Here is a 144,179-nt window from a genome sequence, read left to right as displayed (position 1 = left end):
TGGAGCACCCGGAGGAGACCCATGTGATCATGTGGAGAGCGTACAAACACCTACAGACAGTGGCAGGAATTGAACCCTGATCAATGATCGCTGGCACTGTAGAGGATTGTACTAACGTGCCGCCCTTGAATGGATTCTGATCAGCATATCTATTTGTAGAAATCCTGCCTACTGGTACTAAACCCACATCCTTTTATGCCTTGCTCATTCGAGTACCTGTCCAGATGCCTTTAAATGTTGTCACTCTTCCTGCCTCCACCATCTCCTCTGACAACTCGTTCTAGATACCAGCTACTCTTTGGTGAAAATTTTACTCCTTATATTCTCTTTAAATATCCTTCTTCTCACCTTAACCCTGTGGCCTCTAGTTATAGACACCACTGCCATGGGAAATATGCTCCCGCTTTCTTCCTTATCTATGCCCCCCAATCATTTTATAAATCTCTACCATTCACCTCTCATCCTCCATTACTACAAGGCCTGTCCAATCATTGTTTATAACTCAAGTACTCCAATCCAGTCCAGGGCACCCGAGAAACTAGAGCTGAGGTCAAGATCAGAACAGTCACAATGTCTTTGAATGCACAGCAGTGGCATTGAACAATTTAGCTTTCTCCTTTTCTTATTTCCTAAATCTTTTGAGCAAATATCTCTGTTATATTATTATTTGATTGTGGTTGGCCTTTGTTTTACTGTGAGTCCCTGCAAGCAAATTGATTTATTTATTGAGATATAGTGCAGAATCAGCCATTCAAGTCGTGCTATATCCCTAGATAATCACTGGACAATTTACAGTGACCAACTAACTTGCTAACCACAGGAATTCTGCAGATGCTGGAAATTCAAGCAACACACATCAAAGTTGCTGGTGAACGCAGCAGGCCAAGCAGCATCTATAGGAAGAGGCGCAGTCGACGTTTCAGGCCGAGACCCTTCGTCAGGACTAACTCACCAGCAACTTTGATGTGTGTAACTTGCTAACCAGTATATCTTTGGATTGTGGGAGGAAACCAGAGCACCTGGAGAAAACCCACGCATTCCACAGGGAGGACAGAGACTCCTTATAGACAATGCCGGAATTGAACTCTAAGCTCCATTGCCCTGAGCTGTGACACTGTTGTGCTAACTGCAGTGTTACCATGGTACCCATAGAACCTCAAGATAGTATTTGTTAATATATACGTACTTTGAGAATACATTTACTTTGAACTTTAGACATGTCTGTGGCTTTTCAAACACTTTGTCTGTCATGTGAAATTATCATTATTAAATTTTCAATTACATACTTTGCTTTTCTTTCTTTCACCTTCTGATTAATTCTTGTAATGTTCTAAAGTATAAACTATTAAAAATTGGCAAAGGTAAAACATGTGAGAAGATTTATGAGGATGTTGCAAAGACTGAAGAATGCTGGTTATGAGGAGAACTGACAAAGCTGGGGTTACTTTCTTTGGAATGCAGAGCCCGAGGCGAGGCTTGATGGAGAAGTGTAAAAGTATGTGAGGCACAGAGTAGATGAAAAAATGTATTGACTTTCAGAGCAAATAACTAGGGGATGTAACCTTTGGAGGGATTGGGGAGGGGGGCATTGAAGTAAAAAGATCAACCATTGATTGGTAGGGTCTGAGTTTCATTGGCTGAAAGAGTGGTGGAGGTAGAAGCCTGACATATAATACTTTATGCCAAGATTTGTAAAATGGGGTTTGGTTAAGTTTACCACACACACAATGCTGGAGGATCTCAGCATATTAATCCTGATGAAAGGTCTTGGTCCAAAACATTGACCATTTATTCCCCTGACCTGCCGAGTTCCTCCAACATTTTGTGTATTGCTCTAGATTTCCAGCATCTGCAGATTCTCTTGTGTTTTTGGTTAGGTGGGTCTTTCTCTCCTACAGCATGGAATAGATGGGCCAAATAACCTGCTGCTATAATGTTACAGAATTAGTTACAAAGATAAATCAATTCTACTCCCTTCACAGAGAGCTTTCATGTAAATATATCATGACTCGTAAAAGGATGGGACAGGAATTTGAAAATTATTATCAACATAATTTCAAATTTTCACTATGTGTTTTGATAAGGAAGATTGAGCCAATGTATCAAATGCTTCCTACAAAATGTTGCTGCTGTTGAAATAGAAAATTACAATTGCAGAGCAAATTTCACATACTTAGTACCCGCTAAAGTGTTCACAGCCAAGGAATTATCTTTGTTTGGAGTACAGTCGATATTGTTATGTGAGCTAATATGACAGCCAGTTTATGAATTGTAAGAAATCATATGAAACAAATGGATGAAATAGATGGATAAATGGATTAAATATTTTCATGGTGTTGATTGATTATTAATTGTTGAACTATGTTCTGTTTATATCAATGGTGCTGAGGTCAAGAGGGTCGAAAGCTTCAAGTTCCTCGCAGTGAACATCACTGTCCTTATCCAACCACGATGACACAACAGTGAAGAAGGTGCTCCAGAACCTCTACTTCCTCCAGAGGCTAAAGAAATTGGGCTTGTCACTTTTGACTCGCACCAATTTTTATAGGTGAATCATAGAAAGCATCCAATCTGGATGTATCCGATCAATCTGGCTTAGTGTGGTGACTGTCCTGCCTGTGACTGCACAAAACCAAAGGAAATTGTGAAACAGCTCAGTACATCACTGAAGATAGCCTCCCCTTAAGCGAATCTGTCTGCACCTCTCACTCTCTCAGTAAAGCAGCCAGCGTAATCAAAACCCCCCACTCATCCTAGACATTCTCTCTTCTCCTTTGCCCCATTGGGGCGATACAAAAGCCTGAAAGCACATACCACCAAGCTCAAGGGCAACGTCTGTCTTGCTAATGAACTGTCCCCTGGTATGATAAAATTGATCTCTTGCCCTCACAATTTACCTCATTTTGGTCTTGCACCTTATTATCACACTGCACTGCACTCTCTCAGTTACAGCTGACTCTGCTTTCTGCTATTGCTTTCCCTTGTACTACCTCAAAGCACCGCTAGAATAAAATGATGTGTATGGGTTGGCATGCAAAAGAAAGTTTTTCACTGGACCTCAGTACATGTAATAATAATAAACAAATCTATCAACTTACATACCAGGAGAAACCATGCTCTGCTCCGGATATTGCCATGAGATAACTTACACCCATCTAGAGAGGAAGGTTCCTTATCACTGTATTCGATACTCTCTCAGCTAATACAATGTACTCCAGTGAACTGAGAATTGATCCTGGTGCAGAGTTGGATATATTGCCAACTAAGCTAAGGTGACAATCTGAATTACTGAATTCATACCTCTTCTGTGATCATTGCCCAAGACTCTTGCCTGAATACAAAGTAACTGGGCCACAATTATGCTCAGCAGAAGAACAGACCCTATCTGATTGCACAAACACAAAAACAGAATAAAGTGAGATCTGATGTTATTCTTTCAATGTGAGTATCAAAAGTTATTCAATTTTTTTCACTGGAGTTTTCAATATCATGTAGTGCATTCAATGAGTTGGTGTATTTCAATGTTCAAAGTAAATGTATTATCAAAGTACATATATGTCACCCTACACTAACCTGGCATTCATTTTCTTGCAGCTGTTCAAAGAAAAACAAAGAACTGCAATAGAATCAATGAAAAGCTACACACAAACGCTTTCAACATTGTGGATATTATAGTGAATTGGAAGCTCATTTTACACATTACAGGATTGGAATTGGTCTTTGTCCATAAGGCTGCTCCAGGCTTCATGTATGAAAGCTTTGTGAAGTCTTGCTCTGCTGTGTGTTGAACTGAGGCTGAGGTTTTAGGCCTGCTCCTGCTGCTCCAGGCTTCGTGTCTATGGACTCACATTCATTCTGAACGCTGCTTGCTTGCTTTTATTGTTTGCATGATTTGTTTTTTTTCTCTCTCTCTGCACACTGGGTGGTTGTTGAATTTTCTTTATGAGTTCTTTTGCGTTTCTTGTTTTGTGGCTGCCTGTAAGGAGACGAATCTCAGGGTTGTATAAAGTATACATACTTTGATAATAATGTAGTTTGAACTTTGGCTTTTGATAAGGATGGTCCTTCCAGGATGTAGAAATGTATGGCCAACACATAATACCAAAACCAACTTCTATCAGGAAGATTTATCTTTATAGTGAATTTGCTCAGAGCTTTCGGTAATGGATGTTTTCATACATTATAATAAGTACTCTTCAAGACTACTTATTTGATGTAATACATATTAAACATCCTGAGGTTGTACAAGTCTTTCTTTAATAACAGCAATAAAATGAATCCGAGCTGAAATGTGTCTGAACATTTTACAACAATTCATTCAGTGCTTTTCTCAAAGGTTCTGCCTGCACGTCAAGCCCTGTTAAACATTAACTAGAATGACTGCCTTTTGCAAGATAGAAACAACCAAAGTGTTGAGGGACTGGGTGATAATCTTATCTGTTCAACTAATGTTTGCAAATTAACAGATATAGATTAAACTTCTATGAAATGACAACGTAGGCTTCTTAATTATATTGATATTGAATAACTTGACAAATTGAGCCCACTTCATCAATACACACTATTCCCTAAACACTTTCTAATAAAGTGCTTATGAATAATGAAGGAAGTTAAAGACAGGAATTAGAGAATACTCTTCTCTATCAACTTTCAAATTCAACTACATTAAAAGTTCAATAATACAGCAATCTAGGGATCAAAAAAGAATGGTTGTGTCAATATTGGTTAAGGAACTATGAGAAGTGATGATGCTTTTCAGAAATGTCAGGCAAGTCTACATTGATACATCCGAAGAACTAGAAAGAGCTATTATGAGATGCCAATACCTTTGCAGATGCTGGAGATCTGGAGTAATACACACAAAATACTGAAGGAATTCAGCGGGTCAGGTAGCATCCGTGGAGGGAAATAAACAGTTAACATTTCAGGCAGAGATCCTTGTGAGTGTGCTAGAACTCTTAATAGTTCATGGAACTAGAATTGTAAATTTGTCAGCAACAGTTTTTGGCCACCCAACAGGAGGGTGTAATTCTAAATTTAGTTTTAATGACTGACATTGGGCACGTGATTAGACTATCAGTGGGAGACGACTTCTGTCTTGGTAAACAAAGTTCCATTAAATTTGGCAGATTTCAGGTTCTGAATTAAAATGAAGTAATTTTATTTGATTTAGCATAAGTCAACTGTAACAGGCTACTTGAAGATAAATTCACATCCTCTTATGGTCCCAGAACACATTCTCCACAGTCTAGAAAGCTCACCAATGCCTCTACTTTCTGAAGAGAATACCAGTACTCATGACCTGCTACAGATGTGCAGTGGAGAGCATCCTAACCTGCTACATCACTGTATGGTACAGAAACTGTACTGCGGTGGACAGGACGTCTCCGCAATGGGTAGTTAAAACTGCCCACACACCATCTGCACCAGCCTACCTGTCATCAAGGACATACTGCGCTATATGAAGTATAAATAGAAAGGTGCCACAAAAAGGCAAGCAATTGGAATCATGAAGGATTCCACCCACCCTGCTTATGGACTGTTTCTCTCATTCACATCAGGGAAGAGGCTACACGGCATCTATGCCAGGACTGTTAAACTGAAAAACAATTTCTTCCCCCAAGCTGTTAGGGTGATCAACATCTCCACCTATTAATTGACTCCACCACACCCTCATCACCACTTAACTTCACTTTATGTACATTCAATCAGTCTCTGTATATAATAATGTTTTATAGGATCATTTTTCTGTTATCTTTATTGTTTTTTTACATAAGAACATAAGAAATAGGAGCAGGAGTAGACCATCTGGCCCGTTGAGCCTGCTCCACCATTCAATACGATCATGGCTGATCTGACCATAGACTCATCTCCACCTATCTGCCTTTTCCCCATAACCCTCAATTCCCCTACTATGCAAAAATCTATCCAACCTTGTCTTAAATATATCTACTGAGGAAGCCTCTACTGCTTCACTGGGCAGAGAATTCCACAGATTCACCTCTCTGGGAAAGGCAGTTCCACCTCATCTCCTTCCTAAATCTACTCCCCCGAATCTTGAGGCTATGTCCCCTGGTTCTAGTCTCACCTATCAGTGGAAACTATTTTCCTGCCTCTATCTTATCTATCCCTTTCATAATTTTATATGTTTCTATAAGATCTCCTCTCATTCTTCTGAATTCCAGCAAGTACAGTTCCAGGTGACTCAATTTCTCCTCATAGTCTAACCCCCTCCTCTCAGGAATTGACCTGATGAATATCCTCTGCACCACCTCCAAAGCTGACATATCCTTCCTCAGGTAAGGAGACCAAAACTGTGTGTCGAAATCCAGGTGTGGCCTCACCAATACCCTATACAGTTGCAGCATAACCTCCCTGTTCTTAAATTCAATCCCTCTAGCAATGAAGAGCAACATTCCATCTGTCTTCTTGATAGCCTGCTGTACCTGCAAACCGACCTTTTGTGATTCATGCACAAGCACTCCCAAGTCCCTCTGCACAGCAGTATGCTGCAAGCTTTTACCATTTAAATTTTTTTACCCTCAAATCTTTTACCATTTATTGTGTCCTTAATGCATATTTGTTTTTTTTTATGCTGCGAATAGCCTGGAGGATCACAAGTAAATATATTTCCACAAAGAGAAAGTTGGAACTACTAAATGTAGAATACTGGATGATAAGGCAAAAAAGGAAGCTTATCCAAAACGTAGAGTGATGTATACTTCAATAAGCCAAGAAGAGTATAGAAACAGTAGCAATGAAATTATAAGAGAAATTACGGTAGCAAAAAGATGGCATGAAAAAATACTGGCAAGTAAAATCATAAAAAATTCAGTGATATTTTGTAAGTGCATAAAATGGGAAAGGATAACCAAGGATAGAGTATAGACCATTAGTGATCTTAATGTAATTATATGGGGAGAGAGATGTGGGAACAAGATAAGTACTTCACAAAGGGAAGTTTGGATGAGGGAGACTGATGGCAATGCTCTGGTTAAGGAGAAAGAATGTGAAATATTGTCATGGAAAAATGGAGTAAATGGGGAAGTATTAAATGGTTTAACATTCTTTGAAATTTGGATAAGCTGCCAGACCTGGAAGAAAATTCCAGGCAACAAGTTACTGAGACTCTGGTCATCATTTTTCAATCCTCCCTGTCTTCAGAGTGGCGTTAGAGAGTTAGAGAACTGTTAACCACTTCGCTCCACTCTAGTGATGAATCAGTTCTAAGGGGCAACAGGAATCTTTGTTTACAGTGTCATTCAGCATGAATTTATTATGGAAAGGTTATCTCTGAGCAACTTGACTGAATTCATTGAGAGGCGTGCTCTGAATGTAGTTGACATGCACTTTAGCTATAACTTTAACAATGCTCTGTGACGAGAGACCTAGGGGAGGATGGTTAGGACCCAAGTGCTGGAGTATCGGAGATGAGAAGCGAATCACAGTACGAGACTGAAACAAGGACAAGGTTCTAAATTAGGTGCTGGACAAGAACCCAAAGTAGAACTGATAACTGAGCCCTGAACCTCAGTTCAGGTGCTCTTTAAATATTAAAATCCTGGTGGCAGAATACAGTCATCAAAGAGTGGGGCGGGCCTGGATCTTTAATGGAGCCATGCCAGCTGTCTAAACCCTGGAGGATGGTGCAGTCGGGTGCATGTCATAACAGTTACACATGATGAATTGGCTAAAAATGTAACCTGTGGCAAATTGTGGATACAAAACTGGTTCAACGTGAGGAAATGATTAAAGTGTATTCATGACTGAAAGCCTCAATATAGTTCCTTACTTTCTACAGCAGTAAAGAAGTTAGTAGATTCTACAAGAATTGGCTGTGTGGTTGACAGGAAGAAAGCATTGTACTTCAGAAAAGTATGGTACTGTTTGTCATTTGGATGGAAATGTATTACACACAATTTATGAGCAATGCATCATTTAGGGAGGTGCTACAAGAGCATGGAAAAATGTTGAGTTTCAATAGTAGCCTCTGGTATGTTTAGAGGGTTTTAGTTTTGGCTAACAGGATGGTGGAAATCTAGCAGTCCCTCATTAAAAGGGTGCTGGAGGTAGAAACTATTATTACACTTTCATGTGTAGCTGAAAAGCTATGACCAATAGGTTTGATTGCACAGACATGATGGGCTTATGCATTTCCTTCAGTATCATATATCTTCTGGGATTTCCCACAGTAACATAATAGTCATCTTTCAAAAAGAAGAAATATTGAAAGATACAAACTATAATATAACATTTTAACAATATGAATTGTGTATGTAAAATCAAGTAGTGTACATATAATTAATGGTTCAAAGCAGCAGTAATTAGAAAAATTAAATTTATCTGTCACATGTAATATATCAGGATACTAAAACATATCGTAGGCATCAAATCAAATCATTGAGGATTGTGCTGGGAAACCCACACGTGCCAGCATCGCATGCCCACACCTCACCAAACCTGACCGTGCATCTTTGGAAAGTGGGAGAAAACTTGAGCACCCAGAGGAAATCCACACGGTCATGAGGAGAACGTATAAACTCCTTACAGGCAGCGACTGGAATTGAAACCTAATCAGTGATCATCTACATCCACAATTTCACAATTATCAGTTCACCCTTCTCTACCCCACCCCAGCTCAAATGCTACTGAAATCACTATTCATCACATTATTAGCTCCAGACTTGATCATTACAATGCTTTATAACATGCCTTTATGTCTTGATATCTTAAAACAATTGAGCTCATCTAAATCTCTGCCTTGTGTGTTAATGTGCACCAAGACTCATATCTTCCTCATCTCTAACCACTCAGCCTACATTCAGACTTTGTTCAGCAGTGCCTCCATTTTAAGATTTCTACTATTTTTAAAAATCACCCCAAGGATTTGCCTTCTCACCTACTGTTCTACTGGCCTTCAACCTTTAAAGGTGTTTGTACATCCTTATTTTCATTACTTGAGTATCAACTGCTATGTTTTCAGCTGTTAGATCATGGTGTTTAGAATTCCCTCCATAAAACTCTTCACTCCCCTACCTTCATTTGCTCTTTCTAGATTCTTATTACAGTCTTTGTTCTTGAATAGATATTTGGTCATGTGCCTTCCTGACTAACTCCAGTTGAGTGTGTTGGAAGGACCACTGAAGATGTAGGTTGAGTCAAGCTATTCTTGAGTGGACAAACTGGCCTGACTTTGATGCCTCCACTGAAAAACAGATTGCTCACACTTTTGTCAGGTCCATTTTAGGTGAGTCAGCAGAGGAAGGTTTGTACATGTCTGACCTTGCCCTAATAAGAATATGAAGGACTTCAGAGTGCAGGAATTGGGAGGATGTAAACTGAAGAGGCATATTAGTAAAATAATAATAACGTGGGAAGCTGTTAGATAACTGACAAAGAATCTTTGACTGCAAACAATCAACGGATCCAGATTGTACTGAAAATCTTCTAAGTGAAACTATACTGAGACTTAAAATTAGGAATGAATGGATTAGGACAGAAATCTAGTTTCAGAAATACATACTGCCAAACTCAAGGTCAGCTTCTATCTGACTGTTATCAGAAAGTACCTGGTTACGTGCTTGCACTTTATCACATACCTGCACTGCACTTTCTGGGAAGCCTTACAGTTTATTCTGCTTATTCTAGCTCAATGCACTGTGCAATAATTTGATCTGTATGAACAGTATGCAAGAAAATGTTTTTGCTATATGTGACAATAATAAACCAATACCTAATATAGTTAGCAGAAAGATGTATCTGAAACCATTATTGTGTTATCTATCTTCAGAGACACGACAATATTTATCACCAAGTTTATTGTAGCTTACACCAGCTTTATTAAAACTGCAGAACAACATAGAACATAGAATAGTACAGCACAGGAATAGGCCATACAGCCCACAAAGTTGTGCTGACCAACAAATTAAAAGCATTCAAACATGAATCCCTCCTACCTACACAATGTTGATAACCTTCTATCTTCCTTTCATTCACATGCTTATCCACGAGCAGAATCGATGACAAACCAAGCTCTCACCCTGGAAGGAAACATGAATAAATTCTCATTCAAGCATCGATCAAAATCATTACAAAAATTATTTTTAAGACCTGATAAAGGGTCTCAGCCTGAAACATTGACTGGTTATTACCCACCATAGATGCTGCCTGACTTGTTGAGCTACTCCAGCATTTTGTGTGTGTTACTCAAGATTTCCAGTATCTGCAGACTCTCTTGCGCCTCTTTTTAAACTTCAATTATTTTAAAAAGAAACTGACCTATAGTATTAATAACCAGTGATTCACATTCATTTTAATGAAAACATAGAACATAGAACATAGAATAGTATAGCACAGTACAAGCCCTTCGGCCCACAATTTTGTGCCGACCCTCAAACCCTGCCTCCCATATAACCCCCCACCTTAAATTCCTCCATATACCTGTCTAGTAGTCTCTTAAACTTCACTAGTGTATCTGCCTCCACCACTGACTCAGGCAGTGCATTCCACGCACCAACCACTCTCTGAGTAAAAAACCTTCCTCTAATATCCCCCTTGAACTTCCCACCCCTTACCTTAAAGCCATGTCCTCTTGTATTGAGCAGTGGTGCCCTGGGGAAGAGGCGCTGGCTATCCAATCTATCTATTCCTCTTATTATCTTGTACACCTCTATCATGTCTCCTCTCATCCTACTTCTCTCCAAAGAGTAAAGCCCTAGCTCCCTTAATCTCTGATCATAATGTAAACTTTCTAAACCAGGCAGCATCCTGGTAAATCTCCTCTGTACCCTTTGCAATGCTTCCACATCCTTCCTATAGTGAGGTGACCAGAACTGGACACAGTACTCCAAGTGTGGCCTAACCAGAGTTTTATAGAGCTGCATCATTACATCGCGACTCTTAAACTCTATCCCTCGACTCATGAAAGCTAACACCCCATAAGATTTATTAACTACCCTATCCACCTGTGAGGCAACTTTCAGGGATCTGTGGACATGTACCCCGAGATCCCTCTGCTTCTCCACACTACCAAGTATCCTGCCATTTACTTTGTACTCTGCCTTGGAATTTGTCCTTCCAAAGTGTACCACCGTACATTTCTCCGGGTTGAACTCCATCTGCCACTTCTCAGCCCACTTCTGCATCCTATCAATGTCTCTCTGCAATCTTTGACAATCCTCTACAACACCACCAACCTTTGCGTCGTCTGCAAACTTGCCAACCCATCCTTCTACCCCCACATCCAGGTCGTTAATAAAAATCACGAAAAGTAGAGGTCCCAGAACAGATCCTTGTGGGACACCACTAGTCACAATCCTGTAATCTGAATGCACTCCCTCCACCACCACCCTCTGCCTTCTGCAGGCAAGCCAATTCTGAATCCACTTGGCCAAACTTCCCTGGATCCCATGCCTTCTAACTTTCTGAATAAGCCTACCATGTGGAACCTTGTCAAATGCCTTACTAAAATCCATATAGATCACATCCACTGCACTACTGTCATCTATATGCCTGGTCACCTCCTCAAAGAACTCTATGAGGCTTGTTAGACACGATCTGCCCTTCACAAAGCCAAGCTGACTGTCCCTGATCAGACCATGATTCTCTAAATGCCTATAGATCCTATCTCTAAGAATCTTTTCCAACAGCTTTCCCACCACAGACGTAAGGCTCACTGGTCTATAATTACCCGGACTATCCCTTCTACCTTTTTTGAACAAGGGAACAACATTCGCCTCCCTCCAATCCTCCGGTACCATTCCCGTGGACAACAAGGACATAAAGATCCTAGCCAGAGGCTCAGCAATCTCTTCTCTCGCCTCGTGGAACAGCCTGGGGAATATTCCATCAGGCCCCGGGAACTTATCTGTCCTAATGTATTTTAACAACTGCAACACCTCCTTTCCCTTAATATCAACATGCTCCAGAACATCAACTTCACTCATATTGTCCTCACCATCATCAAGTTCCCTCTCATTGGTGAATACCGAAGAGAAATATTCATTGAGAACCTTGCTCACTTCCACAGCCTCCAGGCACATCTTCCCACCTTTATCTCTAATCGGTCCTACCTTCACTCCTGTCATCCTTTTTTTCTTCACATAATTGAAGAATGCCTTGGGGTTTTCCTTTACCCTACTCGCCAAGGCCTTCTCATGCCCCCTTCTTGCTCTTCTCAGCCCCTTCTTAAGCTCCTTTCTTGCTTCCCTAAATATTAGGAGACCCACTTAACTGATGTACAAAATTGAAACATTACTAAAGTTTGAATAAATTGGTAGGCTGAAACTTTCAAAGAAGTTTTGTCGAGCTTGCTTTTATATTGCTCTGCAGGCTAACAGCTGGCACGGAAATAATAGGCCAAATGGTCTTGCTCTGTGCAGTAACCATTCCATCATTCTAATATTTAAGAAGATACCTTGTGTTTATGTTACAGCCTCAGATAAATTTATTGGTCTTGCAATAAATTTCATCTGAGCTGTAATCATTATTGTAGTACGAGGCAGTAAGATTCAAGAAGCAATGAGTAACAGACCAGATAATCTTCTACATAACACTGTGGGGTAAAGGCTGGCAAAAACACTAACAATCTGCACTAGTTTGAATATATCTGCGGGACATTTTATACTTGGAAAGGAAATGGGCAACAGTCAGATTTTAATTAAATTACAGGATCAGTATTCCAGAAATCTGGACATAGAGCATAGAATCAAAAAGCCATAGAACACTTCAGCACATAAAAGGGCTCTTGGGCTCATATAATCCATGACAAACCATTAATCTGCCTGGTCTCATCGACCTGCATATGGATCGTAGCCCTCCATATCCCTCCCATCTATATACCTATCCAAAGTTCTCTTAAATGTTGAAATTGAGCACGCATTCCATGCTCTCAACACCTTCTGAGTGAAGAAGTTCCCCTAAAACCTTCCACCTTTCACCCGTAACCTATGACTACTAGTTGTAGACTCATCTAACCTCAGTGGATAAAGCCTGCTTGCATTTATCCTGTCTATACCCCTCATAAGTTTATATACCTCTAGCAAATCTTCTATGTTCTAGGGAATTAAACCCTAACCTGTTCAATCTTTCCCTGTAACTAAGGTCCTCAAGTCCCAGCAACATCCTAGTAAATTTTCCCTGCACTCTTTCAACCTTACTTACATCTTTCCTATAGATAGGTGACCAAAGCTGCACACAATACTCCAAATTAGGCCTCACCAATCTTATACAATTTCAATATTCCTGTACTCAATACATTGATTTATCAAGACCAATGTACCAAAAACTTTCTTTACTACCCTAACTATACCTATGATGCCACTTACAAGCAATGATGGCTCTGTATTCCTAGATCCCTCTGGTCTACTATACTCCTCATTGCCTTACCATTCAGAGTGAAAGACCTACCCTAGCTGGTCCTCCCAAAGTGCAACCCTCACACTTGTCTGCATTAAATTCCATCTGCTATTTTTCAGCCCATTTTGTCAGCTGTTTCAGATCCCACTGCAAACTTTGATAGTCTTCCTTGTGGTCCACTACACCCCCAATCTTGGTGTCATCCACAAATTTGCTGATCTAATTTACCACACTATCAACCAGATTGTTGCGACGAATGACACTAAACAATGTTCTACAAAGCCAATATCTAATCCACTTTGCTGCCAAGAGACTGAGCCTTCTTGGGCAACTTTCCATGTGGCATCTTGACAAAGGCCTTGCTAAAGTCCATGTAGACAACATCCACTGCTTTGACTTCATTAACTTTCCTGGTAACTTTCTCAAAGAATTCTGTAAGGTTGTTTAGACGTGGTTTACCATACACAAACCCATGTTCACTATCCCTAATCAGTCCCTGTCTATCCAAATACTCATCTGTCTAGTCACTTAGAATACCTTCTAGTAACTTTCCCACAACTGATGTCAAGCTTACTGGCCTATAATTTAAAAACGCAAACACGAGGAAATCTGCAGATGCTGGAATTTCAAGCAACACACATAAAAGTTGCTGGTGAACGCAGCAGGCCAGGCAGCATCTATTGGAAGAGGTACAGTCGACATTTCAGGCCGAGACCCTTTGTCAGGACTAACTGAAAGAAGAGCTAGTAAGAGATTTGAAAGTGGGAGGGGGAGGGGGAGATCCAAAATGATAGGAGAAGACAGGAGGGGGAGGGGTGGAGCCAAGAGCTGGACAGGTGATTGGCAAAAGGGATATGAGAGGATCATGGGACAGGAGGCCTAGGGAGAAAGAAAAGGGGGAGGGGGGAAGCCCAGAGGATGGGCAAGGGGTCTCTCACATTCTTTTTCTCTCTCTCCTTTTTCTTCCTCTGTCCCTCTCACTATACCCCTTGTCCATCCTCTGGGCTTTCCCCCCCCCCACTTTTCTTTCTCCCTAGGCCTCCTGTCCCATGATCCTCTCATATCCCTTCTGCATTCAGGACAGGTAGTTCCAGATGGCAAATCGGGCTTTGGTTGTTGCTGCCTCTCTTTCCATTTTCTTCTCTTTTCTTCTAATTCTGCACATCTGTTGGCTTCGAAAGTTGCTGTTCCTTCTCGGATGATGGCTTGCCAGAGTTTCCTGTCCTTGCACTGGTTTCCCAATTGTTGATGTCAATGTTACATTTCCTCATGTTGGCTTTTAAGAAGTCTTTGAATCTCTTCTGTTGTCCGCCTCTTTTACGTTTGCCTTCTTTAATCTGGGAGTAGAAGATTTGTTTCGGCAGACGTTCGTCTTTCATCCGAACAAAATGACCGCTCCATCTTAGTTGGTTCTTGATGACGTAGGCTTCAATGCTTGTTGTTTTTGCTTCAATTAGCATGCTGACGTTGGTTCTTCTATCTTCCCAGCTGATATATAAGATGTTTCGAAGACAGCGTTGATGGAATTTTTCAAGTGCCTTTGGATGTCGTCCATATGCTGTCCGGGATTCTGATGCAGACAGGAGCGTTGGGATTACCACTGCTTTGTACACTAACATTTTGGTGTCTGTTTGGATGTCACGATCATGAAAGACTCTTGTTCAGAGACGTCCAAAAGCTGTTCCAGTGCATTTAAGACGATGTTGGATCTCGTCATTAAGGTCGACATTGGAGGAGAGGCGACTTCCAAGATACGGAAAGTGGTCCACATTTCCCAGGGTTGTTTCACCAAGTTGAATTGATGGTTCTATCCAATTTGTCTCAAATGGTGATGGTTGATAGATGATCTGAGTCTTCTTGGAATTGATGGTAAGTCCAAGTTTTGTGTATGCACGGTTGAAGGCAGTCAGAATCTGTTGTAGGTGGTTTTCTGAAACAGCTGCAACACTGTTGTCATCTGCATATTGGAACTCAATGAGGGAACTCGTGGATGTCTTCATTTTGGATTTGAGATGGGCAAGATTGAAAAGTCTGCCATCTGCTCGGTAGACAATTTCGATTCCTGAAGGTAGGTCGTCCTTGATAGTGTGGATGATTGTCGCAATGAAGATGGTGAACAAAGTTGGGGCAATCACGCATCCCTGTTTTACTCCTGATCTAACTTGAAGAGACTCACAGTTACTGTTGCTGACCATGACTGTGGCAAGCATGCCATCGTGGAGGAGTCTCAGGATTCAAATGTACTTTTCAGTGCATCCATAGGTGGTTCCCTTGATACCGAGTAAAAGTATCAAAGGCTTTGGTGAGGTCAATGAATGTCATGTACAAAGGTTGAAGTTGTTCACGACATTTTTCTTGTAGTTGTCGCATTGTGAAGATCCTGTCGATTGCTCCACGTGATGGTCTAAAACTGTCTTGTGTCTCCGGAAGGATCTTCTCAGCTAAAGGCTTGAGCCGGTTGTTCATGATGTGGGTGAGGATCTTTCCTGCTGTTGCTAACAAGGAAATTCCACGATAATTTCCGCATTCGGATCGATCGCCTTTCCTTTTGTAGATGGTAACGATTGCTGAGTCCCTAAATTTCTGCTGGTACATCTTCATTTATCCAGATCTTGATGAGAAGTTGATGCAGTTGATAACGATGCGGGTTACCTCCGATTTTGTAGACCTTGGCTGGTATTCCATCGAGTCCAGCGGTCTTGTTGTTTTTCAAGGTTTTGATGGCTTCCTTGACTTCTTCAAATGTTGGTATTTTGCTTAGGGATTCGTCAATGGGCTGTTTTGGAATGTTGTTAATCCCGTTCCTGTCAAATGAGACAGTTTGATTTAGAAGATCTTCAAAGTGCTCCCTCCATCTAGAATTGATGTCAGCATTGCTCTTCAGGATGGTTGAACCATCTTTGCTTTTGAGAGGGGCTTGACCGTGCGTGGATGGGCCAAAAATAGCTTTAGTTGCGTTGAAAAAGCCTCGAGTGTCGTTGGCGTCTGCTAGTTGTTGGATTTCCTGAGCTTTCTTCCTCTACTATTGGTTTTTCAGGTTTCGGGTGCTCTTCTGGACTGCAGCCTTGCATTCCTGATAGTGTTTCCTTTTGGTAGCCGATTGTTGGTCATTTTGTAAGGTAATGAAAGCTTTACTCTTTTCATCGATGAGTTGTTGGAGTAGTTTGTCGTTATCATCATGTTAATCCTGATTTTTTTTGTCTTGAACACAATTGTTTCTTTGCAGGATGTGCCTGTATACCTGCTATGCATCTTTTTTTTGACTTAACCAGGGCCTCAAGACCTCTCAAAAACTAAGGTTCCCTAAACCTGTTATCCTTGCCTTTTATTCTGCTAGAAACATACAAACTCTGTACTCTCAAAATTTCACTTCTGAAGACCTCCCAATTACCAAGTACACTTTTGCCAGAAAACAACATGACCTAATCCGCATTTGCCAGATTCATTCTGATACCAACAAAATTGGCTTTCATCCAATTTAGAATCTCGACCCACAGACCAGGCCTAGCCTTTTCCATAATTACCTTGAACCTAATTACATTATGATCACTAGATGCAAAGTATCCCCCTGCACAAACTTCTATCGTCTGCCTTGTCTCATTTCCTAATAGGAGATCTAGTATCACACTCCCTCTGGTTGGGAGTTCTGTGTACTGATTATTAAAAAAACTTCCCTGGACATATTTGACAAATGTGATTTGGAGACAAGGAATAGATATTTTGTTTCTACCATTTTTTCCTGACATTAAAACATTAAAATCTCTCCTACGCAGATTCAAAAGGTTCTAAAATATATGAAAGTTCTCAATGGCATTTGCAAAACAGTACTAACAAATTCCATCATGATTTATTACTCTGTTTCTGGAACAGTGAGCATTAAGAATCTAATTTCCCACATTAACAGCAACCTTGACATATTTTCTCAGCCTTCAATGCCTTTCTACCATCTACAGGGCAGGAGTTATAAGAGACTCCATTTGCCTGAATACATGCAGCGATTGCAAATTTTAAAGAAGTGAACACCATCCAGGTCAAGGCAATCCATTTGCTTGGCACCCCATCCACCATGTTAAACATTTATTCTCCAATCACTGTGACCGCGGTGCTTACTATTTATGAAACATAGATCCGTTACTCACAAATTGAGGCCCTCCCTTGATCAAGCTTGACCATGGATGTTGTGGCCTAGCTGTCTACATAATACACATGCCAGGGCAGTACAATATGGAGAGCAAGCTGTTTCCCCTGCAGCAGACTCCCCCTCTCCATGCAGCTGAAGAATCCAATGTAACAGCAAGAACTGATACAGTTTGGCACCAGTGGCATCATAGGAGTTGCCAGTCAGCGTTGAACTCAACGTGGGACTACCTTCGGGACTCCAGCTCTTGGTTTTTCCTCGAGGTTTACTCCTGAAGCTTTCCCCTGAGTGGGTTTAGCTACAAAACACGAGGAGGTTTGAGATAAGAGTTTTCCGTTTCCTAGCTGAGCTGTCAACCACAGCTGATGAGCCCCATCTGCCCAAAGTGACCGGTTTAAGGCTCACTTTTGCTCCTTCTTCTATCGGTAGAAACTGTTCTGCCAACCTTAGTACCTGAGCCACATGTGAAGGCCAGGAGCTGGACTTAATTGTCAGAGACTATTTGAGACACACTCCATCTGGAGCATTTAATTTGTAGTGGGAGCTTATCCCCATGATCACCCCTGGATATACCAAACTTAAGAAACCTTATTCTCAAAGATTACTCTTATACCATGATAAAGTTCTGGAACGGTAGGTTAATTGGATCACCACCATCTGCAGGATCCTTTGAGGTCACACAACATTCTGACTTCAAAGTCAAAAGTCAGAGTGAATTTATTATTGATTTATTTCTATGCATATGTCATCACGTTCTATCTTGAGATTCATTTCTGTGCAGGCATTTACGGGGAAATAAAGAAATACAAGAGAATTTATGGAAATATATATATATACACAAAGACTGAAACAACTAATGTGAAAAAGAAGACAAGTTGTGTAAATAAAAAATAAATAAATAATATTGAGAGCACCAATTATAGAGTCCTTGAAAGTAGGTTGTGGAATCAATTCAGAGTTGAGGTGAGTGAAGTTATCCACGCTGATTCAGGAGCCTGATAGATGTTGGGTTATAACTGTTCCTGAACCTGGTGGTGTGAGACCTAAGGCTTCAGTACCTCCTGCCCAGTGGTAGTGTTGAGAAGAGAGCATGGCCTGGATGGTGGGGGTCCTTGATGATGGATGCTGCTTTCCTAAACGTGATCAATGGTGGGCACAGCTTTGCCTGTGATGGGCTTGGAATTACATCAATATTTCTCCATGCCGCTGGGTTCAAAGTGCTTCATGAAAGGTGCTTACCACCACATTTTCAAGAACATTTGAAGATGGAAAATAAGTGCTGGTCTTGCCGGTGACACTCACTTCCTGAAAACAATTGTTAAAAGAGTGCGCATCAGACTTTTCCCCAGGGTCGGGAAGTCAAGAGCTTAAGGGCATAGGCTTAAGATGAGAGACAAGGTCAAAGTAAAATGTGTCGAAGTATGTACTATATATGTCACCATACACTACCTGGAGATTAATTTTATTGCAGGCAGTTATAGAGTTTGAGGAGATTTGATACGTCACCAAAAACACTTGCAAATGTCTGCAGATGTACCGTGGAGAGCATTCTAACTGGTTGCATCGCCGCCTGGTATGGGGTGGGGTGGAGTTACTGCACAGGATTGAAGTAAGCTGCTGAGAGCAGTAAAATTAGCCAGCTCCATCATGGGCACAGGCCTCTGTAGTATCCAGGTCCTCTTCAAGGAGCGGTGCCTCAAAAACGAGGAATCCATCATTAAGGGCCCCCATCACCCAGGACATCTGCTCTTCTCATTGCTACTATCTAAAGAAGGTACAGGAGCCTGAAGACACACACTCAAGAGTTCAGGAACAGCTTCTTCCCTTCTGCCATCCAATTTCTGAATGGACATTGAACCCATGAACACTACCTCACTACTTTATTTTATTTCCTAATATTTTGCACTACTTATTTAATTTAAATATTTAATATATACATATTTAATGTAATTCACAGTTCTTCTCTCTCTGGTATTATGTTTTGCATTGTACTGCTGCCAAAAAGCTAACAAACTTCACGATAAATACCAGTGATATTAAACCTGATTCAGATTCTGAAAAATAATTAAATACAATAATTTATATAAACTATATATCAACAAATCAATTTGCAAAAGAAGACAAATTGTGGAAATAAATGATATTGAGAACAAGAGTTGTCGTGTCCTTGAAAGTGAGTCCATAGGCTGTGGAATCACTTCAGAGATGAGGTGGGTGAAATTATCCATGTTGGTTCAGGACCCTAATGGCTGTAGGGTAATAACAGTCCATGAACCTGGTAGTGCGGGACCTACAGTACTATGCAAAAGTCTTAGGCACATATATATAGAGCTAGAGTGCCTAATACTTTTGCACAGTACTGTAATAACTTTATGTATTGCTCTGTACTGTTGCCACAAAAAAAAACAAATTTCATGACATATATGAGTGATGATAAACCTGATTCTGATATGGGTCTCTAATGTGGACTGAGAGCGGGACAGGGACAGGGAGAGAGGGATCAGGTTGGGAAAGGGGGAAGGCAGAGAGGAGGATGTGGGAAGCACCAGAGAGACATTCTGTAACCATCATTAACCAATCACAGTCTATGCAGGTCAAAGATGATCTAGGACTCAGGATGGCTAGCGTTTGCAGGACTCCCTGGGAGTTCGGAGCAGCGTATATCGGCCAGATGGTATGCACAGTGCAAATCCGCATCAAGGAGCGCAGGAGATGTATCCGATTAGGTTACCCCAAGAAATCAGCGGTAGCAGAATATTGCATTCACAATGGCCTTAGGATTGACTTCAATGGCACAAAACTATCGTGCCGTGCCATTGGCTTTTGGGATCACCTGGTGAAGGAAGTCATCGAAATAAAACAAAAGAAAAAGGAACTTTAACAAAGCTGAAGGTCTCACTCTAAGTAAGAACTGGAATTCAATTGTAAACAAACTGGGACGGTGGAAGCCTGATTGGATAAGGACTAATCAATCAGGAGGGATGGACAACTGGGGCTATATATACCACCGGCCCTAGACATGCCTAGGCATCACCTCTGATGAAAATGGCAGGGTTTGTCATTGAAGTGTTGGTTAAAATCAATACCTGTACCCAGATAAAAGCCCGAGAAGAGCTTATTCATCATATACACCGGGAAAGCACTAGATCCTTTATTTTAATTGACCAATTGTTTGGAATCAAGTGACCTTGCCTGGCGTCTCAGGGCTGGGTGAGTCTGCACCCACACCACCCCGTCCAGCACTCCTCTGGCACCTGTACCACACCCCTCCCATGGCACTCCACCCTTGCCATTCCCAACATCCTTTGCTCCCGTTAGATTTACAAACTCGCTCCCTGCTCCACGTTGACAAATATAGTACAGTGCACAATTCCTAGGCAACCCTAGCTGTATATATGTGCCTAAGCCTTTGGCACTGTACTGGAAGACTTTTGTATCTCCTGGCTGATGGTAGTAGCACGAAGAGAAACTCCATAGCGAGCTGAGGGACAAATTTTTCATACAGAGGGAGGTCAGTATATGGATTGAGATAGTCATAGTCATAGTCATACTTTATTGATCCCGGGGGAAATTGGTTTTCGTTACAGTTGCACCATAAATAATGAATAGTAGTAATATTACTATTAGTAAATAGTAATAGAAAAATAGTAATAAATAGTTAAATAGTAATATGTAAATTATGCCAGTAAATTATGAAGTAAGTCCAGGACCAGCCTATTGGCTCAGGGTGTCTGACCCTCCAAGGGAGGAGTTGTAAAGTTTGATGGCCACAGGCAGAAATGACTTCCAATGACGCTCTGTGCTGCATCTCGGAGGAATGAGTCTCTGGCTGAATGTACTCCTGTGCCCACCCAGTACATTATGTAGATGCCAGAGAAAGTGGTTGAGACAGGTACAGTGACAACATTTCAAAGGTACATGGATAAGAAATGTTTAGCGGGACAGGGGCACCCTGGTAGCATTGCGATTAGCACAAAGCCAATACAGCTCAGGGCGTTGGAGTTTGGAATTCAGTGCTGGTGTCCTCTGTATATTCTTCCCGTGGAATGCAAGGGTTTCCTCCAGGTGCCCTGGTTTTCTCCAAAGACGGACTAGATCATAGGTTAATTTGGCATTGCAAATTGTCCCGTAATTAGGCTAGGGTTATAATTGAGGGTTGCTCGAAGGGCATTCCATACTGCCATACTGTATCCTGTATCTCAAAATAAGTTAAAAATAATAAATAAATAAATAAATATATATATATATATATATATATATATATATACACACACACACACATATGTACACACACATACTGTATATATAGAGCAAGCAATTAGAACTAGCCCAGAAGCAAATCTTGGTTGGCATGGGCTAGTTGGGTAAAAGGAACAATTTCCATGCAGAATGACTCAATGACCCTCAGAAGCTCTTCAAGGGGAGGAGAGGGGGAGACACAGCACAATCCTATCAACACACTTCCAGCTCCAAGGCAAAGCTGGCAAGGAATGAGTGCATTCTTCAGTGGTGGAAGAAGCGTGACAGACTCTCGTGGGAGAGAGGAGAGGCACATGGACAGATCTAAGAAGAAGAACAGGCTGTTGAAAAACAACAAATTTCACATTATGTAAGACAGCGAAATTAACCTGATTCTGATTTTGATTCTGGCAGCCTCCTTGTGTAACGAACCGTTATGGAAGATGTTTCCTGGGAATAATCTACAAAGGAACAACAGACCTCAGTGAGTGTCTGTGCCCTTTGGGAGCCCTGTACTACAGACAAATACAACAAGAAATCTGCTGAAGAAACTCGGTGGGTTGAGCAGCATCTGTGAAGGAAAAGGAATTGTCAACATTTCAGGTTGAAGCCTTTGCCTGATGGAGTTTTCTGACTTAAAACATTGCCAGTTCCTTTCCCACCTGCAGATACTGCTCAACCTGCCTTCCTTCAACAGATTGCTTGCTACTCCAGATACCAGCATCTGAAGTCTCATACATCTTCCTGAATGACAAATTCCCCTTCAAGTGTGAATGGAAAAGTCATATTTATCAAAAGTGGAAACTTGTTCACTTTTAATGACATACACATAGTTAAAAGCATTAGAGCTAAAGTTAAATTTATTGGCCTGAGCGCAAGTACATGTATGCACAGGTGCAATGAAAAACTTACTTGGAGCAGCATCACAAACACGTAGCATCATAGAAGCAGTGATCACAAGAAAAAAAACATAAATTATATACAAACACAATTAGAACCAAAGTGCAGAGTGATCGGAGTCACATAGTGTTACTATATTCCAGTGATTAAAGTTGTGTCGATTGATTCAAGAACTAAATAGTTGAAGGGATATAGTTGCTTTTGAACCTGGTGGTGTGGGATTTCGGACGTCTACACTTCCTGTCTGATGGTAGATGTGGGAAGATGGCATTGCCCGATGGTGGAGATCTTTGATAAAGAAGGTCTCAAGAGTAAACAGACACTGATTTTGGGACAAATGTGTCTGGTTGCTGTTCAGAGTTGGTCTAGTGACCTGGAATCCATATTGGACATTGGTATCTAGAATACTTATTGAGATACAGCATGGAATAGACCTTTCCAACCTTTTCAGCCACATCGCCCAGCAACCCTGATTTAATCCCAGCCAAATCACAGGTCAATTTAAAATTCAATTACTTCTTTAGACTGTGGGAGGAAACCAGAGCACCAGGGAAAACCCACACGGTCACAGGGAGAACGTACAAACTCCTTACAAACAGCGGCAGGAATTGAACCCAGGTCACTAGTACTGTAAAGCGTTGTTTCCATATGTTACGTACAGAATCAAGAAGGTAGAGTTTCCTCCTTGGAGAAGGAGAATGAGAGATGTAATACAGGAACACTCAGGTTGTGAGGCCAAGAGAAGTTGTGCAGCTGTATTACATGAATGCAAACCTTAGAACTTTTTTTTTCTTTTATTAGAGTAGTCATAGTCATACTCTATTGATCCCGGGGGGAAATTGGTTTTTGTTACAGTTGCACCATAAATAATAAATAGTAATAGAACCATAAATAGTTAAGTAATAATATGTAAATTATGCCAGTAAATTATGAAATAAGTCCAGGACCAGCCTATTGGCTCAGAGTGTCTGACCCTCCAAGGGAGGAGTTGTAAAGTTTGATGGCCACAGGCAGGAATGACTTCCTATGACTCTCTGTGCTGCATCTCGGTGGAATGAGTCTCTGGCTGAATGTACTCCTGTGCCCACCCAGTACATTATGTAGTGGATGGGAGACATTGTCCAAGATGGCATGCAACTTAGACAGCATCCTCTTTTCAGACACCACCGTGAGAGAGTCCAGTTCCATCCCCACAACATCACTGGCCTTACAAATGAGTTTATTGATTCTGTTGGTGTCTGCTACCCTCAGCCTGCTGTCCCAGCACACAACAGCAAACATGATAGCACTGGCCACCACAGACTCGTAGAACATCCTCAGCATCGTCTGGCAGATGTTAAAGGACCTCAGTCTCCTCAGGAAATAGAGACAACTCTGACCCTTCTTGAGTACTCCCCTACTCTAGAGTAATGGTCATATTTGACAGTTAGAATGAAAATCTTCACTGACCAGTTAGTGCACCGGTACCCCTTGTACTTAAGGCACTTTCTAAACCAGTTCTGATCAGATCGGGGAGGATTGAAATAGCTGAGAAGTCTGTGAAAGTGCTTTATGCACAATTCAGTCTGCCTATGATTTTCCATCCAGCTGACTCTGTGTGCTAGTGCTTGTGCTCATTTTGTGCCAGAACATTTTTACAGCCAAGAAAACATTTGAATGACTGCCTGGCCCATATATGAACTCTTCGGCTGTATTTACCCTTTGCACCTTGAATTAATTTTAATTGCGCTTACAGTACTGTGCAAAGGTCTTAGACACATACAGCATATATAGCTAGGGAGCCCAAGATTTTTGCACAGTACTGCAGTAATCTTATGTATTGCACTGCACTGCTGCTGCTGCAAAAGCAAACCAAATTCAATGAATATGTGAGTGATGATACACCTGGTTCTCATATGGGTCTCTATTGTGGACTGAGAGTGGGAAGGGGGCAGGAAGAGGGGAACCATGGATGAGAAAAAGGGAAGGGAGAGGGGAGGAAGCAGGAAGTACCAGAGAGACATTCTGTAATGATCAAAAAAACCAATTGTTTGGAATCAAATGACCTTGCCTGGTGTCTGCCACCTCCAGGCACCTGGCACACCTTCTCTGCCTCCTGTCCCACTCTCCTCCCGCGGCAGTCCGCCCACGCCATTCCCAACAACTTTTGCTCCCGCCAGATCTACAATTTCGCTCTCCGCTCCATGTGGACAAATACAGTACTGTGCAACAGTTTTAGGCACCCTAGCTGAATACAGTGTATGTACCCAAGACTGTTGCACAGTACTGTAAGAAAAGTTCCAGAGAGTCAATTATTATGACAGAAGACAGCTGACATATTTATCTAATTTGCTTTTGAACATTATTATTGAATCTACTTTTACCATCCTTTCAGCTAATACATTCCAGCTCACAGCTCTCTGCATTTTTTTTCCATTCTGGTTACCACACTTCTATCATTGGAATCAGCAGATTTAATTATCCGAACAAAAAACTCAACATCTTTAATACTCACAAGGGGGCTATATGGCCCTATTGGGCCTATGCCAGTTCAAAGTGAAACCATCTCATCAGATCCTTCATACTTCTCCATTTAACTTATTCTCTCTCACACATCCATCAAATCCCCTCTAATTCTTTTGTCACTTACGTACACATGATCAGTGGCCACTTCATTAGGTTCTACGTGTGGTGTATACAAAGGTGATCTTCAAAGTTCAAAAGTTCAAAGTCTTTCAATTTATTATCGAAGTAAATGCAGTGTATGTCACCATATACAACCCCGAGATTAGATTTCTTGTGAACATACTCAGAAAATCCAAGAACCACAACAGAGTCAATGAAAGTCTGGCCATTCTTCTCTGACCTCTCTCATTAACAAGGCAATGAAAAGCTGCACCCAACTAGACGGACAAACAACTGATGTGCAAAAGACAACAAGCCATGCAAATGCAAAAGAATAAAGAAAGAAATAAGCAATAAATACTGAGAACATAAGATGAAGAGTTCTTGAAAGTGAGTCCATAGGTTGTGGGAAGAGTTCGGTGAGGGGGCGAGTGAAGTTGAGTGAAGTTAACCCCTCTGGTTCAAGAGCCAGGTGATTCTGGCTCATCACTGGTTCTATACTCCACTGTTCTAACATGTGGTTATTCGAGTTACTGTCACCTTCCTGAGAGCCCATTCTTCTCTGACCTCTCTCATTAACAAGGTATTTTTGCTCAAAGAACTGCTTTTTACTGGACTTGTGTTTTTTTTTGTTTTTCACACCATTCTCTGTAAACTCTAGACTGCTGTGCATGAAAATCCCAGGAGATCAGCAGTTTCTGAGATACTCAAACCACCATGTCTGGTACCAACAATTAGACTTCGGGCAACGTCACATAGATCACATTTCTTCCCCATTCTGATATCTAGTCTGAACAACAACTGAACCTCTTGACCACATCTGCATGCTTTTATAGATAGAGTTGCTGCCACATGATTAGATATTTGCATTAATGGACAGGTGTACAGGTGTATCTAATAAAATGGCCACTGTGTGAATGTGACAATAATAAACTAGTTCCAATTCAAATCACAAACTGCTCAAGAGCCAATGAAATAATGTTTCACTTGTCGCCACTGTTGCTGTGGAGCATCCTCCAGAAATTGGACTGCTTGCAGAAATTTGTCACTGCCACTTTCAATGGGATTCTTCCACTGGTCACAGCTTGCTCCCATTCCTTTTGTTCTGCTCTTCCATCCCCAAAACTACTGTCAGTACCTCCAGTTGAACTTTGTCTTTTTGTGTGTTTTCCCCCTAGCTGTCAGTCTGTGGTTCTGTATTGCCATGTGCTCTTGTTTGTTTTCATGACCCATATACTCCTCTCCCCACTCCTGTTCTGCTCCTGCCCCTGTATTACTGAGTACTCTGCCTCTCACCTGTTTCTTATTATTACCTGTTTTGCTGCCACCTGTATCTCATTGTGCTCCACCTATCATCTGCCTCCCTGTTTATAGCTCAGTGTATTTTAGTCCTGTGTTTTCACCTGTTTGTTGGGAGGTCAGGTAAAATTTCTATGGGTTCCAGCATATGTAGGGGGAATGGGAATGGGAATGGGAATGGGAATGGGAATGGGAATGGGAATGGGAAGGTGGATGAGTTGGCAAAGAGGGTGTTAAAGAAAGAAAATGTGGAAATGCACAATAGTATCAGTAAGGCAGAGGTTAAGTGTGTAATCTGGGAAAAAGTCAACTGAATGTGGTAAGAAAGATGGGACAGGGAGGGGAAAAGGAGGCATTTATATCAAATACAAAAGAGTATTGCAGTTACTAGGGTAGGTAATGGAAACAGAAGAGAGGAAATTGTGTGGACTAGGTTAAGGCTGGGACACTGTGCATTAAACAAAACATTGAAAATGACAGGGAAACACCAGACAGGATTGTGTGAGGAATGTCAGGAAGAGGAGTCAGTAGAACATGTAGTTCTGAGTTGCAGGAAGTATGGGATACAGAGAGAGATGATGAGAAATAAATTAAGGGAGTTGGGGATGCAGGAATTCACATTAAAAGGGTTGCTGGGCATGGGTGAGAGAGCACAAGTCCAGGTATTTTTAGTGTTTTTAAGGGGTACAGGGGTTTTTTATAGAATATGATGAATAAACAGGAATAGGATACTAGGATGGGCAAAGGTGGGAGGGTGATGTGTAGGTTTGTATATGTGTGTGTGTGTATATATATATATATATATATATATTGTGTGTGTGTGCGCACATGTGCGATTGGGTGAAGGGATTTAGAATGTATGTTTAGTGGACATTCTGGAGCAGAGGGTGGTGGTAATGCGCCATTAAACTGGATGCCAACCGCCATCAAACAAGATACAGACAGACACCTGTTTGTTGCCAATGAGTTCTCCTGAACCTTTCCAGCATTCGTATCTGAATTTTGTCTGTATATCGACTCTGCCTGTTTCCCGATTCTGCTTTTTGGATTTCTCTGGAATTTCTGATCTCCACCTGAACCTTGATGCTGACTTTAGTTGCCCCGCTCGATTTGCTACTCAGTAAATATCACAGTGCACACAGTACTGGGTCTGTGATTGGGTCCCTGCTTCAGCATACTGACAACTACTTGTGTCTCACAGTGACTCTTCCCTCTTTCCTTCCCAGTATCCAGCAAAGCAAACACTCCCTCTTAGTGAAGCAGCACCTCTGTTCCATCCACCAAAAGTGGAATTTTCTGATGGCCAAACATTTTAATTCCAATTCCCATTACCCATACAGCAACTCACTGAAGTGTACAAGAAGGTGGGCCTTACACTCCTGATATGTAAGACAAAACGTCTTCTGCAAACCTGCCCCTCTGTACAACACAGCTTTCAACGATGAAATGACCCAAGAAAACATAAGCATCTGTGAGTCTACAAGTCCAGCCAGAGACTTGAGATCGAAACCCTGATGTCTGAGGATCTGAAAGCCCAGGGTCAAAGTTTGGAGCTTAAAGGCCTGGAGGCGGACAGTTCTGGGTTTGGAGGGGTGTGTGTATGGGAGGATGGGGAAATGCCTTGTTTTGCCGTTGTTGTTTGTTTTCTTTGTTGTCTGTGTGCTCAGCTGAACATTTTGGGCATGCTACGTTGGATCTGGAACGTGGCAATCCTTTCACATCCTTGGGGTATTAATGCAAATGATAGGTTTCACTGTATATTTTAATGTACTTGTGATAAATCTGAATCTGATCTAATTGACTTCCCCTATTTAGGGAGACGCCTGTCAAAAGAGAAAAGCATCAGTTATAAAATTCACCATCGCCTTCGGTGCATACAGCCTTCAACATGTTTGAGGATGGGGTATTAGTAGACCATCCTTAACTGGGTGACAATGATCTATGGGCTCCTATGAGCAGTGCCCTGCCTAGAGCTGGTACCTGGAGCCATTAGCGAGGTAACACTGACAATGTTTTCACAAAATCCTTCATTTCTGCTGGCAGGATAAGTGGACTGACATCGGTGTCTTCTCCTTGGCCAGCACCAAAGCTAATATTACAGTCAACTCCATTGGGTAAGAAAATTTAATTGCATGCTGCACACCAGTCTCCTGAAACAGGTAGGCTAATCTCTGTCAGGTGGACAGAAGATAAGAAGGTCATAAGACATAGGAGCAGAATTAGGCCTTTCAGCCCATCGAGTCTGTTCTGCCATTCCATCATGGCTGATCCCACTCAACCCCATAGACTTGCCTTCTTGCCATATCCTTTGATGCCCTGACCGGTCAGGAAACAATCAATTTCCACCTTAAATATACCCATGACCTTGGCCTCCACTGCAGTCTGTGGCACAGCATTCCACAGATGCACTACTCTCTGGCTTAAAAAAAAATCCCCCCTTACCTCTATTCCAAAAGGTTGCCCCTCAATTTTGAGGCTGTGCCCTCTAGTTCTGGATACCCCCACCATAGGAAACATCCTCTCCACGTCCACCCTATCTAGTTCTTTCAAAATTCTGTAGGTTTCAATGAGATAATAGACAATAGGTGCAGGAGTAGGCCATTCAGCCCTTCAAGCCAGCACCACCATTCACTGTGATCATGGCTGATCATCCATAATCAGTACCCTTTTCCTGCTGTCTCCCCATATCCCTTGACTCTGCTATCTTTAAGAGCTCTATCTAACTCTTTCTTGAAAGAATCCAGAGAATTGGCCTCCACTGCCTTCTGAGGCAGAGCATTCCACAGAACCACAACCCTCTGTGTGAAAAAGTTTTTCCTCAACTCCGTTCTAAATGGTCTACCCCTTATTCTTAAACTGTGGCCTCTGGTGCTGGACTCCCCCAACATCGGGAACATGTTTCCTGCCTCTAGCAGGATATAATCTTATGTTTCAATCAGATCCCCTCTCATCCTTCTAAATTCCAGTGTATACAAGCCCAGTCGCTCCAATCTTTCAACATATGACAGTCCTGCCATCCCGGGAATTAACCTTGTGAACCTACGCTGCACTCCCTCAATAGCAAGAATGTCCTTCCTCAAATTTGGAGACCAAAACTGCACACAGTACTCCAGGTGTGGTCTCACCAGGGCCCTGTACAACTGCAGAAGGACCTCTTTGCTCTTATACTCAATTCCCCTTGTTATGAAGGCCAGCATGCCATTAGCTTTCTTCACTGCCTGCTGTACTTGATGCTTACTTTGTGACTGATGAACAAGGACACCTAGATCTCGTTGTACTTCCCCTTTTCCTAATTTGACACCATTCAGATAGTAATCCTCCCACATTCTTCTAAATTCCAGTGAGTACAGACCCAAAGCTACTAAACGTTCCTCATATATTAACCCCTTCATCCCCGTGAACCTCCTCTGAACACTCTCCAATGACAACACATCCTTTCTGAGATATGAAGCCCATAACTGTTGACAATATTCCAAGAGTGGTCTGTTTAGTGTCTTATAAAGCCTCAGCATTATCTCATTACAAACAAGAGAAAAGCTGCAGATGCTGGAAATCCAAGCAACAGACACAAAATGCTGGAGGAACTCAGCAGGCCAGGCAGCATCTATGGAAAAAAGTACAGTTGACGCCCAGCCAAAGGGTCTTGGCCTGAAATGAAAACTGTACGTTTTTCCATAGATGCTGCCTGGCCTGCTGAGTTCCTCCAGCATTTTGTGTGTGTTGCTCAGCATTATCTCCTTGCTTTTATATTCTATTCCCCTTGAAATAAATGCCAACATTGCATTTGCCTTCTTTACCACAGACTCAACCTGTAAATTAACCTCTGGGAGTCTTGCACGAGGATTCTGAAGTCCTTCTGCAACTCTGATGTTTGAACCTACTCCCCATTTAGATAATAGTTCCTATTGTTCCTTTTACCAAAATGCATTATCATATAGTTCCCAACACTATATTCCATCTGCCACTTTTTTGTCCATTCTTCTAATTTGTCTAAGTCCTGCTGCAATCACATTGGTTCCTCAGCACTACCTACCTCTCCACCTATCTTTGTATCATCCACAAACTTTGCCATAAAGCCATCAATTCCATTATCCAAACCATTGACAAGCAATGTGAAAAGCTGTGGTCCCTGTACTTATCCCTGAGAAACATTACTAGTGACTGGCAACCAAGCAAAAAAGGGCCCCCTTTATTCCCATTCGCTGCCTCCTGTCTGTCACCCATTCCTCTATCTATGCCAGTATCTTTCCTGTAATGCCATAGAATTTTATCTTGTTAAGCAGCCTCATGTGTGGCACCTTATCAAATGCCTTCGGCAAATACTTTATACTTTATACATGATGCAAGATATTGTGAAAAATTTCTGTGAAGAAAAATTACAACATTACTACCAGTTCACGGGAATCCCCAGCCAAGGGCTGCTCAAAATGGAGAAGTAAAAATGGGGGTGGCATGGAGAATTCTGGGTGAACACAGATGGGACACAGAAACCCACTGTAGATTGCAGAATGAGTGCATCACCCATCAAGCAACCCTCCCATCTGCTCCATCAAATCCCCTCTCATGATGGAATTGATGGATTTGTGACAAGTTTGCAGATGATACAAAGATAAGAGGAAGGGCAAGTACAATTGACGAAGTAGGGAGTCTGCAGAAGGACTTTGACAGATTAGGAAAATGGGCAAAGAAGTGATAAATGGAATACAGTGCTGGGAGTGTATGGTCATGAACTTTGGTGGAAGGAATGAAGGCTTAGACTATTTTCAAATCAGGGAGGAAATTCAGAAATCAGAGCCGCAAAGGGACTTGGGAGTCCTTGAGCAAGATTCCCTAAAGGTTACATTGCAGGTTGAGTCGGTTGTTAGCGAGGCAAATGCATTGTTAGCATTCATTTTGGAATGACTAGAATATAAAAGCAAGGAAGTAATGCTGAGGTGCTAAGACATTGCTCAGACTGCACTTGGAGTATCGTGAGCAGTTTTAGGCCCTATATCTAAGAAGGCACGTGCTGGCACTGAATAGGTCCAATTGGGATTCACAAAAAAAATGATCTCAGGAATGAAAGAGTTAATGTATGTTGAGTGTTTGTTGGCTCTCAGCCTGTACTCAATGGGTTTTCCAAGAATGAGGGGGATTTCACTAAAACCTATTGAATATTAAAAGGCCTAGATAGAGTGGATGTCGAGAAGATGTTTCCTGTAGTGAGAGGATTCCATGACCAGAGGGCACAGCCTCAGAAAAGAAGGACATACCTTTCAAACAGAGATGAGGAAGAATTTCTTTAGCCAGAGAATTGTGAATCTGTGGAATTCATTGCCACAAATCACTGTGGAGGCCAAGTTATTGGGTATATTTGAAGTGGAGATCGATGAGTTCTTGATTAGCAGCAGTGTCAAAGGTTACAGGAAGATGGCAGGAGAATGGCATTGAGAGGGAAAATCAAACAGCCACGATGGAATGGCGGAGCAGACTTGATGAACCGAATGGCCTTCTCCCGCCCTATGCCTTATGGTCTTTTGATCTAAACAACACTCCCAACTGCTGTATCAAATCTTCTCCTAACCAGCCTGTGGGGTCCATATTATCCTCATTGGCCACTATCAGAAGCTATAGAACTACAGAAAGTACAAATTTTCCTTGATCTCAGGGGACTGTCTCAGAAGCAGATGAAGAGAAGTGGAGGAAATCAAATCAAATCAAATCAAATTTAAGTTTAATTATCATTCAACTGTACATGAATACAGCTGTACGAAACAGCGTTCCTCTGTAAAAGCTGCCAAAACTAAATTTAAGTAATGATCAAGTAACCTGTTTATTGTAATTGTTGGGAAATCACTGCAAGATGGAGGATTGCTCTAATTAGTTTTTAGTTTTAGTCAGTGCAGAGCGCTTCAGATTGTTCAATGTTCTGTCAGATTTATACCAACAGCCCGGATCTTGTGCCCGAATTTTGGAATATGACTTAAACCCACAACTTAATGATTCAGAGTTATTCAGTGAAGCATAGCTGACACATTGACAGTCCTTTGTCGTACAGGCTACATGGTTTCCAGCCAAAGGCTTCTTGAAATAATTTCCTCTTATTACGCGATTTGTATTACAATTAAATACAAATGCTGCAGTGAGCATTTTCAGTTGGTAGGAGCCCTTAAATCATAAATAAAACTGAGATGGCCCTTTGTGTTTATATTAATGTCCTTGTATCATGAAAGATACAGTCATTTCTCAAAGCAGCAAATGCAATCATTATCACTTATTTGAATACAGAAATTGCTTGGGAAATGAAAGTCAGTCTTCTTTCAGTACAGAATTGTTGAGAGCCTGATTCCAAAATTGGATCTGAAATTTAATGAGAGTCAGAATCAAAATCTGGTTTATTATCATTGACATATGTTGTGATTTTTTTTTGTTTTGCACAACCATACAGCGTAAGACATAAAAATTGTTGTGAGTTACAATAAAAAATATAGACAGATAGATAGTTAAGTGGTGATATTGTTCATGGGTTAATGGATTGTTCAGAAATCTGAAGGCACAAGAAAAGAATTTGTTCCTAGAACATATAATGTGTATCTTCAGGCTCCTGTACCTTTTTCCTGATAGTAATAATGTATCTGATGACCCTTTACTCCCATTATTATTGACTAGGAAGGTTGAAAACGACACCACAAGGCCATGCAAATCTCTGTATCTGAAATCACTGCTCCGTACGTCCATTAATCAGGACACAACGGTGGAGTTGGTTTCCTAATCTCAGGCTTTAAATTCAAGTGCTGCAGGATTGTGGTCTTATCCTTATTTGCTGCATTTTATGTTTTTTTTTTACCTTTTCATCTTATCTCTCTGCAGATTTGGATTGCATAAACCATATACCGTGGTTAGCTCAGGAGAACAGGCAATCTGTTCCGGAAAACCAGAGGTGACATACCTGCTGTTATTTTCTTTTGAATTTAACAATTTGATTGTGGGCATTTTGCTATGTTGGCACCGAATGTGTGGTGACACTTGGGGCTGCTCGCAGCAAATCTATGAGTGTGTTGGTTTTTAAGACAAATAGGGCATTTCACTGTACATTTCTCTGATGAATAATAAACTTAAGTCACGAATCTTGATTTGTTTCTATCTGTTTTACATAGAGATGTGTGTGCCTCAGAATAATAGAATAGAATACAGAAACTCTCCATCATTTTTTCTGCATGGTTTGTGTTGGGAAGAAAACTGTTTGTGTGCCTTGGATTAATAGATTCTTACAGAAATGTTTCACCAATTTTTCAGAGTGGTTTGAGTAGGAGGTAAACTAAGTCGGCATCTGTTTTAGTTCTCCTGTCGCATGGCTGGGAAACATGAAATGAAAATCAGACCAATGGATTTCCCAGCCTTGCGAATGCAGTCTATCATGACTGAAAAGTGGTTTGGTCTCTTTGTTATTTATGAAGACATTGCGATTTACAGGACTTTTCCAATGGGAAGGCCTTTTCCTGAGGAGCTAATGGCACTATTGCCCACCTACAGAGGTCTGATGCAATGGTTGGATTTCTTTTCTGGATGGGTGCAAAGACAGTATCCCCTCAAAAAAGTAATCAATAAACTCCAAGACTTTGCCCTCAATATCTCCTTGTGCAATTGGATCCTGAATTTCCTCAATTGTAGACCCCAGTCACTTCTGATTGGCAACAACATCTCCTCCACATACTTCATCAGCACAGTGCAGAACTGCGTTCTTTGCCCCCTGTTTTACTTGCTTTACACCTATGACTGTGTGGTTAAGCAGAGCTCCAATGCCACATTCAAGTCTGCTGAATGTTGTGGGCCGTATCAAAGGTGGTGATGTATCAACATACAGGAAGGAGATTAAAAATTTGGCTGAGTGGTGTCATAATAACAACCTCTCACTCAATGTCAGCAGGGCCAAGAAACTGAGTGTAGACTTCAAGAGAGGGCAACCAGAGGTTCATGATCCACTCCTCATCGGAGGATCAGAGGGGGAGCCAGCTTTAAATTCCTGTGTGTTACTACTTCAGAGGCCCTGTCCTGGACCCAGCATGTTAATGCAATTGTGAAGTAAGCACACCAGTGCCTCTACTTCCTTCGGAGTCTGTAGAGATTTGGCATGACACCTAAAACTTTGACAAACGTCTATATATGCGTGGTGGAGAGTGTATTGACTGGCTGTATCATGGTCTAGTATGGAAACATCAGTGTTTTTGAATGGAAAATCCCACCGAAGGTAATGGATTTGGCCCAGTATATCATGGGAACAGCCCTCCCAACTATTGAGCACATCTACCTGTATATAAAGTGCTGTTGTAGGAAAGCAGCATCCATCATCAAAAATCCCCAGCACCCAGGCCATGGTCTTTTCTCGCTGTTGCCACCAGGTAGAAGGTCCAAGAGCCTCAGGACTTGCACCACCAGATTCAAGAGCAGTTACTACCCCTCAATCATCAGGCTCTTGAATAAAAGAGGGTCACTACACTCACTTGCCCATCATTGAGGTGTTCCTAGAACCAACAATCTCATTTTAAGGATTCATTATCTCATGATCTCATGTTCTTATTACTTATTGCTATTTATACTTGCATATGCAATTTGTTGTCTTCTGCAGTCTGCCTAGTCCCACTGACCTGCATCCAGACCATAGCCCTCCGTACCTCTCCCATCCATATACCTAACCAATTCTGCTTAAGTCTGCTTAAATTTTGAAATTGAACCAGGATCCACCACTCCCCCTGGCAGCTTGTTCCACACTCTGAGTGGAGAAGTTCATGTTCCCCTTAAGCATTTCATCTTTCACATTTAACCCCGGACTTTTAGTTTGAGTCTCACCCAACCTCAGAGGAAATAGCCCACTTGCATTTACTTTTTATATATCCCTCATAATTTTCTATATTTCTATCCCTTCATTCTTGTATGCTCAAGGGAAAAAGTCCTAACCTATTCAGTCTTTCCCGATAATTCAGATACTCAAGACCTGGCATCATACTCATAAATTTTCTCTGCACTCTTTCAATCTTATTGATGCCTTTCTCGTAGGTAGGTGACCAAAACTGCACACAATTCTCCAAATTAGGCTTCACCAACATCTTATACAGCTTCAACATAACATCACAACTCCTGTACTCAATACTTTGATTTATGAAGGCCCAAGTGCCAATAACTTTCGTTATATCTACCTGTGATCCCACTTTTAAAGAATTATGGATCTGTATTCCCAGATCCATCTGCTCTACCACTCTTCTCAGTGCCCTACTGTTCGCCATATAAATCCTGCCCTGGTTAGTCCTCCCAAAGTGCAACATCCCGAATATGCCTCCATTAAATTCCATCTGCTATTTTTCAGCCATTTTCCCTCTTGGTCCAGATCCCAGTGCAAGTTTTGATGGTCTTCCTTGCTGTCCCCAGTTTTGGTATCATCCACTAATTTGCTGATGCAGTTTACCACATTATCATCCAGATGACAAATAACAATGGACCTAGAACCAATCCCTGTGGCAAATACTAGTCACAGGCCTCCTGTCAGATAGATAATCCAAGTTACTGCCTCATTTTGAATGCCAAGTGACTGATTCTTTCAATAAACCTCCCATGAAGGAACTTGTCAATGGCCTTGCTAAAGTCCATGTAGACAACATCCACTGCCTTGTGTTCATCAACTTTTTTCCTCAAAAATCTCCATAAGGTTGGTTAGGTACAACTAACCATGCACAAAACCTTGTTCACTATAAGTTCCTATATAGTTATCCAAATAGTTATATATATTTCATCCCTTGGAATATTTTCCTATAACTTACCCACTACTGATGTCAGGCTCATCAGTCTATAATTTTCTGGCATAGTCTTGTGGCCATTCTTAAACATTGGAACAACATTAGCTATCCTCCAATCCTCCAGCACCTCACCCATGGTTAAGGATGTTTTAAATATCTCTGCTAGGGCCCTTGCAATTTCTGCACTAGACTCCCACAGGGTTCAAGGGAACACATTGTCACGCCCTGGGGATTTATCCACCCTAATTTGCCTCAAGACAGCAAATACCTCGTCCTCTGTAATCTGTATACGGTCCATGATCAGACAGCTGCTTTGCCTCACTTCTATAGACTCTGTGTCCATCTACCGAGTAAATACAAATGCAAAAAATCCATTTAAGGTCACCCCCATCTCTTTTGGCTCCATTCACAGATGACCAGTTTTATTCCAGAGGATCAACTTTTCACCTTGCTGTCGTTACTGTCACTTTTCTGTCACCTTGAACCAGTCTGCCCATTCTCCTCTGTCCTCTATCATGAACAAGGCATTTTTGCTCACAGAACTGCCACTCACTGGATATTTGGGGGGGGGGGGTTGCACCATTCTCAGTAAACTCCAGAGATTGTTGTATGCAAAAATCACAGAAGATCAGCATTTCCTGAAGTACTCAAATCACCCCATCTGGCACCATAATCATTCTACAGTCAAAGTCACTTAGATCACATTCCTTCGCCATTCTGATGTTTGATCTGAACCACAACTGAACCTCTTGACCCTGTCTGCATGCTTTTATGCATTGAGATGCTGCCACATGATTGACTGATAAGATATTTGCATCACAAACAGGTGCACAGGTGTGCCAATAATGTGGCCACTAGGTGTACGTACTGTGGACTACTTGCTGCAGTTTATGACTTTGGGTGACTAGAAGATATCTTGGTTTAAAGTCTCAGCTGGAATACCGTCTCTGGAGCTGAATCTGAACCCACAGCATGGCTGCGTAACAGTTACTGAGATCACAGTAGAGTGCCAGTGATCACCGATCGGGGTTCGATTCCCATTGCTGTTTGTAAGGAGCTTGCACGTTCCTCCTGTGACAGTGTGGATTTCCTCCAGATGCTCCAGTTTCTTCCCACATTCCAAAGACATATGGTTTGTGTAAGTAAATTGTGGGCATGCTACTTTTGTGCTGGAAGCACGACAACACTTGCAGAATGCCCCAGCGTATTTCAGACTGTGTTGGTTATTGATGCAAGTGATACATTTCATTGTTTACTTTGACATTTAACCTCTTTAATCTCTGAACAGTTGATGATTTGGGCCAAGACGCCTCATCACAACTGGAAAGGAAGGCAGCAGAGACCAGAAGTAAAAGGTGGAAGAAGTGAAGGCATACAAACTGACAGATGATAGGTAAGACCAGGTGAGGGGGAGGTGGTTGTGTCAGGGAGGGGGAATGACTGTAAGGAGCAAGGAGTTCCCATTGAAATTAAAACCATACCCTCTGGTGTTTAACATTTCTACCCTGGCAAAAGGATTCTAACTCTCTATCCTGTCTTTAACTCTTAATTTAAAAAAAACCTGATGATCTAGGAAGGATCAACCAAGTTTAACTGACTTTTCCTTATAGCCTCTAATCCAGGCAATGTACTGGTAAACTGCTTCTGTACCCTCCCCTTCCTATAATTGGGATGATCAGAACTGCTTGCAATACTCTATGTTCTGTCCGACTGAAGTTTTATCCAGCTGCTGCATGACTTTCTTGCTCTTATACTCACCATCCCTAAAATTAAATTAAAGGCATCCGTTAGTCTTGCGAGACCATGGATCTGTGCCTGGAAAGTCTTCACTCTCCAGGGTGCAAGCCTGGGCAAGGTTGTATGGAAGACCAGCAGTTGCCCATGCTGCAAGTCTCCCCTCTCCATGACGCCAATGTTGTCTAAGGGAAGGGCATTAGGACCCATACAGCTTGGCACCAGTGTCGTCACAGAGCAATGTGTGATTAAGTGCCTTGCTCAAGGACACAACACGTTGCCTTGGCTGGGGCTCGAACTCACGACCTTCAGGTCGCTAGTCCAATGCCTTAACCACTTGGTCACGTGCCCACACTATCCCTACCAATGAAGGAAAGCACGCCATATGCCTTCTTCACCACCTGATCCACTTGCCTAGCCACTTTTGGTGATCTATGGACTTGGGCCTTAAGACTCCTCTGGGCCTCAGTCTTTTGAGATCTACCATTAATAGTAAACTTCCTCCTTTCATTTGGTCTCATTATGTTAGTCATATGAAGATAGGTGAGGATGAGATGAAGTTGGTTTCAGATTCAGATTCATTTGTTTATCACATGTATAATATATCAAGACATACAATGAAATACATCATTTTCATTGACAAACACCACCATCTAATGATGTGCTGAGGACAGCCCACAATTGTCACCACACATTCCAGCATAGCATAGAACATAGGACATAGAACCTAGAAATCTACAGCCCATTACAGGCCCTTCGGCTTACAATGTTGTGCCGACCATGTAACCTACTCTACAAACTGCCTGGAATTACCCTAGCGCATAGCCCATTATTTTCCTAAGCTCCATGTACCTATCTAAGAGTCTCTTAAAAGACCCTATTGTACCTTCCTCCACCACTGTCACTGGCAGTGCACTCCACACACCCACCACGCTCTGTATGAAAAACTTACCCCTGACATCCCCTCTGAATCTACTTCCAAGCACCTTAAAACTATGCCCCCTCATGTTAGCCATTTCAGCTCTGGGAAAAAGCCTCTGACTATCCACATGATCAATGCCTCTCATTATCTTATACACTTCTATCAGATTACCTCTCGAGGTTTGTCGAGAGGTAATCTGATTACAGAGGTTTGTCGCTCCAAAGAAAAAAGGCCAAGTTCATTCAACCTATTTTCATAAGGCATGTTCTCTAATCCAGGCAACATACTTGCAAATCTCCTCTGCGTTCTCTCTATAGTAGCCATATCCTTCCTGTAGTGAGATGACCAGAACTGAACACAGTTATTCCAAGTGGGATCTGACCAAGGTCTTATATAGCTGTAACATTACCTCATGGCTCTTGAACTCATCGTAGTATTCCCACAATGTTCAGCGGAACAACACAGAACACAACAAAATAACAATGGCAAAACGAGCTCTATTCATCGAACCTAGACAATCCTTCAACCTCAGGGCCAGGCCTTCAGACCTCCAGCGAACTCTCAGACAATGGGCCTCCAACTTCCCCAGTGTACTTCACACCTGTAGATCTTGGACATCAGACTCATAAACCTTGGATCTTTGAGCAGTGATCGATCAGGAGATCAGAAGCTTGAGAGGAGGAAATTTTACTCAGGCTTGCTAATGGAGTAGTAAAAGGCAGCAACTCGTGGCAGTTTTCTTGTGGCTCTGACCGGTGACCGATCAACATTTGGGATTAATTGTCAGGACCAAATTAAAGGAAGGCATGGGCAAGCACTATGGCAATTGTTGTAGAGGACAGAGTTAGAGTGGAGATTTTGAGGCTTTGGCTCTTCAAGGCTTCAGCGAAGAGAGGGTTCAGTGAGGGAAAGCAAAAAGGAAAAGTTTTGCTTAAAGTATTTTACCCTCCCCTCTTTACGTTAGGACAGTAGGGATACCAGGCAGGATAGTTGAATGCTCCTCTTGTGGGATGTGGGAAGGCTGAGAGACCTCCAGTGTCCCTGATGACTACAACTGCAAGAAGTGCATCCAGCTGCAGCTTCTAACAGTCCACGTTAAGGAGTTGGAACTGCATGAACTCCAGATCATCTCAACAGGTATATCACTGTTGTGGGTGGAGGGGGGTGACCTATCAGAGGAAAGTCGCAGAGTCACAGCGGTTGGGTTTCTGGCACTGAGTCTGCCTCTGTGACTCAAAAGGGAAGGTGAGGGAGAAGAGGTGCACTGTGATGATAAGAGATAACAGACAAGAGGTTCTGTAGGCAAGAACAAGGTTCCAGGGTGGTATGTCGCTTTCTGGGTGCCAGGTTCCTGGATATCTCAGATCAAGTCCTCAGTGTTCTCAAGTGGGAGCGTGAACAGCCTGAGGTTGTGATCCTTATAGGTACCAATGACATGGAAAGGACGAGTGATGAGGTTCTGTACAGGGAGTTCAGGGAGTTAGATGCTAAGTTAAAGGGCAGGACCTCCAGGGTTGTGATCGCAGGACTGCTATCTGCACCGTGTGCTAGTGAGGCCAGAGCTTGGAAGATTATGGAGTTTAATACGTGGCCAATGAGTTGCTGTAGGAAGCAGGACATAAGATTTTTGGATCATTGGGCTCTCTTCCAGGAGAAGTAGGATCTGTACAGAAGGGACAGGAATACTAATCCACTTCCATTTGGACCTGACCTGGAGGGGGAAGGTTTGTTAACGCTGCACTGTGGGGTTTAAACTAGAGTTGCAGGTTTATGGGATCCAGAACGCCAGAACAGTTAGTGGACAGGTTGTGGGGACAGAGGTTGTTAAGACCCCAGTCAAAGTCAGGAATCAAATGTTTGAACATGATGCGACTTGTATCTTCAGCTGCGTATATTTCAATGCAAGAAATATCATAGGAAAGGCAGATGAGTTCGGGGCATGGATCAACATCTGGAATTATAATATTGTAGCCATTAGTGAGAACTGGTTGCAGGAGGGGCAGGACTGGCAGCTGAATATTCCTGGGTTCTGCTGTTTTAGACCTGGCAGAGTGGGAGAGATGGTACTACCAGTCAGAGAATAGGTCATTGCAGCACTCTGTCAGGACAGACTGGAGAACTTGCCTATTGAGGCATTATAGATGGAACCAGGAAATAAGAAAGGTATGACCATGTTAATGGGGCTATATTACAGACCACCCAACAGACCTAGGGATTTAGAGGTACAAATTTTTAAAGGGATCACAAACTGTTGTAAGAAGCTGTCTATAAAGTTGTTATAGTAGGTGATTTTAACTTTCCACTTATTGACTGGGAATCCCATTCTGTAAAAGGACTAGGTGGGATAGAAATCGTCAAACTTATTCAGGAAAATTTCCTTCATCAGTCTGTAAAAGTCCCAACTAGAGAGCATGCAGTATTGGAACTGCTATTAAAGAATGAGACAAGACAGGTGACAGAAGTTTGTAGGGGAACACTTTGTATCTAGCGACTACAATACCATTAGTTTCAAAGTAAATATGCAAAACGATAGGTCTGGTCCACAGGTTGAGATTCTAAATTGGTGTAAGGCCAATATTAATGGTATCAGAAATGATCTGGTAAGTGTGGATTAGGACAGACAAAAGAAAATCTACAGATACTGGAAATCGAAGCGACGCACTCAAAATGCTGGAGGAACTCAGCAGACCAGGCAGCATCTATGGAGAAGAGTATAGTTGATGTTTCTGGCTGGGACCTTTCATCAGGACTTTTTGTGTGTGTGGATTAGGACAGGCTGTTTTCTGGCAAGTGTGAACTTGGTAAGTAGGAGGCCTTCAAAAGCACAATTTTGGGAGTACAAAGCTCATGTGTGCCTGTCAGAATAAAAGGTAAAGGTAACTAATATAGGTTTTCAAGCAATATTGAGGCCCTGGTTAAGAGAAAGAAGGAGATGCATAGCAGGTGAAGGCAGGTACGAACAAATGAGATTCTTATGGAGTACAAGAGATGCAAGAAAACACTTAAGAAATAAATCAGGAAGGTTAAAAGAAAGTAAGGTTGCTCTAGCAGACCATGAAGGATAATCCTAAGGGATTCTACAGATATGTTAAGAGCAAAAGGATTACGAGGGACAAAATTGATCCTCTGGAAGATCAGAATGGTAATCCATATGTGCAGCCAAATCAGATAGGGGAGATCCAAAATAATTTTTTTGCTTCTGTATTTACTCAGGAGATGGACAGAGAGTCTAGAGAAGTGAGGAAAAGTGGCATTAACTTCATGGACCCTATACAAGTTACAGAGGAGGAGGTGTTTACTCTCCTGAGGTAAATCAGGGTGGATAAATCCCCAGACCCTGACAAGGTATTCCCTTGGACCCTAGGGAGGCAAGTGCAGAAACTGTTGGGTCAGAGATATTTACATCATCTAAGTGACAGGAGAGGTACCAGAGGATTGGAGTATAGCCAATGTTGTTCTGCTGGTTTAAAAAAAAGTTCTAAACATAAACCAGGAAATTATAAGCCGGTGAGTTTGTTATCAGTTGTGGGAAAGTTATTGGAGGGTATTCTAAGGGACCGGATTTATAAGTATTTGGATAGACATGTACTGATTAAGGATAGTCCACATGGCTTCATATGTGATAGGTCACATCTAACCAATCTTATAGAGTTTTGCCAGGAAATTGCCAGGAAAGTGGACAAAGCCAAGGCAGTGGATGTTGTCTACATGTACTTTAGCAAGGCATTTGACAAGATCCTGCATGGGAGGTTGGTCAAAAAGGTCCAGTTGCTCCACATTCAAGATGAGGTAGTAAATTGGATTTGACATTGGCTTTGTGGGAGAAAGCAGAGAGCGGTTGCAGATTGTTGCCCCTCTGACTGGAGGCCTGTGTCCAGTGATGTGTCACAGGATCAGTGCTGGGTCCTTTGTTGTTTGTCATCTATATCAATGATCTGGATGATAATGTGGTAAGTTGGATCAGCGAATTTGCAGATGACACCAAGACTGAGGGTATAGTGGACAGCGAGGAAAGATATCATGGCTTGCAGAGGGATCTTCATCAGCTGGAAAAATGGGCTGAATAATGGCAGATAAAATTTAATACAGACAAGTGCGAGGTTTTGCACTTTGGAAGAACCAACTAGAGTAGGTCTTATACAGAGAACAGTAAGGTACTAAGGTGTGTGGTAGAATAAAGGGATTTGGTAATACTGGTCCATAATTCTTTGCCACAGACAGTTGTGGAGATCAAGTCTTTATATATATTTAAGGCAGAGGTTGATAGATTCTTGATTGGTCAGGGCATGAAGGGGTATGGGAGAAGGCATGAGATTAGGGCTGAGAGGAAAATTGGATCAGCCATGATGAAATAGAAGAGCAGATTCGATGGGCCAAATGGCCCAATTCTGCTCATACATCTTTTCGTCTTATAATTTTATAAATCATTGAAAATGGCATCTCCAGGTAGATAGGATTGCAAAGAAAGCTTTTGGCACATTGGCCTTCATAAATCAATGTATGGAGTATAGCAAATGGGATGTTATGTTGAAGTTGTATAAGATCTTGGTGAGGGCTAACTTGGAGTATTGTGTGCAGTTTTGGTCACCTACAGAAAAGTTGTAAACAAGGTTGAAAAAGTACCGAGAAAATTAACCAGGATTTTGCCGGGTCTGGAGGACCTGAGTTATAAAGAAAGATTTAATAGATTAGGACTGATTTAGTAGATTAAAATTGAGAGGACATTTGATAGAGGTATACAAAATTATGAGGGTACAGATAGGGTAAATGCAGGCAGGCTTTTTCTACTGAGGTTAGGTGGTACCACAAAGAGAGGTTGTGGGTTAAGGGTGAAAGGTGAAAAGTTTAAGGGGAACATGATGGGAAACTTCACTCCAAGGGTTGTGAGAGGGTAGAATGAGCTGCCAGCACAAGTGGTGCATGGGAGCTCTATTTCCATGTTTAAGAGAAGTTTGGATAGGTACATAGATAGGAGGGAAATGGAAGGCAGGTTGATAGGATTAGGCCATTTAAATGGTTTTGGCATAGACTAGATGGGCTGAAGGGCCTGTTTCTGTGCTGTGTTTCTGTACGACTTTATGACTCCTCTATTTTTCCTTGTCCTTATCTGACCTGATTCCATGATACTTCATAGAGTCTGGAGTTCAGGATTACAAGAGCAACCCCCTCCTGCTTGCATACCTTTGTGCCACTGGCACTAGTGAATCTGTCCTCAGCTTGAGTAAAGATATACTCTGTGATGGAGGAGTCTGGCACATTGTCTGCAAGATGATTCTCCCAACATAGACAAGAATACAGCTGTAGAATACAGGTGTACCTAACAATGTGGCCACTAAGTGTATGTCATGAAATTTGATGTTTTTCATTGTTTTGGGGCAAAAGTGCAGTGTAATACAAAAAATTACTATGTTACAATAAAAAAGTATTTTAAAATTTATTAAGTGGAGCAAAATGTGAGGTTGTGTTCAAGAGTCAATGGCCCATTCAGAAATCAGAGGTCAGGCAGCATCTGTGGTGGGAAGCGGCCAAGACCTTTCATCTGATCTGGTAACAACCACAGCACCTTCACTATACCTTTTGCTGCCACTTGGGCCACAGCTCCGATCACGGTAACTGACTCCACTGAGCATTTCAGGCACCTGCTGCCTCGGTATCAGGTAATGACAGGAAAAAGGTAATAGGCCGAAGTCAGCCTGAGGGCTGTCGGTTAAGCTTAGTTACTGTTACTGTTTGTACTTGCTGCTGGGTGAGACCTGAACACGGGACATAGTGGGCATTGCATTCCTGGTAGGCAAGACCTTACAGGGCAAGATGTCACTCAGCCAGGGTCCAAGAATAGGGATGCTCAACATGATAAAAAGTATGCATTGAATGCAGAGACTTTTCCCCAGGGTGGAAACGGTTAATACAAGGGGGCATAATTTTAAGATGATTGGGGGAAAGTAAAGAGGGTATGTCAGAGGGGAAGCTCTTTTACAGAGAGCGTGGTGAGTGTGTGCAATGCTCTGCCAGGGTGGTGGCGGAGGCAAGTACATCAGGGACATTTAAGAAACTCTTGGTAAGATAAAGGAACACACACCAGTCCTCACTAAGGGATCAGCAGTGGAAAAGGTGAGCAGTTTCAAGTTCCTGCATGTCAACTCACTGAGGAGCTAACCTGGACCCAACATATTGATGCAGTTGCGAAGAAGACACAACAGCGGCTAGGTTTCATTAGGAGTTTGAGGAAGCCACTCGCAGAATTCTACCGATGTATCGTGGAGAGCATTCTAACTGGCTGCATCACTGTCTGGTTTTGGTGGGTGCACTGCACCAGATCAAAATAAGCTGCAGAAAGTTGTAAACTCAGTCAGCTCCATCGTGGGCACCAGCTTTCCTGGCATCAAGGACATTTTTAAAAAGCAAAATCTCAGGAAGGCAGTATCCATCATTAAAGACCCCCATCACCCAGGACATGCCCTCTTATTTACAGTTTTTTATTATTTTGTTTTACAATGTTCTGCTGCTGCATAGGACAAAATTTCACAACACATGCTGGTGATATTAAACCTAATTCTGATTCTGAGAGAGGTACGCGGATGACAGAAAAATGAAGGGCTATGTAGGAGGGAAGAGATAGATTGATCTTAGAGTAGGTTAAAAGATTGTCATAATATTGTGGGCTGAATGGCCTGTAGTGTGCCTCTATGTCCTATGTTCTAAAAGCTGATGCAGTTATGGTACCATCTCATTAAGAGTTCAGGGACTTTACCAAGGGGCGAGCCCGTGAAGCTTTACTTTGCATGTTGGCCAGTCCTACACCTGCCACTGGCCTTGGGTCCCACTATAAAGAGAATTTTCCATTTCTCAGCCAGACCAGTTACATAAGCAATGCATTCCAGCCATCGTCATTACACCTTCTATTCTGTATGTTACTGAGAGAAACAAGGAGTGAGGAATATCTCATACAGGATTTTTAAATTGCTCTGCAATTTGAAAGAGAAATACTAAGAATTGTAACTCCATCAGGTGGACAAACCTCCCCACCGTCAAGGACATCGGCGACATCCCTTATTAAGGACCCTCACCGTTTATTGTAATTTATAGCATTTTAGAATGTCCTGCACCTTACTGCTGCACAGAACAATAAATTTCACAACATATCAATGTTTGTAAACTTAATCCTGATTCTTAATTATATTAAACGTTAATGAACAGATTAGAGTAGTTCAAAATTTTTCAATGTATTTTAACTTTTCATTTGTGCATATTTACTTAGTGAAGTAATTCTCGACGCTGACGCTGCTGGACAATATTAAGCATGGATGCCTCTTTGAACTTTTGCACCAATGTTTCCTTTTTAAAAATAGAAAAAAAAGCTGGAAACACTCAACAGATCTGCCAGCATCTGTGGAACAGAGAAATAGAGTTAACATTTTATAAGTTTAAAACGTGATCTTCCATCTGTGTCAAGCTGAGACTTTTAAGTCTTCAGAAATGCTTTACACAAATTATGGTGCACTTGAAACGATTCCTAGGTTTAAAAAAATGTGTTTCGCTACAACCTTACGTCCTGTGTTGCCAATACGAGATTTCCACGCACATTCTGACCAAAATAGTGTTATTGAAAGAAATCTTTACATCTTCCTGTTTGGCACAAGTGGGGCTTCGAAATCTGCCAAATGTATTGGTAATGAGCTTATTTTTGTTTAATTTTTATGTTAAAATATGCAAATAATGAAACCTCGGTTGATTTTTATCTCACTCTTTATCTTTCGCTATATAAACTTTATGAATTTATCGTGCGTCCGTCTCCTGCCCCCTCTAAAAACGCTACCCGTTTTTTACGAACTCTTTTCCGCATACTTTCGGACTTTGCCTCTCGTGACGGGAGTAGGGTCGGTGTTTGAGAATTGTCAAGGTGAAGATTGAAATTAAGTGTTAACTGATAGCAGGGCAACGGGCTGGGCGTTCCTGTGTGTTGTTCCATTAAGCTAGAATTTAAACCAGGCGTGGGACTTGTTTTTTTTAATATATTTTTTTCTTTTTGAAGAAAAGTTTCTTGTTGGGTCAATGACATCACTGGGAGTCGGGAGGAGGGGGTCGTTTAAATAAATCCTCCTATTCCCCATGCCTCTCTCCACAGGTAGACCCGTCTCGGGACTGGCTCGCTTCCCCCAACCCTCAAGCCCTTTGAAACCGAGATCATTTACCGGTGTCTAGAGTGCGATCGTCGCCTTATCATCCAGTGCAGACCCGTATGATGACCTGCTGAATCTCTTCTCTCAAGGTAAGATAAACTTTTAAACTCGTGTGTATATTTTGACCGTGTCTTGCCTCTTTTAAATAAAGTTTCGTTTGTTTCTCCCCTGTATTTCATGACAATTTTAAGTCTGACGCCTTACAAAGCTCTCGGCGAGATTTTATTGAATTAGCACTGGAGAGATTTACCTTTTTTCCCCCAAGAAGGAGGGATTTCATTTCAGATTTGTGTCAAAGTGAAAATATGCCGATTATCATTTTTTTAAAAAAATTTTTCTCTGAGTTTATTAATGAATCGTCCTGGGGGGATTAAACTCTTCTGATCACGAGTCGAGGGCTGGTTTTTGGTTCGATTTGTTTATGTCCTGTGCGGGGGCTGGAGTGAAAAAGATGGGTCTACAATGCCGTGACTTCCTCTCCCCCCCCCCCCCCCTTCCTCGTTTGGCTGTTGTGAGAATCGAGTTGAATGAAAAAAGTATTTTCAGGAGAGTCCCTTTCTGGAAGACTCTAATGTCTTGCTTCCTGATGTGAATGGTGTGAGGATTGCGTTTCTCAACCGCAGAGTGCGACAGTACTGCCTCATTGGTAAAGTGTGGTATGAGGTTAAATATTATCTAGATACTGTAGATTTAATATTTTAAAACGTTAACTCTTTCATCATAAAGCTTTAAATCAAATCTAAATATGATCATTTAATTCTGTTTAGATTTTGATCCCCAGAGTGGTCAGCATCTTAAATCTGGCTTGTTGAGGAAATAAACAGTATTTCATTTCTGTAGTCTTTCAAAGTCAAAAGTAAATTTATTATCAAAGTGTGTGCATGTGTAATATGTATAGTCACCATATACTACCAGAGATTTATTATCTTGTGGGCATTCACAGTAAATACAAAGAAATCAATAGATTCGTAGAATCAATAAAAAAACTTAAATGCAAAGACTGACATACAAATTGCGCAAACACAAAAAGAAAAAAAACATAATAAATGATATTGAGAACGTGAATTCTTGAAAGTGAGTCTATAGGTTGTGGAATCATTATAGGGTTGGGATGAGTGAAGTTGTCTTTTCTGGTTTGGGAGCCCGATGGATGAGGGGTAATAATTGTCACCTGAATACTCTCTACAGCCAATGTGGTATTTTGGAAATATAGCCAGGTAGCAATACAGAGTAATGAGACCATCACTTTGTGCACTGCTACCTCCCATAAGCATCCAAGCAGTCCTGGTGAAGGGTCTCAGCCCAAGTATTGACTTTTTATTCATTTCCATAAATGCTGTCTGACCTGCTGAGTTCCTTAGTATTTTGTGGTGTGTTGCTCTATATTTCCAGCATCCACACAATCCCCTGTGTCCCTGCAACAGTGGCTGGATTAGTAACGCTGGTTCAGGGACATTTGATGGTGATCCCCATCACCAATGCAAGATGGTATTTGCCCACATAAAACTGATCACGTGGGATCGGAGACATGTATGTTAGGACATAGGTAAAAATCTGAGATGCTTTCAAAAGGTGGTTAGACGTTGGATAGGAAGAAGGTCAAACTGCAGTTTTAAAAAAAAACAAGTACTTACTATAAGCACAACAAAATCTGCAGATGCTGGAAATCCAAAAACAACACACACAAAATGCTGGAGGACATCAGCTGGTCAGGCAGCATTGAAGGAAAAGAGTCAGCAGTCGACAATTCCACCCGAGAGCCTTCTTCAGGCTTTTAGCCCAAAATGTCATCGGTTTACTCTTTCCCATAGATGCTGCCTGACCTGTTAATACTTAGCTAGGATAAAAGAAATTGAGGAAGGGCAAAAAGAGAATAAAAAATGTAAAGAGCCTCTATGGTTTATTTGAAAATGGTTTTTTAAGTTCTTGCCTACCCCAGTTTGGAAATCTATAAAACTCTAATGTGGCAAAATGTGTCAGTTACTTTAGGGTACAAACTGCATGGCATTTGTTCTTGCATGTCGTTGTTTGGTGGGTAAATGACATTACTGGAGATGGGAAGGGAATATTAGTTAAATAAAGCATTCTATTCATGTTGTCTTTCGTGGTGTGCTGTCCCAAGAGGGACTCACTTTTTCAAACACTATCGAGCAAAAAAATGACAGCCTTTTAAGGGAGATTTTAATTTAAGTCACAAGTGTAAGGTTGAAGAGTTATGGTTCATGGAATGTTTTATGGAATGTTTTAAAGGTGGAATGAAAAGTTAAGAGGAAAGTAATTCCAGAGTTTGGCAACTGATCACAACGATGGAGTGAATATGGGGAGGATTGGAGGTAGATAGAGTGTAACACCAATAGAAGATGATGGGACTAGAGGAGATTTGAAAGAAGGCAGACTTTAAAAACCTCGTGTATTAGATGCATGATATATTATGTTAAAACTGACCTTGACACCCTACTTGGAATTCATCTAGTTATGGCATTATAGGAGCGATGTAAATTAAAAATAAGGGTTTGTCCGTAGAATTAAAATTTCTCAGGTCTGCAACATACTAAATGCTCTATTTAAGTTCAAGATTCAGGATTATTTATTGACATTCTTCAGCACACCAGTGTAAAGGAGAATGAAATGACTGTTACTCCGGATCTAATGCAGCATCAAAAACACACAAAAACACAAAGAATGCAAGAAAAAACAACACAAAGATGCAATAAATATCGTACTGATATTATGCAGACATTATACACAAATCCCAGTTTGCTGCAAGTTCAAAGAACTATATTGCATGTTTTTTTTTTCCAAAATAAAAGCTCTAGTTCTTCTTTCTGAAATCTATTTCCAAGCACGACGATGCTCCAGAATTGTTCAGGTTCAAAAAGAGCAGGATAAACAGCCGTGGGAAGTATTGGGTAAGTGCTGTTCACTTTTTCCAGATAATATTGGTTACAGAAGCCACGCTGCAGGTTCTTATTCATTATAATGTATTAACAGTGGAAATCATTTCACTGTAGCTAAAGTTTGTGTATTAATTCACTATAAGGATTAAGATGTAGCAATTGTCTTAGAAAGCTAAGGGAGTCATAATACAATGCAAAGCTTCATTGTGATCCGTTTACTTTTGACATTGCTGTAACTCGGATATCATTCAAGATTGGTGAAATGCATTAGTACAGAATTATATACATGATATATGGTGAACCACTGGAAGATGTTGTTCAAACTGCTGTGTACTTTGCTTCATTGAAACATGGCTATCCACAGCCCTTTTGGTTGCAGTGCTGCAGCTCAATAAGTTCACCATTCTCCACCAAAAGAGGTCAGCCCAGTCTTTGAAAAGCAGAGGAGGTCGAGTGTGTTTTATGATTAACTCATTGTGGTGCACAAACGTGATGGTTCAGTTTCAGTCCTGCTTGCCTGATCTGGAGCATCGAGCAGTCAAATGTCATGCATTTTATTTGCCAGGATTGTTTTCCGCCAGCATCCTGGTGAGGTGTACGTTCCCCCTCAAGCCGACATCAGGCAGGGTCTGGAGGAGCTGAGCAATGTACTCAGTAGGCACAAAACAGTGCACCCTGATGCCTTTACAATCATTTCGGGAGGTTTTAACCGGCCAGCTTGAAGTGTCTGAACAACTAACACCAAGCTATAAATCTCTGGGGCCAACACACTTGACTGCTGTTATGCCACCATCCTGCACCCACACTTTGGAAGGCACAATCTCCTGGTTGTATTTCTACTTCTAGCATATAGGCAGAGACTAAGGACCACAGCACCAGTGGTGTGGTTCAAGAAGGTATGGTCAAGGGAGAAAGAGGTGCACTTAAATGACTGCTTCACTCCCAGGTGAGCTTTTGCACACTTTGAAAGGAAAAATAAAACTTCATCTGTGTGAATCCCTGCAGCATCTGATGCCCCTGTGATCTTTGTCTCGGAGACTGATGTCAGTTGATCTTTCAGGAGCGTGAACCCTCGCAAGGCTACGGGCCCTGAGAGTATATCTAGTAGGACTTGGAAAACCAGGATGAGTGCCTGAGTGACTATCACCCAGTGGTACACACATCTACTGTGATGAAGTGCATTGAGAAGTTAATCTTGACTAGAATTGGCTCTTGGGCAAGGGCCTGGATCTGCTGCATTTTGCCTATTGCCACGCGGTGGTTGCAATCTCACTGGCTCAGAACCCAGCTTTGGAACACCTGGGCAGTAGTAATACCTACTTCAGGCTGCTGTCCATTGACTACAGCTCAGCATTCAACGCAATTGTACCCTCTTCTAATCAACAAGCTCCAAAACCTGGCCTTCTGTACCTTCTTCTGCAATTGGATCCTCGACTTCCTCACTGGGAGACCTGAGTCTGTGCTGATCTGGAATACCATCTCCTTCTCGCTGACAATCAACACTGGTGCACCGTGAGGATGCATGCTTGGCCCACTTCTCTACTCTGTCTACACCCAGAATTGTGTAGCTAAACGCCGCTCAAACACATCTATAAATTTGCTGATGTCACAACTACTGTTGGCAGAATTTTGGATGGTGATGAGGCGGCATATGGGAGAGGGATAGATCAGCTGGTTGAGTGGTGTCACAACAACAACCTTGCACTCAACATCAGTAAGACCAAGGAATTGATTGTGGACTTCAGGAAAGGGAAGTTGAGGGAACACACACCAGTCCTCATCGAAGGACTAGAAGTTGAAAACGTGTGCAGTTTCAAGTTGCTGGATGACAACATCTCTGAGGACCCATCCATAATGAGGCAATTATAAAGAAGGCACAATGGTGGCTATACGTCATTGGGATTTTGAGGAGATGTTGTGTGTCACCAAAAACGCTCATAAATTTCTACAGATGTACTGTGGAGAGCATTCTAATTGGTTGTATCACCGTCTGCTATGGAGGGGCCACTGCACAGGATCAAAAAAGCTGCAGAAAGTTACAAACTCTGCCATCTCCATCATGGCCTCCAGCCTCCACAGCACCCAAGACACCTGCAAAAGGCAATGCCTGGAAGAGGAAACATTCACAATAAAGGACCCCCATCACCAAGACCATTTGCTCTTCTCATTGCTACCATGAAGGAGGAGGTACAGGAGCCCAAAGACACAGTCAACTTTTCAGGAAAAGCCTCTTCCTCTCCGCCATCAGATTTCTGAATAAACACCAAACAGTATTTTTTCCTCATTTTTGCACTATTTATTTAAATTAATTTTCTTTGTTTCTCTATACTTATTGTAATTTATAGTTTTTTAAAAATTATAGTGTATTACAATGTTCTGCTGCCACAAAACAACAAATTCCATGATATATGCAATGATATTAAGCTTGAACTGAAATCTGGAGTAATAGACTATGGAAGCTTCCAAATGGATAGTGTTGAAAGGCAGCAATTTTACACTGAGCAGATGCAGGATCTTAATGAGATTGCACTTTTGGTGCCATGGTACAGCGTGACTCTCCTGATTGTTAAAAGGAAATAGAGGTATGGGAAAACATGCAAAAAAAATTATTAAGGATTAAGTTAGAAATGAAATGTTACAACTATTGGGAGTGAAAGAGGCAGTTGTTTACCTGCAGAGAAAAGAAGACTGACGTGACTTAATGGAGACCTTTGAAATTATGATTAAGTTTAATCATGTAAATCAGAAATGATGTTGCCATATATGGAGAAGTCCAAAGCTAGGTGTCATTAATATAAACATGAGGAAATCTGCAGATGCTAGAATTTCAAGCATAAAACAGAAAAGTTGCTGGTGAACACAGCAGGCCAGGCAGCATCTATGGGAAGAGGTACAGTTGACGTTTCGGGCCAAGACCCTTCGTCAGGACTAACTGAAGGAAGAGTTAGTAAGAGATTTGAAAGTGGGAGGGGGAGATTCAAAATGATAGGAGAAGACAGGAGGGGGAGGGATGGAGCTAAGAGCTGGTCGGGTGATTGACAAAAGGGATATGAGAGGATCATGGGACAGGAGGCCTAGGGAGAAAGATAAGGGGGAGGGGGGGGAAAAAAGACCAGAGGATGGGCAAGGAGAGAGAGAAAAGGAATGTGTGTATAATAATAAATACCCTCTTATTTATTTATATACACACATTCTTTTTCTCTCTCTCCTTTTTTTCCCTCTGTCCTTCTCACTATACCCCTTGCCCATCCTCTGGGCTTTTCCCCCTCCTCCCCCTTTTCTTTCTCCTTAGGCCTCCTGTCCCATGATCCTCTCATATCCCTTTTGCCTATCAACTGTCCAGCTCTTGGCTCCATCCCTCCCCCTCCTGTCTTCTCCTATCATTTTGGATCTCCCCCTCCCCCTCCCACTTTCAAATCTCTTACTAGCTCTTCTTTCAGTCAGTCCTGACGAAGGGTCTCGGCCCGAAACGTCGACTGTACCTCTTCCTAGAGATGCTGCCTGGCCTGCTGCGTTCACCAGCAACTTTGATGTGTGTTGCGGGAATTTAGAAAAATCTTTCTGTTGAAGATGGTTAAAATAAAAAAGGTTGCTTTTACAAGTAATTGAGTAACATTGAAGCAAAAAAGAATCTAGTGCTTTCCTGGCATACAGGACAAATAAGAGTTTATTCGTAACATTGAAGCCTTTAAAGGGAGGATCAAGAAGTCATAAAGTGAAGGATATGTAGATGTTAATTGAACTAGCCTTACCCGGAATATTAACACCAGCAGGGACCAGCTGGGACAAATGGTCCGTTTCACTGGTATAAGTTCTGAACAATCAGAATGAAAAGTTTCAGAAGACAGGGAAGATAGCATTCTTCCCAAATGACGAGAGTTTGATCAGAGTTTGAGGAAGAAAATACTGAACTACAATAAGTATGTATATTAAATAATTAAAATTAAATAAGTAGTGTAAAAACAGAAATTAAAGGCAGTGAGGTAGTGTTCATGGGTTTGATTTTCATTCAGAAATCAGATGGTAGAGGGGAGGAAGCTGTTCCTGAATTGCTGACTGTGTGCCTTCACATACAAACTCAACATTCAATCATTTATTGCATTGCCATTAGATCTTATGTGCAAATAACTGCTTTTCAGAAATACTTAAGATGTCCCAAAGCACTCCATATCTAATTAAGTTTTAAGAATAAATGTATTTTTTCCAGAGTAAAGGTCAGAGTATTTACTGTATTTGCACATACACACGTGGCCTGACCTCTGCCAGTATAATTTCTGTATACTTGTATACTGTATTTTTTTCCATAGTGCTGCCTGGCCTGCTGAGTTCCTCCAGCATTTTGTGTGTGTTGCTTGGATTTCCAGCATCTGCAGGTTTTCTCTTGTAGGAAATGGCAGAAGAGCGATAGGTCATTAGGCTGGTAATCTAAAGACCTAAATTAACGATTTGGGACACATCAAAATCCTGATTATTTTTTTCATGCTAATCCTTAAGAGTAGGGTCTCATGTAAATATCAGAAGTTTATGGTAGTGTGCATATTTTATTGTTGTGAACATGTGAAGTTTTCATTCAAAATATACCTTAAAAAACCCTAACCCTAACCCAGGTGTTTGCCCTGTCTGAATACTTACTAGCACCAACTAATCTGCTGGAGGAACTCAGTGGGCCAGGTAGCATCTGTGCTGGGAAATGCACAGTTGATGATTTGGGTCAAGACCAGTTATGTGGACTGTTTGCTATTTGCTCCAAATTCCTGCACCTGCAGTCTCATGTATCACCTGATTAGTCATGGTTGTATTAGGGCATTGCAGTCCAGCCAGATCCAGTTTAAACTGGCAATGCTAGATCATTACTCCTTTAAGAAAAATTAGTAAGTTGATGGAGTTCCTAATGTATATGCGGGATTCCTTTTTAAGCCAGCTATGTAATATTCCCAACAAGGTTGTATATAGTATACATACTTTGATAATAAATGTACTTTTGAAGGCACTCTTGGATCCGGGCAACACCCACAAATACGGACAAGAACAGAACACTCTTGGATCCAGTGTTGGGGATTGGACTATAGCAGAGAAGTGAACGTAGAGGAACACGGAGTCAATGGAGATCATAATATCGCACTGGTATAGGGAAATACCTTGGTATGATTTTTTTAATGGACTAATAGATTAAAATATGATCTTTAGCAGGGGTAAGAAGAGTAACTGGGGAAATCAAGTAAGCAAAAATACTGACAAAACTACTACAAAACAAAACTATATAACAGTCGGGAACATTTGAAATGATGTTCACCAGAGTGCTAAAAGACATATCTATTGAAATACCTGAGGTTCCATGGATCAGTTAAAACATAAAAGGATAATTGAGGGGAGGGGTACACAGTGAAAATGGAGGAGTGCATGATAAAAGGGAATAGCTGTGTACATACATCTATTGATGCTTCTGGACACGTCTTCAGTGATGAATAAAAAGAGATTAGAGAGAAATCAATAAAAGGTAGACAAAGGAAATCTGAAATTAAATTGCCAAGTACAGGTCACCTCCCCTCCCAGTAAGCAAATGGATTCCGCTTGTATAAACCTATTTTGTCCATAAAATGGAAAGTACACAAAAGTCACTTCACACCTCCATGGTATTGTAATGAATGAAATTAAAAGCACACAACACTGCTATGAAAGAATAATTACTAGAAGTTTGTGTCTGTGGGGGTGTTGAGTTGAATGGAGAGGGGGAGTGAATGTTGTTCAGAGAAATTAAGGCATGTACATGCAAAATGCTGGAGGAACTCTGAAGGTCAGGCAGCATCTATGTCAGCACTAGTGAACAGTTTTGGCCAGCAACACAGACTGCTTATTTCCCTCCATAAATGCTGCCTGACTTGCTGAGTTCCTCCAGGAGTGTGTGAGTGTTGGTCTAGATTTCCAGCCTCTGCAGTGTCTCGTGTATATATCTACATTGGATGTTTGAATTTAATATTACAGCAGCTCATTAACGAGCAGTGGTAAGCCGGACTTATCCTGGGAATGGCCTGTCTTTTTTTTTTAAAAAATCACTAGATCCTGGAATGGTTCTAGAATGTCACTCCATTCTTTAAGAAGGGAGCGAGGCAGAAGAAAGGAAGTTATAGGCCAGTTAGCTTGATTTCTGTGGTTGGGAAGACACTGGAGTCCATTATCAAGGATGAAATTTCATGGTACTTGGAGACACCTGATAAAATAGGCCAAAGTCAGAATGGTGTCCTTAAGGGAAAATCTTGCCTGACAAATCTGCTGGAATTCTTTGAAGAAATAGCAAGTAGGATAGACAAAGGAGAATCAGTAGATGTTGTTTACTTGGGTTTTCAGAAGGCTTTTGACAAGGTGCCACACAAGAGGCTGCTTAACAAGATGAGACCCCATGGTATTATAGGAAAGATACTAGAATGCATAGAAGATTGACTGACTGGCAGGAGGGGATAAAGGGGACCTTTTCGGGTTGGCTGCCTGTGACTAGTGGTGCTCTGTGAGTGTTGGTGGTGGGACTGCTTCTTTTCATGATATGTCAATGATTGGGATGACTTTGTGGCCAAGTTTGCAGATGATACGAAGATGGGTGACAGGGCAGGTAGTGTTGAGGAAGTGGGGGGGGGTGGAAACGGTGTTGGGAATCTGAAGAAGAAATTGGGCAGTTTGGAAGAATGAGGAAAGAAACGGTAGATGGAATATTGTGTGGGGAAGTCATGGTCATGCACTTTGGTAGAAGAAACAAAGGTATAGATAGTACTGTGTGCAGTTTTGGTCTCCAAATTTGAGGAAGGATATTCTTGCTATTGAGGGAGTTCAGCGTAGGTTCACAAAGTTAATTCCCGGGATGGTGGGACTGTCATATGTCAAAAGATTGGAGCGACTGGGCTTGTATGCTCTGGAATTTAGAAGGCTGAGAGGGGATCTTATTGAAACACATAAGATTATTAAGGGATTGGACACGCTGGAGGCAGGAGGCATGTTCCCGCTGATGGGTGAGTCCAGAACCAGAGGCCACAGTTTAAGAATAAGGGGTAGGCTATTTAGAACGGAATTGAGGAAAAACTTTTTCACCCAGAGAGTGGTGGATGTATGGAATGCTCTGCCCCAGAAGGCTGTGGAGGCAAAGTCTCTGGATGCTTTCAAGAAAGAGATGGATAGAGCTCTTAAAGATAGTGGAATCAAAGGTTATGGGGATAAGGCAGGAACTGGATACTGATTGTGGATGATCACAGTGAATGGCGGTGCTGGCTTGAAGGGCTGAATGGCCTACTCCTGCACCTATTGTCTGTTGTCTATTATTTCCTAAATGGGGCATAAATTGAAAAATAAGGGGTGCAAAGGGATTTGGGAGTCCTCATACAGGATTCCTTAAAAGTTATCAGGAGGTTGAGTCGATGGTAAGGAAGGCAAATGCAATGTTAGCGTTCATCTCAAGAGGATTATAATATAAAAGCAAGGATGTGATACTGAGGCTTTATAAGGCATTGGTCAGACCACAGTTAGAGTATTATGAGCAGATTTGGGCCTTTTATCTAAGAAAAGATGTGCTGGCATTGGAGAGGGTCCAGAGGAGGTTCGTGAGAATGATTTCAGGAATAAAAGGGTTAACAATAAGGACTGTTTGACTCTGTGCCTGTACACACTGGTATTTAGAAGAATGAGGTGGGGGTGGGGATTTCATTGAAACCTATTAGGCCATTCAGCCCATCAACTCTACTCCACCATTGCGTCATAGCTGATCCTGGATCACACTCAAACCCATACACCTGACTTCTCGCCATAACCTTTGATGCCCTGCCCAAACAGGAAACTATCAATTTTCCCTTTAAATAAACCCCCAGTCTTGGCCTCTACAGCATACTACAGCTTCTCCTCTGGATTTAAAAAAAAATCCTCCTTTCCTCTGTTCTAAAGGGTCAGCCCTCAATTTTGAGGCTGTGCCCTCTAGTTCTGTGTATCGCCACCGTAGGAAATATCCTCTCCACATTCACCTTACCTAATCCTTTCAAGATTCAGTAGGTTTCAATGAGGTCCCCCTCTCATTCTTCTAAATTCCAGTGAGTACAGGCCCAAAGCTGCCAAATGCTCCTCATGTTAACCCCTTCATTCTTGGAATTATCCTTGTGAACCTCCTCAGGACTCCCTCCAATGACAACACATCCTTTCTGAGATGTGGGGCCCAAAACTGTTGACCGTTATATTAAATCTGTTTTTATGTTTGATCATTGCATGTAAAGCAGATGGATGTTATAACATCAAACAATGAAATTAAAATAGAAAAAAGTAGGATATATTCAAAATATAAAACAAACTTTGAGGATGACATCTGTGCTCTGGATGTAATGAATCATATTTTACAATAATCTAGAGAAGAGTTGGAGGAGGCATTGCTATACATACTTAAAAAGTCATTTGATAAAATCTGTGTGCTAGAGAATTGGTAGATAGCTTATTTAATGCCAGCATTTTTAACAAGGATAGGGAGTTATAGGTCAGTCAGCTTGAAGGCAGCAGGTAAAGTACTGGTAGAATCTGGTCTCATTGGATAAGTTGTAGAATTTGTTGCCAGCTGGCTTCAGGACAGAAAGAAAGAGGTGGGAGTGAAGGGAAGCTACTCCAGTGGTATGATTTGCCTAAAAATTAGTGCTGGCACACCACTTTATTCAAGTAGTTTAGAATTTGGAATCAAAAACACAATTTTTTTTTTATAGTGTGACTGACAAATTGAGAGGTGGGGTCTGGCAACCTTGAGGTGGATTGCAGCAAATTTCACAAGATATTAATAAGTATACAGAGTGGGAAACAATATCCAGGCATTGGCTTGTAAGTGTAATGTGGTATTTAGACCACAAAAGTGACTGAGAGTGACCCATCTCCAAAAAGATTCAAACTACCTATCATTGGCGTTGAAGGCAAACATTACTGAGCTTCCCATTAAGAGAATCAAGGGATATGGCGATTGTGTTGGAGGTCGAAGGTCAGTGATCTACAGTACATCCAAGAAGCCAGAGATCAAGGTAAGCTCGGCTGACTCAGCCATAAAAATAGCAAATTAGTTTATTATTGTCACATGCTGACCTATGACATCCATTCAGATCATTTTATTGTGAAAGTACATTGGGGGGGGGGAACCAAAACATAATGCAGAATACAATATTATAGTCATAGCGAGTGCAATGCTGACGATGAAGTGCAAGACCATAGCGAAGTAGATTGCAAGGTCAAGAATTCATTTTATGATACTAGAGGACTGTTCAATAGGTTTTATACAGCCCAAGAGAAGCTGTTCTTGAACCTGGTGGCATGTGCTTTCAGGCATGTGAATAGTGGGGGGGGGTGGGGGGTGGAGAGAAGACAATGTCCAGGGTGGGGTATTTGATTGTAGTGGCTGCTTTACTATGGCAACAAGAAACATAGATAGAGTTCATGGAGGGGAGCTGGTTTCCATGATGTGCTGCGCTGTACCCACAGCTCTCTGCAGTTGCTTGTCAACTTGGGCAGAGCAGTTGCCGTTCCAGTGGTGACGAATCCAGATGGGATGCTTCCTGTGATTCATTGATAAAAGTTGGTGAGGGTCAAAGGGGCATGCCAGAATTCATTAGCATCCTGAGGAAGCAGAGGCATGGGTACACTTGACCATGGTATCTATAGGGTTGGGCCAGGACAGGTCATTGCTGATGTTCATTTCAAGGAACTTGAAGCTTTCAACCTTCTTGATCTCAGCACCATTAGTGTAAACAGGAGTGTATGCACCACCCCCTTCCTGAAGTCCATGACCAGCATTTTTGTTTGGCTGACATTGAGGGAAAGGTTGGCATGATACTATGACCCTAGACTCTCTCTCTTTCTGAGATACAGCCCACTACGGTGGTATCATCTTGTCAATGAAGCACGGAGAGTTTCTGGTCACACAGGCTTGAAAGTATAGGGATTTGAGTAGGGAGCTGAGGGTGCAGTCTTGTGAGGCACCAGTGTTGAGGATAATCATGACAGAGGCTCTGCTGCCTACGTTTACTGACTGATCTTTCCGCAGGTTTACTACTGTCACTAAGTTCACATCATTGCCTGTGAACTCTGTGGCATGTGATGTACTTGCTGATACCCCAAACCTCTTCTGCCTCCTTCAATCTTATTGAGGAACCTTAGTGTAATACTCTTCATTTGCCTCAATGAGTGCAACCTTAACAATATTCAAGAAGGCCCCCTTATTTGAGAAAGAATATACTGGCATTGAAGGCAGTCTTAAAGAGAATCATGAAGCTCATTGGTGGACAGTAAGGAAGGCTATCAAAGCTTGCTGCGGGATCTAGATCAGCTAGAAAAATTGAATGAAAAATCAGATTGGCAGATGGAATACAATACCAGCAAGATTGAGATACTGTGCTTTGGAAACAACTTGATAGTAGAGCACTGCAGAGTGCAGTAGACCAGGAATCTGGGACTACAGATTAATAATTCCTTGAAAGTGGTATCACAGGTAGATAGGGTTGTAAAGAGAGCCTGTGGTATATTGGCCTTCATAAATCAAAGTATTGAGTACAGGGATTGGGATGGTATGTTGTAGTTATATAAGATGGTGGGGCAACATTTGGAATATTGTGTACAATACATCTACATACAGGAAAGATGTCAATAAGACTGAAAGAGAGCAAAGAAAAATAACAAGGATGTTGCCAGGTTGTGAAGATCTAAGTTACAAGGAAGGATTGAATAAGGTTAGGACTTTTATTTCCTAGAGTGGAGGAGAATGGGGGGGGGGGTAGACAAAATTATGAGAGGTTTGTACAAGCTGAATGCAAGCAGGCTTTTCCTACCGAGGCTGGGTGAGGTGAGAACTAGAGGTCATAGTTTAAGGATGAGAGGTAAAATATTTAAGGGGAATCTGTGGAAGAACTTCACTCAGATGGTGGTGTGAGTGTGGAATGAGCTGCCAGCGGATGTGGTGGATACAGGTTTGATTGCAACATTTAAGAGAAATTTGGATATGTACATGGAAGGGAAGAGTACAGAGGGCTATGGTCCAGGTGCCGGTTGAAGTTATCAGGCAGAATAACAACTTGGCATGGACTAGAGAGGCTAAAGGGCTTCTTGTGCGTTAGTACTCTATGACTCTATTACACAGAATGCTGAAAATACTAGCAGAGCAGAAAGAAATTCAGAAAAAGAAAGCGGTCAAGCCCTATCATTAGAAAACTTGATTCCCTTCGGTCTACCCTTCTCTGTTGAATACAGCCTCTGAATATGTACTGTTGATTTAGGCAGGGAATTTGAGAGACTTACCATCATCTGGATGAAGAAATTTGTTCTTTTTTTTTCATGAATGGCTGAGCCTTTATCTTGAATGCATGACCTTAAGTTCTGTACACCCCAAGTAGGAGAAACACTATCTCTGTCAAGCCCATATGAAGGAACAAAAAAATCTGCTGGTGGAAATCTGGGTTGAAACGGCATCTGTAGAGGGAAGTAAGCATCTGTGTTCCTACGAGAAGGGAAATCCATTCCCTACAAATGCTACTGGACTCAGAGTTCCTCCAACCATGTTTTTTTAACATTTCCTTGTTTCCAAGTCCATAAGAATATTGTGTGTTATAAGGAAATCATCTCTCATAAACAGCGGAGAGTATATGTCCAGATCATGCTATCTCCCATTGTACAACTTCATTCCATTCCGAACTCACTCTGGTGAGAGTTCTTTGTTATCCCTCTGGCACAAATTTACCTTAAGTACAGAAACCAAACCTGCATACAGTATTCCAGGTACAATCTCATTAGAACTTGTATTATTGAAGTGAGATGTCTTTACTCTTGTATTATTCAGAGAATACAAAGGGATAATTTTCCTTGCTAATTGTTTCCAATGAGAGCATATTAAGTGTTCGTGATTCCTGTAAAAATCACCCTGATCCCATTAAATACAAATCAAAAGAGTTGTATATAAGGCTTTGCACTTCCCTCACCATTTAGTTTACTGATTGAGGGGAATTTTATTAAGTTAAAGAGAAATTACGAGGCTCCAGTGAACAGTAGCAAATTGGAATAATGAAAACTGAAGTCTTTCAGGAAGGGATAAAACAGACAATTTTAGAATGTAGTTCTAATCAGAGTTGGAACAGAATTTGACACAGGATTTCTGAAAGATCCTAATTTGATTAAGAAAAGTGATTCCCTTGGAGCTGCCCTCATTCCCATCTCCCCTATTTCCCGGACATTCGCTCTCACCACTTCTTACTGCCACATTAACAAGTATAGAGTTCCCCTTGTCCTCACCTACCACCCCATGAGCCTCTGCGTCCAGTACATCCTTCTCTGCAACTTCCGCCATCTTCAATGAGATTCTACCACCAAGCAAATCTTTACACTCCCTCACCCAACCCCACGTCCCACTTGACACAGGAATCACTTCCTCTGTGATTTCCACGTCTATTCAGCTGTCCCCACTAATCTCCCTCCCAGCACTTATTCCTGCAAATGGAATAAGTGACCTACCTGACCATTTTCTTCCTCCTTCAGCTTCATTCAGGGCACCAAATGATCACTTCCCATGTGAATCTTTTGGGGTTGTCTACTGTATTTGGTGCTCCCAATGCAGCCTCTTCTACACTGGTGACACCCAATGTAGACTGAGGTACTGCTTTGTTGAGTACCTTTGCTTCATCTGTAAAAAATAAAAGCAGTATTTCCTGGTGATCAACCATTTTAATTCCAATCCTAATTCCCATACTGATATTTTGGTCCATGGCCTCCTCTAATGCCATGATGAATCCACTCTCAGTTTGGAGGAGCACCACCCCGTATTGTTTGTGTAGCCTCCAACCTGATAGCATGAAGATTGATTTGCATTCCCCGATGCTGCAAGTTTTGAATAAGCTGACTTCTGTCCTGTTAGACCATTAAATGGGAGACTGGCAGGCTCCACATTATTTGTCTACCACGTTTTACCACAGCAACTGAAAACTCCAAGGCTAAAGAAAACCAGATAATCAAATACTAAAACAAGACATTCTCCAGATGTTGAAAATCCAAAGCAACACCCACAAAATGCTGGAAGAACTCAGCAGCATCTATGGAAATGAGTAAACAGTCAACATTTTGGAGCAAGTCCCTTCTTCAGGACTGGAAAGGAAGGGGGAAGATTCCACAATAAGAAGGTGGGGAGAGGGAAAGAATGATGGCCAGAAGGTAATAGCTGAAGCCATGTAGGTTGCAAAGGAAGGAATCTGATAGGAGAGGAGAGTGGACCATAGGAGAAAGGGAAGGAGGAGGGGACCCAGTGGGAGGTAACAGGCAGGTGAGAAGAGGTAAGACACCAGAGTGGGAATAAGAAGAGGGGAGGGGAAGGCATTTTTTTTTACCGGAAGGAGAAATTGATATTCATGCCATTAATTTAGAGGCTACCCAGATAGGATATAAGGTGTTGTTCTTTCACCCTGAGGGAGGCCACATCATTGCACAAGAAAAGGCAATGAACTAACATGTTGGAATAGCAATGGGAATCAGAATTAAAATGTTTTGCCATTGTGTAGTTCTGCTTTTGGCGGATGGAGCGGAGGTAGTCTACGGAGCCTTCTCCCTATTTACGACAGATCTCACCAGTGTGGAGGAGGCCACATTGGGAGCTCTGAACACAATGGATGATCCCAGCAGATGTGCAGATGAAGTATTGTCTCACCTGGAAGGACTGTTTGGGGCCTTGAATGGAGGTGGGGGAGAAGGTGAATGGTTGGGTGTAGCAATTTGGCATAATCAAATAAATACTTAATGTAATTGCATCATTACTCACCAAAGTTTGTATTCCTTAGACATTGTCTGCAGTAGATATTGCACCTAGCTGGTACTTTTAGCTTTTTAGCTGGGCTATAACTTGCAGAACCAACAGGTGTATATTCACAGATACCACTACCAGTCACACCACAGCCTGACTTGGAAAAATATCCCTATCCATTCATCGCTGCTAGATCGAAACTCTGGAACCTTCCAAAACCAGCAACGTGGTAAGAGCAGCACACGCAAACTGCTGGAGGAACTCAGCAGGCCAGGCAGCTGCTATGGGAAAGAGTACAGTCAGGCTGAGACCCTTTGGCCTGATATGTCAAACGTACTCTCTTCCATTGAAGTTACCTGACCTGCTGAGTTCCTCCAGCATTCTGTGTGTGTGTTGCCTGGATTTCCAGCATCTGCTGATTTTCTCTTGCTTTAACGAGAGTCCTTTCCCCTGATGGACTGCAACAGTTCAATAAGCATCCATCTTCTGATGGGCAAATAGGGGCGATCAGTAATGCTGACCTTGCCCAAAGAAAAACACCTCATGAATGAATGAGAAAGTAACCTCATACCAACACAAGCACATTATTGGAATTAGTTTATTATTGTCGCACATACCAAAATACAGTAAAAGCTTGTCTTCCATACTGATCAAAACAAAGTTCTTGCTTGTTACATACACCTGTTAGGGTGCATTCTCCAGTTACTTTATAAGGTAACCGTAGCCTTCAGCCAGGAGCAGATGTCATCAGGTGGTTCCCAAACTTCACCGAGTGTTTCGACCCTCAAACACGACACTCTCCAGTTGGTGGGCCGGCAGTGGTGGCCAAATCACTGCCCATCTGCTCCTGGCTTCCAGCTCCCCTCCTCTCGCCTACTCCAAATCCAACAAGAGGTTCGTTCTGCCTCTTTCCCCCATCCTACAAGCTGCTTGTTGTTTGTTCCTTTCGTCCAGGCCCAGATCTGACAACAACCGGCGTGCTGATTTCAAAGTAAAGCTATTAAATATATACAGTAAATGTTATCGTATACAACTGAGATTCATTTTTTTGCAGGAATATGCAGGGGAAAAAGAAATAGAATTTTACAAAAAAACTATACATAAAGACTGGCAAGAGTCTGATGATTGTAAGGAAGATTGTTCATGAACCTGAACATTACACAGTGCATTGAGGTAGAACAAGGTTAACAGTAACAATGCAGATTAATTGTAACCACTACTGAGAAAGTACAGTGCAGCTAAGATGCAATATTATAACAAAAGTAGATTAGAATTCAAGAGTCAACAGTCAAAGTAAGATTTATTATCAAAATTCGTATGTTCCCATATACTACCTTGAGATTTGTGTTAATCGAAATTAATGCTAGCTGACTGCTTCCAAGTGATGTTGATGGAGAATCAATGTTAGCCCTATTCCCTGTGATTATTACTCTGTGGATTTAAATAATGTTAAGGTTTCCTGTACAGTTACCTGGAATGTCTCAGTTTGGTCAGAATTGGCATAATGCACAAGAAGTTTTTACTATTGATCTTTCTACTTTTTGTTCAGTACGGATTTCCGGTCTTGACCTTGTCCCCATTTTTGGTCATTAGATATTGCCCTATTGTGCGTTACCTTATCTATATACTACTAAAATTCTCATGCTCTGTCTCTCTGTTTGTGACCTCCAATTAGCGCAAACGGTGCATTACAGCGGCACTTTTTTTGGCTAAATCCAATTAAAATGCTCTAACTTACAGAATACAGGCAAAGTTCAGGGTTAGATATTCGATAAAATTGCTCATTCACCAAAAATCAACAGACTGCCTTTCACCCGAGACCCAATCGGCCATCATGGAAATCGGGACGCGACAACCCGACACTAAGGGGCAGAAAACGCTGGTGGGAGTTGTGTACAGGCCACCTAACAGTAGTAGTGAGGTTGGGGATGGTATTAAACAAGAAATTAGAAATGTGTGCAATAAAGGAACAGCAGTTATAATGGTTGACTTCAATCTACATGTAGATTGGGTGAACCAAATTAGTAAGGGTGCTGAGGAAGAGGATTTCTTGGAATGTATGCGGGATGGTTTTTTGAACCAACATGTCGAGGAACCAACTAGAGAGCAGGCTATTCTAGACTGGGTATTAAGCAATGAGGAAGGGTTAATTAGCAATCTTGTCGTGAGAGGCCCCTTGGGTAAGAGTGACCATAATATGGTGGAATTCTTCATTAAGATGGAGAGTGACATAGTTAATTCAGAAACAAAGGTTCTGAACTTAAAGATAGACTGGCAAATGGCACTGAAAGGGTTGACGGTGGATATGCAATGGCAAGCATTTAAAGGTTGCATGGATGAACTATGACAATTGTTCATCCCAGTTTGGCAAAAGAATAAATCAAGGAAGGTAGTGCACCCGTGGCTGACGAGGGAAATTAGGGATAGTATCAATTCCAAAGAAGAAGCATACAAATTAGCCAGAAAAAGTGGCTCACCTGAGGACTGGGAGAAATTCAGAGTCCAGCAGAGAAGGACAAAGGGCTTAATTAGGAAGGGGAAAAAAGATTATGAGAGAAAACTGGTAGGGAACATAAAAACTGACTGTAAAAGCTTTTATAGATATGTGAAAAAAAAAAGATTGGTTAAGACAAATGTAGGTCCCCAACAGACAGAAACAGGTGAATTGATTATGGGGAGCAAGGACATGGCAGACCAATTGAATAATTACTTTGGTTCTGTCTTCACTAAGGAGGACATAAATAATCTTCCGGAAATAGTAGGGGACAGAGGGTCCAGTGAGATGGAGGAACTGAGGGAAATACATGTTAGTAGGGAAGTGGTGTTAGGTAAATTGAAGGGATTGAAGGCGGATAAATCCCCAGGGCTAGATGGTCTGCATCCCAGAGTGCTTAAGGAAGTAGCCGAAGAAATAGTGGATGCATTAGTGATAATTTTTCAAAACTCTTTAGATTCTGGACCAGTTCCTGAGGATTGGAGGGTGGCTAATGTAACCCCACTTTTTAAAAAAGGAGGGAGAGAGAAACCAGGGAATTATAGACCGGTTAGCCTAACATCAGTGGTGGGGAAACTGCTAGAGTCAGTTATTAAAGATGTGATAACAGCACATTTGGAAAGCAGTGAAATCATCGGACAAAGTCAGCATGGATTTGTGAAAGGAAAATCATGTCTGACGAATCGCATAGAATTTTTTGAGGATGTAACTAGTAGAGTGGATAGGGGAGAACCAGTGGATGTGGTATATTTGGATTTTCAAAAGGCTTTTGACAAGGTCCCACACAGGAGATTAGTGTGCAAACCTAAAGCACATGGTATTGGGGGTAAGGTATTGATGTGGATAGAGAATTGGTTGGCAGACAGGAAGCAAAGAGTGGGAATAAACGGGACCTTTTCAGAATGGCAGGCAGTGACTAGTGGGGTACCGCAAGGCTCAGTGCTGGGACCCAAGTTGTTTACAATATAAATGACTTGGATGAGGGAATTAAATGCAGCATCTCCAAGTTTGCGGATGACACGAAGCTGGGTGGCAGTGTTAGCTGTGAGGAGGATGCTAAGAGGATGCAGGGTGACTTGGATAGGCTAGGTGAGTGGGCAAATTCATGGCAGTTGCAATTTAATGTGGATAAATGTGAAGTTATCCACTTTGGTGGCAAGAACAGGAAAACAGATTATTATCTGAATGGTGGCCGATTAGGAAAAGGGGAGGTGCAACGAGACCTGGATGTCATTATACACCAGTCACTGAAAGTGGGCATGCAGGTACAGCAGGCGGTGAAAAAGGCGAATGGTATGCTGGCATTTATAGCAAGAGGATTCAAGTACAGGAGCAGGGAGGTGCTACTGCAGTTGTACGAGGCCCTGGTGAGACCACACCTGGAGTATCGTGTGCAGTTTTGGTCCCCTAATCTGAGGAAAGACATCCTTGCCATAGAGGGAGTACAAAGAAGGTTCACCAGATTGATTCCTGGGATGGCAGGACTTTCATATGAAGAAAGACTGGATGAACTAGGCTTATACTCGTTGGAATTTAGAAGATTGGGGGGGGGGGATCTGATTGAAACATATAAAATCCTAAAGGGATTGGACAGGCTAGATGCAGGAAGATTGTTCCTGATGTTGGGTAAGTCCAGAACAAGGGGTCACAGTTTGAGGATAAAGGGGAAGCCTTTTAGGACAGAAATTAGGAAAAACTTCTTCACACAGAGAGTGGTGAATCTGTGTAATTCTCTGCCACAGGAAACAGTTGAGGCCAGTTCATTGGCTATATTTAAGAGGGAGTTAGATATGGCCCTTGTGGCTAAAGGGATCAGGGGGTATGGAGGGAAGGCTGGTACAGGGTTCTGAGTTGGATGATCAGCCATGATCATACTGAATGGCGGTGCAGGCTCGAAGGGCCGAATGGCCTACACCTATTTTCTATGTTTCTATGTCTATATTTCTATGCGCACGGCCAGCCTCAGCAGCAACACCTACCGGAGCAAAAGGGCAGGACAGCTCTACTTCCAGGGGTCACATTCTGTTAATCACCATCAGCATGTGCAGGATTGGAACAGATCTAACTGCCACCCATCAATAAGAGATAATTAAATCTTATTGTAATGACGAACTTCGAGACATCATAAAACCCTTTGCTGCAGTCAAAGGACAGTGGTGACTATATCACGTCCATTTAGGAAAGCGCCAACCACATCATAAAAAATAATCAGCATCCTTTGATGTTAGTGTTTCGTATCTTCTATCCAGCATTAGGGTTAAAAAAAAAATGGTCAGCCTAATTATGCCGCGTGGAAAGGGAAGAGGGACATTATGGTCAAGCGATAACGCCAAACGTCATCGGGAAGCGGCAAGGAGAGGGAGAGAACAAGAATTGGATGAGGCCAGGGCCGCACGACTCTAGGATCAAAGAGTCAGGACAGATGAGAGAAGAAGAGACAGGAGGAGAGGCATGCACATCTCCAGGATCAGAGAGAAACAACAAACAGCAGAAGAGATGAAGAGACGGGAAAGGGCTGCACGTCTCCAGAATGACAATGAGAGGCACAAGGATGCCATCAAAAGTGTCCCTCGTTAAACGAGGAGCAGCTATGTTTGTTTTGCTATGCGTCATTCTTCTTTAATAAACAGGTTTTCTACTCCAGTTTCCAAAGCAAAGCAAAAACCAATAGCATTCAGGAAAATTTAATGTTCATTCTGGTCACATCAAACTGCACTACCCTTCTCTCAAAGGGTCCCCCAATGGGTCACCCCGTTGCCTCGTCATTTCTATATACGATCTTTTGAAAGTACAGTACTTTCAGCAGCCGAATGTCGCTCACTCAGCTGACTAAGGAGTCTAAGAGCCGGAAATCTGATATTAGGACAAAGCGCTGGCACCAAGTTGTTTGGCATCTGAAATAGAAGGCTAGGATAGCCCTTTGACTGCAAGTCTATTCCGGAACTGGAATTGTTAGTCTGGGAGGCTCTTAAAGTAGCCCCAGTGGGGCAAATTGTGACTTGTTCAAGAAAGCAAAGCTGTTGCATTCCCGGACATGTCCTGACTTATATCAAAGAGTTCGTCTAGACTGTGTGACATGCAATGAAGTTTCAAACAGTTTTTCATCCCGCTCCTGGTGCAAGTTCGCTTACTCGTCTGCTCCGGGTATTTTCTGCTTTTAACTCCAATGTATGTTCTCACTTGGCAGGAATGTTTACACGGTGAGTTATTTTTGAAATTTGCTAGCTTAACGTAAAGAGCTGGTCAGATCCTTGTCTCAGGAGTAAGAAAATTACAGTTTCAATCCTGGTTCGAGGACTTGAAAATGGGATCTAGGCTGTCACTTTAGTTCATTGCTGAGGAAAAAATGTTAGGAGATACGAGATGACATTTTAAATCGAGGCCCTAAATTGGCTGATGGATTTACAAGATCCCTTGGGAAATATTCGAAATGGATAAAGGGAATTCTGCTGCATTGCTGGTAATTTTCCTTCAGGTAATATGATGCAATAAAGTGACACAATAAATGTTTTTTTTTGAATGATCACTTAAGTTACAAGGGAAAAGGGGATGATAATATGATGCATTTGGACTGACTTAGCTGAAGCATTTAAAATAATTAAGCGACCTGACTTTGGACTGAATTTTATATATTTTTTTAAAAGTTTGAGGAGAATGAAATGTCACCCAAATCAGGTTTCTGAGCAGACACAAGATTAGACATTAATTAATTAGGGTTCTTTCCTACAGAAGTTTAATGACACTTCAGGGTTAGTAAGTGTGGATTTAATGCAGCACTTCAAAAACAAGCTGTGGATCACTTCCTTATTACAGTTAAAATTACTGCGTACCAGAGTACTTCAGATATTGTCAATTAAATTTAAAACGAAACTACAGATGCTAGGTTTGAAGTAAAAACAGAAAATGCTGGAAACGCTCACTGTGGAAAGAGAAGCAAGGTTAAAATTTCAGGTCAAAACCCGTTGTCAGAACTACTTAGTTAAAATATAAAATTGGAACTCATGCCGTTTAATTGAATCAAGACTATCTGAAATAAGCTTGCGAGATCAGTCTTTCATTTTAAGTGTCTTTTTGCCTAAAACAGAATAGTGGTTCCCTCAGCTAGCTGGCTTCATGGTAGTGTAGTGGTTAGCGTAACACTGTTACTGCATAGCAACACGAGTTCACTTCCCGCTGCTATCTGCAAGGAGTTTGTATGTTCTCCCCGTGACTGAGTGGGTTTCCTCTGGGTCCTCTGGTTTCATCCCACAGTCTAAAGATGTACAGCTTAGTGGGTTAATTGGTCACATGGGTGTAATTGGGCAGTGTGAGCTCAATGGGCCCGAAAGGCCTGTTACCACCCTGTGTCTCTAAAGGTGCCGTAAATAAAATACGAGATTCTGCAGATGATGGAAATCCAGAGCAACGCTGTATAGATGAGTCCCGGACCAAGACTTTGACCTTTCATTCCTCATAGATGGTGCCTGACCTGCTGAGTTCCTCCACCATTTTGTGTGTTTAAACTGGTTCATTATCTCTTTAGAAATTCTTTTGGATAATGTTGTACACATTTGTCAAGACCATGAAAGTCATAACACTTCAAAAAATCAATCATAAACACAAGATTCTGCAGGTGCTGGAAATCTTGAGCACTGCAGGAACTCAGCAAGTCAGCCAGCATCTGTGGGGGGAACAAGCCACTGATGCTTCTGGCTAAGACCCTTTATCAGAACTGGAAAGGATAGAGGGTAAAAGCCACGAGAAGGTGGGGGGGAGGGGTTGGGGAAGGTCTACAAACTGGCAGGTGATAGCAGAGACTAGGTGAAGGGGAAGAGAGATGAAATAAGCAGCTTGGTGGGGATAGGTGGAAGGGGTAAATGTCTGAAGAAGATGATATCTAACAGGAAATGAGAGTGGACCATAAAAGAGGAGGAGGAGGAGGGAAAATGAGAAAGTTGATGAAGGGGTGAGGGGCTAACCAGAATGGGGAATGGAAAAAGCAAGAACGGGGAGAAGTTACCGATAGTTGGAGGCTACCCAGAATATGATCATTTTCTGTGAAGTGCCTGATGAAGTCCTGCAGCTTTAAATAACATTTAAAAATCATTAATTCTGTAGAATTAATTTTAATAGCACTTATGTAATTATAATTCCTAATACAGGTTAGCAGGAGAATAATATTATGTCACCTAAATAGCTACAGATGTATCAATTATGACATTATGCGGGAAAAATATATATACACTGTGCCTTGTTATGGTCTGGGAGGCAGATTCTGAAAGGGTCATTGGAGAAGAATGGACTTAAACTTATGGTGATCCACACTGAACATTTTAAGAACTGCTTTTTCCCCTCTGCCATCAGTTTTTGGAACACTCCGTGAACCCATGGACGCTACCTCCCACACTATTTTGCACTATTTATTTTTGTAAGTTACAGAAGTTTTGTCTTGAACTATACTGCTGCTGCGGAACAACATATTTTACAGCTTGTGTCAGTGATAATAAACTTCATTGTCATTCTGAAAAAGTGGACTGCTCATTCAAAGAGTTGGCACAGGCTCCCTGGGTTAAATGGTCTCCTTTGCTCTTTGATTCAATGCTTCCAAGATGTTAAAACATAACCAAAAGCATATGTTGTCTATTGAAAAATCTGTCAAATTTCCCAACAGAGTGGAAATCTTCTGCCTTTCTCCCACCTGGGAACTTTCCCGAGTCTCAGAGTTTTGAGTGATTCTCAAATCTTACTTGGGGGCCAGGGCAATGAAAACAAAAAGATGCTGGAAAATACTGAGCAGGTCAAGAGTGCTGGAGAGAGAAACAGAATTAATGTTTCGTGTTGACCTTTCACCTTACGATCAAACAATGTTTTCTGGGGCAGTCTCCAAATGAAGCATATTCCTACCAAAAATAAAACCACAAGAACAAAGCAAGTGGTGTTATCTTCAAAATCTACATCCCTACCATAGGCAGGCGTACCTGCCAATATTGTATCAGGATTGGTGGCATAAAGCTGGCATTGGTGTGTAACACTGAAGATTCTAGCCATTTTCCCCCACTCCCCATCCCCAGAGCCCTATTTGCACCCAGTTTTATACCTGTGCATGCTTCTAACAGAGCCTTGCAGTCAAAGGTTCTCTGAGGTTGCTGTGTGCGAGAGTTCTCAGTATTGCTAATGTAGTAGTGATAGCATCTGAGAATGACTCCATTCAATTTTGTGAATTCCTCCACAGTTGGAAAACCACAGTTTCTCCCATCCTTTGTGTGTGTGTTTGTATTGCTCAAGATCCCAGTATCTGCAGTATCTCTTGTGTTTTAGACCCCTCTGATTCTGTGATAAATTGAACATAGTACGCAATTTTTCCCCTGGTTTTGGGGACAGGAGGGGGAGGAGCGGGTGTGGTTTCAAATTGGTATCCTAAATGCAAGGAGTTTCTCTGTGAATTTACTCCATAGTGCTGACACTTGTGGATGGATCCTGAATGATTAAAGTATTTTTATGATCATAGGTCTAAAGCAATAGTGCACATGAAAAGACTTGTGTGATATTTTCTACTTTGAAGAAGAATGAACCAATTTGAGTGAATAGCTTAATGCATATTTCTTTAAAAATAGATCACTTAATGGTAGAATCAGAATCGGGTTATTATCACTGACTTGTGTTGTGAAACTTGTTGCTTTGTGGCGGCTGTACAATGCAATACAAAGAAAATTACTATAAGTTACAGTAAGAAATTAAAAAATGCTGAAAGAAAGCAAAATAGTAGGGTATGTTCATGGGTTTACGGACTACTTAGAACTCTTGCGGCAGACGGGAAGAAGCTGTTCCTAAAACAATGAGTGTATGTTCTCAGGCTCTTACAGCCCCTCCATGATGTAGTAATGAGAAAAGGGCACGTCCTGGATGGTGTGGATCCTCAATGATGGATATTGTTGTCCTGAGGCACCACCTTTTGAAGATATCCTTTTGAAGAAGAGAGGCTAGTGTCCATGACGGCACTGGCTGCGTCTTTGCAGTTTTTTTCAATCCAATGCATTGGAGCCTCCATACCAGGCAGTGATATGACTAGTCAGAATGCTCTCAATGGTAATGCTGTAGACAGTCGCTAGGGTCTTTGGTGATGTACCGTATCTTCTCAAACTCTTAATGAAGTTCAGCCACTGACCTGTCTTGTTCATGATTCCATCAATACGTTGGAGGCAAGATAATTTCTTGGAAATGTTGATGCCCAGGAACTTGAAGCTGCTCACCCTCACAACACACCCAAAAAGCTGGAGGAACTTGCAGCATCTATAGAAAAAAAAGTATAGTCAGTGTTTAAGGCCGAAATGTCGACTTACCTTTTTCCATAGATGGTGCCTAGCCTGATAAGTTCCTACAGCATTTTGTGTGTGTTGCTCAGATTTCCAGCATCTGCAGGTTTTCTATTGTTTGAGCTGCTCACCCTTGTTGAATTTATTCCAATGACTGAAATACGAAGAACAGCAATTTCTAACTTTTGACAGCTGTTTACTGCTAAATGCAGATATCACCCTCGCCCTCAAGGTGGTCTTGACTTTTCAAGTTGAATTGTTAATGGAATGTTTTACATACATTCTTTCCTATTTGCCTCCTTTCATTTGCACAACAAACACTTCAGATTCATTCCATTCAGTTCCTTTATCAGGTGCCTACCATTTTCTGATCCACTTTAGAAGATTGCATCCCAGTTTGTGTGTGTGATACGATTCCCAGAGACTGGCACATTTCAACCTGTTTACAACCATAACGATTGTAACATCACCTCAGTAATTTTATTCAACCTTGTCTGCATTTTTTTGCTTTCTGAGAGAAACGCCCTCTCTGCATGTGTGTTTCTATCAGAAACAGGCATGGTCTGTTCTGCATCTACACTGGAGTATGTTGAGTGGCAGTTTCTTAGCAATACCTTTTTGTTACCTTCAGTAACCTTCAAACATCATCTTATTTTGTAATTTCGTGTGTAGCTGCCAATCTGTTTCTTTCTCCTTGAACAAAAGATTTAGGGCAGAATGAGGCCATTCGACCCATTGAGTCTGCTCTGCCATTTCATCATGGCTGATCCAATTTTCCTCTCAGTCCCAATCTCCTGCCTTCCCCTCCACCCCCCTCCTCCACTGTGTCCCTTCATGCCCTGACCAATCAAGATTCTATCAGCATCTGCCTTAAGTGTGCATAAAGACTTGGCCTCCACAGCTGCCTGTCTGGGAAAGAATTTCATTGATTTGCCACTCTCTGGCTAAAGAAATTCCTTCTCATCTTCTTTCTAAAAGGATGCCCCTCTATTCTGAGGCTGATTCTCCCACCATAGGAAACATCCTCTCCACATCCACTCTGTCAAGACCTTTCTCCATATGATAGGTTCAACAAGGTCACCCCTCATTCTTCTGAATTCTAGTGAATACAGGCCCAGAGCCAACAAACACTCTTCATATGACAGGCTATTCAATCCTGGATACATTTTTGTGAACCTCCTTTGAACCCTCTCCAGTTTCAGCATATCCTTTCTAAGATAAGGGGACCAAACCCGCTCACAATACTCCAAGTGAATCCTCGCCAATGTTTTATAAAGTTTCAACATTACATCCTTGCTTTTATATTCTAGTCCTGTTGAAATGAATGCTAACATTGCATTTGCCTTCTTCACCACAGACTCGACCTGCAAATTAATCTTTAGGAAATCCTGTACAAGCCCTTCCAAGTTCCTTTGCACCTCAGTTTTTTGTATTTTCTTTCTATTTAGAAAATAGTCAACCCTTTCATTTCTTTTACCAAAATGCATGATCGACATTGTATTCCCAACATTGTATTCTATTTGCTATTTCTTTGCCCATTCTCCTAATCTAATTCCTTTAGCCCCTCTACCTCCTCAAATCTACCTGCTCCTCCACCTACCTTCATATTGTCTGCAACCTTGGCAACAAAGCTATCCGTTCCATCATTCAAATCATTGATATATAATGTAAAAAGAATTGGTTCCAACATAGATCCATGTGGAACACAACTAGTCACTGGCTGCCAGCAAGAAAATGCTCCCCTTGTTACCACTCTTTGTCCCCTGCCATTCAGGGACTGCTTTATCAATGCTGGGGTCTCTCCTGTAATACCATGGGCTCATAGCTTGTTAAGCAGCCTCGTGTGGCACCTTGTCAAAAGCCTTCTGAAAATCCAAGTACTGAACATCAACTGATACTCCTTTGTCTATCAGTGTGAATTCTTCAAAGAATTCCAACAAATTTGTCAGACCAGAATTTTCCTTGAGGAAACTGTGCTGACTATGTGCCTTCAAGTATCTTGAGACCTCATCCTTAATAATCTACTCCAACATCTTCCCTACCACTGAGTTTGGTAGGAATGTGTGGGAAATGATGCCCAGTGATCTTTGCTACAAGCTGACCAAATGCCCGCGTTCACTGAGGTTAGTCCTCAGTCGAGCATTATCCTGAGTCAACAGAATGTTGATGAGAAGCATATTGGCAAGTTCTGTCATTTGAAACTTATTGGATTCCTTTGTAGATAAGCATGCATTTGAAGAACCTGAATATTTCCCTGTCACCGCTTTAGCACCAAAGCCACGAACTTGCACGTATTGTGATGCTTGGCTGGAAACAATGGCCTTCAGTAGTTTCTTTTCCCCCTGATGTCAGCCACTTTTTGTTGCCTGTAGATTAGAGTGGAGAGAGGCAATGGATTATGGCGAAGGGACCTGGGGGGTGGGGGGGAAAAGAGAATGGAGGGTGGAAATAAAAGAAAACGTATAACTGATAAGTGAAGAGTATTCCATCACCGTCTTGATTTGTTCCTTGTAGATGGCAACATCTGGTGGAAAGGCTTTGGGGTATCGGGAGGTGAGTGAATTTCTACAAGATGCCCAAGTTTTGACTCGTCTTGTGACCATAGTATTTGCTTGCCTAGTTAGTGGTGCTGTAACGACACTGATTGTCAATGAGAGGTGACAAAACTTCTTTGCTAGAAATGCTCAGGTCCGAGAGCTTTTCTAATGGGATTATTTGTTACCGTTCAGTGCAACAGTAAATATTTATAAAAACTCAGCAGAGTAGGCAGTATCCGCAAAAAGACAAACAGCTATCATTTCCGGTCTGGGACTCTTATAGGATCCTGGATCTTAAAATTTAAGATGAGATTTATTTTTTCACTTGTACATTGAAACATAAAAACATGTAGTGAAATGCGTTTGCATTAAATCAAACTAGCACCATATTTCTGGTACCAACCATAACATGCCCATAACTTACTAACCTAACACCTATGTCTTTGGAGTGTGTGAAGAAATCCATGTGGTTATGGGGAGAACATATAAATGTCTTGCAGGCAGTGGCAAGAATTGAACTTCAATCAATAATCACTGGGGAAGTAAAGTGATTGCACTAACCGCTATGCTACCATGCTGCCCTGAAGCACTGGCTATTTCTGTTCCCACAGATGCTGCCTGACCTGCTGTGTGTTTCCAGCGATTTTGTGTATTTCAGTTCCCAGTATCTACAGTACTTTTGACTTTCACGTGCTGCCTCTGCCGTTCATGTGGATCTCCTTTCAATTGCCGCTTACCACAGTGGCTTTGCCACCTTTCTAGCCTTTGAGCTAGAGATTTTTCATGCAACCACGTGACACAACTTCTTCCAACAAGGAGAGAGAGGACACCACTTCTCTTTCATGAGGTTGTTAGTTACATTTCAGAATTATAATCGAAATAAAGCGGCTATGATTTTTGCATGCATTTTTAAATGCTCACTGTCCTTTACAAACAGTTCTTTTTCTAAGTTCTCCCATCAACCAATCTACATACTAAGCAATCAAGCAGTGCTCAATCTAAGTCTATGTCCACACTACACCGGTTAATTTTGAAAATGAAGCTTTTTCTCTTCGTTTTGACTCTCTGTCCACACTAAAATGGCGATGTCATCCCCCAAAAACAGAGATTTTCAGAAACGGTCTCCAGAGTGAATAAATCTGAAAACGCCTAATAGTCCGTTGCAGTGTGTACGGGGTAACCGGAGCTTTATTAAAACCGCTGTCATGACAGATGGCAGCAGCCCGGCATTTTCATTGTTGTTTTCTTCTTCTTATTAGTATTATTATTACTACTTTATTATCGCCAAACAATTGATACTAGAGTGTACAATCATCACAGCAATATTTGATTCTGCGCTTCGCAGAACCTAACAATTTCAGAACAGACGGCAACGAGACTGAAGCCAGAAGAGTTAGAAATGTACTCACCTATTACTTTGACCCATAGCTTACTGAATAAATAAGTATACTCACTTTGCCCTGTTTTCTGTCCTTGTATGAAGGTGGTTTACCTATTTATGCAAGTACTTCTCTGACAATAGATGTGTAACAGCTTTGTGTAACAGCTTAATGTAACATTGTATGGAAATACAAGGTAACACTGATGCATACATGTTTTATACATTTAACAAGGTGCTTTATTAATGCAACATAGTCAGTTTTTCAATGTTCGTCGTCAGCCGGGTCATACTGTCTGTCAACTCCCTGTCGGTTGCCTCCGTACACTCCAGTATCTGTTTTTGTAGTTTTAAGTCCTCCTGCGTGAGAGCCAAGTGCAATTCCTTTAAAGTTTTTCTACTCTGTAACTGGACAAACGCGCACTAAGTATACCATTTCCTCTTCGCTTGTTTTCTGTGTGTCCTGAGCATGCCCAGTAGAGGAGATTCCCCCAAATATCCATGTTAGTATGGACAGAGATATTTTGAAAAACGCTTAGTGTGTATGCCTGTTGTTTTTACTCGAAACCAGCGGTTTCAAAATTATCCGGCGTAGTGTGGACGTAGCCTAAATGGATCTTGAAATGCCAACACACATCAAAGTTGCTGGTGAACGCTGCAGGCCAGGCAGCATCTCTAGGAAGAGGTAGAGTCGACATTTCAGGCCGAGACCCTTCATCAGGACTAACTGAAGGAAAAGCTAGTAAGAGATTTGAAAGGGGGAGGGGGAGATCTGAAATGATAGGAGAAGACAGGAGGGGGAGGGATGGAGCCAAGAGCTGGACAGGTGATTGGCAAAAGGGATATGAGAGGATCATGGGACAGGAGGTCCGGGAAGAGACAAGGTGGGGGGGAACCCAGAGGATGGGCAAGGGGTATATTCAGAGGGACAGAGGGAGAAAAAGGAGAGTGAGAGAAAGAATGTGTGTATAAAAATAAATAACAGATGGGGTATGAGGGGGAGGTGGGGCATTAGCGGAAGTTAGAGAAGTCGATGTTCATGCCATCAGGTTGGAGGCTACCCAGACGGAATATAAGGTGTTGTTCCTCTAACCTGAGTGTGGCTTCATCTTTACAGTGGAGGAGGCCGTGGATAGACATGTCAGAATGGGAATGGGACGTGGAATTAAAATGTGTGGACACTGGGAATGGCACCTATTTGCAGGTCTTTTTAAATGTTCCATGTAATGGCCAACATTTCAAGATTCAAGTTTATTTATTACGTGTACAGTACATCAAAACCTACAGTGAAATGTGTTGTTAGTGTTAACAGCCGTGAGTGTTGGCACCAGAATGTGGGTCAACGTAGCATGTTTGCAATGCTCAGCAGAACAACACAGAACACAATGAGCAACAGAACAAGCCCTGTTCCTCCCTCCCACCTACCACAAACGCAGTCCTTTGACATACAACAGACCTTCTGCAGCCGACAGACAATAACTCAGATTTGGGCCTGTACATATTGTGCTTCGACTTCCCCAGAGGACTTGTAGAGATTCGTAGCCTCAACCTTTTTTTCTTCTGGTTCTTGTATGTGCCAAACTTGGAGCTCATGGAAAATCTCTCAGTGCTAGGTTACGTTTTCCCTTCAATATTTTTTTTACTAAGGTACGCTATGTGACTCTCTGACGGTGGTGTCTGAAAAGAGGATGCTGTCCAAGTTGCATGCCATCTTGGACAATGTCTCCCATCCACTACATAATGTACTGGTTGGGCACAGGAGTACATTCAGCCAGAGACTCATTCCACCGAGATGCAACACAGAGCGTCATAGGAAGTCATTCCTGCCTGTGGCCATCAAACTTTACAACTCCTCCCTTGGAGGGTCAGACACCCTGAGCCAATAGGCTGGTCCTGGACTTATTTCCTGGCATAATTTACATATTACTATTTAACTATTTATGGTTTTATTACTATTTATTTATCGAATTTCCCCTGGGATCAATAAAGTACAACTATGACTATGTGTCAGTTCATGGAGCGAGTACAGTCACCAAATCGATCATACATGTTACAAAATCCTGGTCGGGCTGCGTCATAGCGTGGCTTAACTGTAGTGATTAGGGTTTTACTGGTTGGTTCAAGAACCAAATGGTTTAAAAGAAATATCTGATTTTGAACCAGGTAGAGCGGAAACTCGGGCTTCTGAACCGCCTGCCCGGTGGTGGCTGTATATAGATGACATGGCCTGGATGGTGGGGATCTAGAGGGTTACGGGTAACCCTAGGTAATTTCTAAGTTAAGGATATGTTCGGCACAACTTTGTGGGCCGAAGGGCCTGTATTGTGCTGTAGGTTTTATATGTTTCTTTGATCAGCGGGATGCTACCTGCATCCATAAATTCATAGAAACAAAAAAAAAATCATTCAATGTGGTAACCACCCTGCCATGATGTTGTAATGAATGGAGTCAAAATCAGATAAAATTGATAAAGAGCAAAAGCTTAAAGTGGAGAGAGAAAAGAAACTAGTTCTGCCATTCGTAGGAATTAACATGTATACTGTAGGTACATTGGACATCTTAAAGTGAATGATATTATAGGACTTCTTCCCTTCTGCACCTTGTGCACAATGGGCAGTAACTTGCCATGTCTTTACCATTCGTCTTTTTTTTTACGAGGCTGAGTTTCTAGCTCGGCGCTCCACCCAGCACAGAGGGAATGCGTGCAAGGAGCTGGCCGGATTCGAACCCGGGACCACTCACCCCGAACTCTGCTGCGGATGCCACTACACCACTGGCCGCCTCATTCTTATGTAGGAGTGTCCATAGGTCAGGGTGCTGGTAATCTAGGAACTGCCAGTATAAAAACTTCTAGTTTTGAAAACAGGTCATGAACCTGTAATGTTGGCTTCTTCCTCTCTGGCAGATTTTGATTTCATTTCCACAGCTTTCCTCTCTCTTGTGGGGTAGGTGTTGAAGCCCAAACTGCTATCCCTGGAACAACGAAAGTCATAAGATGTTAATTTTAACTCCTCAGTTCAGGAATTTTTTTTTTTTGAATCATGAGTTCTATTGACCTGTGTCCTTCAGGCCTGACTTGGCTTTGTTGTTATTTGTCCTTTGCCCTTTTACTTAGGCTCAACTGGATTCTACTCTTTATTGGCTGGACCCCAAGAGGGAAAAGGCCTAGCTGATATTTGATCTCGCACAGTTATTTTGTAATGGATGGTGTGGGCAAGGCAGCCTTGGGAGAACTTGAATAAGTGCAAGCTTATTAACAAAGGCATTGCATTGACTTTAGGACAGCAACTTTAACCAATGATTTTCAGAAGACTTTAGATGTGCAAGGTTAGGCAGTTGAGTGTAGGCAGCTCAAATGGTTTGGCAAGAATAGATGGGCGGAATGGCCTGTTTCTGTGCTGTACTCTTCTATGATTCTGTAAGGCTCCTAAACAAGATAAAGGTCCATGTTATTACATGAAGGATATTAGCAGAGTCAGAAGATTGGCTGACTGGCAGGAGTCAAGAGTGGGAATAAAGGGGGCCTTTTTCTGGATGGTTGATGCTGACCAGTGGTGTTCTGCAGGGGTCGGTATTTCATCTGCTACTTTTCACATTACGTGCTAATGATCTGGCTTTGTGGTTAAGTTAGGAGACGATACAAAGATAGAGGAGCTGATAGTGTTGAGAAAATGGGGAGTCTGTAAAAGGACTTGAACAGATTAAACGATTGGACAAAAAAGTGACAGAAGCAGGGGAAGGAAGTGTTTGGTCATGCACTTTGCGAGAAGGAATAAAAATGTAGACTTTTTTAAATGGGGTGCAAATTCAGAAATCAGGTGCAAAGGGATTTGGGAGTCCTTGTGCAGGATTTCCTGAAAGTTAACTTGCAGATTGAGTTGGTGGGAATGAAGGTAAATGAAACGTTAGCATTCATTTTGAGAAGACAAGAATACAGGAGCAAGGATGTAACGCTGAGGCCTTGCCTTAGTCAAACAGCACTTGGAGAATTGTGAGCTATTTTGGATCCTTCCCTAAGAAAGGATGTGCTGACATTGGAGAGGGTCCAGAGGAGATTCACGAGAATGATCCCGGATATGAAAGGGTTAATGCGATGAGCTTTGGCTAGCTCTGGGCCTGCACTTGCTGGAGATTAGAAAAATGGGGTGGGGGGGTGGGCGGTGGATTCCATTGAAACATACTGAATATTGAGAAGACATGGAGAGAGTTTTCTAATAGTGAATCTAGGACCAGAAGGCATAGCCTCAAAATAGAAGGACATTCCTTGAGAAAAGAGGTGAACAGGAATTTCTTTAGCCAGAGGGTGTTGAATCTGTGGAATTCATTGCCACAGCTGGCTGTGGAAGGCCAGGTCTCTGGGTATATTTAAAGTGAAGGTTGGTAAGTTCATAATTATTAAGAGTATCAAGGAGGGAAGGCAGAGAATGAGGTTGAGAAGGAAAATCCATCAGCCATAATCAAAATGGCGGGCAGACTTGATGGGCTGAATGGCCTAATTCTGCCCCAATCTTTAAATCTTCCAGCAATTCTCATTGGATAATGGATTTTTAAAAAATAGGCGCTAGATGTTTTATCTTGCAATACTACGATGTAGACTGAAGAGAAGTCATTATTAAATTTAATATGCATAAAGCCTTTTATATGTTTGAAAAGAGCTTTTATATGTATGAATTGCATGGTACACTTTGATTTGAACTGTAGGTAGTTCTGTATGATTGTCGTTCATGGTTGGGGTGGCATTGTAGTGTAGTGATTAGATTATGAGGACACGCAGTCCTCTTTTATTGTCACTTAGTAATGCGTGCATTAAGAAATGATACAATATTTCCTCCGATGTGATATCACAAAACACAGGATAGACCAAGACTGAAAAAAACTAACAAAACCACATAATTATAACACATAGTTACAACAGTGCAACAATACCATAACTTGATGAAGAAGTCCATGAGCACAGTAAAAGTTCATAGTCTCTCAAATGTCCCACATCTCACGCAGACAGGAGAAGGAAGAAAAACTCTCCCTGCCATACCCGACTACGGTCCGACTCTGAGTCATCCGAAAACTTTGAGCTCTGATCAGCTCTCCGACACCGAGTACTGAGCGCCATTTCTATCCGAACGATTCGACCTCCATCTCGGTCGCCAACGGCAGGCAAAGCCGGGGATTTTGAGGCCTAGCCTCCGAAAGATTAGCGCAACACTTCACAGTACCAGCGACCTGGGTTCAATTCCTGCTGTTGCCTGTAAGGAATTTGTACGTTCTCCCCATGACCGCGTGGGTTTCCTCCCACAGTCCGAAGACATAATGGTTGGTAGCTTAATTAGACATGATAAATTATCCCATGATTAGTCTAGGAATAAATCAGGGAATTGCTGGGTGGTGCAGCTCGAAGGTCCTATTCCACGCTCTATCTCTATATTTTAAAAAAACATTCCAGTCTTCAATTGAAGTCAAATTGTTATTTGAAGTCATATTTCATTCATGTATGTGATTGTTCAAACCCTGGCACAATATTAAGATAAATTTTGCCATATTTTTTCCTGTATCTTCACTAATATACAGCACTACTCAGGACGTTCATATTGTATTTCTTTACAAGTAATTATCAGCTTCTCTTTCCTCAAATGCTGATGTTTCCAAACTATTAAGTATTTTGTAGCATTTTAAACATGCATTTAAAAAGATCACATTCCTGACCACGCCTCTGAAGCTGCGACACATCCCAATGTTTTGCAAAGCCACTGACATTTTGGAGTCCATTCACATTTTTATGGTTTTATTTTCACATTACTCCAGCTTTCCTTACAAAACTTTTATTAGCAGGAATGTTGTTATGGCTGTCCACCCCTTTAACTAATATGTGAAGTCTGTGATGGGTATTCACTTTCCAGAGCTTGAGAGGCTTACTGTTAACCTCCGCTTTGTAGAACAGCTGCATGACCTTTCCAACGAGTCAGAGTTGTTTGTGACAAAGTTAAATGTCTAACCAATATTCCTTGCTCAGCTTCTTGTTGTAAACAAGAACCAGCCTTCAGCCAATTCAATTGTAAATTGTAAGTAATAATCAGTCTGAAGCTGAAAGGACAGCTTTGCATATAAACAGCACTGTCTACATCAAGCCAGGCAAGTACAGCTAAGTTATTTGTATCATAGCGATAGAGATCAAGAAATGTTTCAAGCTAGACTTATTTTGTCACTTAGCACATCAAACATCACAGGTATGATCAATCAATGGTTGGAATATTTATGTACTCAGAGAGTCAGCTCTCACAGCATTAATTTCGGGTGTCTGGGATTTCTGGCCCCTGAAGCTTTTAGATAATCTATGTGAATTAATTTGTCCCAGCAAAGGTGGCTGAAAAAGTCACATGCAGATGATATCACTTAGTAGCAAAGCAGTATAAATGTCTGAAAGCATCGTAGACTGTTAGGAATGACAGAAAGATGGAAAAAGAGCTAGAATTCGTTCATCTGTATGCTCTTTTAGTTTGTAAAAATTGTACCTGTGTTTGGAAATCCTTTGTAGTCTATATGCCTTTTTGGAAATTGGAAATCTTTTATAAATCAGAAATCGTCTGAGTTTTAAAAGTGTGTTTAAGAACTAGTTGTCTAACTTTAAACATGTATCATTAAAAATAAAATAAACTTTATTTAAACAATTTAATTGTCAGGAAATATCTCCCCACCCCTGGTAGGGTGGGGGCTCCACCACTCAAATAGTGGATACTGACAGCTAGAGTTCACCTGTAGAGACTAGACAGGGAAGTAAGTAGTTTTTGAAGAGTAGGTCGATACAGCATGACCTCCCGATAGTGAAGATACTAGTAGATATCAGATAGGGCTTAAAATATCCTTTTGGAGTTTAGGGTTTTGCAGATAGTGAACCCAATACCATCACAAAGTAATGAAAATAAAAATTTTCATTTTTACCACCTCAAATGTCACCTTTCACTATCTCAAATATCGCCCAGCCAATTAAGTACTGTTGATGTGTGGCCACTATTGTAGAAAACATAGAATACAAATTGTATTTTCCATGAGGGGAATTAACACTATGCAGACCATACTATGGTCCAGTTGCTCATCTGTTAACACAATATGATGAAAAAAGTTAAAGTTGCAAACCACTGCTTAAGTAGCAATTTAATGGCACCGATATTAGCACAAATTGATATCACAATACAAGAGCTGTTCAAGTAGGTTGATTACTAATTCAGACCAACTCGATGTTTGTGAAGCTAAATGACATATTTTGCAGTGCAAGCAGTAGCAAAGATGAAAACATTATCAATGAAATATGTTCTGCCTTGAAATGATCCAGGAGAGGCAACAGATTCCAGAATTCTGTCAAACCAAGATCAAGGACTTGCTAAAAGGTTTCTTTTCCAGTACAGTATGTCAGATGATAACAATGTGTTGTCTTAAATGTCCCAAAGGATTTGTCTGAACCACTAACGTAAAACAGACTCAACAAAATATTTTAATTTTTTTTAAAAATAGAAAATGCTTTCCATTAAAATCTACACTCTTAGGACCTGATGAGGACTCTCTACCCAAAACATTGACTGTTTATTTCTCTCTATAGATGCAGCCTGACATGCTGAGTTCCTCCAGCGTTTTGTGTGTGTTATTTCACTCTAGTTTGTGTCCTTTAGTCTTAAATGCTTGGCTTACTTTGAAGTGTTCTGGATTTTAAAGATTGACAAGAGTGGAAAAATGTCTACAGGTAAAAGGATTTATAGGGTAATCTGAAATCCCACTGTGTTTCCAAAGTTAGATTATGAGTGAGTAATTAATTGGTTTGATCACTTCTCAGCTAGTAAGGTTTAAGATCCAAGCCTTGTTCCAAAGATTTAGGAATAGAAGTAGGAAGAGATAACTAGGATTATCACTATTCTCTACTCCAATTTTATTTCTGTGTTTTGGCACCAGCCTGTAGAACCATACCATAATTTTATTCTTGCTCTTCATTTCCTTGTGCCTTTTCAGATCAAGGGTCTGGAAATCAAAGGGAACAAAGATACGTTTGAGTTGTATAGAAGTTTGTCAGAGCCAATCTCATCTTGTTGAAGAAATCAATCTTCCTCTCTTTTTCATTGCATTTTGGGGTCATTTTTCTCCATATTCCTGCTATCTTCCCCCCCCCCCATTGCAATGTGTTACCTCATTATATTTTGAATTGCCTTGTCCCAGTTGTAAGATAATGTTACTTTGTTATTTATGTACTCAACGGAAAAGTATTTTTTTCACCTACTCTCATCATTTTAAGCTCCTTAAACTTCTATGCCAAGTAGGGAACCTGTTTATGCACACTGTAAAGTAAACCCTTTATTCAAGTGATTGGCATTGTTCTGGTGAACTTGAGCTGAACCCACAAAGTCCAAAATACCTCAGTGAGAGTGGTTCCAAATACCACAGGCCAATGTGCAACAAAACTGAAGATTAATCTTCTCTCCTTTGTGGTCCAACTATTTGAATAGGTAACCTAATAGAACTCTTTAATATCGGACTTTGTGACATCCATCTTTTAAATAAACCAGACTCTTGTGTGCCTCTTGAATATCAATGATCTTATTGTTAGAGATGACGTTTCAGCCCTCTGGGTAGTGCCACTGTCTGACTATGCCAGGTGATCAATTCTGGCTTTTGATCCTCAGAATCAGGTTTAATACCACTGGTGTACGCTGTGAAATGTGTTGTTTTGCAACAGTAGTACATTGTAATATATAATAACAAAACTAATAAATTACAATTAGTATATATAAAAACAATTAAATTAAATAAGTAGACAAAAAGGGAGGAGAAAAATTGAGGTTGTACTCATGGGTTCATTGTCCATTCAGAAATCGGATGGCAGAGGGGAAGAAGCTGTTCCTGAAATGTTGAGTGTGTGCCTTCAGGCTCCTGGTTCTCTGCCATGATGCTAGCAATGAGAACAGGGTGTGAACTGGATGATAGGGGTCCTTAATGATGGATGTCGCCTTTTTTGAGGCATTAGCTTTTGTAGGTGTCTTTGATGCTGGGGAGGCTATTGCCCGTGGTGGAGTTGGCTGAATTTACAACCTTCTGCAGGCTTCTTCCATACCTTTTTATTGCATGTCTCCTTTGATTGTATAGGTTTCCTCTGGGTGCTCCAATTTCACCTTACTTAGAGTTGTGTATAGTCATTCTGTTCAACATTTCTTAAATTGAATCTGCTTCCACGGTTGACCAGTGCAAACCTCTCAACTACTGGAAATAGTCTACTTTTAATAACAATAAGTACTTTATTGATCCCGAGTGGGGAAATTATTTCATTACAGCAGCAACATTTAAAACACACACTTGGCAAAAATAATAAATATAACAATGACAATTTACTGATGTGCAGTAATAATGTATGAAATAATAAAACTATTGTACTATAATGTGTGTTCTTCTGTTGCACAGAGATGAATTGTTGTAGATGCTTACTGCATTTGGTAGGAAAGATTTTCTGTAACAATCCTTGTGACAACAGAGTTGAATGAGTCTGTTGGAAAAGGAGCTCTGCTGTTTATTCAGTAGGTCATGGAGAGGATGAGCCAGATTGTCCATAATGGACAACAGTTTGTTTAGTGACCTCCTCTCCACCACTAACTCAAAAGAGTCCGGGTTGTAGCCTTTGAGTTTATTAAACTTTTTTTTTTTGCATCACCAGCACCAATGCTGCTCCCGCAACGTAAATCTGCAAAGAAGACTGCACTTGCTACGGCAGACTGGTAAAAGGTCTCCAACATCCTGCTGCACACATCGAAGGGTCTCAGCTTCCTTAGAAAATAGTCTGCTCATCCCCTTCATGGAAACAGCCTTGGTGTTGTTTTTCCAGTCAAATCTGTTGTCAAAGTGAACACCCAAGTATTTGTACTCCTCCACACTGTAACCTCTTCTCCCAGAATGCATACAGGACTCATCACAGTCCTCTTTCTCCTAAAATCAATCACCATCTCCCTGGTTTTGGCCACATTCAGGAGCAGGTGATTCCTCCTGCACCATTCCACAAACTCATCCACCAGTCTTCTGTACTCTGACTCCTGCCCATCTCTGACACACCCAACCACAGCGGAGTCATCAGAGAACTTCTGCAAGTGACAAGACTCAGAGATGTACTGAAAGTCTGAGGTGTAGAGTGTGAACAGAAACCGAGACAGAAAAGTCCCTTGTGGCCCTCCAGTGCCACTCGCCACCATCTCAGACAGAGAACTACCCAGACGTACAAACTGGGGTCTATCTGACAGGTAGTCAGTAATCCAGGAGATGATGGATTTGTCTACACCCATCTTTTGCAGCTTCTCACGCAGAAGAAGTAGCTGGATTGTATTGAAGGCACTAGAGAAATTAAAAACTGTGTTTCTCACAATGCCACCAGTATCATCCAGGTGGGAGCGAACTTGCCGCAACAGGTAGATGATGGCATCATCCACTTCCACATGAGGTTGGTAGGAAAATTGTAGAGGGTCCAACGAAGATCTCACCTGTGGTCTAAGGTAAGTCAGGACTAGCCTCTCCAGCAGCTTCATCACATGAGATGTGAGGGCAATTGGTCTGTAGTCATTCAGTACAGATGGAGTCACCTTTTTGGGTCCAGGAACCAAGCGGGAAGTTTTCCATAGAACTGTTATCTTTTCCTGATTCAGATTCAGATTGTAAAGATGCTGTAAAATATCAGACAGCTAGCTTGCCCAGGCTTTCAGTACCCTGTGGCCGATAGCATCCGGTCCAGCAGACTTGGTTGATGTAGTCTCTCCAGCTATCTCTTAACCTGACCTGCATTAGCAATCAGAGTTAGCTACCTGTTGCAAACATTCTGAATTATTATCATTTCCATTCAATATCATGCTTGGTGGCTGTTTTAGTGACGTTGTGTAGTGCCATTTCTAGCCAATGGTTGTGGTCCAGAGGCCCTGCATGTAGAGCAGCGCACACAAAGTGCTGGAGGAACTCAACAGGTCAGGCAGCATCGATGGAAAGGAATAACAAGTCAATGTCTTCAGCCTCAACCCTTCATCACGGCAGGAAAGGAAGGGGGAAGAAGCCAGTAGAATAAGGTGGGAGGAATAGGAGGAGCACATGCTGGAAGGTGATGCGAGGGGAAAGGTAGGTGGGTGGGAGAAGACAGGGACACAGGGATTTGAAGTTTAGATGCTGGGAGATCATAGGTGGAAAAGCTAAAGTGCTGAAGAAGGAGGAATCTGATGGGAGAGGAGAGCTACATCCACAGAAAAAGAATCTTGGGGTTGTATGTGGTGACATGTATGTACGCTGATAATAAATTTTACTTTGAACTTTGAACAGAACCATGGAAGAAAGGGAAGGAGGAAGGGCATCAGAGGGGAGTGCTAGGCAGGTAGAGGAAAGCCCACCCAAAAATGTCAATTCTTACATTCTTCTGACCACTTCTATTTGTCCTCATAACTAAGGTCTTCATTGCCAAAATTACTCTAGAAATGGGGTTCCTAACCTAGGGTCATGGATCCCTTGCTTGATAGTATTGGTCCATGGCATAAAAATCGGTTGGGAATGCTTGCTCTCGAAGATGATTTTCAGGACTTTCATCGTCATTGTGGCTATCCCACGAGGGTGAGGATGATCGTCTTCATTCTGAAGAATTGGCCCACAGAGTGAAGGTGCCTGAGTGTGTATTTGATGTTGCACTCCAAGAAGCACACGATACTTCACAAATCAATCAACTGATTCCAATGGCATGGGAACCACGACGATTGGAGCTGATGGATTTGTTGCAGCCTTCATCCACCTTCCCATCCGTTGAGTTCGAAGTAACTTTGTCCGCCTGTTCCACCGTTGAGGTCTTTGTCAGGGACCTCACCCTCGACCTTACCGCCATGGGTGACCCTACCAGGAGCATAGCTCCAGACGGCATCACTCTCGGGATCTCAGGACCACACAAGCTTCTCCACTACGACAAGGTGACAATCTACAGAGAAGTTTCAGGACTTTTCACCATTCCTAATGTGAACTGCCAAAGAAACGAACACAAAAATGAAAGTTATGATTGAACCAGTATTTCAAAAACACTTTGTGACTTTCTTGCTTGTAAAGCCCAGAAGCCAATACGGATTTGGATTCAGATTCAGATTTATTTATCGCACGTACATCAAACTCCAGAGTGAAAATCCGTCACTTGCATTAACAAGCTACACACCTAGGGATGTGCCGGGGGGCAGCCTGCAAATGTCACCACACATTCCTATGCCAACATAGCATGCCTAAAATGCTTGGCAGAACAACACAGAGCTCAACAAAAACACAACAAGCAACAAAACAACAACAGCAAATCCAGCCCCTTTCCTCCCTCCAACTCACCCAAGCTCACAGATGATCCTGTAACTCCAGCCAAGGCTACAGTCCAATTTCCAAACACTTTTAATTATTTAGTCAAAGTCCTACTACATAGAAATAGGCCTATCCACCCTTCAAATATGCCGACCATCATTCAAAGTTCAAAGTAAAATTTATTATCCGAGTACATGCAGTACGCGTCACCACATACAACCCTGAGATTCTTTTCCTTGCGGGCATATTTATCAAGTCTACAGAACAGTAACTGTAATGAGCAACAAACTACGACAACGTTTCATGCAGATGTGCATCAGTACCTGTGAGGTACTGGGCTGAATCCATTACCTTTTGTAGGATTCTCTGCTTAAGGGCATTGGTATTCCCATACCTGGCTGTAATATAGCCAGTAAGCACACTTTTCACCACTTATCTATAATCATTTATACACCTATTTATGCAGTTCCTACAATAATTACATTTTTCCCTTGTATTTCAATCAACTTTCCACAGATTTCACCACTCACTTACACATTCAGGGCCATTTACAGCGACCTATTGCCTTAGGACTCTGCCATAGTTGGATGCATCAGCAAGGGAGATGAGGCTGAGTTCAGGGCTACGGTAGGAAACTTTGTCACATGGTGTGAGCAGAATTATCTGCAGCTTAATGTGAAAATGACTAAGGAGCTGGTGGTAGACCTGAGGAGAGCTAAGGTACCGGTGACCCCTGTTTCCATCCAGGGTGTCAGTGTGGACATGGTGGAATATTACAAATACCTAGGGATACGAATTGACAATAAACTGGACTGGTCTAAGAACACTGAGGCTGTCTACAAGAAGGGTCAGAGCCGTCTCTATTTCCTGAGGAGACTGAGGTCCTTTAACATCTGCCAGACGATGCTGAGGATGTTCTACGAGTCTGTGGTGGCCAGTGTGATCATGTTTGCTGTTGTGTGCTGGGGCAGCAGGCTGAGGGTAGCAGACACCAGCGGAATCAACAAACTCATGCGCAAGGCCAGTGATGTTGTGGGGATGGAACTGGACTCTCTGATGGTGGTGTCTGAAAAGAGGATACTGTCCAAGTTGCATGCCATCTTGGACAATGTCTCCCATCCACTACATAATGTACTGGTTGGGCACAGGAGTACATTCAGCCAGAGACTCATTCCACCCGAGATGCAACACTGAGCGTCATAGGAAGTCATTCCTGCCTGTGACCATCAAACTTTACAACTCCTCCCTTGGAGGGTCAGACACCCTGAGCCAATAGGCTGGTCCTGGACTTATTTCCTGGCATAATTTACATATTATTATTTAACTATTTATGGGTTTATTACTAATTAATTATTTATGGTGCAACTGTAACAAAAACCAATTTCTCCTGGGATCAACAAAGTTATGACTATGACTATGACTGTTGACCTGCAGCCTGTACACCTATGGGATGTGGAAGGTAACTAGGGCACCTGAAGGAAATCCATATGGCCACTGGGGAACAAGTATAAACAGTACAGGGAGAGTAGTGGATGTCAGAATCGAACTGGGGATGCAGGAGCTGAATAGCACTACTTTTGATGCCTGTGTTACTGTGCTGCCCCTCAGTGGCACAGATTTGTGCACATACACCCCCAAACCTTTTGGTTCATTTTCTCTGTTCAAAATTATGCCCCCTAGTTCACTTGATCTCTCTTTGTCCTTCCTACTAAAATGTAACATTTTGCTCTTTGCAATGTTAAATTTCATCTGCCAAACTTCTATAAGGATGTAAAAGGAAAAAGATAAGGCAGATTCCAATGTGGGTCCAATACAGAAGGAAATGATAAATTATATTCTGCGGTCAGGAAATGGCAGAGAAATTAGGCAAATATGTTGTCCCTGTCTTTGCTGAAGGTACAGAATGCATCTGAGCATAATAACAGGTCCAGTGGGAATGAAGAGCTGAAAGAAATTAGCATTAGTTTTTTTTAAAAAAAGGGCATTGGATAAAATAATGGGACCGAAAGGCAATAAATCCCTTGATCTGATGACCTAGGTTTCAATATTGTGCAAGAGATTGGCATGGTGAAAGTGGATGTATTGGCTCTCGTCGTCCAAAACTCTATTGATTCAAGAATGGTTCCCACTGATGGGAAACAGGAAATGTAAACCCACTATTTAAGATAGAAGGATAAGAAAAAATGGAGATATACAGACTAGTTGACCTGACCTTTGCAATAAGGAAAATGCTCAAATCTATTACTATGGAAGAGGTAACATGACACTTAATGAGGACTGGACACAGTCAGCATGTATATATGAAAAGAGCAATTTGCCGCATTTTCTGATCATTTACCTAGCAGAATAGATGAGGTGAAGCTGTGGTGTTCAAAGGCATTCTATAAGATACCATGCAGAGGTTGTTGAATAAGACTGTGTGTAGGACTGAAGGGAGTAAACTGAGTATTAGTTATTGGATGGAAATGGGCAGTAGGGACAAATGAGCTATTTTCAGGTCGATAAGGTGCCGCACAAAAGACTTATAAATAAGATACGGATGCATGGAATTGGAGGAAGTGTATCAGCATGGATAGTGGATTGGTTAACCAATAGAAGGCAGAGAGTTGGTATAAGTGGGTGTTTCTCCGGTTGGCAGTTTGTGGTGAGTGGGGTGCCGCAGGGGTCGGTGCTGGGCCCACAGCTGTTTACCATTTACATTGATGATTTGGAAGAGGGGACTGAGTGTAGTGTAGCAAAATTTGCTGATGACACTAAACTAAGTGGAAAAGCAAATTGTACAGAGGATGTGGAGAGTCTGAAGAGGGATATAGATAGGTTAAGTGTCTGGTAGATGGAACACAGTGTTGGTAAATGCGAGATCATCCACTTTGGAAGAAATAAGAGAAGAGTAGATTATTATTTAAATGGTGAAAGATTGCAGCATGCTGTTGTACAGAGGGACTTGGGAGTGCTTGTACATGAACCGCAAAATGTTGGCTTGCAGGTACAACAGGTTATTAAGAAGGCAAACGGAACGTTGGCCTTCATTGCTAGAGGGATTGAATTCAAGAACAGGGAGGTTATGCTGCAACTATACAGGGTACTGGTGAGGCCGCACCTGAAGTACTGTGTGAAGTTCTGATCTCCATACTGGAGGAAGGATATATTGGCTTTGGAGGCAGTGCAGATGAGGTTTACCAGCTTGATTCCAGGGATGAAGGGGTTAACCTATGAGGAGAGTTTGAGTTGCCTGGGACTATACTCTTTGGAGTTCAGAAGAATGAGAAGGGATCTTATAGAAACATACAAAATTTTGAAAGGGATAGATAAGATAGAAGTAGGAAAGTTGTTTCCATTGGTAGGTGAGACTAGAACTAGGGGACATTGCCTCAAGATTCAGGGGAGAAGATTTAGGACGGAGATGAGGAGAAACTGTTTTTCCCGAAGTGGTGAATCTTTGGAATTCTCTGCCTAGGGAAGCAGTTGAGGCTTCTTCACTAAATATATTTAAGAAACAGTTAGATAGGTGTTTGCATAGTAAGGGAAATTAAGGGTTATGGGGGGGAAAGGCAGGTAGATGGAGCTGAGTTTACGGACAGATCAGCCATGATCTTATTGAATGGCAGGGCAGGCTCGATGGGCCAGATGGCCTACTCCTGCTCTTGTATCTTGTGTTCTTGTGACTGACTAGTGACATGTTGCAAGATACTGTGCTGTGACCCCAGCTTTTCATAAGGATTTGGATGAGGGGACTATATATATTCAAGTTTGCTAGTAGGACAATGGTGACGGTGGTACAAACGCAGAGGGATGCAGAGAGGTTTCAGAAGCATATTCATTTTCCAAATTAATGGGTGAAGGTAAGGTAGATGGTTTACAACTTGAGAAAATGTGATGGCATCTATTTTGGTAGAAAACACAGTTCGCAGGCTATTCGGAAAGGCCTGGGTATCCTTGTACACTGTTACTGAAAGTAAACAGTTAGGAAAGCTCCTGGTCTTTATTGCAGGAGGATTTGAATCAGAAACAAGTGTGTTGCTTGGATCAGAATCAGGTTAAATATCACTGGCATATGTCATGATATTTGATACTGTGTAGCAGCAGTACAATGCAATACATAATAAAAACTAAATTACTGCAAGGATATATACTGAAGTTTAAATATATAGTGCAAAAAGAGAAAAAGTAGTGAGGTATTCATGGGTTCAAAGTTCAAGTTCAAAGTACATTTATTATCAAGGTGTGTATATACACATCATGCAACCTTGAGATTTGTCCCCTAACAGTCAGCCACGAAACCAAGACGCCCACAAATAGAAGACTATTTAACACTCAATGTGCAGATAATAAAAACCACATCATGCCCATAAAAAAAAGAATAAAATAGCTCATAAAAAAAGACCGTCAAACACCCAATGTGCAATGAAAGAAAACATCAAGCAAATAGTAATGGCAAACAAGTAGTATTTCTGAACTGAAGTCCACAAGACGGTCCCATATTTCGGCGCAGAGGTGAGTAAACGCAGTAGAGCAGCGATCTGAACTGACCCTCACCTCGCCTTGAGCCCCTACACCCTGATCTTTATAATCTGACCTGCCACTTAACACACAAACTGCCACTTTGAACAGCGATCTGAACTGGCCCGTGCCTTACCTCTGGCCTCGACACCCTGATCTTTTCAATCTGGTCCGGCACTCAAATCTCCATCTGAGCAACAGGATCTGCTGTTTGGAAACACCAGACCTCACCGTCTCTAGTTGGCCTGTAAATCTCCAGCCGAACATTGTGTTCGGTAACACCAACACGCTCTGGGGTCTGGGCATTGCAGCTTCGATGTGGCTTGTTCAATGTTGTCCATTCAGAAAGATTCCTGGGAAAGGAGAAGAAGCAGTTCCTGAATCATTGAGTACATACCTTCAGGCCCCTGTGTATCCTCCCTGATGGTAGCAAAGAGAAGGGGGCATATCGTGGGTGATGGGGTCCCTTAATGATGGGTGCAGCCTTTTTGAGGCATCGCTCCTTGAAGATGTCCTGGATGCTGGGGCGGCTAGTGCCCGTGATGGAGCTGACTGAGTTTACAGTTTTCTGCAGCTTAGTTCGATGCTGTGCAGTGGTCCTTCTGTACCAGACAGTGATGTAGCCAGTTAGAATACTCTGCACAGTACACCTCTAGAAATTTGCGAGTGTCTTTAGTGACATACCAAATCTCCTCAAACTCCTAATGAAATACATCTGCTCTTATGCCTTCTTTGTAAATGCATCAATATGTTAGGCCCAGGATAAATCCTCAAAGATGTTGATACCCAGAAACTTGAAATTGCTCACTCTCTCCACTTCTGACCCCTCTGAGGACTGGTGTGTGTTCTCTCATCTCGCCCTTTCTGAAGTCCACAATCAATTCTTTGGTCTTGCTGACACTGAGTGCAAGGTTGTTGCTGCGACACCACTCAACCAGCTGATCTGCCTTGCTCCTGTATGCCCTCTCATCACCATCTGATGTTCTGCCAACGATAGCTGTGTTACCAGCAAATTTATAGATGGTATTTGAGCTGTGCCTAACCACACAGTCATGGGTGTACAGAGAGTAGAGCGGAGGGCTAAGCGTACATCCTTGAAGTGTGACACCCTGATCTTTTCAATCTGCTCCGGCACTCAAATCGCCATCTGAGCAACAGGATCTGCTGTTTGGAAACACCAGACCTCACCGTCTCTATTTGGCCTGTAAATCTCCATCCGAACATTGTGTTCAGTAACACCAACACGCTCTGGGGTCTGGGCATTGTTAGTCAGTGAGATGGAGATGTTGTTTCTGATCTGCACAGATCACGCTCTACAGGTTAGGATGTTGAGGACCCAGTTGCATAGGCAGGTAGAGACCCAGGTTTTGGAGCTTTCTGAACAGAACTGGAGGAATGATTGTGTTAAATGCTGAGCTGAAGTCAACAAGCTCATTCGTAAGGCCAGTGATGTTGTGGGGGTGGAACTGGACTCTTTCACGGTGGTGTCTGAAAAGAGGATGCTGTCTAAGTTGCATGCCATCTTGGTCAATGTCTCCCATCCACTACATAATGTACTGGTTGGGCACAGGAGTACATTCAGCCAGAGACTCATTCCACTGAGATGCAGCACTGAGCGTCATAGGAAGTCATTCCTGCCTGTGGCCATCAAACTTTACAACTTCTCCCTTGGAGGGTCACACACCCTGAGCCAATAGGCTGGTCCTGGACTTATTTCATAATTTAATGGCATACTTTACATATTACTATTTAACTATTTATGGTTCTATTACTATATTATTTATGGTGCAACTGTAACAAAAACCAATTTCCCCCGGGATCAATAGAGTATGACTATGACTATAAGCAACAGCCTGACGTATTGGTATTGTCTGGCTGATCCAAGGCCACGTGAAGAGCCAATGAGATCACGCCCGCTTTAGACCTATTGTGGCAATAGGCAAATTGCAGAGGGTCCAGGTCCAGATCCGGGTTCTTGTTTAGGCAAGTAGAACATTTATACTCTTGAGTACAAGAGTATAGATGTTCTACTGCAATTATACATGGCATGTGGTGAGATCTTACCTGGAGTTCTTAGCTAAGGCAAGATATACACTCGGTATATTCATGGTCTTCTTCTGCATCCTTTACCATACACTCTTGCCAAACAAGTAAAAGAAGAGATAAGTTTTATGTTTAAGTAGAGAGAACCTGTCTAGGGTCAATTCTCAATGCTAGACTCACTAGGCTAGGAACTGCTCAAGCAGCCCCCCCCCACCACTAATACCACGAGGACTGGCATGTACATGAGTGACGTGTTGCCAATGGACCATGAAGATGTAAATGACATTTTCAGCTGGTATCCAGATGATTGATGCATGCGGCTAAAGGCACTGTGCACATGCCCTCCATATAATAGAACATCAAGTACACTGAGGAGTTGGAAGCAAAAATCATGGATTTTTGATTGGCACAGTATACAATTTGATTATCACCCTCACATACCCAGATATAGTGAAAAACTTTGTTCTGCATGCTGTTCACACAAATTATTTTATCATATCAATACATCGAGGTAGTACAAGGGAAAAGCAATAAATAATGCTGAACATTGTGTTACAGTTCCAGACAAGGTGTAATGCAGGTAGGTATCAAGGTACAATGCCATGACAGGGTAGATTGTGAGGTCAAGACTCCATCTTATCATACGGTGGACTGTTCAGTGTATCATAGCAGCAGGATAGAAGCTGTCCACGAGCCTGGTGGTATATGCTTTTGTATTATCTGCCTAATAGGAGGGGGGAGCTGAGAAAATGTTTGTGGTCTTTGATTAAGTTGATTGCATTCCTGAGACAGGAAAAAGTATAGACAGTCAGAGGAGGGGAGGCTAGTTTCTGTGATGTGCTGAGCTGTGTCCACAACTCTCAGCAGTTTGGGCAGAGCAGTTACCATACCAATCCTTTATGAAGCTTTCTATGGGGTATCAATAAAATTGGTGAGGGCCAACCTGGACATGCTGATTTTCTCTACTCTCCTGAGGAGGTAGAGGCAACTATGTACTTTCTTGCCCATAGTGTCAACATGGTTGGACCAGGCCAAGCTGTTGGTGGTGTTCATGCCTAGCATCTTGACACTCTCAACTCTCAGTGAGACAGTAAGCTCCTTATGGTGATCAATAAATAGTTTTCCATGAAGTGTCAAATAGCACATAACATTTTCTAAGTGGTTAAATTCCTCAACCAGTGTGCTAAAGGTTTCCTTGTTCGGAGCACAAGAAAAACATTGAGAAACTGTACTAAGATCTTGGTAGTAAATTACAATAATTCTTCATTAACACATGCAGTAATGCAAATTTATTCCCTATCCTTGCATTAACATCTAACTTTATTTTTAACATAATTTTTATAATTGATTTTTTTTTGCGAAGTGTCACACCCTGACTGACACACGACAACAAATTCCTAATACATGTACATATACAGTTGAAGTCAGAAGTTTACATACACCTTAGCCAAATACACTTAAAAAAAAGTTTTTCACAATTCCTGACATTTAATCCTAGAAAACATTCCCTGTCTTAGGTCAGTTAGGATCACTATTTTAAGAATGTGAAATGTCAGAGTAATAGTAGAGAGAATAATTTATTTCAGCTTTTATTTCTTTCATCACTTTCCCAGTGGGTCAGAAGTTTACGTACACTTTGTTAGTATTTGGTAGCATTGTCTTTAAGTTGCTCAACTTGGGTCAAATGTTTTGGATAGCCTTCCACAAGCTTCTCACAGTAGGTTGCTGGAATTTTGTTCCATTACTCCAGACAGAACTGGTGTAACTGAGTCAGGTTTGTAGGCCTCCTTGCTTTCACACGATTTTTCAGTTCTGCCCACAAATTTTCTATCGGATTGAGGTCAGGGCTTTGTGATGGCCACTCCAATACCTTGACATTGTTGTCCTTAAGCAGTTTTGCCACAATTTTGGAGGTATGCTTGGGGTTATTGTCCATTTGGAAGACCCATTTGCGACCGAGCTTTAACTTCCTGGCTGATGTCCTGAGATGTTGCTTCAATATATCCACATAGTTTTCCTTCCTCATGCCATCTATCTTGTGAAATGCACCAGTCCCTCCTGCAGCAAAGCACCCCCACAACATGATGCTGCCACCCCCATGCTTCACGGTTGGGATGGTGTTCCTTGGCTTGCAAGCCTTACTCTTTTTCCTCCAAACATAACGATGGTCATTATGACCAAACAGTGCAATTTTTGTTTCATCGGACCAGAGGACGTTTCTCCAAAAAGTAAGATCTTTTTCCCCATGTGCACTTGCAAACTGTAGTCTGGCTTTTTTATGGTGGTTTTGGAGCAGTGGCTTCTTCCTTGCTGAGCAGCCTTTCAGGTTATGTCGATAAAGGACTCGTTTTACTGTGGATATAGATACTTGTCTACCTGTTTCCTCCAGCATCTTCACAAGGTCCTTTACTGCTGTTCTGGGATTGATTTACACTTTTCGTGCCAAAGTACGTTCAACTCTAGGAGACAGAATGCGTCTCCTTCCTGAGCGGTATGACGGTTGCCTGGTCCCATGGTGTTTATACTTGCGTACTATTGTTTGTACAGATGAACGTGGTACCTTCAGGCGTTTGGAAATTGCTCCCAAGGATGAACCAGACTTGACATCATTTTCTGACCTCAATCCGATAGAAAATTTGTGGGCAGAACTGAAAAAGCGTGTGCGAGCAAGGAGGCCTACAAACCTGACTCAGGTACACCCGTTCTGTCTGGAGGAATGGAACAAAATTCCAGCAACTTACTGTGAGAAGCTTGTGGAAGGCCATCCAAAACGTTTGACCCAAGTTAAACAACTTAAAGGCAATGCTACCAAATACTAACAAAGTGTATGACCCACTGGGAAAGTGATGAAAGAAATAAAAGCTGAAATAAATCATTCTCTCTACTATTATCCTGACATTTCACATTCTTAAAATAAAGTAGTGATCCTAACTGATCTAAGACAGGGAATATTTTCTAGGATGAAATGTCAGGAATTGTGGAAAAACTGAGTTTAAATCCATTTGGCTAAGGTGTATGTAAACTTCTGACTTCAACTGTATATGGTGAATAAAGTCCATCCTTGATTCATTAAGTATAAGGAGTCCCATATCTGCAGTGTTCTACTTGCTCTACTCATGTGCCACTCCAGTCACAACACAAATTGAATATTCCACCCTTGTGCATATATACAAAATAAATGTATGGAATATGAAAGAAGATAGATCAGGATTGGAGGTGGGTTAAATATTGTGGTTCAGAGAGAACTTCCCTAGATGTTAGTTAGAGAAATAGTGGCATTATGTTATTAGGTAGAAAACACCAGAGTTTTGTCCCTTTTAGCAACAAAGGAACTGGGATTTAGTTAGCATAGTTTCTTCCTGGGACAAGTCAACTTTAGCTCAATTGATAAGGCCTTTGTCCCTGGGTTAGAAGCCTAAAGGTTTGTTTAAGCCTTGGACTTTTCTATGAATTCTGGGAATTTAGCTTGTGTAGTTATCTGATGAGACTTCAATGGACTCTTTTACAATTATTTTGCAGAAAAATGTTAGGATTTTGAAAAATGCTGATGAAGCAACAACCCCTCTGTAGATTCTTTCAAAATCACCTACTTAATCAATTGATCAGTACTTCCCTGTCCATTAAAGCAGACCAGGTGTTCCTGTGCAATATTGATGTGTCATGTTGTCAGGGGTGTGGCCCTTCAGCTGAATACTATAAGGAGACTAAAATAGTATATTTGCTATATTTTAGTTGAATTAACAATTGGATCCTCACATAAACACTAAGACCTAAGCAGAAACAAATGCTTGATTTTTAAGTTCAGGTACTGTCTCCCTCCCACTCCCCCCCCCCCACCCCCCCAGTACTATCCTTTCTGCAGGAGTATAAAATTACCCAAAAATCCCTCTATTGTAGGAGCTTAATATTTTCACAGTAATCATCTTAATATTCCTCCTTCACTAACATAATAAAAAATCATTTAACTGTTTGTTCATCTGAAGGAGTTCACAAGAGTATGGAAGAGTACAAAATACTTCCTGCGTTTAGAAAGGAACAATTAGCATGACCTATAAATAATCTAGATTGCCTCACAGCCAAAGATTAATAGTTGTATATTAGAGAAACGTGGCAGAGCAGTTGTAACTGTGCATAATGAAAGCATAACCAATTAAACAGTTTCACTATTGTTGGTTGATAAATAATGTGGATTAATTAATCATGCAAATAATGGGTATGGTGCGTTTTTTTTTAAAATAGCAAAAAATGACTACAGCAAGACAAAACAGGAATTGAACATCTAAAGATTTTCTATGTTTAAGAACAACTAGCAAAAAAAAGTAACAGGTGGGTTAGCATGGCTGGTTGAGGTTTAGGTGATCTGGAGCATGTAAGAATAGAGCTAAGAAATATCAAGAGGCAGAAAATACAGAGGAAATTTTGAAACAGATGCACCATCAATCATGGTAAAGTTGGGAAGACATTAAACAGGAAATAATAAAGGTGTAACTGTAATCACAGATGAATTGGTATTGTATGCATTGATTGGGCTAGCTAAAACAGTAGCAGTACTGTAGAGGAGGAATTCCTGGAAGGTATATGGGATGGTATGCTTGAGCAACACCTTGTCGAACTAACTAGAGAGCAGGCCATTCTCAGCTGGGCATTGTGTAATGAGAAATAATTTATTGGCCATCTCACAGTGTAAGGCTCTTGGAAAGGAGCAACCATAACATAGTAAAGATCTTCATTTAGGTGAAGAGTGATATATTTGACTCTGAGACAAGGACCCTGATGAATCTAAACAATGATAGCCTGAGGCAACTATCAGACTGGAGAATGTTACTTATGGGGTTGGTTAGCAAATATATAAGTAGTTCAGAGATGAACGGCAACAATTGTTCATTCTTTAGCACAACACGAGGATAGCTCAACCAGGAAATTAGAGATAGTAATAGACACAAAATGCTTGAGGAACTCAGTAGGCCAGGCTGCAACGATGGTAAGGAATAAAATGTTGACATTTTAGGCCAAGACCCTTCATAAGTCCTGATGAAGGGTGTCAGCCCAAAATATTGACTCATTATTCTTTTTCATAGATGCTGCCTGACCTGCTGAGTTCCTCCAGAACTTTGTGTATATTACTCTGGGTTCCCAGCATTGCAGAAACTCTTATTTAGAATTATAATGAGGGATATTGTTAGATTAAAGTTGGAGACTGATAAATTGACCCAATAATGCAATAGCCTGGACCAGAATTTAGAACTCGGCAAAGGGGGACCACTGGATTAACAAAGAGGAGGAAAAGAGTGTATATGACTATGTTTGCAGGGAATAAGACATGCCATTAATTTTGGACTACGGTACACTGATGCTTCTTCATTGTCTGTTTAGTCAAACCATGATGTTTCAGGCAAGATGTTTTTTAAAAAAAATGTCATGAATAGATGTAAATAGAACCATGTGAAAAATAAGCATATTCAGTTGTAGAGCTTTTTTTCATATACTATATATTTCAATATAAGTTACTGTTTGCATATCTATTCAATACTTGTTGCAACATTAGTATTTAACAAACCTTTTTGTTGCCTATTTGCCTGCTAGATCATTACTTTTCAAGATGGACCACTCTGAGAACATTAGCATGATCGCCCCAGGCATAAGACGTCGTGTTGTGTCAAAAAGTGGTCATAACAATGTGAAGATTGACCAAGTGGACGGCTGGGCTTATCTCTACCTACAGGATCTCTGGACCACTGTCATTGACATGAAATGGCGCTACAAACTAACTCTCTTCACGGCAACGTTTGTGATGACCTGGTTTCTTTTTGGGATTCTCTGGTATGCCATTGCATTTGTTCATGGAGATTTAGAGTTGCTTCACCCACCAGCTAACCACACACCATGTGTTGTGAACATCGAGACCTTAACAGGAGCGTTCCTCTTTTCCCTTGAGTCCCAGACAACCATAGGATATGGTTTCCGGTGTATTACAGAGGAGTGCCCCTTTGCTATTATCCTGCTAATCACTCAACTGGTCATCACCACATTGGCAGAGATCTTTGTCACGGGCACTTTTCTGGCTAAGATCGCAAGGCCAAAAAAGCGCTCGGAGACCATCAGGTTTAGCTATCATGCTGCCATTGCCATTAGGGACAACAAGCTCTGTCTCATGCTTCGCGTGGCAAACATGAGGAAAAGTCTCCTACTCCAGTGCCAGCTTTCCGGGAAATTCTTGCACAACCACATCACAGTGGAAGGAGAGACCATCAAACTCAGACAGGAGCATGTGGATTTTCAAGTGGACACTGGCTCGGTCAGTCCATTCCTCATCTATCCTTTGACTTTTTATCACGTAATTGACGAGAAAAGCCCTCTGAACAGGTATACGTCGGCTAATCTAAGGAACACTGACTTTGAGTTGGTTGTCATTTTAAATGCCACGGTGGAGTCAACAGGTGCTGCCTGCCAGATCAGAACCTCTTATGTGCCAGAGGAGATACTCTGGGGATATGAATTTATGCCTCTTATGTCACTCTCTCCTGGTGGGAAATACTTGGTTGACTTTAGTTTCTTCGATAAGCTCAGGAAGAGCTCAAACCCTTACTTTGCCTCAAATGTACTTGGATACGGGGACATTGATAAGCTAAAGCTTGAGGAACAATACAGAGAGGATGAACAGAACAATCTGATCAGTCGAATCCAAACTGTTCAGAGCAATGTCTAACAATGCCTTGAGCCACAAAGTGACATGGAAAACTTCAGTGCCTTTTGAATGTCTTATAATCGGTGCACATTTGTTTGGTACATAATCGGCATTTAGTTAAAGCCATTATCAGAAAGTTCCCAATGGTTTTATGTAAAATGATCAACATTAGTAAAAATGTCAAGGGGGAAAATTGTTCATCTTTCCATTTGATTATTTTCTTTGTTAAAGTTTTCAATGATGTAACTTCTCCAGTGGCAATGCATGGGTGTTACAATGGTTATTGTTCCTCCAAAATTTCTCTTATTCCTCCTGATCTTTAAGGTATGATGCCTACTGTTTTTTGAGCTGTTGCATCCTTTGTTGAAATCAAGACTTTCACCTTGGTCCCAAAACTGCAGTGCAGTCATCTACATCCTTACCCTCTTGGCTTTAATGTGCAATCCACCATTTAAACCCACCATAGGAAGTACTTAACCAGCTGGTGCCCAATAGGAATTACAGCCTGACCATTGAATTATAGAATCATACAGCACAGAAACAGCCCACTATCTTTATTCTTGCCATCAAGTATCCATCTAAACCAAGGGTTCTCAAGCTTTATTATACCATGAACCCCCACCATTAACAGAGGGCTCCATGGACTGAGTTGGGAACCCCTGATCTAAACTAAACCCATTAGCCATTCCTTCTATGTCTTTATAGGTATGGTTAATGTTTTATTAACCTTCAATTTCATCAATTTTAATAAAGTAATTTCAAGTTCAAGTTTAATCGTCATTGAACTATACATGAATGCCTATGAATATAGCCAAACGAAACAGCATTACTCTGGGGCCAAATTGCAAAACGCAGTACCAACAGTCGTACACAGCACAAGACACACATAGCACGTCTAAGACAGCAGTGAATACAGTCACACAAAAATTATATAGTCCCAAGTATTCAACCCTAGGTAATTTCTGAAATAAGTACATGTTTGGCTCAGCATCGCGGGGCAAAGGGCCTGTTTTGCGCTGTAGGTTTTCTATGTTTCTATTCCAGTCCATGAATGTTGTAGCAGTCAGCAGATGAACACAAAAAGGATCAAGTGCTTTTCCTGAGTGTATGATGAATAAACTATTCTCGGGCTTCCAGCCGGGTATAGATATTAATTATAACCGGTTTCAATGACAAACTCCACCATCTTCATCAGGGATGGTGGAGCTTGTCATCGAAACATTGGCTATGGCTGATACCTGTACCCAGCTGGAAGCCTAAGAATAGTTTATTGGTCACAGTACATCTTCTTGGTGCCAATTTCATAGATTACTGCAGGTAATGTACATCAACATGCAAACACTTTGCGCAAAACATTGCTGTCTTCCTGTTTTATCACAGGACAGTATAGGGCATGAACTTGCCACACACAGTGTACTGCTTTAAGTTAGGCACCTAACAAGGTGAAAAGCAGAATAAAATGATATCTTACACAAATCAAAACTTGTTAGATCTATCCTCTCCCCAACCTGAGCCATGGAGGCTTTCAATCCAGACACTGCTTCAGCTGAGCAACCCCTGCTTTCTTACCACTCCTATCTTTTTGATCTCTTCCATCCAACCCCAGGACTTGCTCAATCTAGTCTCCTACCATTCCTCTTCTCTGCACTCCCTCCAGACTGGCTGTACTATCCATCTTTATTAAGCTGATCTCTATAGGGCTGTTTTTGCTGTGTGAGAGTTCTTTTAATTCTTTCTTGCTGCCAAGTGATTTGTTTCCATTGGTGAAGATAACAACCCTTATCTCAGACCTCTCTATATTGTACTTCTGCTGCAGAAGCCCAATATTTTCACTTATGCCAAACAGTTTTTACAGTGTCACATAATGTTTGAAAATTATTTCAGTTCTAGGAATTCAGTCACTCAGTCACAGAGCAATGCAGGTGGAAATGGGCCTTTCGGTCCAAACTATGAAGCCCTCCAAGATAGTCCCAACTTGCCTGTGCTTGGCCCTATCTCTCCAAACAGTTTCCAGTCACGTACTTGCCCAAATGTTTCTGAAATGTTATCGTACTTTCCTCAGCAATTTCTTCTGAGAACTCATTCCACATATGCACCACCCTTTTCATGAAGAAGGTGCCCCTCGGCTCCCTTTTAAATATTTCTCATCTCACCTTAAACCTATGCCCTCTAGTTTTTTTTTATTTCCTCTTCCTTGGGGGGGGGAGTGAAAGGGTGAACATCTATACCCCCTCACAGTTTTATACATCTCTATATTTACCCCCTTTATATAACCTGTCTAACTTCATATCACTCAGGCCCTCAAGTCCTGGCAGCGTTTTCTCAATCTTGTTTAAACTCTCTCCCATTCAATGATTGCCCTTCTATAATAGGGTAACTAAAAATTTATGCAGTACTCCAGATGTAGTCTCACCAGTGTCATATACAACTGCAACATAATCTCTCAACTCCTATACTCAAGACCCTCACTGATAAGGCCTAATGTCTTCACCCAGTGTACCTGTGATGCCACTATTAGCAAACCATATATTTGTCCTTCTATGTCTTTCAGCTCCACACACTGAGATCCCTCTGCTCTTCTCTTTGTCATGCAGTCAGAAGCGACTGAGGGAGAGGGGGCAATGCAATATGGCTGGTACATTGCGGCAGGAGATGTCATCACTTCCTAAGGACCATGAATACATGGGAAGTAGGAGGAGAGGAGATCTCCCAGGAGTTTCCTCAGCCCTTCTTGGTGTATTAATCAATGAGATCCAGATGTTTGCCTTGGTTATGGGTGCTCTGCACAGAAACACAATAGTGCCCAGGGTTTGAGGGTTGGTGTTTACCAAGGCACAAAGGGAGCACTGCATTGACTTATACTGGAAAATTTCTTACTTCCGCATACTGCACCATTACGTGATATCAATTTGGTCCTATGATTAAGCCGAGGAAGGAGAGGTGGGATGGTCATCAAATGAACACTGTCAGCTGCTGTTAGTAATGGCAATGGGGCAATGGAAAGGATGGGAATTAGGAGCTGGGGGAGGGATGACTGGTGGAGGTTCTAGGGTCAGAGTCTGGGGATCAAAGTCCCACGGTTGGTGAGTGCTGGGGTTGATACTGGGGGTCTAGGCCTGAAGGTTGAAGACTGAAGTCAGCAAGACCAGAGGTCGAGAAGCCAAAAACGTCATCTTGTCGAAGCCCCTGCATCAGCATATCCAAGTACGACGTGTGTGTGGAGTTTGCTTGCTTGGTTGATGTGTTTGTGAGGGGGAAAAGAAAGGACATGAAGGGCAAGTTGATAAGTAAATAACTTCCCTACCTGAGTGCATCCCAACATTAGCCCAGCAGCAACACACAATATGCTGGAAGGACTCAGCAGGTCGGGCAGTATCTATAGACACCCTTCATTAGGACCGGAAGATGGGAAAGAAGGTGGAGGGAGCGGAAGGAGACAAGCTGGCAAGTGGTAGATGAGACTAGGTGAGGGGAAGTTAGGGGGTGGGGAGGGGGAATGAAGTAAGAAGCTGGGAGACGATAGGTGGAAGTGTTAAAGGGCTGGAGAGAGAATTTGACAGGAAATGACAGTGGACCATGGACCAGGATTTCTTCAGGGAGGGGCTCTTTAATTCCCAGGGTAAAATGTGCTCTGAAAACATCATTCGCCTATGACTGCCTGAGGACAAACACGTTTCGGAGCAATTTATGCCTATATAGCTTTAAATAAGCATTGACCCTGGAAGGATGTGATTATATGCATGTTTGATCCAGAAAGCAACTCACTTGGGCAAAAGTGACAGGAGAAGGGGAGCACCTGGTCCAGTTTCTGATGTGGGTTGATTCAATCTGGGGAAAATCACATTCATAATTTATCCCTGAAAATATTAATTTCCAGTCATGCAAAAGGCAGGCCTTTCCAGATGGTTTGTTTTTATTTAATAGTTTCTGCATTTTCCTGATAAATATTCTCTAAACATACCTATATTTAAACAAGCTATTCTTAATTGTATATTGTCCTGGACTAACATGACCAATTTTAATATTAAGATATAATAAATTGGAAAATGCGTGGACTTTCATTCTCAGATTGAAGCAGTTCACTTTCAGTCCTGATATTCCCTAAGTTGTTTCACAATAATGACCACTCCTCAATTTCTTACCTCTTGGTAAAGTTTCCAAACAGTATTAGGGTTTATTTTGACGACAAGCAGAGATCAGTAACCTTCTGCAGGAGGTGACATTGCAAAAATGATCCTTCCCCAGTGTTCAAAGCTCTAACAGGGTCCGACTTTGACACATTGGCTGGCACCTGGAGCTCTTTGCCTGAGCTGCTGGAGGCGCTGCTTAAATAAACATTGTTTTAACTGGATTGCTTTACCTTTAAAGGTCAGGTAACGGCAATAGTGTTAGATCTGAGCATTACCCAAAGCAAAACACTCAGAAAGACAGAAGGCTAACACACTCAAGGATTCTTTCTTTATTCTTTTACTAATTATAGCCGTAACTTTCCAAATCAATGTTCACAATCAGCACCCTAAGGCTGCTAAACTAGTGTAGTCTGCAAAACTTGAGTAACCAACTTGAAGGGAGGTTTTGTCCCATGGGTGTGGCCTTTGACAATCATTTCACAATGGAATGAATAAATATGTGACTGTTGCACTTGAATAAAAAATAACTTTTAAAAGATTGATAACAGCTTCTGTTCTTCAGCTGATAAGTTGGTGGTGGAATGTTGGCTTTTATTAGACTTGAACAAATGATGCAACTATTTGGAGTAGTCTATTTTTTTGGTGCATTGCTGCACTGATATTAACTGGAAAGCTTTTTATGGCTGTTTTAATGTGTATGGATACTTTTTATTTTTAGTTTTGTGAAGCATATTTAAATTACCCACTATGTTTCCATCTATTTATGTCAGAGCTCAATAAATCAGATAATTAATTGCAAACAGATGGACCATTATTCACTATTGGTTCCAAACAAACTGGAAGCCTTTTTTTTTGATAAGAAAGTTGTTTAAATGCAATCCCGCATTCTTTCCGAGAGAATAGGTGAAACTGTATTTTATCCTGTTACCCTGAATATCAAACATCTGTTTTTAGTGTATGCTTTCTGCTCTGTTACTTTGAATTAGGTTAATGGTCTTTCACCAGACAGAAACAGTTTTGCTCTCTGCAGATGTGCCTTGACCCGATGAACACTTTCTGCTTTGTTTCCAGCATCGATAGTTTGTTTGGCTTTTAAGGAAACCGCCTGGTAGATTGCGCAGTTTTTTTTTTATTTATTCTATTCTTCCAATCCCAATTCAGCCTTCGCATTGGGATTAAACATCCGTGGCACCAGCTGGAGTGGGACAAGGAGCTCTCCAGTACCTTCTCCATCAGAAGGGATTAACTATACCTTTATTACTCGTAGTGTAAGGCTCTAGTGCGTAAACTAGATCCATTCTTGCTTGCCTGATGACAGCAGCTGTGCTTTGAAGATAGTTTATTAGCCATGAAGCATTCAGGATGTCCTGTGAGTATGAAAGGGGGCAATTTTTAGGCTTTTCATTCTGAATCAACGGTTGTAGTTTCTTTCATTGGCTCTGGCTGTAATCTCACACAGGAAGCTAATATGAAAATCATCTTTATGCCTGGAGTAACAAATTAATATAATAAGGTGTAGATAGATTTCAAAAGTATGTGTTAACACATTCTACGAAGGATTTGAGAGTAATTTCACCCAAAGCGTCCTTGGTCAGAGGTGGCGAATCGTTTGGAGAGTATATGCCCATATGGTGATAATTTTCCAAACATTTCTCTTGAGTACTGAAGTAATTTTGAGCAGAAATTATCATTGAATAATGTATCAGTGACAATAATTATGCACATTTTATTCAAAAAGGATGAGTTCTGTTGCTGATTTACATACAGTTGAAGTCAGAAGTTTACATACACTTTAGCCAAATACATTTAAACTCAGTTTTGCACAATTCCTGACATTTCATCCTAGAAAACATTCCCTGTCTTAGGTCAGTTAGGATCACTATTTTAAGAATGTGAAATGTCAGAATAATAGTAGAGAGAATGATTTATTTCAGCTTTTATTTCTTTCATTACTTTCCCAGTGGGTCAGAAGTTTACATACACTTTGTTAGTATTTGGTAGCATTGCTTTATTGGCCAGTAATGATAATTATAATGTATCCTTTTATTATGGGTAAGGTTCTATGATTGGAGGGGTGGCACTGCATACTGTGTGCCAACAACATTTTTATGCGTGCCATCGGTTTGCCATGCCTGTTAAGGTTATTTTGCATAGTATTAATGTATAACTTTCCCACTGGCATTTCCATTATATATCACAGAGTACAGAAGAAACTCATTCAGTCTAATGTCCGGTCTTGGGACTGTGAGAAACTATTCCAATCAGAACAATAAATGCAAAATGCTGGAGGAACTCAGCAGGTCAGGCAGCATCTATGGAGATGATTCAACAGTTAATGTTTCAAGCTGAGACCCTCCATCAAGGCCCAATTAGGACAACTAGATGGGCTAATGGTCTAATTCTACTCCTAAAACAACAGGAATTCTGCAGATGCTGGAAATTCAAGCAACACACATCAAAGTTGCTGGTGAACGCAGCAGGCCAGGCAGCATCTCTAGGAAGAGATACAGTTGACATTTCAGGCCAAGACCCTTCGTCAGGACCAACTGAAGGAAGAGTTAGTAAGAGATTTGAAAGTGGGAGGGGGAGGGGGAGGGGGAGATCCAAAATGATAGGAGAAGACAGGAGGGGGAGAGATGGAGCCAAGAGCTGGACAGGTGATTGGCAAAGGGGATATGAGAGGATCATGGGACAGGAGGTCTGGGGAGAAAGACAAGTGGAAGGGGAACCCAGAGGATGGGCAAGGGGTATAGTCAGAGGGATAGAGAGAGAAAAAGGAGAGAGAGAAAGAATGTGTGTATAAAAATAAATAACGGATGGGGTACGAGGGGGAGGTGGGGCATTAGCGGAAGTTAGAGAAGTTGATGTTCATGCCATCAGGTTGGAGGCTACCCAGGCAGAATATAAGGTGGTTCCTCCAACCTGAGTGTGGCTTCATCTTCACAGTAGAGGAGGCCGTGGATAGACATGTCAGAATGGGAATGGGATGTGGAATTATACAGTAGAGGAGGCCATGGATAATTCTACTCTGTCTTTTTTTAATGGATACATTAAGAAACAGAATAGTACAGTAGAGGAACAGACATTTTGGACCACAATGTCTGTGCTTACCATGTTGTTTACATTGACATCATACTTATCTGCATGTGATCTTTATCCCTCAATTCCCTGCCTGTTCACATGTCTGTCCAAATCACGTTTTCCCAACCTTTTTTTCCTTACATTGACTGAGGGGTCCATTAAACTCATTTTGGGAACTCCTGGTCTAAATGCTTCTGATTTTGCTATTTTTTTACTGGAAACAGTTGCACAGCCTATTCTTCCCAGTAAATCGTTAGAGCTGTTGTTCTTAAAGGGCAGTGTAAGCAGATTCTTTATATATTTTAAGGCACAGGGACAGACTTAAGTAAACAAGGGGAGAAAAAAAGTTACCACCAGTTCACAGAAATACTCTCTCACCTAAGGTGTAGACCCTTGAGTTATTGGTTCCCTCTCCGTGTGAATGACCATAAGATATAGGAGCACATTTGGGCCATTTGGCCTATTGAGTCTGTTCTGCCAATTCATCATGGCTGATCCATTTTCTTCTCAGCCCCAATCTCCTGCTTGCTCCCCGTAACCCTGCTTGCCCTGACTAATCAAGAATCTATGAACCTTTGCCTTAATGACTTGGCCTCCACAACTGCACATGGCAATGGATTCTACAGATTTATCACCCTCTTGCTAAAGAAGTTCCTCATCTCTGTCCTAGAACCTAGAAATCTACAGCACATTACAGACCTTTTGGCTCACAATGTTGTACTGACCATATAACCTACTCCACAAACTGCCTAGAATTTCCCTAGCGCATAGCCCACTATTTTTCTAAGAAAGGATGTCCCTCTATTCTCAGGTGGTGTCCTCTGATCTTAGACTTCCCTCCCATAGGAAACATCCTCGCCACATCCACTCTATCAAGGCCTCTCACCATTACAGCCCTGACATCTCCTCTTTACCTACTTCCAAGCACATTAGAACTGTGCTGTTTTGTGATAACCATTTCAGCCCAAGGAAAAAACCTCTGGCTATCCACAAAATCAATGCCTCTCATCATCTTATACACCTCTATCAGGTCACCTCTCATCCTCCGTTGCTCCAAGGAGAAAAGGCCAAGTTCACTCAACCTATTCTCATAGGGCATGCTCCCCAATCCAGGAAGCATCCTTGTAAATCTCTTCTTCACCCTTCCTATAGTTTCCACATCCTTCCTGTAGAGAGGTGACCAGAACTGAATACAGTACTCAGCGGGGTCTAGCCAGGGTCCTATAAAGCTGCAACATTACCTCTCAGCTCTTGAACTCAATCCTGTGGTTGATGAAGGTCAATACACCGTATGCCTTCTTACCCTTAGAGTTAACCTGCGCAGCAGCTTTGAGTATCCCATGGACTCGGACCCTAAGATCCCTCTGATCCTCCACACTGCCAAGAGTCTTACAATTAGTACTATATTCTGCCAACATATTTAACCTACCAAAATGAACCATCTCACACTTTTCTGGGTTGAACTCCATCTGCTACTCTCAGCCCAGTTTTGCATCTTATCGATGTCCTGCTGTAACCTCTGACAGCCCTCCACACCATCCACAACACCCCCAACCTTTGTGTCATCAGCCAATTTACTAACCCATCCCTCCATTTCCTCATCCAGGTCATTTATAAAAATCATGAAGAGAAGGGGTCCCAGAACAGATCCCTGGGGCACTCCACTGGTCACTGACCTCCATGCAGAATATGACTCGCCTACAACCACTCTTTGCCTTCTGTGGGCAAGCCAATTTTGGATCCACAAAGCAATGTCCCCTTGGATCCCATGCCTCCTTACTTTCTCAATAAACCTTATATGGGGTGTCTTATCAAATGCCTTGCTGAAATACATATACACTTCATCTACTGCTCTAACTACTACAATGTGTTTAGTCACATCCTCAGAAAATTCAGTCGGGCTTGCCAGGCACGAGCTGCCTTTGACAAAGCTATGCTGACTATTCCTAATCATATTATGCCTCTCCAAATGTTTATAAATCCTGTCTCTCAGGATCTTCTCCATCAATTTACCATTCACTGAAGTAAGGTTCACTGGTCTATAATTTCCTGGGCTATCTCTACTCCCTTTCTTGAATAAGGGGACAACATCTGCAACCCTCCAATCCTACGGAACCTCTCCCATCCCCATTGATGATGCAAAGATCATTTCCAGAGGCTCAGCAATCTCCGCCCTCACCTCCCACAGTAGCCTGGCATATATCTTGTCCAGTCCCAGTGACTTATCCAACTTGATGCTTTCCAAAAGCTCTAGCACATCCTCTTTCTTAATGTCTATATGCTCAAGCTTTTCAGTCCACTGTAAGTCATCCCTACAATCGCCAAGGTCCTTTTCCATAGTGAATACTAAAGCAAAGTATCCATTAAGTACCTCCACTACTTACTCCTGTTCCATACACATTTTTCCACTGTCACACTTGATTGGTCCTATTCTCTCATGTCTTATGCTCTTGGGGTTTTCCTTAATCCTACTCGCCAAGGCCTTCTTGTGGCCCCTTCTGGCTCTCCTAATTTCTTTCTTAAGCTTCTCCCTATTAGCCTTATAATTTTCTAGGATCTCTACCATTACTTAATTTTTTGAACCTTTTGTAAGCTTTTCTTGACTAGATTTTCAACAACCTTTGTACACCATGGTTCCTGTACCCTATCATCCTTTCCCTATCTCATTGGAATGGACCTATGCAGAACACCACACAAATATCCCCTGAACATTTGCCACATTTCTACCATACATTTCCCTGGGAACATCTGTTTCCAATTTATGCTTCCAAGTTCCTGCCTGATGGCTTCATATTTCCCCTTGCTCCAATTAAATGCTTTCCTAATTTATCTGTTCCTATCCCTCTCCAATGCTATAGTAAAGGAGATAAATTGTGATCACTATCTCCAAAATGCTCTGCCACTGAAAGACCTGAACAGGTTCATTTCCCAATACCAGATCAAGTACAGCCTCTCCTCTTGTAGGCTTATCTACATATTGTATCAGGAAACCTTCCTGAACACACCTAACAAACTCCACCCCATCTAAACCCCTTGCTCGAGGGAGATGCCAATCAATATTTGGGAAATTAAAATCCCCCATCATGACAACCCTGTTGTTATTCCATCGTTTCAAAATCTGTCTCCCTGCCTGCTCTTCAATGTCCCTGTTCCTATTGGATTGTCAACATAAAAAATTACACCCAGTAGTGTTATCGACCCCTTCCTGTTTCTAACATCCCCCCACAGAGACTTAGTAGACAATTCCTCCATGACTTCCTCCTTTTCTGCAGCTGTGATACTATCTCTGATCAACAGTGCCATGCCTCCACCTCTTTTGCCTCCCTCCCTGTCTTTTCTGAAACATCTAATGCCTGGCACTCTAAGTAGCCTTTCCTATCCCTGAGCCATCCAACTCTCTGTGACGGCCACAACATCACCGCTCCAGATACTGATCCACACTCTAAGCTCATCCGCTTTGTTCATGATACTCCTTGCATTAAAATAGACTCATCTCAAACCATCAGTCTGAGTGCGTCCCTTCTTTATCACCTGTCTATCCTCCCTCTCACAGTGTCTACAAGCTTTCTCGATTTGCGAGCCAACCGCCCCTTCCTCCGTCTCTTCAATTCAGGTTCCCCCCCCCCCCAGCAATTCTAGTTTAAAATCTCCTCAGTAGTCCTAGCAAGCCTTCCTGACAGGGTATTAGTCCCCCTCGAAGTCAAGTGCAACCCATCCTTTTTGTACAGATCATGCCTGCCCCAAAAGTCCCACTTGGTGGTGCAATAATATCAGCGCCGGACTCCGGAGCGAAGGTTCCCGAGGTTGAATCCAAGTCGAATTGAGTGTTGAGCTAGCAACTCGGCCTCATAAAAACAAGAATAGCTTGCTACGGAAACACCGTCAAAAGACGGTGTCCCGATAACTCCACTGCCAAGTTGAGGGCTATTCTTCTGCTTCTTCTTCATGCCTGCCCCAAAAGAAGTCCCAATGATCCAGAAATCTGAATCCCCTCCCCCTGCTCTAATCCCTCTCAGCCACACATTTATCCTCCACCTCAGTCTATTCCTATACTCACTGTCACGTGGCACAGGCAGTAATCCCGAGATTACTACCTTTGAGTTCCTGCTTCTCAACTTCCTTCCTAACTCCCTGTAGTCTGTTTTCAGGACCTCCTCCCTTTTCCTACCTACGTCATTGGTACCAATATGTACCACGACCTCTGGCTGTTCTCCTTCCCACTTCAGGATATCGTGGATGTAATCAGCAACATCCCAGACCCTGGCACCTGTGAGGCACACTACCATCCGTGTTTCTTTCCTGCATCCACAGAATCACCTGTCAGACCCCCTAACTATAGAGTCCTCTATCACTGCTGTCTTCCTCTTCCTTTTCCTACTCTTCTGAACCACAAGGCCAGACCCTGTGCCAGAGGTGCGACCACTGTTGCTTCCCCCAGGTAAGTCATTCCCCCAACAGTACACAAACAGGAGTACTTATTGTTAAAGGGGACAACCACAGGGGTACTCTCTAGTATCTGACCCTTGCCCTTCCCTCTCCTGACTGTTCCGGTGTGACTACTTGCCTATAGCTCCTCTCTATCACCTCCTCACTTTCCCTGACAAGACAAAGTTCATCGAGCTGTACCTCCAGTTCCCTAGCGTGGTCCCTAAGGAGCTGCAGCTTGATACGCCTAGCGCAGATGTGGCCATCCAGGAGACTGGGAGTCTCCCGGACATCCCACATCCGACACCTAGTACAGAACACCTGGCTCGCAGACATACTTCCTATTCCTATTCTTCCCAAGTAACTTACCTCGCCTCGACAGGTTATCACCAAACCCCTCCTACTCTGACCCCCGTACTTTTGTGCCTGCTCTATAAAACAGTCTTATTTTTAAATTCTTCCCGCCTATCTAACTAGCTGATGCCCATACGCCTGCAGAGTCGTGCCTCGATCAAACCGTTGAAGAAAAAATGCACTCCTTTTAAGTTCTTCCGTCTGATCTAACTCACTGACGTCCATGTGCCTGAGCAGTCGTGCCTCGATTCAATTCCAACAGACTTGCCAAGCAGATTTTCCCTGAAGAAAATCGTGCTGACTTCAGACTATTTTATCATGTGCCTCCAAGTACCCCAAAACCACATCCTTAACAATCGACTCCAACGTCTTCCCAACCACTGAAGTCAGAATAACTGGCCCATAATTTCCTTATTTTTTCCTCTCTCCCTTCTTGAAGAATGGAGACACATTTGCAGTTTTCAGTTCTCTGGAATCATGCCAGAATCTGGTGATTATTGAAGGATCATTACTAATCCTCCACAATCTCTTCAGCCACCTCTTTCAGAACCCTGGGCTGCACACCATCTTGTCCAGAGACTTATCTACCTTCAGACCGTTCAGTTTCCCAGGAACTTTCTCCCAAATAATGGTAAATTCACAACCCTCTGCCCCCTGACACTCTCGAACTACTGGTATACTGCTAGAGTCTACCACAATGAAGACTGAAGCAAAATAGTTACTCAGATCATCTGCCATTTCCTTGTCCCTTCCAGCATAATTTTCCAGTGGTCTGATAACTACTCTCGACTCTCTTTTACACCTTCAGGCATTCAACAAATTCTCCCTCTTGGGATCAAGCACCAACCTAATTTTCCTAATCTGCCTGCACATTGAAATCTCCCATGATTATCCTAACAGAGCCCTTTTGACATGCATTTTCTATCTCCCATTGTAATTTGTAGTCCAGATCTTTGCTGCTGTTTGGAGGTTAGTATATAACTCTCATCAGGGTCTTTTTATCCTTATAGTTCCACTCACTACAATTCTACACCTTGCACTCCTATGCCATCTCGTTCTAAGGATTTGATTTGATTTTGATCAATAGAGCCACCCCTTCCCCCTCTGCCTACTTGCCTGTGCTTCTGATACAATCCCAGCTACGATCTTCTTTCAGTTGTGACTCTGTGAAGCCCGCAATATCATGCCTGCCAATCTCTGACTGTTCTACAAGATCATTTACTTTATTCCGTATACTGTGTTCATTCAAATATAACACATTCAGTCCTCTATTCATCTCCCTTCTCAATTTTGCCCTTGTTTTTAAACATTGCAGTTAACAGAATGATTCAATTTTTCCCTACCATCGGCCTATCCTTGCCAGCAGTATCACTCTGCACTGCCTGTGTTTGTAAAGCAGCTGCTCCATCCTCAGCCCTATCACTCTGGTTCCTATCCCCTGCCCACTTAGTTTAAATCCTCCTGAATAGCTCTAGCAAACCTGCCTACAAGGGTGTTGGTCCTTCTCGGGTTCAGATATAACCTGTCCCTTTTGTATAGGTCATGCCTTCCCCAGAAGAGATCCCAATGATCCAGAAATCTGAACCCCTACCCTTTGCACTGGTTCCTCAGCCACACATTTATCTGCCAAATGCTCCTGTTGCTACCCTCACTGGCGTGTGGCACAGGCAACAATCTAGAGATTGTTACTCTGGAGGTCCTGCTTTTCAGCTTTCTACCTAGCTTCCTGAAGTCTCTCCTCAGGACCTCCTTGCCGTTCCTGCCAAAGTCATTGGTGCCAATTTATTGAGGGGAATGGCCACAGGGGTACTGTCTGCTGGCTGCCCATTTCCTTTTCTTTTCCTGACAGTCACCTGTCTTCTGCTACCCTATAGCTCCTAACTGTATCTTCCTCAGTCTCCCATCTGAGCTGAAGGTCATCTAACTGCAGCTTCAGATCTTTAACACGTTCTCTGAGGAGCTGCAGTTCGGTGCGCCTGGTGCAGATGTGGTTATCTGGGAGGCTGGTGGTTTCCCAGAATTCCCACATCTCACAATCAGAACAAAACACAGCCTTGGAGCCAATCTCATTGCACTAACTGTGCCCTAACAGACAAGGAATGAAAAATAAAGAAGGAGAAGAAGAAGAAACTTACCAGATACTTGCTTCGCCCAAGTCTGATCTCACCCAAGTTTGATGAGCCAGAGCCAAAGCCTCCCCACTCTAACAATGGCCCACTCTAACAACGGCCACTCTGCTTATCCCTGCCTTTTTTTTCCCTCCCTTGCTACTGAATCCTATTCACTGATTGGGTGCAGTTCAAACTATGAAAACTGGCACAAAGCACTGCTTTTTATAATCTTCAATCTCAAACCCATGTGAAGTCACTTCTTCTTCTCCTCATGCTGCCATGAGAATTCACCCTCGTTATATCCCTCATAATTTTATACACCTCTATAAAGTCATTGCTCAGGTTCCTATATTCCAAAGAATAAAGTCCTAGTCTGCTAGTATTTCACTGTAACTCAGTCTCTCGTGTACTGGCAACACCCTCTTAAATTTATTAGAAGTTTATGTATAAATTGATTACCAATGTAGATATTTAAAATATTGTAGCCAAATATCTGAACAATTTCCCATCCATTCTTCATATGGAATCAGAATCATGTTTAATATCATCAGCATATGCGTGAAGTTATCTGCTGTTTTTATATGAGGGACAAGTAGGGCCTTTGACATCTGACAGCACGGTCAGTCAAAATTAAGTGCTTAAGAGTGATATTTGAAGCCACAGTGCAAAGTGGAGGGAGCTAACAATGAGCCACCGCTGTCATAGTTGAATTGGCGGATGTTATGTCTCAGGTTCTGGCAATTCTTATCAATATTCTTCTGATGCCACACCAGTCCATCCTCATACTTTCTGCAACAGCAACTTATCCACCAATCACTATCTGTGAATGTGCTGTGGCACATCACTAAATCCACCCAATGCCATCACCACCATTTCACTGTGCCCCGAGATTGAGTTGGGAATGGTATGCGCGTAGTCAGCAAAAAGACAATTCATCTTCATCTTCACCTTCTCCTGAAGTGTGTACCTTCACGTTTCTGGGATCACCCTTCTGAAGCCAGTTTGTACCGTCTTCAATACCTCTATGCCATTGCTAAAACATTTCACCAAACTTTGACTTAACCAAAATTACACACACAGAATGCTGGAGGGTCTCTGTAGGTCAGGCAGCAGCGTTTATGGAGAGGAATAAAGATTGACATTTTGGGCCAAGACCCTTCATCAGGACTAGGCACTAGTCTGATTTAACCACACTTTATTTGAAATTTAACATAACCTTTCTATCTTTCAGTCCTATCACTTTAAAATTAAACATGAGACCCTGGATTTGGATTTAAATAGCCTTTTTAGCCTTCAGTGATCTATACATTAGTAGTCTGAGTTATCTTTGTGCTTTGCCCTCAAGCATAACTGGTCTTGCATTTCCAAGTAATGAGAGACTTTCCTCTTCTTCCTACCAAAATGTAAAATTGAATTTATCTGTGTCAAACTTCAAGTTCTACTTTTTTTTTGCCCAAAAATAAACTCTTGTAAATTGTTCAACTGTTTTGGGTATTGACTATCTGCCTTCCCTCTCCTCCAGTTTAGTCTAATTTGCAAATTTAGAAGTTGTGTTTATTCGAGTCTTAATCATTGATGTAAACACTGAACAACAGTGATCCAGTCCTGAGTCATATAGAACTTCTTTTTGACAATGAATGGTTACCCTTTCCTCCCACTCTGTTTTCCTGTCAAACAAGATGTGCACTTTTGAAAACTCTGCTGACAATTCATTATTATATGTTTCACTTCTAGGTGTACTTCTATACTTTCATTTTGTACAGATTCTATTATTTTCTCCTGCCATCAGTACTTAGCTGACTACTCTGTAATTCCCAGGATGTGTTCTATCCTCCTTCTTAAATTTAGGTATTATTTTAGCAATCCACCTATCCCCTGTCACTTCATCTTCCTCTAAAGAGTTTACACAGAGTCATAGTTATACAGCACAGAAATACAACCTTGGCCCACCATTTCCATGCCGACAATTGAGTACCCATGTGTTCTAAACCTAATTTTTACCACCAGGTCCTTGGTCATTTATGCCTCAGCAATTCAAGTACTCAAAGATACTTACTAAATTATAAATTCCTCCTCAGACCCGCTCTACATCTCCCACTTCTTACCTTAAACTTGCTATGGGGTGAAGATTCCTACTATTTACCTACGACCCTCACAATTCTTTTGTATATCAGTCAGGCATTCTCTTCCATTCCAAGAGAAACAACTCTAGCCTGCCCAGTTTCTCCTTATAATTCAACTGTTTGATCCCAGCTAACATTCTGTTGAATGTTCCCTGAACTCTAGCCAATGGATTCAAATCCTTCCTGTAGTGTGGAGGCCAGAACTGCACACAGCTCTCCAGTTGTGGCCTGTCCAATGTTTTATAAAGCTGTACCATATCCTCCTTGTTTTATTATATTCAGTGATGCATCCAGTGAAGGCAAGCATCCAGCAGACACCTTATCAGCTTGTGCTGCCACCTTCAGGGATGCTTGGACTTGCATACCAAGTTTCCCCTATCCCTCAATATTCTCAACAGCCTCATCATTCCCAAACATGCCAGATTAACAGTGCTTTGCAATATTCTAATATTGAATTTTCTTACTGATATATCCATAAAATCTGACAGTGCTTTATATTCCTTGATAATTTCAGGGTTTCTTTTTGTTTTCCTCATTTTTTTTTTGTTTGCTCCGAATTTCTTAGCGTTTTCTCTGATCATGCACTGGTATCTACAATATGTACCTAACGCAACCCTCTTTCCTTTCCCCTAGTTGTCTCTTCCCAATGTCAAGGCCACGGCTTACTTGGTTTACCTGCCTGGCATCAAGCTCCTAGTCAAGGAAAGAAGCTGCCATCCCAAGTTAGCAACACGGGATTTTATGAAGAACCTTGAGTGACACATTGTTCGGTGATGGCCCATGTGCAGAGGGGAGGCACAGAAGCAGAATGAACAGTTCTCTGAGTTTTAATAAGAACGGTACAGAACAAAAGGAAAATAGTAAACACTAGGCCAACAGGACCACTAACTAAAATACTCGAACTAAAATCTAGCACTGCCACTGTGGCTTGGAGGTAGTAACTTAATACTAAATTAATACTATTTCTTTGCAGTATCAATCTAAATTGTAATCTTCTTTCCTGGATGACGAATTAAGGTAAGCAGAGAGTGTTACCATCATTGTGCTTCAGTCAAGACTCAACAGGACTGAAACGAAAGAAAAAGGAGTTAAATACAACCACCAAGAAACCATAATTGGCTGGAATGTGCATCCTCATGAGTGTGCTTACTGCCCACCTGCAAAGGCACCCGGATTCTGCAGCAGAATCCATGGTTGTGACATTGAGATCAGGCATGAGGAGTGCAAAGGTAGAAGGATTGGACCTCTTCACCAACTTATGCCCCTCTTTTAACCACATCCTGCCTGTGGTTCCTAGTTTGGCCCCATTAGCTATCTGAGAACCCACAAAAGCAGAGTGGAATTAAGTTGTATTAAATGTATGTGACTAATCCTTGGATTTTCCTAGACTTCCTTTACCTGTGCTGGTCCTTTCTCATTACCAGATCCAAACTGAATCTTCCTTCAGAATCAGCTTTAATATCACTGACAAACACCCAGTGGACATTTTATCAGGTACCTCCTGTATCTAATGAAGTAGCCACTGAGTGTATGTTCATCGTCTTCTGCTGCTGTAGCCCATCCACTTCAAGGTTCGACGAGTCGAGCATTCAGAGATGTTCTTCTGCGCACTACTGTTGCAATGCATGGTTATTTGAGTTACTGTCAGATGGTGATGACAAGGCGTACAGGAACAAGACGTAAACACAAAATAATCTGCAGATGCTGGGGTCAAAGCAACACTCACAACACGCTGGAGGAACTCAGCAGGTCAGGCAGCATCAGTGGAAACGATCAGTCGATGTTTTGGGCCGGACCCCTTCGAAGGAACGAGATATATCAGCTATTTGAGCAGTGTTGCAGCAAGAAATTCATACTCAGCACCGGTAAGACCCAAGAACTGCCTGTGGACTTCAGAAAGGGTAAGATGAGAGAACACACAACAGTCCTCATAAAGGGATCAGAAGTGGAAAGTCAGCAATTTCAGGTTCCTGGGTGTCAGTATCTGTGCGGATCTAACCTGGACCCGACATAACAATGCAGCTACAAAAACGGCCATAATAGTGGCAACATTTCATTAGGAGTTTGAGGAGATTTTGTATGTCACCAAAGATAATCGGGACTTTCTACAGAGGTACTGTGGAGCGCATCTGTAGATGTGAACTATTCAGGACACTTACAGAGACAGGTACATAAAAAGAGCCCGAAGGATCATTGGGGACCCGAGTCACCCCAACCACAAACTGTTCCAGCTGCTACCATCTGGGAAACGGTACTGCAGTATAAAAGCCAGGACCAACAGGCTCTGGGACAGCTTCTTCCACCAGGCCATCGGACTGATTAATTGACGCTGATATAATTGTATTTCTATGTTATATTGACTGCCCTGTTGTACATACTATTTATTAGAAATAAAGTCAATTCCATTCAATTCTAACTGGCTGCATCACTGTCTGGTAGTCTGGTACTGGGGGAAGGGACTACTGCACAGGATAAAAATAAGCTGCAGAGAGTTGTGAACTCAGTCAGCTCCATCATGGGCACCAGCCTCCATAGTATCCAGGGCATCTTCAAGGAGAGAACCCTCAAAAGTAGCATCCATCATTAAGGACCGTCATCACCCAGGACATGCCCTCTTCTCCTTGCTACCATCAAGAAGGAAGTACTGAAGCCTGAAGGCACACACTCAATGATTCTTCCCCTCTGCCATCAGACATTTGAATGGACGTTGAACCCATGGACACTAGCATACTACTACTTCTCCGTTTTTGCGCTACTTATCTAATTTACCTATGATATATATATTTTTACTGTGATTCACTTTTTTCTCTGTTGTTATGTCTTGTATGGTAGTGTTGCCACAAAGATAACAATTTTCACAGCATGCGTCGGTGATATTAAACCTGATTCTTATTCTGATTCTGTCCATTCTCCTCTGACCTCTCTCATTAACAAGGCATTCACACTCACAGTTGATAATCCAACTTTAGTTATCATCTCTCATTTCTAAATGCAGTGGATTCCCGTTAATTGGGACACAGCAGGAGTCGTACCTTTCGGCCTAATTAAACGGCTGCCCCAATTCACTGAAATTTCATGGAAATAGGTAAAAAAGTATAAAAAGACAAATGGCTGTTCAACTGAGCAACAAATTATGTATTTAAATGAAATACAGAACAAGTTAGAACACTAGCAATGCAACTACAGTACTATAAAACTGTATTAGGTCCTAATAGTTATCGATGAAGTGATTTATCCAGTGTATGCTGCCATGTATCGGATGTCCAGGGAGAAGAAGCACCTCTGGTGAAGGGGCTTGACGTGTCCATTCTGTGGCGTCTCGCTCACCGTTGATCCCTACTAGACAGTCAACCGTCACTTGTACTTCCAAGTAGCTGTACGCGTGTGAGAGCGGCCTCATGCCAATACACTGCTTTGACAGGCAGACTAAACCAGGTGAGGGTAGCTGGCGGGCCACATCCCTGGTGAAGTAGGGGCTTGCCAGTTCTGGCAGGTGAAGTCTGCTCCAGTGGACTGGGCAGATGTGATCAACAATGAGATCCAATGGCCAAGAAGGCAGTCTGCAATGCTTTGTGGAGAGTGAATGGCCTAAGGCACAAAATAAGTCCTGGTCATCTACTGCAACAAGGAAAACTCCAGTTGTGTTGACTGCTCATACCACTGGACCTGGACGTTGAAGGTTGAGAGAATGGAACTGTCTCAGTGCAATGGTTTTTCCGTTTTCAAAACTCTCTTGGAAGGGTTTCACTATCATCAATGGATACAATGGACAACCAACATGCTGCCATATTCTTTTGATTGACTATAAATGAACAAGATCGATATAGACTCCTGATGGACTGTCTTGATACAATCCTTTCAACTAATGCATCCTCCAAATCTTCATTTTCATTGTAACATTCAAGATGATGTCAATACCTTCAAATTCTTCATTGTTCCTAACTTATTGAAGTAGTGAAATCATTTCATTTTCACTCCCTGCCATTTCTGGCTTCTTCAAGCCTGAATGCTTGAAACCACAGTCAGCAAAACAACTCTAAATTTTCTTTCTTCTTATTTCTTGCCAAATATCGATGACAAACTGCTCTTTGAACACAAACACATGCAACTGACACTATATAAAAACTGCTTGCTCTGAGTATGGTATAGTGTCCCACAGCCACACAAGTTCGTGCTAGTTAGAAACAATTTGCTAGATGCTGGTTAGAAACAATTTGGCAGCAGTCTCGTGTCCCAATTAAGTGGCATAGTGAACTTATATTTATGACACTGTCAATAACACTGTCATTGGCTAAATCAAAGATGGTGGTGGATCAACATATAGGAGGGAGATCGACAATCTGATTGAGTGGTGCCACAGCAACAACCTCTTACTCAATGTTAGGACACTCGTGTAGCTTTCTGCACCCATATTGAGTTTGAAGACTTCATCCACTTTGCCTCCAACTTCCAACCTGCCCTCAAATTTATTTCATTCATTTCCAACACCTCCCTCCTCTTTCTTGATCTCTCTGTCTCTATCTCTGGAGACAGTAAATCCACTGATATCGTTTATAAACCCTCTGACTAAATCTCTTCCCATCCTGTCACTGGTAAAAATGCCATCCCCTTCTCTCAGTTCTTCCGTCTCCACTGCATCTGCTCTCAGGATGAGGCTTTTCATTCCAGAACTAATAAGATGTCCTCCTTCTTCAAAGGAAGGGGCTTTTCTGCCCTCACCCGCATCTCTTCCATTTCGTGCATGTCTTCCTTCACCCCATCTTCCTGCCACCCTACCAAGGATAGGAATCCTCTTGTGCTCTCCTACCACCCCATTAGCCTCCGTGCCTGGTACGTAATTCTCCATAACTTCCACCATCTCCAAATGGATCCCACCTCCAAGCACATCCTTCCCACCCCCAACTTTACGATTTCCACAGGGATTCCTCCCCACGTCACTCCACTGATTTCCCTCCAGTTACTTATCCTTGCAAGTGGAACAAGACCATAAGACCAAAAGACAAAGGAGCAGAAGTCGGCCATTCGGCCCATTGAGTCTGCTCCGCCATTTTATCATGAGCTGATCCATTCTCCCATTTAGTCCCACTCCCCTGCCTTTTTGATGCCCTGGCTACTCAGATACCTACTAATCTCTGCCTTAAATACATCCAATGACTTGGCCTCCACTGCCGCCTGTGGCAACAAATTCCATAGATTCATCCCCCTCTGGCTAAAAAAATTTCTTTGCATCTCTGTTCTGAATGGGCGCCCTTCAATCCTTAAGCCATGCCCTCTCGTACTAGACTCCCCCATCATGGGAAACAACTTTGCCACATCAACTCTGTCCGTGCCTTTCAACATGCAAAATGTTTCTATGAGGTCCCCCCTCATTCTTCTAAACTCCAAGGAATACAGTCCAAGAGCGGACAAATGTTCCTCATATGTTAACCCTCTCATTCCCGAAATCATTCTAGTGAATCTTCTTTGTACCCCCTCCAACGTCAGCACATCCTTTCTTAAATAAGACCAAAACTGCCCACAGTACTCCAAGTGAGATCTCACCAGCGCCTTATAGAGCCTCAACATCACATCCCTGCTCCTATACTCTATTCCTCTAGAAATGAATGCCAACATTGCATTTGCCTTCTTCACCACTGACTCAACCTGGAGGTTAACCTTAAAGGTATCCTGTACGAGGACTCCCAAGTCCCATTGCATCTCAGAACTTTGAATTCTCTCCCCATTTAAATAATAGTCTGCCCATTTAGATAGATAGATAGATATACTTTATTAATCCCAAGGGAAATTGGGTTTCGTTACAGCCGCACCAACCAAGGACAGAGCGTAAATATAGCAATACAAAAACCACAAACAATCAAACAACAAAATGCAAACTATGCCAGATGGAAAATAAGTCCAGAACCAGTTTATTGGCTCAGGGTGTCTGACCCTCCACAGGAGGAGCTGTACATTCGATGGCCAGGAAGGAACGACCTCCCGTGCCGCCCAGTGTTGTATCTCAGTAGAATGTGGCCGAAGTCCAACAGCAAAAAGTTCAATATCCGGTCTACAAACATGTTCGTCGATCGTAATATGACCCAGATTGCACCATCTGTTGTTCACCAGAACAGTAAGCACCCAACAGGAATTCTGCAGATGCTGGAAATTCAAGCAACACACATCAAAGTTGCTGGTGAATGCAGCAGGCCAATGTTCTGGCCTGCTGCGTTCACCAGCAACTTTGATGTGTGTTGCAGTAAGCACCCAACTCATTTATGCTTACCGCTCTCAGTGCACTTCTGGTCAGCCCGAACAGTCTGGAAGCCGTCCATGGAAAAGTTTTGATCGGGTATGTCCTCGTTCAGCCCCGTTCCAGTGAAACACATAACACTGCACTCCCGAATTGTTCTTTGATGCCTGGCTAGCGCCGTGAATGCCAAAGTGCATAACTATACACTTTCTAACATTGTATTTCATTTGCCACTTCTTTGCCCATTCTTCCAATCTATCCAAGTCTCTCTGCAGACTCTGTTTCCTCAGCACTATCGGCCCCTCCACCTATCTTCGTATCATTAGCAAACTTAGCCACAAAGCCATCTATTCCATAATCCAAATCGTTGATGTACATTGTAAAAAGAAGCGGCCCCAACACTGATCCCTGTGGAACACCACTGGTAACCGGCAGCCAACCAGAATAGGATCCCTTTATTCCCACTCTGTTTCCTGCCAATCAGCCAATGCTCTATCCACGTATGTAACTTCCCCGTAATTCCATGGGCTCTTATCTTGTTAAGTAGCCTCATGTGTGGCACCTTGTCAAAGACCTTCTGAAAATCCAAATATACAACATCCACTGCATCTCCCTTGTCTAGCCTACTTGTAATTTCCTCAAAAAATTGTAATAGGTTTGTCAGGCAGGATTTTCCTTTAAGGAATCCATGCTGAGTTCTGCCTATCTTGTCATATGCCTCCAGGTATTCTGTAACCTCATCCTTGACAATCGACTCCAACAACTTCCCAACCACCGATGTCAAGCTAACAGGTCTATACTCTCCTTTTTGCTTCCTTGCCCCCTTCTTAAATAGCGGAGTGACATTTGCAATCTTCCAGTCCTCTGGAACCATGCCAGAATCTATCAACTTTTGAAAGATCATCGCTAATGCCTCCGCAATCTACACAGCTACTTCCTTCAGAACATGAGGGTGCATTCCATCTGGTCCAGGAGGTTTATCTACCTTTAGACTATTCAGCTTCCTGAGTACTTTCTCTGTCGTAATTGTGACTGCGCACACTTCTCTTCCCTGCCACCCTTGAGTGTCCGGTATACTGCTGATGTCTTCCTCAGTAAAGACTGATGCAAAATATTCATTCAGTTCCTCCGCCATCTCCTTATCTCCCATTACAATTTCTCCAGCATCATTTTCTATCAGTCCTATATCTACTCTCACCTGTCTTTTACTCTTTATATATTTAAAAAAGCTTTTAGTATCCTCTTTGATATTATTTGCTAGCTTCCTTTCATAGTTCATCTTTTCCTTCTTAATGATCTTCTTAGTTTCCTTTTAAAAACTTCCCAATCCTCTGTCTTCCCATTAATTTTTGCTTCCTTGTATGCCCTCTCCTTTGCTTTAACTTTGGTTTTGACTTCTTTTGTCAGCCACGGTTGCATCCTTGTTCCAGTTGAAAATTTCTTCCTTTTTAGAATATACGTGACTTGCACCTTCCTCACTTCTTGCATAAACTCCAGCCACTGCTGCTCTGCTGTCCTTCCCGCCAGTGTCCCTTTCCAGTCAACTTTGGTAGTTCCTCTCTCATGCCACTATAATTTCCTTTACTCCACTGAAATACCGACACATCGGATTTTGGCTTTTCTTTTTCAAATTTCATTTCATTTTAAAATTTTTTAAAAATTTATATTCTTTTACAGCTATAAAATACAGAAATTTGACAAATTAGTATGTATATAATTAATAAAGCTGAAGAAAAAAACATATATGCTAATAAAAAAAAATAAAAGGAAAAGAAGGAAAAAAAGAGAATCCCAGCTAACTACAAAAAAAACCCCACTGACTATAAAACAAAAAAAGAAAAAAAAACCATTAGGAACCAACTCCCAGAACAATACGTCTTACAATCATTTATATTTATAGAAAAAAGAAACAGAAAGCACCAACTGCCAAATCACATTTATATAACATGAAATTGGAAGGAAACCATGTAAATTGATTCAAATTAAATGATAATATTTAGCAAAAGAGCCCCACCTTCTCTCAAAATCAAATCGGGGATCAAAAGTTCTACTAATTTTTTCCAAACTAAGACATAACATTACTTGGGAAAACCATTGAATTAGTGTAGGAGCAGAGGTATCTTTCCACTTCAATAAAATATCTCTTCTTGCCAACAATGTAACGAATATAATTACATATTGGTTTGAAAATGAAATACCCTGAATGTGATGCGGGACTATTCCAAATAGAGTAGTGAATGTATTAGGTTTTAAATTAATTTTCAAAGCTTTAGAAATTGTAGAAAATAAAGATTTCCAAAAAGATTTCAATGAGGGACATGACCAGAACATATGTGGCAAAGTAACTACATTTTTGCACCTATCACAATAATTATCTATATTAGGAAATATTTTGGATGGCCTCTCCTTTGTTAAATAATAACGATGAACAATTTGAAACTGAATTAAACAATGATTGGCACATATTGAAGAAGAATTAACCATTTTCAGAACTCACAACCAATCTTCATTAACAAAAGTCATATTAAGATCTCTCTCCCAATCTTGTTTAATCTTTAATGAGAGGTTATCTTTTTGTAGTAAAAATAAATTATGAATTCTACCAATGGAACCTCTCAGTAAGGGATTCATATTCAAAATGGTGTCCAACAAACCAGATTCTTGCATGTATGGAAACGTAGAAACATATTTTTGTAAAAAATGTCTAACCTGTAAATATTGCAAGAAATGTGTGTGTGAGAGAGAGAATTAAATTTCACAGTGAACTCAATCATGTTATGATCACTGCCTCCTAAGGGTTCCTTCACCTCAATCTCTCTAATCACCTCCGGTTCATTACACAATACCCAATCTAGTACAGCCGATCCCCTAGTGGGCTCAACAACAAGTTGTTCTAACAAGCCATCTCGCAGACATTCTACAAATTCTCTCTCTTGAGATCCAGTGCTGACCTGATTTTCCCAATCCATTCGCATGTTAAAATCCCCCACAATTATCATAATACTGCCCTTCTGACAAGCCTTTTCTATTTCCTATTGTAATTTGTAGTCCACTTCACTGCAGCTGTTTGGAGGCCTGTATACAACTGCCATCAGGGTCCTTTTACCCCTGCGATTTCTTAGCTCAACCCATAAAGATTCTGCACCTTCTGATTCTATGTCACCTCTTTCTAATGATTTGATATCATTTCTTACCAATAGAGCCATGCCACCCCCTCTGCCTACCTTCCTATCCCTCCGATACACCGTGTATCCTTGGACGTTCAGCTCCAAGAGACATGCATCCTTTAGCCACGTCTCAGAGATGTCCACAATATCATACCTGCCAATCTGTAGCTGTACGACAAAATCATCCACTTTATTCCTTATGCTGTGTGCATTTAAGTATAACACCTTAAGACCAGTATTTGGTACTTTTCACTTTGAATGCACTGCAACTCATCCCAATGGCTACAAATTTGCCCCATCACCTGATTGTCTTTCCTGACATCTTTACTGCTCACCATCTTAGATTTATTTCTGTTTTCCCCTTCCTCCGCTCTATCATTCCAGTTCCCATCCCCCTGCCAAATTAGTTTAAACCCTCCCTAACAGCTCTATTAAACTTTCCCGCCAGGGTATTGGTCCCCTTCGGGTTCAGGTGTAACCTGTCCATTTTGAACAGGTCATACTTCCCCCGGAAGAGATCCCATGATCCAAGAATCTGAAGCCCTGCCTCCTGCACCAGTCTCTCAGCCACGCATTCATCTGCCTGATCCTACTATTCTTGCCCTCGCTAACACGTGGCACAGGTAGCAATCCCGAGATTACTACCCTGGAGGTCCTGCTTCTCAGCTTCCTTCCTAACTCCCAGAAATCTCTCTTCAGGACCTCCTCCCTTGTCCTATCTATGTCATTGGTACCAACATGTACCAAGACAACTGCCTGCTCACCCTCTCCCTTCAGAATATTCTGGACCTGATCCGAGACATCCCATACCCTGGCACCTGGGAGACAACACACCATGCGGGTACCTCTATCAGGATCACAGAATCTCCTGTCTGTTCCCCTTACTATGGAATCCCCTATGACTACCGCATTCCTCTTTTCCCTCCTTCCTTCCTGCACAACAGCGCCAGGCTCAGTGCCAGAGACCCGGTCACCATGTGCGTCCCCTGTCAGGTCATCCCCCTTAACAGCATCCAGAACAAGATATTTGTTGCTGAGGGGGACAGCCATAGGGGTGCTCTCCACTATCCGGGCATTTTCCTTCCATCTCCTGACAGTGACCCAGTTTTCTGACCCCTGTAGCCTAGGCATGACTACCTCCCTGTAGCTTCTGTCTATCACCTCTTCACTTTCCCTAATAAGTAGCGGGTCATCAAGCTGCAGCTCCAGATCCCTAACACGGTCTCTGAGGAGCTGCATCTCGGTGCACCTGGCGCAGATGTGGCCATCAGGGAGGCTGGAGGTCTTCCAGGATTCCCACATCTGACACCCTGAACAAAGCACTAACCCTGCTGGCACAAGTACCACACCTGACCCTACACTTCCTCCCTCATGACCATTCAGGGCCCCAAACAGTCCTTCCAGGTGAGGCAGCACTCCACCTGCAAGTCTGTTGGGGTCATCTACTGTATCCAGTGCTCCCGGTGTGGCCTCCTGTATATCAGCGAGACCTAACGTAGATTGGGAGACCACTTTGCCGAGCAGCTATGTGCATGCCAGAGAAAGCAGGTCTCCCAGTGGCCACTCATTTCAATTCTACTCCCCATTTCCATCCCGACATGTCAGTCCATGGCCTCCTCTACTGCTGTGATGAGGACACACTCAGTCTGTCTGGGTAGCTTCCAACTTGATGGCATGAATATCAATTTCTCAAACCACCCCAATCCCCCCCACCTTCACCATTCCCCATTCCTGTTTCCCTCTCTCACCTTATCTCCTTGCCTGCCCATCACCTCCCTCTGGTGCTCCTCCCCCTTCCCTTTCTTCCATGGACTTCTACCCTCTCCTATCAGATTCCCCCTTCTCCAGCCCTTTATCTCTTTCATCAATCGACTTCCCAGCTCTTTATTTTCCCTTCCCCTCTCCTGGTTTCACCTATCACCTACCACCTCATACTACTTCTTCCCCTCCCTCCACCCTCTTACTCTGACTTCTCATCTTTTTTTCCCACTCCTAATGAAGGGTCTCGGCCTGACTCCGTTCCATAGATGCTGCCTGACCCACGGAGTTCTTCCAGCATTTTGTGTGTGTTGCTTTGGACTTCCAGCATCTCGTGTTTGTGATGGAAGAGCTGAGTAGGTCACGAGGTGAGAGTCGAAGGATAGAGGAGTAACTTATCAGCAGAATTCAATGTTCATATTGGCAGGTACAATTGGGTGTCATGTTGACTACCCAGGCAGAATATTAGGCGCTGTTCCTCTTTTTCTTCTAAGTGTTTCTTCTCCACTTTTGAGTGCTCCTGGACTTAGGATTCTTAACAGTCAGTGGGGATATTGCACTACTTAAAGGAGATTTCAAACACATCTTTGTATGCTGGAAAGATTTCCCTGAGTATGGAATAAAGTATCTGTAATACACTTGATTAATTTAATTTAAATTAATTTAATTTTGTTAAACACTCAGAAATGCTTGTCATCAGGCATGGCCTGTCTAACTGAGCTAACCGGAGTCAGATTACAGCCTCAAGGCTGATGTTTGCTGGAGAGGGGGGATACTGAAAGTGGTTCACAGCCTGTCAGTTAACTTGGATGCATTTACAGAATCAGCATTGGTGATATATTTTTAATGCCTTGAGAGGCCTACCCTGGGTAGTCCAGGCCTTAGAAGCAGGGATCTCTATATTCTGTGCCTGATCTGAGGGCTTGATCTTTAAATACCAATTTCCTCAATTAACCAACGTCCGTACTGGAACATTGAAGTCAGCGGTAAATTTCATCATCAAATTTCATCGTCTTCAGCCACAGTTAGTTCCTAGGATATTGAAAGAGCTCACCATTTTCCAGCATCTCACCAAGATTCAGTATACTCAGTGTATCGTATCACACACGTGGGGAGGAAAGGTTTGGTAGAGGACATCAATTATAACTAAAAAGAATGAGGTTTCAGGAGCAATTGATACCCCTAATAAAGACTTAAAACTTAGCAGTGAAGAGCTTTGGTCAAAATGTATTGGCAAAATAAAGGCACCAGGGAACATTGAAAGTGCTGTAACTGTGACCATCTTTAAGAAAGAAGCCAAGAACAAATGTGCAGCAGCAATGGTGTCTCCCCGTTGTCTGTCACATGGACGATCATTATCAGCCCTCTCCTCATCAGTCTTCCACCAGTAGCCAAAGTAGCCTCATTTGCTCCCCAAATTCCAATCTGGCTTTAAACACATACAGGTACAATAACATGATGTTCACCGTGTGACATCTAGAGGAAAGCAGGGAGTAGCACTAGTCACCTTACGTGGCCATTTTCAACCACATAATAATCTGTAGCCCCATAATCTCCAAGAATCTGTGGAGCATTCTTCTTGGTATTATTAATTATAATTTCCATGTGTATCAAGATAGAGTGAAATGTTTGTTTGACATACCGTACATAACACTTAGCGTAATGCTTTACAAAGTCAGCTGCAAGATCAGGGTTTAATTCAGCCGCTGAGTTTGTATGTTCTTCCCGTCATCAAGTGGGTTTCCACCAGGTGCTCCTCCCACAGCCCAAAGGCATACAAGTTAAGATTAGTAAATCGTGGGCATGTTATGTTGATGCTGGTAGCACAGTGACACTATGGGCTGCTGCCAGCACACTGGGTTGTGAAAATATTTCACACAAAGAACACATTTCACTCTATGTCTCAACGTACATGTCTTTAATGCAGATCAATTAATTACACACTGCACTGAGATGGAACGGGTGCAGAATAAAGTGTAGAAGCTGAACAGAAAGTGCAGTACAGGATGTAAAGTCATAATGAGGCTAAGATGCCATCTGATTGTACAAGAGGCCCATCGAAAAATTTGACAACAGTGGGATACAAGCTGTCTCTGAAACTGGTGGTACGTGCTTTCAGGTTTTCGTGTCTTCTGGCCGGTGCGAAAGGGGTAAAGAGAGAATATCCATGGCGGGTGAGGTCCTTGATTATGCTGGCTGCTTTCCCGATGCAGTGAGAAGTATACTGTAGATGTTTAAATTTGGCTGCATGTAGAAATCTGTATCAATCTTACAAATAATTCATGAAGGCATGATTGTAACCAACAGTCTGCACCGGAAGCAAAATTAGTGAAAACCAGTGCAAAACATGTCTTATCATTGCATCAAATGTTTCATTCAGATTTCAGGACTAATGAGAACTGTTCAATTTAAGGCATAACTGCTGTAAAGCTGCCCACACTCAGGTTGGAGGAACAACACCTTCTATTCCATCTGGGTAGCCTCCAACCTGATGGCATGAAAATTGACCTCTAACTTCTGTTAATGCCCCACCTCCCCCTCACACCCCATCCATTATTGCCCATCCTCTGGGCTTTCCCCCCCTTTTCTTTCTCCCAAGGCCTCCCATCCCATGATCCTCTCATATCCCTTTTGCCAATCACCTGTCCAGCTCTTGGCTCTATCCCTCCCCCTCCTGTCTTCTCCTATCACTTTGGATCTCCCCCCCACCACCCCACTTTCAAATCTCTTATCATCTCTTCTTTCAGTTAGTCCTGACGAAGGGTCTCAGCCCAAAACGTTGACTGTACCTCTTCCTGGCTGGCCTGCTGCGTTCACCAGCAACTATTGTGTGTTGTTATGGATATAATCCTTACGCTTGTGCATCAACTGAAACTGAGTTCCAAGTTAAAAATGATTCATTCACAGTTATAAGTAAGACTGGATGTCAAGTACAGCACCCACAAGTAAACAGGTTTCTGTACGATGTACGTATTTGTTGGTCCGAGCATCCTCTAATATCACAATGATGCCATTCTCAGGGTGAAGGAGCAACACCTCATTTTCCATCTGACTGGCTTCCAACCTGAGAGCATGAACATCGAATTCACCACACTCCCCTTCTCTTCTTTTCCATTCCTCACTCCTGCTCCCCTCTTGCCCTTTCTCTTCTGCTCCACTGTCAATCACCTCCATCCAGTACCCCTGCTCCCCTCCTCTCTCCCATGGTCTACTCTCCTCTTCCATCAGGTTCCTTATTCACCACTGTCACCACCCAGCTTCTCACTTCACCCCCCCCTCCATTCCCCACCCATGTAACTTCCCCCTCACCTCCCATTCCCCACCCACCCAACTTCCCCTCACCTGGCTCCACTTATCATATTCCAGATTGTACCTCTTTCCTCCCTACCCTCCTAAAGTTTGGTTTCTTCCACATCCCTTTCCAGTCCTGATGAAGGGTCTCAGCCCAAAAATTCAACTGTTAATTCCTCTCCATGGAAGCCTGCCTGACTTGCTCAGTTCCTTTAGCATTTTGTGTGTGTCTGCTGCACCAACCAGTACACTCAGTGGCCACTTCATGCCTCCTCACTAATGCAAATATCTAATCTGTCACAAAGGGGGCACTGGTAGCTGGTCCAAATGCAAGACACAGACACTGAAGTACAGGGAACAAGACTTGAGTAGGGACATGACAGGATACAGACAAGGAGCAGGGACAAGAACACAGACTTGGGCTTGGACAGGGACAAGACAGGGAACCTGGACAAGGAATTATGCACTAGGAGCCTGGGCTTGGGCTCTGAGCCAGAGACTGGACAAGGACCAGAACCTGGGTCTTGCCTTGGGCTCAGGCCCCAGAACCAGGCAAGGACATGACATGACTACAGGACAGGACGTGGCTGGCATCTTGGCTCTTGAGGCTCAAGCTTGGGGTCTTGGCTAGGAACTATACATTAACAGAGAGCCAGGACTCATCTTTAACACAACACTAACATGAGACTGGTCAGTATATAGACAGAGCCAGGACTCATCCATAGACAAGCCAGGACTCAACTTTATCTCCACACCAAGGTGGGACAGGTCCACCTGTTGGGTAACAGCAGAACAGCCAGACTTACCTAGAGGCAAAGACAAGACAGATCCCCCCACAGGGCAACAGCAAAACAGCCTGACTTACCCCACAGAGGCAAGGACAAGAAGAGTCAAACACCAAAGAACAACAGACAGTTCCATCTCTACTTCAGGGTAGCTCCAAGTCTCAGTTCAGCCAGCAACCTCCGCTGGCTACAGAAACAGCCAGATCCCTACCTAGCTTAGAGTGGCTAGCAGCCACTCAGCTGGCCCGGGAAACAGCCAAATCCATACCACAAAGACACCTCCAACTACTGACAGCAAGGCTTCATGAGGGGATGGTTCCCCAACACAGCCTAAAGATGGCAAGTAGTCACTTTAGCCTTCCACCAGCAGGTCACTCCCAGGCAATCTTGACAAGACAAACCAGCAGCTCACACTCCCCCCTGCCCCCAAGGCTACATATTCCAACCCCAAGATGGGGATCAGGTGCCTATGATTAACTCAATCAAAACCAGGGACAGCTGGAAGACCCGGAGTCCTGAGTCCACGGACCGGACCGTGAACCAGAATGTGGACTTCACGGACCGGACCATGACATAATCAGCCAATCATGTGGCAGCAACTCAGTGCAGAAAAACATGCAGACATGGTCAAGAGGTTTCGTTGTTGTTCAGGCCAAACATCAGACTGAGGAGGAAATATGATCTAAACGACTGACTGTGGAATGATTGTGGTGCTAGACGGGGTGGTTTGAGTATCTCAGAAAGTGCTGTCTCCTGGGATTTCCACACACAATGGTCTCTGGAACAGGGGTTCACAACCTTTATTTACGCCATGGACCAATACCATTAAGCAATGGATCCAAGGACCTCAGTTTGAGATACCCTGCTCTGGAGTTTACAGAGAGTGGTGCGAGAAACAGAAAACATCCAGAGAGCAGCAGTTCTGTGGGTGAAAACTCCTGGATGGTGACAGTAACTCAAATAACTACATTTTACAACAGGTGCAGAAGATCTTCCCTGAATGCACGACCTGTTGTAGCTCGAAGCAGATTGTCTGCAGCAGCAGCAGACCATGAATGTAAATTTGTGTGTGATTCTCTGTGCATTGTGTTTGTGATTGTGTACAGTACATTTTCTATATTAAGTGCAGAACTAAATTAAAAGCTGGTTCTGAAATTTATTTTGATTGGGTTAATTTTTTCTGTGAAAGCAGCAAACATTTCTGTGCTGATGTGGATACCATTGCAAGACCAACACACATGTGATCAATAAAGCTTACAATAAAATTAAACACTACTGCAAGTTTTATTGCTTGCGATGACTTGGGATACTTGCAGTGATCTGCTGCACTTGTGATGAATTCCATTATATTTGTCTGCAGATAGCGTCCAGATGCTGTTTCTATTGGTTAATGAAAGAAGTGTTGAGCCCATTTTGTTGAATGTTTACGATGTTATAAATATTTTGACGCATACTTTGTCCTCAAATTGTGGGCCATCAGTACAGATGGATGGAATTAATTTGTGTTTCTTCAACTGTCAATGCTAACTACTCCTCTCTCTGAGGCACATAAACTCAAATTACTCTATCCACTAATTGTTCGTTTGTTATGTGCTGTCTTGTATGACGTGGGCGATCATGGTTTTTCCATGAACATGATTGTTCTTGGCAATTTCTCTACAGAAGTGGGTTGTTCTTACTTTTTTCTGCGCAGTGTCCTTAGAAGATGGGTCACCCCAGCCATTATCAATACTCTTCAGAGGTTGTCTGCCTGGTGTCAGTGGTTGTATAAAGGACTTGTGATATGCATCGGCTGTTCCCATGGCTTCACACGACCCTGATTTGTTGGGGGTGCTAAGCAGGTGCTACACCTTGTTCAAAGGCAACCTGCAGGCTAACGAAGCGAAAGAGCACGTTAGACCTCCTTTAGTAGGGATGTATTCCCACCCTGTCTTCTAATATCCATTCAGTTTTGCAATGTGTGTCTGGGCAAACAGGACTGATAATGGCCTTGGAAAAGGGACAGTGCCCTTTGGGATAGGGATGTTACTAGTGTCTGATGTTACTGGCCACCTCTAGTTGCATCTGAGGTGGTGGGGATTGAGTCATCTCTTTGAACTGCTGGTGCACAGCACGATAAGGCAAAGGCTTCCAGGGTTATCATCTACTTACGATCAATGTCAAGTTTAAATTCCCTCCAAAACTTTAATCCACCGTCTCAAGCAATTCACAGCAGGGCCTCTGGGGTCTTTGTTACCAGGTCAGCTCTGGATTAAAAAGTCCAACTCAAGAGCCACATGAGGCCATCTAACTTCAAACAAATGGTCTTTCATTAATTCTACAATGGTTATTTTTCTATTATGGATTTATTGAGTATGCCCAAAAGAAAATGAGTCTCAGGGTTGTATATGGTGACATATGTGTACTTTGATAATAAATTTACTTTGAACTTTGAAATACACTGATTCATTTGATGCATTACATGATATTGAAAACTCCAGGGAAAAATGGAATAGCTTTTCACACTCCTTTTGAAAGTACTGAATAACATCACACCTCTCTGGATTCTGTTTTCCTGTGCAATCAGATAGGATCCAGTCTTCTGCTGACATTCCCCATTCTGATTCCCCTCTCAACCCTTTTCTCTTCAGCAGCCCATCTCCTCCTTCTCTTTCCTCCATGGTCCATGCTCCTCTCCTATCAGGTTCTTCCTTCTTCAGCCCCTTGCCTCTTTCACCAATCAGCACCCAGATTCTTACTTATCCCCACCCCTCCACCATCCCCCTCAGCTAGTTTCACCTGTCACCTTCCAGCTTACACTCCTTCCCAAACTTATTTTGGCTTCTGCCTCCTTTCTTTCCAGTGCTGATGAAAGGTCTTGGCACAAAACATTGACTGTTTACTCCTCTCCAAAGATGTTGCCTGACCTACTGAGTTCCTCCAGCACTTTGTTTGTGCTGCTCAAGATTTCCAACATCTACAGAGAGGAGGTGGAAGAGCTCAAGGCCTGGTGCCAGACAAACAATCTCTTCCTCATTGTCAACAAAATAAAGGAGATAGTTATTGACTTCAGTAGAAGTTCCACCCCTCACTCTCCTCCTTACATCGGCAGCACAGCGATGGAAGTGGATGCAGCGATGCAGGTGGATGCTTCCCTGGTGTCATGGCTTCTTGATTACCTGACTGGCAGACCACAGTACGTGTGCTTGCAACACTGTGTGTTCGACAGAGTGATCAGCAGCACTGGGGCTCCACAGGGGACTATCTTGTCTCCCTTTCTCTTCACCATTTACACCTCGGACTTCAACTACCGCACAGAGTCTTGTCATCTTCAGAAGTTTTCTGATGACTCTGCCATAGTTGGATGCATCAGCAAGGGAGATGAGACTGAGGACAGGGCTGTGGTAGGAAACTTTGTCACATGGTGTGAGCAGAATTATCTGCAGCTTAATGTGAAAAAGACTAAGGAGCTGGTGGTAGACCTGAGGAGAGCTAAGGTACCGGTGACCCCTGTTTCCATCCAGGGGGTCAGTGTGGACATGGTGGAGGATTACAAATACCTAGGGATACGAGTTGACAATAAACTGGACTGGTCAAAGAACACTGAGGCTGTCTACAAGAAGAGTCAAAGCCATCTCTATGTCCTGAGGAGACTGAGGTCCTTTAACATCTGCCGGAAGATGCTGAGGATGTTCTACGAGTCTGTGGTGGCCAGTGCAATCATGTTTGCTGTTGTGTGTGGGGCAGCAGGCTGAGGGTAGCAGACACCAACAGAATCAACAAACTCATTCGTAAGGCCAGTGATGTTGTGGGGATGGAACTGGACTCTCTGATGGTGGTGTCTGAAAAGAGGGTACTGTCCAAGTTGCATGCCATCTTGGACAATGTCTCCCATCCACTACATAATGTACTGGGTGGACACAGGAGTGCATTCAGCCAGAGACTCATTCCACCAAGATGCAGCACAGAGCGTCATAGGAAGTCATTCCTGCCTGTGGCCATCAAACTTTACAACTCCTCCCTTGGAGGGTCAGACACCCTGAGCCAATAGGCTGGTCCTGGACTTATTTCCTGGCATAATTTACTTTTTACTATTTAACTATTTATGGTTTATTACTATTTATTATTTATGGTGCAACTGTAACAAAAACAATTTCCCCCGGGATCAATAAAGTATGACTATGACTATGACTTTGACTATGACTATGAAACTGCGAGCAGTTCCAATCTCCTGGGAACGCACATCTCGCGCAACCTCTCATAGTCCTAGAACACATCGTACACAGACAAGAAAACTCATTAGTGCCTCTGCTTTCTGACGTAGCTGAAGAGATTCTGGATTCTGGATTCTGGATTCTGGACTGGTTCCTGAGGATTGGAGGGTGGCTAATGTAACCCCACTTTTTAAAAAAGGAGAGAGAGAGAAACCGGGGAATTATAGACCGGTTAGCCTGACATCGGTGGTGGGGAAACTGCTGGAGTCAGTTATCAAGGATGTGATAACAGCACATTTGGAAAGCGGTAAAATCATCGGACAAAGTCAGCATGGATTTGTGAAAGGAAAATCATGTCTGACGAATCTCATAGAATTTTTTGAGGATGTAACTAGTAGAGTGGATAGGGGAGAACCAGTGGATGTGGTATATTTGGATTTTCAAAAGGCTTTTGACAAGGTCCCACACAGGAGATTAGTGTGCAAACTTAAAGCACACGGTATTGGGGGTAAGGTATTGATGTGGATGGAGAATTGGTTAGCAGACAGGAAGCAAAGAGTGGGAATAAACGGGACCTTTTCAGAATGGCAGGCGGTGACTAGTGGGGTACCGCAAGGCTCAGTGCTGGGACCCCAGTTGTTTACAATATATATTAATGACTTGGATGAGGGAATTAAATGCAGCATCTCCAAGTTTGTGGATGACACGAAGCTGGGTGGCAGTGTTAGCTGTGAGGAGGATGCTAAGAGGATGCAGGGTGACTTGGATAGGTTGGGTGAGTGGGCAAAATCATGGCAGATGCAATTTAATGTGGATAAATGTGAAGTTATCCACTTTGGTGGCAAAAATAGGAAAACAGATTATTATCTGAATGGTGGCCGATTAGGAAAAGAGGAGGTGCAACGAGACCTGGGTGTCATTATACACCAGTCATTGAAAGTGGGCATGCAGGTACAGCAGGTGGTGAAAAAAGCGAATGGTATGCTGGCATTTATAGCGAGAGGATTTGAGTACAGGAGCAGGGAGGTACTACTGCAGTTGTACAAGGCCTTGGTGAGACCACACCTGGAGTATTGTGTGCAGTTTTGGTCCCCTAATCTGAGGAAAGACATCCTTGCCATAGAGGGAGTACAAAGAAGGTTCACCAGATTGATTCCTGGGATGGTAGGACTTTCATATGAAGAAAGACTGGATGAACTGGGCTTGTACTTGTTGGAATTTAGAAGATTGAGGGGGTATCTGATTGAAACGTATAAAGTCCTAAAGGGATTGGACAGGCTAGATGCAGGAAGATTGTTCCCGATGTTGGGGAAGTCCAGAACAAGGGGTCACAGTTTGAGGATAAAGGGGAAACCTTTTCGGACCGAGATTAGGAAAAACTTCTTCACACAGAGAGTGGTGAATCTGTGGAATTCTCTGCCACAGGAAACAGTTGACGCCAGTTCATTGGCTATATTTAAGAGGGAGTTAGATATGGACCTTGTGGCTACGGGGATCGGGGGTGGAGGGAAGGCTGGGGCGGGGTTCTGAGTTGGATGATCAGCCATGATCATAATAAATGGCGGTGCAGGCTCGAAGGGCCGAATGGCCTACTCCTGCACCTATTTTCTATGTTTCTAGAACTGAACTATGCACATCAATACTCACAACCTTCTGCAAATGCGCAGTAGAGAACATCCTAACATGCTGCATCACTGCATGGTACGGAAACTGCACTGCAGCGGACAGGAAGACTCTGCAAAGGGTAGTCAAAGCTGTCCGACACATCAGCAGCACCAGCCTATCCACCATCAAGGAGATACAGTATATACAGAAAGGTGCCGGAGGAAGGACAGCAACATCATGAAGGATGCCACTCATCCCGCTCATGGACTCTTGGTACCACTCATATCAGAGAGGAGACTACATAGCATCTACACTAGGACCACCAGACTCAAAAGCAGTAAGGACGACCAACACCTCCACCCACTGACTCACCCCACCACCACTATTTTATCATCTCCTGTCAGTAAACCTATGTCCTGTGCCAAGTGTCAGTTTATGTACATACAATCAATGTATGTATTTAAGCTGCCATATGTACTTCTATTACCTTATGTCTTTATTGATGCTTTGCTGCATGCTTGCTTGCTTGGTGGAGGATGCTGATGCTTTTTTGCTGGATGGGATGGGGGTGGGGTCATTAACCTTGCTGCTGCATGTACGTGGGAGGGGGAGTTGGGGTGGGGGGCTTTGGGGTTCTAACATTTAACCGTTGTTCATTCTTTGGGCCACTTCTCTGTTTTCGTGGATGTTTATGAAGAAAAAGAATTCCAGGATGTATATTGCATACATTTCTCTGATATTAAATGTACCTATTGAAGCCTATTCTATTTTATTATCGTTATCTCATTGTGGTTTTCTTTGTGCTGCATTGGACCAAAGTAACAATTATTTTGTTCTCCTTTATACTTGGAAATGACATTAAACAGTCTTGAATCTGCAGAATCTCTTCTGCTTATGTAAGTGTTCAAGCCTCTTCCTGCACTGTGCTCCCGGTTCATTGGTATTCAGCACAACGATTCAAGATTTACCGCAAGATTCCTTCTTATCTCTCTGGATGTCTGAATTTGTATTTTGTGCAGAACTTTCAGCTGCATTCTGGTATATTTTAACTGTTGGCAATGGAAATGGGAATGAACAATATTTACTTCCTCCAGTAGATGGCGGTATGTGCCTGTAACATCAGCTCCATCCCGCTGCCGAGATGCATCGTGACTGGAGGAGCTTAATCCAGCAGACTGCTGTGATCTGGAATCCATTACACTAACAGGGAGTGCAATCAGATTCAATCGCAGCTATTGAAATAGTATTAGATATATAAACGAAAGATTTAGCAGCACCATTCACAATCCTTCCTAAAAATCCCAAAGCCACTGAAGCATTTTTGAAGTCATTACTATTGTGTGTCAGAGCATCTGGCCACTGCTTTGCTCAGGGCAAGCATTTTGCACAAACGGCAATGCAACTGTGATTTGATCATCTGGTTTTGTGATGTTAATCCATGAATATATATTGGTCAGGACAATGAAGGTAGCTTCTCCACTCAGACCTATGGAATCCTTTATATTTACAGGGAGGACAGCTGCAGGCTCTGTTTAATATTTCACTTGACTGTGTCCCCTCAAAGTGTCAGCCTAGATGTCTGTACTCCAATCTCTGAAATGTGACTTGAATCTGGAGCCCTTTGATCCATTAAACTAAAGGAAAATAAAAATCCCAGTGCTCTGGGGAAAAAAGTGGGAAATGGGACAAAGTCAAAGTCAGTTTTTTATCAAAATATGCATACATCTCCATATACAACCTTGAGATTTATTTTGTTGCAAGAATATTAGGATGTACAACTGAATTTATGAAAACCTGTACATAAACTAAGACTGATAAGCAACCAATGTACTAAAAAGGACAAATTCTGCAAAGAAAAAAATAGTACTGAGAACATGTTGCAGAATCCTTGAAAGTAAGTTTGTAGGTTGTGAAATCAGTTCAGAGTTGAGGTGAGAGATCAGGTCGTAGGGTGATAACTGTTCCTGAACCTAAGGTTCCTGTATCTCACAATAAGAGATACCTGGCCTGTTGAGTTTCTCCAGCATTTTGGGTGTGTTGCTCCTGTACCTCCCTGCCCAATGCTGGACATCGTTGATGGTGGATTGTTGCTTTCTCGTGGCAGTGCTCCACGTAAGTGTGCTCAATGGTGAGGAGGGCTTTGCTTGTGACGGTCTGGGCTGTATCCACCACTTTCTGTAGACCTTGCTGAGTTTGGGTGTTGGTGTTTCCATACCAGGATGGATGATCTGGCAGGATTAACGTTTTTAAGAAGAGGGCACAGTCATAATGCTTCTTTCCCGTTGGTACTTCCACTCCGTGCATTGAGGTGACCTGAGGCCGTGCTTTTGCAGACGGGCATGATTCAGGAGGCTTAGAGGAGAGGAACAAGGCAGCGGTTACAGGAGGTGGGCAGGGCACAGTGTGCACACAGCTCTAGATGTTCTGGCTATGAATCAGCTGGCTGGTTTATCAGGTCACTCGATATGAAGAGTGAGTGAGGGAGTGCGGTCGAGTTCAGCAAGTTGGCTGAAATTAAAGTTTTCGAGTCATTTGTAAAGGAGCTGCAGAAACAGGCCACTCTGCTGTCCACAAGCTGCAATTAACAGTAGTTGAACTTACCACAAATCTTACGCCGCAGAATTCTTTCCAAAAAGGTAGGGACATCGTTCTGTATTTTCATACTTACTTGCCGCACAGGGAGGACATGTGTTGTGTGCTGTGTGTGACTCTATGTACCGTGTTTTGCACCTTCGCCCAAGAGAAATACTGTTTGGTTTAGCTGTGTTTATGTGTATGGTTGCACGACAATTAATCTTGAACTTGGCGAAGACCATTTGGTCCAAGGAGTCGGTGCCCACTTGCAGACCAATCCCACTCATCCGTTAATTTTCACGTATCTTCCCACATTCCAAAGACGTACAAGTTAGGGTTAGGATTCCTGAGTTGTGGGCGTTCGATGTTAATGCCAGAAGAGTGGCGACACAGTCGTCAGGCGATCTCTGTTGGTCATTGACACAATGTAATACATTTCCACCGTATTTTTTGATATTTCGATGCAAATGTGTCAAATAAAGCTAATCTTTAAAAATCATTGATCTTTAAACTTAATATCCCCTTGTTCCTATTAACTCCCCACAGATGCTACCATTTACCTACACAGACCTGATGGAATTTGAAAAAACATATGAGAGGCATAGATAGCTAATTGGTTTTATTCTCCCAGGGTCAAAATATCTACTACAAGAGAGCAGGCATTCGATGTGAGAGCGGGTGAATTCAATAGGAGGTGTGCAGGGCAAGTTTGTCTCTACACAGAGGGTGTCAGATGCCAGCAGTGCACTGCCAGGGGCTGTAGTGGAAGCCAATATATTAGAGGCATTTAAGAGGCTCTTAGGTTTGTGAGCGCTGGGGCATCTAAGGCTTTCCCACAGTACTATATCTGTCAACATGGAGTGGAGAGCAAGTTTATAAATCTGGCAGGAACAAAGGACAAAGGATGTTGGAAGTGGTGAGGGTGGAGTGCTGTGGGAGGGGTGTGAGATAAGTGGCAGAGGAGAGCCAAGGCAGAGGGTAGCAGGGGTGCAGACACACCCAGCCCTGGGACATCAGGCAAGGTTATTTGATTCCAAATAATTGGTTTATTAATCATTGTAGAATGTCTGCCTGGCACTTCCTGCCCTCCCACCTCTCCCTTCCCTTTTTCTCAACCATGATTCCCCTCTCCCTGCCCCCTTCTCACTCTCAGACCACAATAGAGACACATCTCAGAATTAGGTTTATTATCACTCACATATGTCATGAAATTTGTTTTTTTTGCAGCAGCAGCGGTACAGTACAATGCATAAAATTACTAAATAACTATGCAAAAGTCTTAGGTGCTCTAGCTATACGTACAGT

At 42.2% G+C, this 144,179-nt stretch overlaps 1 protein-coding gene across 15 annotated transcripts; it reads left to right on the top strand.

Moving 5' to 3' along the window:
* The first annotated feature begins 46,583 nt into the window (after window positions 1-46,583).
* On the top strand, window positions 46,584-106,513 carry kcnj15 (potassium inwardly rectifying channel subfamily J member 15). Of its 15 annotated transcripts, none has more exons than XM_063050383.1 (5): window positions 46,899-47,228; window positions 49,983-50,048; window positions 55,024-55,178; window positions 98,911-99,056; window positions 101,947-106,513. In XM_063050383.1, the coding sequence occupies exon 5, from the start codon at window positions 101,963-101,965 to the stop codon at window positions 103,067-103,069; it is 1,107 nt and encodes a 368-aa protein (XP_062906453.1). In that variant the 5' UTR covers window positions 46,899-47,228; window positions 49,983-50,048; window positions 55,024-55,178; window positions 98,911-99,056; window positions 101,947-101,962; the 3' UTR covers window positions 103,070-106,513. The 15 variants fall into 15 exon arrangements, with proteins under 15 accessions (XP_062906456.1, XP_062906451.1, XP_062906453.1 ...); XM_063050380.1 differs by having other exon boundaries at window positions 49,950-50,048; XM_063050390.1 differs by lacking the exon at window positions 98,911-99,056 and adding an exon at window positions 76,105-76,143 and having other exon boundaries at window positions 49,950-50,048.
* The last annotated feature ends 37,666 nt before the right edge of the window (window positions 106,514-144,179 follow it).

This window comes from Mobula hypostoma, chromosome 6 (genome assembly GCF_963921235.1).
Source record: "Mobula hypostoma chromosome 6, sMobHyp1.1, whole genome shotgun sequence".
Lineage (NCBI taxonomy): Eukaryota > Metazoa > Chordata > Chondrichthyes > Myliobatiformes > Myliobatidae > Mobula > Mobula hypostoma.
This window is presented reverse-complemented; position numbering and strand designations above follow the sequence as displayed.

Coding starts and splice junctions, on each gene's coding strand:
- kcnj15 (XM_063050386.1), top strand. CDS start 101,963: ATGGACCACTCTGAGAACATTAGCATGATCGCCCCAGGCATAAGACGT.